The 144,179-nt window shown below is 40.2% G+C and overlaps 2 protein-coding genes across 5 annotated transcripts in view; both read right to left on the reverse strand.

Annotated features, from left to right (window-relative positions):
• Positions 1 to 32,168: 32,168 nt before the first annotated feature.
• On the reverse strand, positions 32,169 to 107,074 carry fbln2 (fibulin 2). Of its 3 annotated transcripts, XR_006375243.1 has the most exons (18): positions 106,945 to 107,074; positions 102,680 to 104,596; positions 76,504 to 76,627; positions 75,116 to 75,245; positions 73,417 to 73,603; positions 68,867 to 69,076; positions 65,681 to 65,806; positions 61,611 to 61,712; positions 54,719 to 54,853; positions 52,965 to 53,102; positions 51,261 to 51,404; positions 46,438 to 46,566; positions 44,517 to 44,642; positions 43,007 to 43,123; positions 41,655 to 41,783; positions 40,984 to 41,107; positions 37,464 to 39,439; positions 34,204 to 34,340 (listed from the first exon to the last, which is right to left on the reverse strand). XR_006375243.1 is itself a non-coding variant. In XM_044172020.1 (17 exons), exons 2-17 carry the CDS (start codon positions 104,487 to 104,489, stop codon positions 33,980 to 33,982), a joined length of 4,092 nt encoding a protein of 1,363 aa, XP_044027955.1. In that variant the 5' UTR covers positions 104,490 to 104,596; positions 106,945 to 107,073; the 3' UTR covers positions 32,169 to 33,979. The 3 variants fall into 3 exon arrangements, 2 of the variants coding, with proteins under 2 accessions (XP_044027955.1, XP_044027970.1); XM_044172020.1 differs by lacking the exon at positions 37,464 to 39,439 and having other exon boundaries at positions 32,169 to 34,340; positions 106,945 to 107,073; XM_044172035.1 differs by lacking the exon at positions 37,464 to 39,439 and having other exon boundaries at positions 32,169 to 34,340; positions 102,680 to 104,591; positions 106,945 to 107,036.
• A 32,338-nt stretch (positions 107,075 to 139,412) lies between these two features.
• hdac11 (histone deacetylase 11) overlaps positions 139,413 to 144,179 on the reverse strand; it is a 37,128-nt gene continuing 32,361 nt past the window's right edge. For both annotated transcript variants that reach the window (XM_044169783.1, XM_044169775.1), the window contains exon 11: positions 139,413 to 142,595. In XM_044169783.1, the coding sequence (XP_044025718.1) occupies positions 142,353 to 142,595 (243 nt within the window). In that variant the 3' untranslated portion in view covers positions 139,413 to 142,352. The remainder of the gene's footprint in view (positions 142,596 to 144,179) is intronic.

Here is a 144,179-nt window from a genome sequence, read left to right on the forward strand (position 1 = left end):
TACATGACCCTGTGTGAAATAGTGATTGCCCCCTAAACCTAATAACTGGTTGGGCCACCCTTAGCAGCAACAACTGCAATCAAGCGTTTGCGATAACTTGCAAAGAGTCTTTTACAGCGCTGTGGAGGAATTTTGGCCCACTCATCTTTGCAGAATTGTTGTAATTCAGGTTTTCGAGCATGAACTGCCTTTTTAAGGTCATGCCACAGCATCTCAATAGGATTCAGGTCAGGACTTTGACTAGGCCACTCCAAAGTCTTCATGTTGTTCTTCTTCAGCCATTCAGAGACCAACAACAGCATCCAAAGAACTGCAGGCCTCACTTGCCTCAGTTAAGATCAGTGTTCATGACTCCACCATGAGAAAGAGACTGGGGAAAAAAAAAAACAGCCCCAGACCATCACACTACCACCACCATATTTTACTGGTATGATGTTCTTTTTCTGAAATGCGGTGTTACTTTTACACCAGATGTAATGGGACACACACCTTCCAAAAATTTCAACTATTGTCTTGTCAGTCCACAGTGTTTTCCCAAAAGTCTTGGGAAAGTCTTCATCAAGATGTTTTCTGGCAAAAATGAGACAAGCCTTAATGTTCTTTTTGCTCAGCAGTGGTTTTCGTCTTGGAACTCTGCCTTATCTTTGACTAATATTTAAATTTGTTTGATGATCTGAAACATTTAAGTGTGACAAATATGCAAAACATAAGAACTCTAAATAAATTAGAAATAAAGTTTTATTATATTATTATTATAACTCAGGAAGGGGGCAAACACTTTTTCACACCACTGTATATGAGATGTAAAAACCCTGTCTTGGATCAACTCCAATATAAGCCAAGGCTTTTCCACAAAGCTGTTTCGTTTTTTCAAGCATTGTCTTGAGACAAGTGACAGTATTGTAAAATTAAATGTTCATTTGTTTCAAGGTCCTAAATTCTCACATTTGCGGTGAGTAGCCGGACACTTAAAAACCTCTGCATTCATTTAAAGGAGCTGTAAGCGACATTCACTGCCACTAAATGTTGCACTAGAGCACCAGCATCTCTGGGATAATCTAGTCCAGATTTGACAAGTCTAGGTAGAGTAGTGTTTGATCTGGACCTGGTACCTGAAATCGCCCTTTTTTTTTGCATTTTCACAAATAGAATAAAGGTTTCACAAATTTAAAAGTGGGTTTCAGACAGCCTTGACTTGTTTCGGAACCCATCGTCTGATGATAATTTGGCTTTTTATTAGCTTTTTTGTTTAATGTATCTATGTTCATATGCAGATATTTGAAATGTGAAATGTGTCTTTCTCACGTATCAAGTTGCTAATCGGACTGCAGAGGAAGTCTTGGCCCAGATATCCAGAAAATGGATATCAGCTGGCTACACCGGACACCTGAAACACTGGCCGTGATGGTACCTGTAACACACTCCCACAGGCCAGTTTGCTGCAGAGCTCTTGATGTGGTTGACTGATGCACTGTCACTCTCAGCAGCTGAAGTCTGTAGCTCTTTCATAGTGTTTTGTCTCTACTTCCTTTACTAGTCTCCCAGTGAATATAACAGTGCTTATTGGGATGTCCAAACACTTACTTACTTTTTACCATTTTATTTATAACTGCATCTGTCTTCTTTACATGTCTAACAGGTCATTCGTGAATGTGGAATTTTCCAGAACACCTGTTAAATAATGTGCCAACTTCTGTTTTAACTGTCTTGCCTCCAGTCTCTAGCTGCACTTATCTTTTAAACTTGCATTGTATTCTTTGTTCATGGGCCCTCTGTTGTATTTTACCCAACAGAACAAAGACACTGAGGCCAGCAGTTCCATGGAGCAATGTGTGATGTGGCATGTGTCATGCAGAGGGATGGTGCAGAGCCCGAGCCTGACCCAGAGGACACCGGTATCCTGACGGGAACAAAATGGAGGTCTTCAGCAGTCACACTTTTAACCCAGTACATAGTGGACACAATGGACATTTTCACCTGGACCAGTCACAATACCACACACAAAGAATGTTTTTGCTGCAACAGTTAAAGAGAATAGAGTGTTAGGAGAAATAGGTCAGAATTCGGTAATCTCCAAATAAGACGCTGATTTATTTCTGATGAGACAACGAAAAGACTATTGTAAGCAGCTAAATTTCACTCTGGGAGGTGTCTCATTTTCACTCTCATTGACCCCAGCAAATATACCAGGCTTCTGCTATAGCCTCTTTTATGCTGAACAATCAGGTGAAAACAGATGTTTGCTAGGTTAGTAGCAAACTTAAACTTACTGAAGTTAGTTGTACTATTAAATGTCACCTTTGCTGGTTGTGCTCAATCTAGTAAGATTATATAGCCTACATCCATTTTTATACGTTTATACTTACTGTATATGCCAACGTAGGGGATGCCAATGGATGATTGTTTATTAAAAGAACATAAAAGATTTATCACGTTAGTTTGACTTCAAATCCTTCAAAGAAACAGAATTCTTCAAAAACATTTTAAAGCCATCCTTTCAGTTAAAGGGAAACTTTCTGTGGGTTCCTTTTCAGGATTCATGTTAACAGTATTTCAAGCTGTGTGCTGACACCTCCTTTGAGACTGGTGGGAGCTTCCTACATAACGTGCACCTGAATTAGTTAAGTCAAATGAATTTTTGGTCAAAATAAATATTTCACAATATTGTATTGTGGAGAGCTGCTTGAAATGTCCTTGTTTGCCAGCAATGCAAAGTCTTGTCAAAGTCTGGGCCACATTTTTTAATTACTGGCTGCACTCAGGAGATACTTGGGGGAAAGCACTAGTCTGTCAGAGTTACTGTGTCAAAATCAGCTGTATGGTCATTTCTGAGGCCATGGTTGTTGGTATTTTTTAATGGGATTGTATTACACTGTAAGTTGTTATTTTGTCCACAAGCAGATACTGTACATTAAAATGACTGCAATCTAAGTTGCATTACATATTGGACAGATGTTACTTTCTGTCCATACCCTGAGCTACCCCAACCAACCACTCTCTCTTTCCAATATGTTAAGGTTGAACTTCCAAGGTGATCTACAGGAAACATCCACCACTACAAACGGTCTATCGTGAGCTTCAGGTAGGAATGCAAGGCAGACAAGAGACCCTTCAAGGAAACAGTAAAGAGACTGTATGTTATGTGAGTTTGTACCACATTAAACTATGGATAATATGGATTGAATGCCCCTTTTAGCCCAATTAAAATAAATGATAAGATAATTATATTTGGTTTTGTTTAATCTGGTTTGTTAGCAAGAAGAACATAATTCGTACTTAAATTTTAGCAATATATGTTGACACCTTAACACCTGAATAGTGACTGTATTCAGTAATGTGACTGATAACCTGTGTGTTGACCATCACAACATTGAACAATGTTCTCTGATTTCTTGTTTTGAATACTGACTAAACGGTCATGGCCTTTAAGGTTTTTAAAATGTAAAAAAAATTCTCTTGAACTTCATTTACATGTTGAGAACAATATCATGTTGTACAAATGTATAAATAAAGAAAATGTCATGAAAAGGTCTGGTTTCTTGTAGTTAATTAGTGCAACATTGTTTCAATATATCAAAATCAACTAAAATTCAATGTCAGGCACCCTTTTAGATATTGGGTGAATCAGTGTTGATTCACTGTCAGTCATGACTGAAAATCTAACGTTTATTTAACATTAAACATAATGAGTGCTTTCAATTTGGTTTCAATGTCAGGCATCAATGTAGATTCAATATTTCTGCCTGACAATATTTCACTATTGATTCAATCATATTTTGTTGTCTGGGTAGTTCATGAAAATCTGTATCCCCATTACCCTCAGCTGTATTTTGAGATCAACATAAGCATGTTACATGTCAGCATTACCATCAGGGTTCGAAATACGGTGGAGCTCGGCTCCCCTGAAAGAGACACGAGCCTTATTTGAGAAATTTAGGGAGAGCTCTAAAATATCGGAATTTTTGGTGCCACTGTTTTTTTGTTTATTTTTTTCTTTAATTTATATTTTCCTGTATATTTAGGTTCCTGAAATAAATAATAGGCTAACAGTAGTTAGCCATCCATGTGTGGGTGTGCACTCAATGCACGTTATGCACCGTATTTTTATTGTTTCTCAAAAACATTGCAACAGTGAATATTTTTTCTGTTTCTTTGTTGTCCCAGGCTAAATATTGTCTATACGAATTAAAATGCATTGATAGTAAATTTTTGCACATAGGCAGGCGCATTCATGTAGGCTATGCCTGTGTGTGTGTGTACAGTAACCTCCCACACCCCCAAAAACAGGGATCCCCCAAAGGCCACGGTGTAATTCCAACACTGATTACCATGTTACCATACTTACTGTATGCTTTTAACATGCTAACATGATAATCATGCTAAATGTTAATAATCATGCTAAATCCTAGTAATGTTAGTATTTATACAGTTATCATGGTAACATCAGAATCAGAAGAATCAGAAATACTTTTTTGATCCCCGAGGGGAAACTCTTTTAACATGCTGACAATTAGCCAGAATGATAGTTTAATACAGTGTACAATGACCATAATTATGAGTAAGTTCTTCCCATCAGCCTCTGAGTTGTAATTCTGAGTTGGAGATATCAGGAATTTCTGACAGCTACAATATCTCCCAGTTGGTAAAAAGAACTACAGAGTTCAACAGACAGCTGGGAAAATGGTTGCTAAGCCACCATTGCTGGAAGTTAGGCCACATCTAAATAATACAATACAATATTCAAACTGATACTGTACGATTGATTTTGCTAACTTAAATGGTGCTATACACTGTTTGTTTGTACCTGATCAACAAATCCGTAACACAACAAAAGTAGCTAATTTAGTAATTTAGCTATTTAATTTGTGATTTCAAGGTTAGGAGTTGGGGCAACCATCTTGGAATAATGTGTGAATGCTCACTGTGAGAATATTTTCATGGTGACACCTCTATTAGTCAATACTAACTTTAATGTTAGCATGTTAGTGTGAAATACAGCCAGCATGGTAATATGCTGACATTTAGCTAGCATGAATGTGTAATATGCTAGTAGTGAGCATGTTATTGTGTTAGCACCTCCAATAGTTATGCATTTAACATGCATGTAAATCCTAACATTAATGTACATGGTAGCATTCATTAATGCTATTCTAACAATGGCTTTCAGCCCTAAGTTCATCTGAGCCAAAGTACAGTTGAGGCTGACGAAATTCAGCTTAGACTAATGAAAGTTCAATCAATTGTGACAACGTAGACCTAAGCCTGACAAGTTCATATGGTCTACAATGATCATCATACAAAGTTAAACCTTTTAAGTGCAAGGCTCTACCTACAGTATATTTTCTAGGTCATAAATCTAAACAGAAATTCAAGTTTATTTGAAAAATATAACAGTTCTTCACTATAATAAGTACTTCCAAGTGAGATCATATTTGCATACTAACACCAACAAGCACAAGCAGGAGCACATAGGCTTACATAAAGGCTTACATAAATCAGCCTCTCATCTTTTTTGTACCTAGATACCTACCGAGATAGTGATCTACAGCATCTACTGTGTGCTTCGCATCAATGCAACCATGAGCGCCAGGAATTCCCAGATGCTTCAACACAGCACCAGGCTGACTATAAGAATCAATATAAAGCAAAGTTTCTCTATGGTCTGTAGCTCAATACCTGTTTATCCCCCATCACACAGCAGAGTTCCTTTCATGATTGGACCCCTACCTTTGTGTCATGTAGCAACTCAAGCATACACCTCACTTGTGCAGTGTTTCACAACCACTTAAGAATGCAGAAAGATAACAAGTCAGTCAGTTGGACAGAATCACCGACCTGATGAATTAACTTTTTAATTGCTTCAACTCAACTTCAAACACAACTCAAAGTAGTGTTTCAACAATGAACAAAACCATCCACCTTTCATCTCTTTCCTTGACATCTTTCAGACACAATGAACTGCTATAGAAAAACACTCTTACTGTCTTTGCTGTATTGCACACTTATTGGCTGAGAAATATGCTGTTTTATTGAAATATTCTCTTGTAGAACCAATGCAAAGCCATTCCTAACATGCAGTGTCATATGAGCAAATGTATAAAATTGCCTAAAATAAGGCACGTTTCACACCAATCAAGACTTTTGCACATATGAGATATTGTTGATAAAACACTTTTAGTGTCTTTTAAAGAAAATGTGACAGTTAGCACCCACATGTGCACACACTAACGTACACACACACACACACACACTTATGCCTGTTACACAGCTTTACTGCAGATAAGTGAAACAGTGATGAGATAGGCTGAACCCATTGGGATATGAATGAGTGCACAACAAAAGCAGAGGTACAGTATATGGATGTAATGTGTGCATTCCATGTCTTTTTTTGGTGTGTGGGTTGAGTCAGCAACACAGACCAGAATAGCCTACAACCCTGGTTCTTAATATGTTCTTATGTCCAGAGCAGTTACCCACCCAAAACTCCTTAGTGACGGTGTCTGCCCCCTGACCTCTTTAATTAATAAAACCAAGTTAACAGAAGAGGAGTTATACATAAAAACCTAAACAAAAACGCTGAAATAACACAACAAAATTATTACAACAGAATTAAATGTGGACTCTTAAACATCAGATCTCTGTCATCTAAAGTTGTATTAGTGAACGATTTCATATCAGAGTATCATATTGACTTATTTTGTCTTACTGAAACCTGGCTGGGTCATGAAGAAGCCTAAATGAATCTACTCCACCCAGTCATATTAATACTCACATTCCTCAAGGCACCGACCGAGGAGGTGGAGTTGCAGCCATTTTCGACTCAAGTCTATTAATGAACCCTAAACCTAAACTAAATTATAACTAATTTGAAAGCCTTGTTCTTAGTCTTTCACACCCAACCTGGAAAACACGACAGCCAATTCCATTTGTTATAGTGTACCGTGCTCTTGGTCCTTATCCTGAATTTTTATCTGAATTGTCAGAGTTTTTTCCTTAAAACAGATAAAGAAATTATTACAGGTGGTTGAAAATGATAGCCTTAGTGCTGCATTTATCTCATTATTAGATTTGATTGGCTTCTGTCAGAGTGTACTTAAACCCACTCACTGTTTTAACCACACCATCGACCTTGTTCTGGTATATGGCATTGAAATTGGACATTTAATGTCCATTTCCACACAATCCTTAATTTACCATTATTTAATAACTTTTGAACTCCTATTACTGGACTACATGCCATTAGGCAAAATCTCCTACTCTAGATGTCTATCTGATAGTGCTGTAGCTAAATTTAGGGATCCCATTTGCATTTAATCCAATGCTATGTCTCAATATAACAGAGGACTCCTATGCTAATTTCAGCCACTCCCAAATTGACCATTTTGTTGATAGTGCTGCAGGCTCACTGCGAACGACACTCGATTCTATTGCTCCTCTAAAAAAGAAGATAATAAAACAAAGAAGGTTAGCTCTACGGTATAACCCCCTAACCCACAAATTAAAGCAAACATCACGAAAACTTGAAAGGAAATGGCGTTCCACCAATCTGGAAGAATCTCGTTTAGTTTGGCAAGATAGTCTTAAAACATATAGGAAGGCCCTCCGTAATGTCAGAGCAGCTTACTACTCATCATTAATAGAGGAAAATAAAAACAACCCCAGGTTTCTTTTCAGCACTGTAGCCAGGCTGACAGAGAGTCATAGCTCTATTAAACCATGTATTCCTATAGCCCTCAGTAGTAACAACTTCATGAGCCTCTTTGATGATAAAATTTGAATTATTAGAGACAAAATTCATCACGTCTTGCCTTCAACCAGTACCAATTTATCTTCAAACACAGAAACCTCAGAAACAACTGTAAAACCTGATATATATTTTGACTGCTTTGCTCCTATCGACCTTCTTCAAATAACTTGATTAATTACGATTACGATTAATTCATCTAAGCCATCAACCTGTCTCTTAGACCCCATTCCAACTAGGTTGCTTAAAGATGTTTTACCCTTAGTTAGCACATTTTCACTGGATATGATCAATCTGTCTTTATTAACAGGCTATGTACACAGTCCTTTAAAGTAGCTGTAAATAAACCTCTTCTTAAAAAGCCCACTCTTGATCCAGGGGTTTCAGCCAACTATAAACCAATATCTAACCTTCCCTTTCTCTCTAAGATCCTTGAGAAAGCAGTTGCCAATCAGTTGTGTGACGTTCTAAATAACAATAGTTTATTTGAGGATTTTCAGTCAGGATTTAGCATGCATCATAGCACAGAGACAGCAGTGGATTTGTCTCTGTACTTGTCTTGTTAGATCTTAGTGCTGCATTAGACACCATTGACCATCACATCCTATTACAGAGGCTGGAACATTCAATTAAAGGAACCTCACTAAGCTGGTTTAAATCCTATCAGATCGATCTCAGTTTGTACATGTTAACGGTGAGTCCTCCGTGCATGCCAAAGTTAGTCACGGAGTTCCACGAGGTTCTGTGCTTGGACCGACTCTATTCACGATATACATGCTTCCTTTAGGCGATATCATTAGGAAACATTCCATAAACTTTCATTGTTATGCGGATGATACCCAATTATATCTATCGATCAAGCCAGATGAAACTAACCAATTAGCTAAGCTTCAAGCATGCCTTAAGGACATAAAAACCTGGATGACCTGCAATTTTCTGATGTTAAACTCTGACAAAACTGAAGTTATTGTACTTGGCCCCAAGCACCTCCGAGACACATTATCTAAAGACATAGTTGCTCTACATGGCATTGCCCTGGCCTCCAGCACCACCGTAAGGAACCTCGGCATTATCTTTGTCAAGATTTATCCTTTAACTCCCACATGAAACAAACTTCAAGGACTGCCTTCTTTCACCTACACAACATTGCAAAAATCAGGCACATGCTGTTTCAAAATGATGCCAAAACACTAGTGCATGCATTTGTTACTTCTAGGTTGGACTGTTGCAAGTCCTTATTTTCAGGCTGCCGAATAAGTTCCTTAAGACTCTCCAGTTGATCCAGAATGCTGACAAGAACTAGGAAAAGAGATCACATTTCTCCAATATTAGCTTCTCTGCACTGGCTCCCTGTAAAATTCAGAATATAATTTAAAATCCTTCTCCTCACCTACAAAGCTCTTAATGGTCAGGCATCATCATATCTTAAAGATCTCATAATATCTTATTACCCCATTATAACACTGCACTCCCAGGATGCAGGGTTACTTGTGGTTCCTAGACTCTCCAAAAGTAGAATGGGAGCCAGAGCCTTCAGCTGTCCAGCTCCTCTCCTGTGGAATCAGATCCCAGTTTGGGTTCGGGAGGCAGACACCATTTCCACATTTGATAAAGCTTATAGTTAGGGCTGGCTTGGGTGAGTCCTGAACCATCCCTTAGTTATGCTGCTATAGGCCTAGACTGCCAGGAGACTTCCCATGATGCACCTCTTTCCTCTCTTCTCCTCTCCCTCTCCGTCTGTATGCATTTTTATCCAATTACTGCATGTTACTAACTCACTTACTTACATCTTCCCTCTCCCGTAGTTGTGTTCTTTCTCGTTTCTCTCCTCTCTCCTTCTGTCGCTTTGAGCAGGTATTTCTAACTCCAGAGCTGCAGAGACTGGATCTGTGGTTGTGGGCCACCTGCTGCCCCCATGTTCCTGCTTAACAACTGCTACTACAGTTGTTGTTATTGGCTCTGTTACTATTATTGTCATTATTATTCCTATGTCATTCCTATTTTTATTAATTTATTAATATTACCACTACCATTACATTATTACTATTTTAAAATTCTAGGTGGTATTTGCATTGTGCTCCCCCCCTTCACTCTCCCTCTCCCCCCTTCTCTCTCTTTCTCTCAAAACCTCTCTCTCTCTCTTTTTCTCTCTCAAAACCTCTCTCTCTCTCAATGTATTTTCTAGTGTAGCAAGTGTTACAAACACATCCTATGTATCTAATGTAAAAGCCACAGAGAATTATCACCTGACTGCAGTTCCGCTCAGCTCTACAGAGCTTTTTGGCCTCTTTTAGCTCTCTGTTTCTAGCCTTAGCAGGCAGATGTAAGGGACGACTGATAAACTCACTGTACGTTACCTTCCCAATCCCAAAACAGCTGACAGCTAAAGTTAGAGACTAGCTGGTGAGTATAGTGGAGCATCTGGCAGCTAAAGAACCAAATATTTCCCTCAGGAGTTGGTGGCGACCAAACCAGAGCTAAAAGGATAGTGAATATTGGAGTTACATTCATCAGGTGGAAACAAACACAACTCCAAATGAATGATAATATTGTTCCATTTCTGCTGGATGCTAAACATGTTAGCAACTCTTTGTTACTAAGTTGTGTCAATGCTGTGCTTACACCCTGTTCTGCTGTCCTTAAGTGGCCAAGGAAATCTATTAATACTGCTTTAACCAAAGGCTTTGAGTTGCCTAAACACAACAATGAAAACATGAATCTTGCTTTAGGTGCCATGAGTTGACATTGTAGGGAAAACAATTAAAATATGGTCACAGTATAGATATTGTGCAACTTAATTGTTGCAACAAACGTTTCTGCATTTTGTTGATGAAAGACATAATCCGGGCAACATCTCTTAAAACCCATTTGCCGTTGCCATTGGCGTTGACTTGGGTAAACATTGGGATAAAAATGTAGGTAATGTTTAATGACGTCATGTCATGAGGAGACTCTCTGCGTGCGCCAACTGAGTTTGGGCTGTTTTTGGTAGTTATAGCTATAATAGCCTGCTGGCGCTGGTAAGGGTTCTTTTCAACGCATAAATATCAACACTCGTGTTCTCTGGTGCGACTTTTTTTGTTTTGATAGCCAAGCCTACCAAGGAAACAGCATGATAATTATTGCACAACCAGGTCGGTGAGAAAGGATCTGGCTGAAATCTACCAGCAGACATTGACCCAGCTAATTTTCGCCAGAAATTAAAACACAGTATTGACGTGGTACCGCATGTGGAAAGCAAACAGAACAGCCTACTAACTGGGCACTGCCATCACATGGAGATGAAAAAAGAAGTTACTAAGTGAAATATTGTCTAATTTATAATATAGAAACTTGGGTTTATCAAATGATATTTATTGCTAACTCACAAACTCAGTGGACACATGTTACAACAAGCATGGTGTTTTTCTTCTTCATTCACTGTAGGCTAAGCTCTGACCTGGCTGCTGCGGAACATTTGCAAAGGAGGAATGTGCATAGAGACAGAAAATCCTTGTCTGCACAGAGAGTGTGTACTGTGTAGCTGTGATAGTAAAAGAAAGTGATTAAAAAGTTGTCTGGTCAAGTTTGGAGTTTTTCAAGCATCCTATGCTGCAGGTCTGTATTAGGCCTCAGTCAATGCTAAAGTAACTATCAGAACCACACACATAATATGAGCCACAAATAGACAAGATATAGGGTCCTCTTTTCCTGGCGGCACAACAAGCAGCGCTCTGACAGTTTGGTATTTTCCAGACCTTGAAATTCGTTTTGGCTGTCTGTGTGGTATTTTGGTGGAAAAAGCAGTAACTTTGCACTGACAATAGATGTCTCAGAACCACATCTGTTTCTGGCGCAATGTCAATATGCTGCCAATCTAATGATTTTATCATCAAGGAAAAACAAAATACTTGCAGAAAATGCGCAGGAACAACAGAACAAAACAAAAATTAAAACAAAATTAAAAATCATCAGTTACGAAGCAAACACTGCGGTGTCACATTTAATGATATGATGTGATCATTTACAATGTGAAATACAGTAGAATTATGACTGAAGCAGCATAGGATGCGTGAGATCATATATATATATATATATATATATATATATATATATATATATATATATATATATATATGACTTGTGGCTGTGCAGCTGCATCATCTGTTTTGTTATAGCCTACCACTGTATTTTATGATCTCTGTCACATGAGCATACCAATTGCCGGCACCAATACATAAAGGCTATAGATCTCTGTCAACATTATGACATGTAGAAACATCTCGAGGTTGCAATGAACATTAATAGCATACAGTATGTTAAAAGCAACAACGGTTACAGATTACAGTATAAAGCACTACATATATATTCAGTAACTCAATCCCAGGCTTTTTTGGTTGTGTGCCTTTTGCCTGTAAACAGGTGATCATGTTCAGCTCTCAGCCTGATAAGGGTGAATGTTTCATCATCAGTCCCTGCGAGAAATGACAAAGTAAAGTGTCACTGTATGTTTTATATGTTACGGGTACCGAAAAGACTTCCGCAAAGGATATACTTGTGCTGTTCCCTGATGTACATCCTTGAGAGTGGGCAACTGAAGACGGATCCTGTGAAGATTCAGGCGGTGGCAGAGTGGCCCAAACCTTTATTCTTTAAACAGCTTTAATGGTTCCTTGGGTTTGCTCATTTCTACCGCAGATTCATCCCTCTTACCAAACTTATCTCATCTGCATCTCCCTTTCCCTGGACCCCTGAGACGGACGCAGCCTTCACTGAAATTAAAAGACGTCTCACTTCAGCACCACTTCTCATCCAGCCAGACCCATCTCGTCAGTTCATTGTGGAGGCGGATGCCTCAGACACAGGGGTTGAAGCTGAGACCAGAAGCTCCACCCCTGTGCTTTCTTCTCTCGCTGGCTGTCCCCTGCCGAGCGCAATTACGACGTTGGAAACCATGAGCTCCTCGCAGTGAAAGTCACCTTGGAGGAGTGGAGACACTGGCTGGAGGGGGCTGAGCATCCCTTTATTGTGTGGACTGTCTTACTTCCGGACCGCCGAACACCTCAACTCCTGTCAAGTCCGATGGGCATTGTTCTTTGGCAGGTTAAACTTTTCCCTCACCTGTAGGGCGGGACCCTTCCCTGACTCTCCTGACTCCTGGTTTCATGCTGATTACACACACCTGCCTTCCACCAAGCTCATCACCTGTCTGCCTGCCTGATTGCCTGCTCTCCAACCCACAAAACCAACTGCCATCTCCAGCCTGCCCAAAGCATTCTTTACCATTCTCCCGCCCTGCTCCAGCCGGTCCTGTCATACCTCACCGCCCTCTTGCCCTCCACCTCAGCCAGCTACCTCCCCGCTCATTCCACCTCCATTCCCCACTATCCCTACAATAAATCCTCTTTATTCATCTTACTCTGGTTACTGTGTCTGCCTCTGTTAAGCTGTTGTCATCGCTGTTGTAACTGTGGTTGGCTCAGCTGTTTCGAAGCGATGGGACCAGTGATGTGACTGGCTGAGTGTGGTTATTAATCACCACACCCTCTGATCTGAACATGAACCAAAATAGCAGGTGCGCTTGGAGATGCCCACACAGTCCGTGAGCCCACGACCTACGGCTTATAGCCCAAGTTTTTGTTGCGCTTGTGCCATTAAAATGGGGCCCATGGTGTTTTTCTTACCATTCATACCATATTAGGGAGAGGACTGTAGTTACTAACAGGTGGTAGTTTTTCCAGACTGCTTTGGAAAATCACACACTGAGGGCATGGGAACAACACGTCTGAAAATTAACAAATTACCTCCCACAAGGGACAACCAACACCTTTCCCTCTTCTTCCTGAAGTGCTTTTTAAAAATCTAATTTATGAGAAATGCCAGCCTACTAGAGGTTGGCAACCACTGAAACTTAATTATGTATCTGCCGATTTGATGAAGTGAATAAACAAAGCCACAACTTACCATGCCCACTCACCACTGAAAGCACTGGAGACATAGAAAATTGTCACTACACTGAGCAACATCAACATAGCATTTGGAAAAATTGGGACATAACATTGGGACTGTTACTCACGTGCATGTTGTATTTGTGTTCTTTATCAAATGACAGGACAGCGTTAAAGTCTGTGTTTTGTTCAATTTTGTTGCATACTCAATCTGGGTGAAAAGACTGTAGAATTAAGTAACTAATTTTGTGAAAGATTTTACCAAATTAACTCTTTAGATGTAATGATCACACGGTTTTAGATTGACGCAGATGTTATCATCACAACAACCTCATTATGTGTATGTCCTGTAAACTAAGAGTTTTTGGAAGAAGAGCAGAGGGAATTACCACAGTGCCTCAGGGGCTGAGACAGAGCGGATAATAACTGCACTGCACTCATCATGGCATGCAGTGAGTAATTAAAAAGCTACCTGTAGTTTCTTGCTGCTTTACAAAAAATGTGACCAGCTCTGAAGGTCAAGGTGAGGAACTATTTTCCACTTTCTGTAATGAAATCATGCACTGTAGATTTTTTCTTCATATAGGATAAATAAATGTAAATCACCATTTATATAGACTGCAAACAGGTTAGGCCATGGAACTGAGATTAGACGCTTTCAAAGCTGCTATCAATATTTTTATATTAACAATGGATCAAATGATAATGTGAAATGTGCAAGGGGTCACTCACAGTGACAAACCCACAGATATTTATCAGCTCTATGGGGCTTTTTCAGCCTCTTTTAGCTCATTGTTTTGGTTGTACTGCCACCAGATTATGCTCTCATCATCCCTGTTTTAAGCAGGAGCAGGTAGCTCTTTTCAGCAAAAAAGCTCAGAGAAAGACACTGTACACTACCTGCCCAGCACCAAACAGAAACAGACGAAGTTAAGAACTAGCTAGTGAACATAGTGAAGCATTTAGCTGCTAAAGAGATGGATGTTTCCCTCAGGAGTTGATTAAGAGCAAAACACAGATAAAGGGAGAGTGAATATTGGACTTAAGTCACTCAGGTGAACAAACACACGACTCCGAATTAATGCTAAAGTAGTTCCCAGTCTGCTGGATGTGTAAGTCTGCACTGATTGCTAACATGATAGCCAATACAACTTATATAAGATAATAATAACTTATATAAGGCAATAATATATCTGAGGTACATGTTTTTCAGCTTGTTGTGAGTCCTTGAGTCCTTCTGCCCCCATGTGGCCCATAAAAATCAATCAAAGCCCCAATGTGTTTAAAATTTCTCACTTTAGTGACTCCTTGTGGTAGAATTTAAGAAAAGACACTTTGGCAGATAGCAATCCGATGGGTGAGAACAAAGAGCTAAAAGCAACACAGACAGCACCAATTTTCATGAGGATCGTTTCATTTTTCTATGAAGAAAAATGTATGCCATCAGAATTATTTGAAAGATGCTAAAATCTGATTTTACACATAGGGGCTTTAAAGTTGCAAAGAAACTGTATTTTAAATTCTAGGACATAACACAGGGAATGAAGCAAAGAAAGAGTTAGGGAAATCAAAGAAGCTTTTTATATACAATTATGCTTTGTTATACATTCCAAATTATTAAAGATTAATAGATTACAGCCTCTGTGAATTAACTATGGTATCTTCAGAGAAAGAAACAGGACATTTGTTGCTCTATAAAGGCTATGTATTGCCTATATGTGTGCTTAAATTGCCCTAAATTTGTGAAGTTGTAGTGATCCCAATTCATTCAAACTAAAAATTATGAAAGCTTGATATAGTAATATGAGGAAATTCAAAAAGACAACTTCTTTGTAGATGTAGATGCTTTGTTCTTAGAGACTCAAACATCTTCCTGTGTGCAGCTTTGAGATTCATAATCACAGCTCTGGAGTGACCTGAGAGTGATTCAGTTGACCCGAGGATCAAAGCAGCACCGCGTACCTGTGCGAGCATCTCTTGTTAAGTACAAAGGTCTGTGCTGTCAGGCTGACCCTTCGTGTAGCTGACCTGCAGCACCCAAGCCGACTCAGACGTGAACCCACCCAGCCTCAACAAACAGACTGCTGGACAACTTCAAACACAGCTCTGAACTTCATTACCTCACATGAAAGACAAAGATTCATCTTTTATTTGAGCCAGACATTTCGTTTGATGCAATGCACTGACCTATATGGGCACAGTGCAGGTTTGGTACTCGACTATCAGGCTTATGTCTCTCACAATACATCACATGTAAAAGAACGACACAATTCCAGTAAGATCCATGTAAAAATTACCTCCTTTTCTCTTTCCATAGATATCTCTTTGGCTCCTGTAAAGATGTAGCTCTTACAATGTCATTTGACAAAAGGTAATGTCCTCATCACACACCACTGTGGATATAAATGGGAGCACTCACTTCCTAATGTTTCTGTTAGAGCAGCTCATACAAGGCAGTTACTCCTCAGTGAACATGGGAAGGAAAACATTTCAGAGTTGGAGGAAGGTCATTTTTCCTCACTTAGCCAAGGGCAGCAGCGCAGGGCTGTGTGAAGCAGAATGTGGGTTTGAAAATGAAGTGTCAAGCCACTAAAATCTGTCGGTGGAATGTACCTTACCCAGTCTTTTAGCTACAACACGTGGCCTCTACAGACACAACATTAAAATGATTACGTTCTGATGAACAGCAGAAGATTTTGATTCTGCTAAATTGAAGTTACAGTAACTTTTTACTGGTTTTAATGGTGAAAAGTCTTAAAGCAGGAATTGATTTTTTGGCCACTTGTAACAAGCTGTAAACACAACATTGACATATTAAGTTGTTGTGGTGAATGTGTTAGCTTACAGCTAACAGCCAACAACCAGCAGACAGAGAGCAACATTAGCAACATTAGCATTCATTTGAAGTAATGTTTCTGCCCACCTGATAAATGTAAGTCAAATATTCACTCTCCTTTTAAGTCTGTTTTGATCTCCACAAACTCCTAAGAGTGTAGATGCCAAATGTGCCGCTATCTTCACCAGCTAATTGCTAGTACCCATTGTTATGAAGTGCTTTGAGCGGCTGGTCCTGGCACACCTAAAGGACTTCCTCCTATCCACACTGGACCCATACCAGTTTGCCTACCGCAGCAATAGGAGCACAGAGGATGCAGTCTCCATGGCACTGCACTCTGTACTCACACACTTGGACAATAAGAACACACATAAGAACACAAATGCTGTTTGTTGACTTCAGCTCTGCATACAACACTGTCATCCCTTCCAAGTTAATCACCAAACTTGGAAACCTGGGCATTAACACCTCCATTTGCAATTGTATTATGGACTTCCTGACAAACAGACCTCAGCTTGTTAGGTCAGGCCACAGCTGCTCCACCACCATCACACTCAACACTGGCATACCACAGGGCTGTGTGCTGAGCCCCTTCCCTCTTCACACTCGACTGCAGGCCTGTGCATGGATCTAACGCCATCATCAAGTTTGCAGACGATACTATGGTGATCGGTCTCATCAGCAACAACGATGAGACTGTGGCCAGGTACTGGACCTCCTCCCTGTAGGCAATCTGCTCAGACAAACAGGGAGCCAATGTAAAGAGGCTAAAACAGTTGTGATGTGGTCGTACTTCTTGGTCCTGGTTAACAGCCTAGCAGCTGAGTTTTGCAGTCTGCAGTCGTTTCAAAGTTTATTGATTAAGACAAGTGAACAGGCTGTTACAATAATCAAGACGTGAGGAGATAAAAGTATGTACAACAGTTTCTGCATCAGTAAGATTTAAAAGAGATCGGGTTTTATACCTAAACTGATTTATCAAAGCCTTTTTCCTCAAAACAGCTGCCTGCTGCTACTGAACAAGAGGTGATGAGAGCCATGAGACTTAAAAAGTAAAGTTGCTGTAAAAACAAAACATTGAGTCAAAATACGCTAAAATGCTCCATAGATCTGAATTACAGAGTTGAATGGTAATTCTCATTCACAATGAGTGACCCCTTACACATTACGCATAGTTATTTACTTGTTAAAGGTGGGGTCTGCAATGTTGGAGAAAGAGCCAAACAGCCAAACAAATACACCCCTCCCTCAGTGCTCCTTCAGAAGCTCCGCCCTCCAAATTCATGGACGTGCATTGCCAAGGCAACGACACAAACAACTGTGCAATATGAAGGAATGTAGCAAATGTGACAATAAGCCTGTCAATATTTAAATAGGTGTTGAATCCAAACTTATCTAAGCCAAACTCTAAGCTGAGGAGTAGCTTAGCTATGCATTATCGCTAGTAACTTCAACAGTAACAGTAACTTATACTCTACTGTCAGCGATACATGCCGTAGCAAGTAAAATATTTTTAGGTAGGTAAGGTAATATGTCCGATGTTATTTAAATTTCATTACTATCATGGTGTAGCTTTTTTTAATAGGGGTTGTACGACAGCATGTTAAAAACAGGAAGGAAATTTTACAGTGATTAATGAGTTATTTTTAATAGAAACAATGGAGGGACCCACAGTATCAATGACAGTATCAAGAAAACGTGTTGGAATTACATCTAAAGCACAAGTTTTTGACTTCATGCCTCTTACTGTTTCCTTTAGATTCGCAGTAGAGACAGACTCAAAACGAAAGAAAACGGGGGCTTTGAGAGTATATATTATTAAGAGGAGATATTACGGTGTAGTCCCTCATTCTTCCAGGAGTGTTCTATCGTAGAAAAGGTTTCAGTCGTAGTCATCTGGACACTGTTTTCAGAATCAAGACGTTTCGGCTCCCATCCGGAAGTCATTCTCAATTGTGAAAAAATGGTCCGAGAACTCAGAAATTTAAGCTACTCTGTGTTACTTTTTTACGATAAGAGGAGATATTAATCGGTTGAACGAAACTGGCTCTGATGTCTGTGATCTTATTATTCAAGATTCAAGATTAAAAAAACTTCATTGTCTATCACATAATGGTAGAAATTTGTCTTAGGTTAGGGACTCACAAACAACATAAAAACATACACCCATGAAAGACTTGCATAAAATTGCAATCATGAAAATAAGTAAGAAATTCTTCACATCTAGTGGGGCTGCACTGAAGTTCAGAATGTGAGGAAGGATTGATAACATGATTAATGGTCCTGAATAACACCCTAGGGTTATGAGACGGTGTAGTCCCTCATTCGTCCAGGAGTGTTCTATCGTAGAAAAGGTTTCAGTCGTAGTCATGTGGACACTGTTTTCAGATTAGCTTAAATTTCCAGTTCCCGTCCAATTTTTTCACAATTGAGAATGACTTCCGGATGGGAGCCGAAACGTCTTGATTCTGAAAACAGTGTCCAGATGACTATGACCCTAGGGTCATGGTGGTGGTTTGCAACTTAATTTTCAAAGAATTGGCTTGTGCCCTTAACAGCTACTTGATAGACACACAGTAGATTAGATCTCCTCTTTCGCTCTGCTTTACTATACTGTCTTTTTAGAGTGCGCGAGTGTGTTCGTTAAGCCATAGACATGCATTTGGTTTACATTTCATAAGTGCAACAGGAGCAATATAGTCCAGGATAAAAGAACAGTTGTTATTCTAGAGTCTTACTAAGTCATTGGTGTTAGTAGCATCAGTATTGTGTAAGTCTGAAGACTGGAGGGAAGACTGGACTCGAAGAAAAGGCTCTGAAAACTGAGTTGCAGAATTTGAATTAAAAACTCGAGAGTAGACATTACATTCCCTGAAAGATTAAAAGAGTCAATCAGATTAATGAAGTCAATACAGTGAGGGTCTGACAAGGACAACAAAAAAATCAAAGTATCAAAACCCTATCATATTTAGGTATAATTAGAGACAGCAGCTCTGAAAATTGTGAGATGAAATTAGCATTTGACTTGGGAGGTCTATAAAAAACAATGCAAAGCAATTGTATATTTCTTCTGATTACAAAACTAAGCAGCTCAAGGATATTTAATTACCTAAAGAGACAGGAGAGCAGTTAAAAGAATTCCTATAGATGACTGCCAGCCCGCCACCTCTACCTGAGGATCTAGGTGTATTAAAAACCTGCATGAAAAACTGTAATTATAATTAGAATATAGAATATTTTTAAGACATATTTTACCTATTTGTCTAAGTTGTATTTGTTTCTCTTTTAAAATACTGTATCAATATATATGGAAAGTTTTATGATAGACAGTTCCTTTGAACAATCTTGTACACATAAAAAACACGAAACTGAACCAAACAATGATTAGCTACATGTCAGCCAGATTCCCTCAAGGCCGGAAACAAGTAGGAATGATGAATTGATCTTTCAAGTCTTTTGCCCTCTTTTTACTGTCAGTGCTGTAGGGAAAGTCAGTGCTTGGTATGTCAGGGAAAGTCTCTCCCTTCCTCCGGTCATGTATCCATGTACATAATGTATTGGCACTCATTCCTAGTTCACACCAAATCAGTTAACAGACAGGGTTTTACATGATCGACTCATTCAGTTTGGAATGTTCATGGAACACAAAGCCTTCAGAATGTTTTAATTTTTAAGGTGCAATCAGTAATATTTTATTGGCTCTTAGCACAAAATGACAATAAATTATAGGATTGAAGGATTTCACAAGTGTTGCTGATTGTCATCACTCCTTTTTCCTCAATTTCTGCTATGATTTCAAGCTTTCTAGAGGCATAGATGGACAAGCTCTGTGTTTTTACTGGGAATGCTCCAATCTCCCAGGCCCAACTGTGCTCTACACACTTAATGCTTCTCTAAAACCCAAATGGACATTAGTGCTGCAAGGTGGGTAGTTGCTACAGAGTCTGAAAAATATCGGTACCAAGGTGGAGTTGGTGCAGCCTTGCTACCAATTTGTCCCAGTGGTCAACCACAGTACTGGAACAAAAAAATTCCCTGCAGCAGAAAAAGCATTTTTTCTTTAGACCACCATTTAAAAAGACATGCCTGCATTTTTGCTGTTACTCATACTTACTATGAAATTATAAATCATGTAGCAATTTTAATATGTGTGATCTCTATAAAGTCTATGAGCAAGTAGGCAGGTTCAGGAAAAGAGACACTAATGAGCATGTGCAGTGGGCCACATAATGCAGAAGCAAACCAGGAAGAGAAAAAACTTTACTGGCATATGATGGGTGAGCAGAATCTGTGCTATCTTGATGTCTGGAATCCACATTAGCTAGGTTGTGGGTTAGCAAACTGTCCCTACAGTTGCTGCTTTGCCAGCACAGCAGTTCCAGACAGCGATGCTCACAACTCTCCTGCTACAATAGCTAACATCACAACAATAGCACATCTTGGCAAACTAGAAAGTAAGCTGAATGTCCGTGGGCAAGTTATTTAATGTTACCTGACACACAAATCATGGCTGGAACAGTGTTGTGTGGCTCGATCCGAGCCACTTTGCTTATTTCCCATTTACAGAGCCAGGGCTGTGTTTTTTTCAGCGCACACACAGAACGGACAGCTAACGGACCGTGAGGAGATATTTGCTGAATTTGACAAAAAGACGTGCATTGGATTAGAATCACATACCCCACCTTTAACTAGGTAGTTTTTGTGTTTTGAGTCTAACCAAACCTTAACTCTGAAAGAACTGATTTCTTTGTCCTCTTGGGAGCACAGGAAACAAGTTGTGAAAACAACAGTCAGACACAGAACAACATTATCATTCATTTGGTGTTGTGTTTCTGACCACCTGACCAATATTCACTCTCTATCAGCTCTGTTTTTAGTCTCTACCAACTCCTGAGAGAAATGTCTGGCTCTTTAACTGCTAAATGCTCCACTGTGTTCACCAGCTAGTCTCTAACTGTGTCTGTGTGTTGTTTGCTGCTGTGTAGGTAGTGTAAAGTAGGTTTTTACAGCTTTTTCTCTGAAAACAGCTGCCTGATGCAGCCGAAAACTCAGTACAAAGCTCCATAAAGTCGAGGGGAGCTGCAGATTCAGGTGATAATTCTCGGTAGATTCATCACTACGAGGGACCCCTTTCACACAGTTTCATTGTTTTCACATTGTCATTCGATATATTGTTAGTATAAGAATATTGATTATAGCTGTTTTAACCTTAGAGGTGGTGAGCCAGAAAACAGTCTTATGAATCCTTTTTGTAATGGTTGTATGCATTTTGGAAGGTGCTGAAAATGTCATTCTACTGATAGGGGTGCAAGATCAGAAAACGCTCATATAGATCGTTTTGGAAGGCAATGACAAGTTAATACCTGATTGTGTTCATGCCAGAAATTCCAGTCCACTGAGCTTCATGATGCTCAAAGAGGACAAACGTCCCACCTTGTATCATCTATTCAATTCAATTCAGTTCAATTCAATTTTATTTATATAGCGCCAATTCATTCAACAGAAGTTATCTCATTGCACTTTTCCTATAGAGCAAGTCTAGACCATACTCTATAATATTATTTACAGATACCCAACAAATCCCTCCATGAGCAAGCACTTGGCGACAGTGGCAAGGAAAAACTTCCTTTAAGAGGCAGAAACCTTGGACAGAACCAGATTCAATGGTGGGCGGCCATCTGCCGCTGCTGTATTAGGTTTTGTGAGCGAGAGAGAGAGAGAGGTTTTGGGAAAGGGGGTTGGGGGTGGGAGAGAGGGAGGCATAATGCAAATACTACCTAGAATTTTGAAAATAGTAGAAATGTAATTGTAGTGTTAATATTAATAAATTAATAATAATAGGAATGACAGCTATAGGAAAAATAATGTCAGTATTAGTAACAGAGCCTATAACAACAACTGTAGTAGCAGTTTTCGAGCAGGAACACAGGGGCAGCAGGTGGCCCACAACCACAGATCCAGTCTCTGCAGCTCCGGAGGCAGAAATACCTGCTGAAAGCGACAGAAGGAGAGAGGAGAGAAACGAGAACATCAGTGGTGAAGGAAAAAAGACATATACCATCCCCTGCCTCACTATAAAAACTGTTTTATGCTAAACTTTTCTAGCCTATTGAGTGGTCTGCATTGAATCCAAGACTGTACAAACTCTTTCCTTCTCTTTTTTTTTTTTTTTGCTACTGGCAGATGTGTGATAAAACAAAAATACTCAACCTGATGAGTCTAACACATCAGTTTTTCCACCAGTGAATAGTCCACACCTTTGGTGTTTTCTTTTCAAACCAGAAATGCAAATGTTATCTTTCATGTTATTTTTTTGTATAATTGCATTTTTCGATCTGTGTACCTTTCCACATATACTGTATAATTAAGAGGAGCAGTGGGAGCAATTATAATAAAAATGAGGGGCAATTTTCCATAACGGACCTATCCAAGAAAAATACTCTGTCACCTGAAATAGCATTTCATCATGATTGCAGTTATGACAAAGAAGAATTAATCAAAATGAGTCATTGTTTTTCACATCAAGGAAGAACACATTAAACCTGGGAAGATAAGTATAACTAATCGTAAGTGTGCCGACAATTGCAAGGTACGCGGCACTGTAAAAAAACAAAACAGAGGATGATACGCAAACAAAAGCTCTTTGATTTCTCAGTGGTTTTTGTTCAGCATACACAAGCCTCACAGACTGATACAGCATGAGGACCTTTGTGTCTCTGTGATTAGCCAGAGTAAAAATTAAGAACATCATTTAACTGGAGCCCCTGACAAGACCTGGTGTTGTTGTCACAGAGGGAGTTCTCTGCTTTGGAAGAAACACATCACATCTATCCATGGAAAAGCTGACTCATGATTTCACACAGAGTCTGTATGATAACCATCCACAAATAGCTTGGACTGACACATTATTACAGTGGGAATGTGACTGAACACAACAGTTAAATGGAATCAGTGGTGTGTTAGTGAGGAAGCCCATGTGAGAAGAATGGGAATGTGTTGTGCACACATGTGCTGGAATGGAAAATGAAGGCATGCATCTGATGTGCTGACGCTCAGACAGGTTACGCAAGTGTATTGTGCAAGTGAACATTCTTTCAACAACATACTATGGCTGTCGGATTGGTACAGTCTGCTGCCCTCTATTGTCAACCTACAGCTCAATGAATTTACCTTAAGGAAAGTGCAAGAGCACAACTAAACTGAAGACCCCATACATACATGACTTCAGACATGAAAACAAAATTCAAATGTAATTCTAAGGTTCATGTATTGACAAGGCCATAATACATTTAATCTACAAGTAATGTGATTAATGAAGTGGCTGATGCTGTAAATTATTTATAGGCTAAATTTCTAATGATGGTTAACTTAAATATTCTGGCTGAATATATTAAACTGAATAACTTTAAACATGTATACCTTTTTCACTGCTGACATTTTTATATATAATAGAAAGAAAGGATTAAAAAAACAAAAACTCTGCCCATTTACTTTAGCTAATTCCAGGATTCTCGTATTGTGCATGATGGCTCACTGGTATGGGACACTTGGATAGAAGAGAGCATCGTTATTGTTACACATAGACTTGTCCTGCTATGTAAGTCAAAGTATATACTGCCAAAAAAAAGGGCCTATGACAAAAGCAAAAGTAATGGATTCACCAAGCAAAAAGAAAATGGGAATATGTAAAAGATATAAAATACAAATTAAAAAAGGAACAGTAAGGATGACAATAACACAAAATTAAAAGGATTGCCCAAACATGTTAACAGTTGCAAACTGTTTTTAAGGAGGTATAAAGTATATAGAGTGAAGTTTAGTATTGTAAATATTGATTACAAATTTATAGAATTTCCAGTTTAATTACCAATGAGCCAACAGTTTTATTACTTAAAACCCTTTAAACTGCCAGTGGGCCAGTCATTACAAATGTATGCTGTGCATTCAAACATTGTTTCAACCTACAGAACTTTATTTTTGAATTCTAGTGGAAATCCCAAAGTTACCAAATATGCAAATATGCTAAAATTTGGTGAAATGTGTCTAAAATACTACTACTACAACTACTCTAAAATGATGGACAATATATCTACAAGGTTTCTATTTGAACAAAAGGTGCGGCCATGAAACACACAGAGTCTTGGGTTTGAATATATTACTCAGTGCACTGTGTACATCATACTCTAATGAACAATGAACCAGCTGATACAGAATATATGTGATTTTTTTTCTGACCTTAAAGTTACCTCTACATTGGCTCTACATTGGTGCTATATAGTGCTCATTCATGATATCACATCGATGTTTTAACTCATGTTTCTTGATGGGAAAGGGGACAGTTAATCAGGAATCTCAAAGAGGGGTTGAGACACAAATGTCCAGAACTTCCTTTATATGGAGACCGACTGAATGTCCATCCTCAATTACATATCAGCCAGCAGCTGTGTGGCTTGAGCTGTGGTCTTGTCAGAGGATTCAATCTGCAGAACCAGCAAATGGGAAACACAGCTCACTGAGCCAAGTACCAGACTGTGAACAAACACGATAACAACATGCTCCATTTAACCAGAATCAGAATCAGAATCAGAAATACTTTATTGATCCCCGTAGGGAAACTCTTTGTTACAGTAGCTCGTCTTTATGTCAGTGCACACAGGAGAAAGTACTAGAAAACGATATGATACACAATATAAACACTATAAAACAGGTCAGAAATAAATTAAGTATCATGTCGGTATAAGTATAAGATAAACTAAGTGTCAAGTACCAAGTGGGTTTACTGGTTGATGATGAAAGTACAGTCTAATACAATGTAACTCCTTATGTAATAAATAATATTAATAAGCGGGGGTGCATGTACTGTCGAAGAGTAATTGAGGTATATAGTATCAGTAGCAATAAATAAGAAAAACTAACAAGGGAAAACTAATATTGCACGTAAGTAGAACACAGAATATTGCACAATTATTATTAATTATGGCGGAGATGTAATGCTCAATGTCCAGTTTAGTGACCTAGGGTCAAACAGACTAACCCTTAGAGGGAGGAGTTAAATAGTTTGATGGCCACAGGCAGGAATGACTTCCTGTGGCGCTCTGTGGTGCTTTTGGTGGGATGAGTCTTCCGCTGAAGGTGCTCCTTTGCTTGACCTTCAGCGGAAGACTCATCCCACCAAAAAGCACCACATCCTCAAAAAGCACCAGCATAACCTTTAACTACCTACCTACTGTACCTACCTACCTAACTAACTAACCAATTTACTAACTATCTGTTGTACCAGCCCATGTAGGGGTTATAATGGTTATACTCCAGCAGGTATTGGTCAGCAGAATGGAAGTCTGAAGCAGTGAAGCATGGAGTTGAAGAGTAAACTGCCTGCATCTGTTTGAAGTAAAACCTGCTGGATTTCTTCACAGCACAGTGCTTAAGCTCCAAGCCTTTTCACCATATACCAGTAAGAGCCGAGCTCCACTTTCTTCACATCTCCATTTAAGATCAAAGCCGGTTGGCCTGAGTGCTCAGCGCCAGGGTCACTGATCTCTTTTTGTAACACATTGCTTTCATTTCATTGCCTTAGCTCTGATGTGCTTTTTTACAGTTTCGCTGATGTCGCTCTTTGAAGGCTGTCTTGATAGTTTTATAATGGAGCTGCCACAATTCTACAAGCAGTCTGTCAATTTTATTCTTACGGGCTGTCAAATACTCTTAACAGTTATATTCCAAATATACATTTATGACCTGCATTAGATACTACAGTGGAATCCTCCTGTGAAATCTAATTTAACTCTTTTGAATAGCTGGCAGCTTTGTAAACACGGGTAACCTACCACACCTATTGAATTTGATGGGGAACTGTGGAATTAATATACATTTCTGAACATTTTGAAATAACATGCAAATACCAAATAAAGTTTTAGTGCAGATTTAACCGACTTTTTATTCTTGTTATCAGTGTGGAACAAACAACACTGACTGGCTGATATAGTTAAAGACAATCATCTAACATATGCTGTATATCATTGCAACCCTTCTTTTTATGTCCAAAGATTGCATGTACTTCTAAATCTGACAGTGGAAGCTAATAGATTAGATCAAATTCTGCTGTTTTTGGTACCTCAGTTAAGACCAAACCCAAGAAAACCCAATAAAATGACACATTTAACACAGATGAAGAAGATGTTTGTTATCAAATCAATCCAAAACAATACAATGCAAGACATAAACTTTCAAATTACTGTAACTGCACCTTCAGTTTGTTCTTTATAGTGGTATTTAACCAGAAGTATTAAGATCTGTTATTTAAGTAAGAGTAGCAATATCACAACGTAAGAAGTATTAGCAACAAAATGTACTTGAAGTAGCAAAAGTAAAAGTACTCATTAGGCAGAGGAGTGGCAGAATTACTTTGTATTATTATTACTGATGCATTAATGTATAAGATGTATTTTACTGGCTTTTTCCAAGCAGCAACCACCGGGTCTGAAAAGTGAAGCCATGTGCCTTAAACCTGCATTCTTTCTAATGACCAGCTGGGGGCAACTCCACTGGTTACAAAAGGAAGTCAGATTGTATAGAAGTCTATGAGAAAATGACGCTACTTCTCACTTGATTTATTACCTCAGTAAACATTTTCCTAATGAGTTTATGGTCTCAGGTCTTCTTCAATACAGCATGATGTTCATTTTGTAAATTATGGTCACATTTAGAGGAAAATAGACGATATAGCAGGGTATGCTTTAGGGCGTGGCTACCTTGTGATTGACAAGTTGCTACCACCGCAACCTGTCAATCAGGACAGAGGCGATGTGTATCCACTGCACTGTGTACATTTAACTGGCTGTGAACTTGTTTTTGGGTGCTGTCGGTGTTTTCGTCTAAGAACTTTGACTCATCAACAGTTTGTTTTCAGTTCATGAAAGTTAATTGTAACAAATGTCTTGTTCAGTTTTCAGTTGTACTAAAAGACACTCAGCAGCAGTTCTTCCATCGGTGTGTGAATGAGGTGAATGTGATGTGTAGTTGAAGTGCTTTGAGTAGTCAGAAAGGCGCTATATAAGTACAGTCAGTCCATTTACCATCTAACGAGTTCGGTGTTAATTTTTTTCCGGTATGGCCATTTTGTTTCAAGCCTGTTTTTCGCTAGCCAAAATTAGCATCCAAATTAATATCACAGTTAACGTGAATTACAGATGCACCTTACTAACCAAGCTAGTTGGCTCCACTCTCTCGTCCAAATGTGGTCACTTCTGGCTCCAAAAAAAACAAGTTGGCAACAGCCAAAATGCCAAACATGAGGCTTCAAAACAGTAGTCCACAAACCAATGGGTGACGTCACGGTGGCCACATCCACTACTTTTATAAAGTCTATGCCTTTTTGCAATTGTTAACAATTACACCTGTGCTATTCCTGGGTTATGTTTACAGTCTTTGTTTGAAGCTAAGCTAAGCTAAGCAGCTGCCAGCTGTAGCTTCATATTTACCCTACAGATGCTAGAGAGGTATCGATCTTCTCATATAACTCTTTGAAGAAAAAGAAGAATAAGCTTTTTCTCAAAATATTGAACTATTCCTTTATTCTAAAAGGAAACTAGTAACTATAGCTGTTAAACCAAGGCAGTGAAGTAAAAAGTGCATTATTCCCCTCTGAAATGTTGTGGGGTATCAGTAAAAACTAGGATAAAATAGAAATACTCAAGTAAAGACTAACACTGTTAGCTACCACACTTAGCTTCTACGAAACTCAAGTTGCTTACGTGTTGAGAGTATTGCGTGTTGAATGTATGTGTCAGTCTTCTATCTTACAAACAGTTAAGTTAGCCTGTGACATTATCAGCTTAATTCATGCCGCTGAGCAATCAGCTGGCACACACACATTCATTAGCTGTCATTTCCTGACACCTCTACCTGCTCCAGATGATGGTTGTTATTAAGTAAAACCAAAAGCTTCGAACTGCAAATATGCTTCTGTCGTTTTAGAGAAACTCGGCTCTTATACATTCTAAATATCAGCAGCTTTTCTGATTAATACAGAAGCATACTATATGAAATATCCTGAGGTTGCAAATGTTTGTACTTCCCTGTGAAAACTGTGTAGTAAAACTAGATGTAGCCTAGATGTAGAATAATGTTACTAGAGGTCTGATGGTTCTCATGTTACAGTAACATGGTGGGACCTCGTCACATATATTTAGTTGTCTTGATAACCCTTTGAAGTTGAGACAGATAAGTAGAGATCACACCCTAACATGTGTGGGACGCCACCTAAATCAGCAGAGAGGAAAGAGGCCACCCACTGCAGATATCACTGCTGCACTGGCTCAGCAGTTTCCTGAACACACTATGCAATCACACAAAACACAGTGGACCATAAGGACCAATTTTTACTTCTTGAGATAAAGATGTGTATAACTTTATCACATTCCAGGTAGGTTTTTCACAGGAAGTAATGGTTTTTTGACGTTTGTGATAAAGAGGACAGAGAACCACAGGCAGATATTCCCAGTTGAAAGTTCACAGTGCTTGACACACTGACCGACAGATGATCTGCAGTGCAAAAACACCACAGCAACAAGCGCTGCGCACCAAAGATGGAGACAAAATCCAAACAGTGGAATATTGCCCCTTTTAAAAAGTCACTGGAGATTTTTTAATAAAGATAAGACCATAGTAGCTATGATTTGTAAGGCTTTCACTCAGTGGTGTGTTTTTGAATATGAAACATAAAAGCACATCATAAGTCAGTGCAGTAAGGTTATCATGGGTGAAACAGAAATGTGTAGGTGTGGGCTGCTGAATGAAACCTATGGCCCACTTACCATCTCAGGCACTCAAGACTTTCTTTTTGTTCCTTGAGTGCATTAAAGCTGTCATGAATCAAAAGCAACAGATACAAAGAGAGTGCACAGGCATGCAGAAACTTGGTATTGTGTTTTGTGTACATGTTTTTATAAATTGTATTGCAATTTATGTATATGTGTCTGCTGTATAAGGATACAACAGAGACTTAAAGCTGCACTAATCAATATTTTTGTGTCAATAATGTGAAGTGTGAAAGTGGTCACTTGTAGTGACAAACCCACCGAGAATTAACACCCAATTCTACAGAGCTCTTTAGCGTCTTTTAGCTTGTTGGTTTGGTTTTCTGCCAACTCGACTCTCCCTCATCAACTTTGTTTTCAGCCGCAGCAGACAACTCAGTTAAATTAAATTACATTTTATTTATGTAGCACAAATTCATAACAGAAGTGATCTCATTGCACTTTTCCTATAGAGCAGGTCTAGACCGTACTCTGTATAATATTATTTACAGAGACCCAACAAATTCCACCAGAGAGAGAGAAGGGGGGTAGGGGAGAGGGAAGCACAATGCAAATTCCACCTAGAATTTAAAAATAGTAATAATGTAATGGTAGTGGTAATATTAATATTAATGAAGCAATAATAATAGGAATGATAGTCATAGGGGAAAAAAATGACAATAATAGTAACAAGGCCAATATCAACAACTGTAGTAGCAGTTGTCGAGCAGGAACACAGGGGCAGCAGGTCACAGGCCACAGATCCAGACTCTGCAGCTCCGGAGGCAGAAATACCTGCTGAGAGCGACAGAAGGAGAAAGGAAAGAAACGAGAAAGCACAGAACTACGGGAGAGAGAAGATGTCGAGTTAGTATCATGCAGTAATGGGATAAAAATGCATACAGATGGAGAGAGTTGCATCATGGGAAGTCTGCAGGCAGTCTAGGCCTATAGCAGCATAACTAAGGGATGGTTCAGGACTCACCCAAGCCAGCCCTAATTATAAGGTTTATCAAAGAGGAAAGTCTTAAGCCTACTCTTAAATGTGGAGATGGTGTCTGCCTCCTGAACCCAAACTGGGATCTGATTCCACAGGAGAGGAACTTGATAACTGAAGGCTCTGGCTCCCATTCTACTTTTGGAGACTCTAGGAACCACAAGTAACCCTGCATCCTGGGAGCGCAGTGTTGTAATGGGGTAATAAGGTATTATGAGAGTCTTAAGGGACTTATTTGGGCAGCCTGATAATAAGGAATTGCAATAGTCCAGAAGTAACAAATGCATGCACTAGTTTTTCAGCATCATTTTGAGACAGGATGTGCCTGATTTTTGCAATGCTGTGTAGGTGAAAGAAGACAGTCCTTGAAGTTTGTTTCATGTGGGAGTTAAAGGATAAATCCTGATCCAAGATAACTCTGAGGTTCCTTACGGTGGTGCTGGAGGCCAGGGCAATGCCATCTAGACAAACTAAATGACTAACTTTGGCGTGCACGGAGGACTCACCATGTACAAACTGAGATCGATCTGATAGATAAGATTTAAACCAGCTTAGTGAGGTTCCTTTAATGCCAATTACATGTTCCAGTCTCTGTAATAGGATGTGATGGTCAATAGTGTCGAATGCCGCACTATGATCTAACAAGACAAGTACAGAGAGACAAGCCCATTGTCTGATGCATTTAAAAGGTAATTTGTAATTTTCACCAGAGCTGTCTCTGTGCAGCTGTTTTCAGCAAAAACGCTCTGAAAAACCCACTGTACACTACCTGCCCAGCACTAAACATCAGACAGACAAAGTTAGCAACTAGCTGGTGAACATAGTGGAGTATTTAGCAGCTAAAGAGACAGATATTTTTCTTCAAGACTTGGTGGAGACGAAAAACTGAGCTAACAGAGAGTGAATATTGGACTTACATTCATCATGTGAACAGACAGACAAATCCACTGGAAGGCTAATCTTTTCCTGTGTCTGCTAGGTGTGTAAATAGGCAGCTATTTGAGGTGATAATATGTCAATATTTTGGTCCACTGCCCTCAAGTGTCCAACAAATCAATTCATGCAGCTGATAGACAATATCACTGCAATAAAGTTAATATTGTTCAAATATGAAGGTTCTTATCTGACCACATAAATGAAAAGTAAGTTTTTTGGCACGTTTTTTTTTTTCAATTCATTTCTTTTTCATTGTTTCATTGTTTGAGTTGCATTACAGCCTGAGGCTTTTCTATTCTGACAAAAGTACATAACAGGTGCAAATACTTAATACTGAACACCTATAGACGGGTGAAATTTAAGGGAAAACCTGAAAAAATGAATGGAAGAACATAACTAGAGGGCACGAAGGTCCACTGAATGGTCTGAGGAGGATGAAAGTGATGAAACAGATGCTATGGCCTTCACAGTCACCAGAACTCAATCCATCTGAACACCTACTGCTCTCACCACTATCTCACCACCACAGTATCTTTTGGAAGAATACTGTTCATCCCTCCAGTAGAAGAATCTATGCTAAGGACCATGCATTGAAGCTGCTCCGGAGGCTCTATTAAGACACTTTATGTTGGTGTTTCTATTAATTTGTCACGCAGCAGCTTCGGCCCAAAAATATCAGTATGATGTTATCTTTTAATACCTTGTATTGGTCAGACAGTGGTGTTTATTTACCGTCACAGTGACCTGTGAGAGATTCACCCTCCCTACTTTCCATTTGAAAGGCTATCTGTTGGGATGTATTTATAGGGTGAGGTAGCAAAGCACACACACTTTCCGGGTGGGAATGTTGGAGGGTGTAACACACACTAAATGTTCCTCATGGAGCAGTGGAATAGGTGATAAAAACAGTTAAGATAAAGACTGCAAAGACTTATTGTGAAGCAGTTTATTTTCAAAATAACATCTAAATGAAAATGTTTCTACACTGAGAGTAAAATAAATGAGTATTCATTGACTTTAATATTATCTTTTCTTAATGCCTTCCTGTCTTATTAGAACGCACTTTGAATTGCCTTGATGTTGAAAGGTGCCATACAAATAAACTTGCCTTGCCTTTAATAGAGTGGTGTTTTAGGTGGTGAGGACTTGGTCTTCTGACACTTTCACCAGTAGATGGCGATGTTGGCTCACTGTTCATTCACAATGGAAATGATAATGCAGTACCAATGTGCAGCATTGATGTGGAAAAACTGACCCTGACACTGAATTTGATCAGTACTTATTGAGCAAATGATGACAGTTTGATCATCATTTATTGATTGGTTTATAGGTACAAATGTCATGTGGCAGCTGAAACTGCACAGGCTGTATGAGGCCAGTATGGACAGACGGATTCATTCCTGTAAACTACACAGGAATTTGTCGAGTGTATACAAAATTGCATGAATTTCACCCTGAGATAATTACAACACATTAACATAGAAAGATATGTCCAGTAATAAAGGAACGAATATGACACTTAAAAATAAAATGATCAACAGTAACACTACATTAATATTCTCAGTGCTGGAATTTACCATACATGACTTGTTTTCTGGTGTGATTTGCTCTGAATTTCAACACTTACATTTCATCAGATTACATCTTTTAAAAAAATAATATACACCAAATGCTGAACAAAATGTAGTATTTGAAGGATCTGGAACAAAATTAAGAATTTGGGTGGTGACTATGGAGGCCCAAAACTGACAAATGTAAATCAAAAATATAACTGAATACATAAATAAATTATACTATTTGTTGTATAATTTATAATACAACTATTTAATTTGAAATACATTCAAACTTCATTTATTTTACTCGTGTTTAGCACACACACAGAATCACACTCTGGACCAATCATTGGCCTGGACATATATGGACACGCCCATTATCATATAAGTAGAAGGGAAATAGAAAACAGTAAAATTATTACATTTGTGCCAAGACAAAAAAAAAAAAAAAGGAAAAATAAGGAGTTGAAAAATAAAATGAGCTAGTGTAAAATAAAGTTTTAATTGAATCTATTTATTTAAAATGAAATAAATTAAGTTGTAATTTATTCTATCAACTGATACAGGAAAAATCCTTTAATATTCTTTTTACACTCAATTTTAATTGTTTAACTAATTGATATATTCAGTTATGTTTTTGACTCAACTCGAGGCTTTTAGTGCATTTTGTCAGTTTTGGGCCTCCACAGTTATCAAGTGCCCTTAACTTCTAGTGCTGCAAAGGTTTATTAGTTTCTTCAAACTTTCTTGAATAATTATCATGAAAATTAACATTTACATAGGGAGGTTAAAGAGCAAATTTTAAAGAAAGTAGTGCAGAGTACAAACCACTGACCCAGATGTGTGGAGTGACCTGTACAGCACCTTGCCACTGTCTGTACAAACCAACAGCTTGAATAGACCTTAACAATGGTGGTGCATAAAAGCAAAATTATCTTAGCAAGAATCAAAATGAAAAATATTTTGGTAAATACAAATAAAAGGTTTCTCAGGAAATATGATTGTCATAGGAAGTCTGCAGAGACAAGCAGATAACCTGCCAAAGACAAAAAAAAAACATTTTAAAATGATTCTTGAATAATACTTTTTTTTTGATTGTGAGGAGGCATTACAAAAAGAGTCTGCACATGTAAAGGTTTAGCACCATATGAAATTTCCAGTCCCTCTCTCTGTCTGTTTCTCTCTGGTGTTACATAGCGCTGGATGTGATAAAGACATAGATCCTGGCGAGGAAAGAGGTGAACGTCCCCTGCCTCAGCAACTTCATCTCCACATCTATCAGGAAGTCTTTGGGCTCACGGACTTGTCTCTGCAGGTAGACAGCACCCGTGAAGCTGTTCAGCTTCCTGGTGCTGAAGTAGCCCTCCTCATTGCCCTTGATGATGCCGATGACAATGTGATCACCGGAGTAGGCGGGGGATGGTCCGATTCGGAAGATCTGGGCAGGAATGATGATGTTAGTCTGGAAGCTGAGCTGGTAGTATGTGATGCGTACGGGGGAGTTCTGACAGTCTAAGGAGTTACTGGGACAGCTGGTCCGCTCACAGCGTCTGACGAGGAGTCAAGAAAGAGAGAGAGAACAAAAGAGGGTAGATGAGCAAAATAATATTTGGAGGAGACCCAGAGCCATGTAGAGAGCTCCGCGATCCGCCATTGCTGTAAAAAAGAAAGATCCATTGGAGAGAACGTTTATTATTGAGAATTGTGTATTGTTTATTTAGTTTATTATGATTGTATACTGTAGTTTGTGTTAATATGCTTTGGCAATGTTGTATTGTATGCAGTCACGCCAATCGTTATGGACAGAGAGGCAGGAGACACCGATATGGAAACAGATGTATGTTTATTAGATTACAGCCAGAGCAGACAGGTATGCAGGTACGGAGAAGGGGAATCCCGCTGGAGTGGAATGGAGTTGATACCGCGCTGGAGGAGGATGGAGTGGGGAACACGCTGGAGGAGGATGGAGTGGGGAACACGATGGAGGAGGATGGAGTGGGGAACACGATGGAGGAGGATGGAGTGGGGAACACGCAGGAGGAGGATGGAGTGGGGAACACGCAGGAGGAGGATGGAGTGGGGAACACGATGGAGGAGGATGGAGTGGGGAACACGATGGAGGAGGATGGAGTGGGGAACACGCAGGAGGAGGATGGAGTGGGGAACACGCTGGAGGAGGATGGAGTGGGGAACACGCTGGCACATCCCAATGTAAATATTTTGCATATTGCACATCCCTGCACAAACTGTGCAGTCACGTTGTACATATTCTTTATTATTTTCTTATAATTTTTTTTTTTACATTCTTTAATATCTTATTGGCAAGATTATATTAATGATTCTTGACCTCCTTGTATGTGTATTTGGCAATAAAGCTGATTCAGATTCTAACCTGATTTATTGTGGGCGATATGTCTTGCATTCGTATATTTATGCGTATTTGTTTTATTTAGTTTTGATAGGTGCTATATAAATAAACTTTATTATGCTATTATTATCCTAGTTTTTCTTTATTTACATGTCATGTCTAAGAAACTAAAAAACGTGCTGGGCGAAACAATCAGCCTTAAGATTCAGCAGTTGGGTTTGTTATGAAAATGTTCTCTGTAGTGATGTAACTACTGTTAATGTGTTCGCATTGTAGTCACCATAACATGCAAATGGCCAGGATCTGTTGCGGTACTTGCAACAAGATATCTGTCGATAAGTTAGCTCCCAATCCTGCACTGAGCAAATGGCAAGAGCGCAAGGTTTTTAGGATAAGGTAAGAAAAGATAAGCATTTATTGATGCCAAGAGGGGAAATGTGCTTGTTGCAGCAGCACAAGGACAGAAATAAGTACAGATAAATACAGAAAGTGAAAAATAAATAATAAGAGGTATATACAACTAAAATAAGAATAGAAGTAAAAATAAAAACTATATAAGAGCAATTAAAGACAAAATTACCAGGGAATATGACAGTGGTGTGATTATTAGCAGCAGAGTCTAGTATATGTTAATAGTAGGCCTACCCCCGTCTAAGATTTTCCTGGTAAACTAGTAGTCGTTAGTTCAAGACATTAGTCACCTAGTCGTTGCACATTTATGATATTAATTTAATTATTTAAATATATATTTTGGGGGCATCACAAAATGGTTTGAGTTCCAGGGCTGAGAGAGAATGTTATAAGTGACATTGTTACCACTGTGCTACATTTCAGAGAAATACAAAACTGTAAAAATGAGCCTTTAAAATATACATTTTACAAGGGGAACGAAGCGAGCTGCCTGATTAATGCTAACGGCAAAAGCGGTAATGATTCTGAATGTGTCGGAACAACCAGCAAGAAGACTGAATATTTTGTTGATTCATTTCAACACAGTATGACATCCTCGGAGCCAGAGTCCTGGTCAGAGTCGCTATAAATCACCTCGGTACTGTAATCCCCGTCAACAAACTGGCCTCTGGCGGTCTCGGAGGCCAGTCTGGGTAGAGTCAGCTAATAGGACCACTAACTAGCTGATGGCAGCTCGTACAGTTAGCAGCAGTGCGCCGGTAAGTGACTTCCGTGTTACAAGAGAAAAGGTGCGTGTTGCAACAATCGTCTGATAATTTCATCCCGGTGACAAGGCGTAGCTCCTGAATAGAGTTTTTGGGTTTTTTCTGGACTAACTGACTAATGAAAAGTTGTAGACTCTTCTCATCGGTTTAGTCAACTATTAGGGGGCAGCCCTAGTAAACAGCATACACCAGACTAATATTTAATATGACTAAGTAATGATACTTAAGGATTGTTCGTATTAATGTACAAATATAAAAGAAATATAGTATATAATGTAATAAGACATTATAACATATTAACATAAAATAGTATAATAAAGTATGGGATATAAGCTATAGTAAAAGGTGAAATGTAGTAATATAGTATAACAATGCATAGTACAGCAAAGTTGGCAGGTCAGAGTGATTGGGATAGTCTGTGGTCTTCACTGCGGTACAGTCTGATGCCAGTGGACACAAATGAGTGCCTGAAGTGCTCCGCTTTACATAGGTGGGACGATCTGGTGGCTAAATGAGCTGCCCATATGCCACAGCTCGTCGTCGAGAGGAGTTATCAGGATGATGAGGTCTGATCAGGATCAGACCTCTGTGGCCGACCACAGAGCTGGCCTTCCTTACCAGCTTGTTGAGTCTGCTGGCCTCACCAGCCTTGATGCCACCACCCCAGCACACCACAGTAAACAGTGGACTGGCTACTACAAACTGGTAAAAGATCTGCAGGAGCCTGTTGCACACACTGAAGGATCTGAGTCAGTCTCCTCTGTCCCTTCCTGAAGAGGGTGTCAGTGTTGTGTGCCGAGACCAGTTTTTTATTAATTTGGATCCCAAGGTAACTGTATGAGTCCACCCTCAAATCAAATCAAGTTTTATTGTCCCATAACCCAATCATACACAGTTCATCGTATAGTGAAATTCTAAGGTGCCTAGCTCCAGAACAAGTCTCACAAATAGATAAATAAAATAAAGATGAATCTAACAATAGAATAGAAAAGAATCTAGCAAATAGATAACATAAAATAGAAATATAGAAAATAGAGCATTGAAATAATATAATATACCCAGTAGTGAGTTTCAAAAAAACAATATACTGTAGTTAGTTAATTTAAGTTTATTGTCATTCCTCTCCTTACCTCCTGGTGTAAATGTCTTGTAGGGCTGAGAGTTCACATCTGATGGTGTGTTCTGCACCTTAGTCTCGCTGACATTCGCAGAGGTTGTTCTCCTGGCACCAGTTCTCCAGGTGAGTCACTTCCTCTAGGCGGGCCTTCTCTTGATTATCGGAAATCAGGCTCACCACAACTGTGTCATCAGCAATCTTAATGTGGCCACACAGTCATGTGTGTACAGGGAGTTCAGCAGGGTACATCCTTGGGGTCCTCCTGTGTTGATGGTGAGGAGAGATGAGGTGTAGCTGCCCACTCACACCACCTGGGCTATGCCCATCAGGAAGTTGAATTTCCAGTTGCACAGGGTGGAGTCCTAGGTCTTCAAGCTCTGTGACGAGTCTGGAGTTCACTCTCTTGAAGCTCCTTCTCACGTTGTGCACTGGGACAGTGACTGCATGCCTCTCTCTGGTGGGGGCTCCCACCCTTGATCCGATGGCTTGGCGGCTGATGGTAGTGTTAGCCTTGAAGTGCGCATAGAAGGTGTTGAGGTCTTCAGCCAGAGAGACGTCTGCAGTCATTTGTAGTCCGTTATGCTCCGTAGGCCCTGCCACAAGCGCCTGGAATCACTCTGTTGGAATTGTGATGCCAGTTTCTTCCCGTAGCGTTGGACATTTTCCAGCAGTGGTTGACATGTCGTGGAGGGGGGTGGGAGTTGTGATGCAATGCCATTTAATGTCATGGAAAAGTTGGGTTGGGGAGAGATGGAGGGTGAGGGGGGGCTGTCCTCTGAAGTTTGGGGTGTACTGAGAGAGGGGGAGGTAGCCTTGTTCTTGATGTTTTCCATTGAGGGGGAGTCCCCAGCAGGGGTGTGAATGGGGGTAGAGATGATGGGTGGGAACCCAGACACACTGTCTAAGCACACAGGGCTGGGGGTTGTGTCAAACATATTAAAAAACAGGTTCAGGTCTCTAGCAATTCTGGGTCCCCTTATACTCCGGAGGCAGGCTTGCTGCAGCTTGTCATTCGTTTCATCCCATTCCACACCTCTTCACACTGTTCTGTTCCATTCTGGCCTCAATCGTCTCCCTAGAAGGTGTTATTGACCTCTCTCAGTTTCCTCTTTAGCTCCTTTAGGACTGCCCAGAGTTCCTAACGATCTCTTGCCATGAAGGCCCTTGTCTTTCTGGTGAGAAGGCTTTTGATCTCCTTATTAATCCAAGGTCTATTGTTCGGGAAGCAGCAGATCTTTTTGGAGGGTGAAATGCTGTTCACAAAAACGGATGTAGTCTGTTATGCAGTGAGAGAGACCGAGGTGTATCAGGTTGAGGTCTGATCCCCTTGTTGCAAACTTATTGTTTGAGGTTTGTCAGGACAGGAGAGAGGGAGACATGATTGAAGTCCCCACTGATTATTATGAAGGTGTGCGTTTGAAGTCCCGCGGTGACTCTGTGGATGAAGTCACTCGCGCTTGCCGCCACAGCAGATGGTGGAATGTGAACAACCACAACAATGGTGTGCAAAAAGTCCTGTGGCAGATAGTAAGGTCTCAGTCCTGCCGCCATCAGTCCAATATTGGGAGTGCAAATGCATTCTTTCACAGTTACATGTCCAGGATTACACCACTTAGAGTTAACAAAGGAAGCAAGACCTCCTTCTATCTCCTTACCGCTCTGTTATCCCCTGTTCGTCCGTACTAGTGTGAAACCAGCTAGTTCAAGCAGGCTGTCCTGCATATTCCCATTCAGCCATGTCTCTGTGAAGCAGAGCAAACTGCTCTCCCCCTGTAGGCATGCTGGCTGTTCACCAAGGCAGTCAGTTCATCTGCCTTGTTGGCAAGTGACCTCACGTTCCCCATTATAATCAATGGAAGAGAATGTTTAAATTTCCTGTGCCTCTCGATCCTCTCTCTGACCTTCACACCGGCTCTCCTGCTGCAGCGACAGCATCTCCATATCTCCCGGTATGTGTGCTGAAGGAACTCCAGCTCCACGCCAGTAATCCTGTAGCTCATCGTGGGAGTAAACAACCATAGTCTCCACATAACTCCACCAGTTACACAAAAAAATAAAAAACTAATGCAAACACGCTTACATCAAGTGCTTGTGATTCACAGAATGTAAAGTAGAAGTCCAAAAAACAAGACAAAAGCCAAAAAACAAGGAAAGCAGCAAGAGAGATGCTGCAACAGGCTGCCTACTGCTCGGCGCCCGGGAAGAACACGGTAAGCTAACTGTAGCTAGTGAAGTTACAAGCTACTCTTTATTGAAAGTAGCGAGCTACTAAGAAAACTGATCTTCATATAAGAAACAGCTACTGGTGAGTAATACACTGAACACATGCACTCATTAATTTGTGTTGTCATTTATTACAACACAAAACATCTCAATGTCAGAGACTCCACTTCACTGAATGGCAAGGAATTAATTTATACTTTATTTTTCAGTTTCACTTCTGTCCTTCTGTCTGTAGACAAACCCACTCTCTCTTGCTGTTGTTTGATTCTCTCCTGAATCAGAAGACGGAGTAGTGCGGATGCAGGATCTGTGCAGCTACTGGAAACTTGATTTCACAATACGCTATCAGACTGCTACTGGGAAAAATGTAGTTAAACTAGTAGCATCGCCACATGTAGTATTGCTAGTCCCCATCACTGCCCCCCGCTGCAAGGATTCAATGAAAATTGAAATGAGCACAGAAAGGCACAGTAATACAGTGCTGCCACTTGCAGGGCTTTCCCAGCCTGTATTCTGATGCTCCGTGAATGCTTGTCCATCACACATCAGACTCGATGCCCAGAGTAAAGCTTGATGCAGTGCACTGTGAAATTTGCACAGCTCATGCCAAAACAAGAGTGTCTTGGAATCTGCTCCAATGAATCACAGGGTGGCACTAAAGGCAGACCAGGAGACATTTTAATCTGAGCCGTGTGTCCATGGCTGCCAAGTCTACTCATGAATGAAAGATGTCTGTCCATGCTGAGCCAGGCCACGTCACACTGAGGTTATAAGGTGTAACACTGATAAGAGGCCTCCTGTGGGCTGCGTGGAGGGTGTGTGTGCTGTCTCTGTCCACTGGAGTGCAGAATGGGGAGAGCTCCAGAGACAGCCCCGGGAAGCACCAAGCTGATCAAAGCCATCTGACTTCATCATACCACTCGATGGTAGTCATGTTCGGTTACCAGCCAGCCTCTATAGCTGCCACAGGTTTACAGCTAACAAGGCCCTTCTGTGCAGCACACTGCACTGCATGGACATGGATGTACAGTAATTCTCATTAAAGGAGCACAGAGAGGAGCAGAGAGGAAACCCATTGAAAATATCCCACAGATACAGGTCAGTGCTGGAAGGGGCAGTATTTCAGATTTCAAATGCAGATATACTGTAATATAGTATATCTGTGAGCAGAGACTTTATTGGTCCCGCTTACTAATAAAACTTAGACAGTGCTCTGCAAAGGCTTAACGTGATCATCAAATAAGAAAAAGGCAACATTGGAGCAAAACATTTCAACATTTTATAGATGCCGAGAGAAAAGCGTGACTCACATGTCTGACACCTTCTTGTAGTTGTGTGGGCAGTCAAAGGAGAGACATCTGAAGCCCCCCTGGAGGTTATAGCAGGGCTGTCCATATGAACAGTTGTGGGTGCCAGTTGTGCATTCGTCAATATCTGGAAAATTAATAAATAAAAGGGATAACCACACTAACAGTGTTTAGCAGTCTGACTTTGAACAGACTACTTGTTTCATCCTCATCACAGCTGTGATTGTTGTGACAACCCTCAAAATGCAGATTTTAGGAATGTGTAGTGCTGTGTCTTGCATTAGTCATCTCTATTCTTTTAAACAGGCTTTAATCTCGTTTTTAATTATCTTTACACACACGAGACATAAAAGGGGCTGAAAATTGTCAATCTGGCAGGCAGAAATTGCAGCCACTTAATTTTTAACAAGCTCCTTTTCAGTTTTATTTTTATTTCTTGTAGAAAAAGTTACTTCTAAAAATGAGATGTAAGATAAATGAGTAATGTCATATTGCAGAGTAATTGATATCATAAATTTATGCACCAATGAATTCAACTGCACACTACATCAACAAAACGTAACACGTGAAGTAATAGGACGTTAGAAAACTGCTAAAGAGATGAAAAAAATTATAAATAAAATCAATTTCATAACGTGTTCCAAACCTTTAATGGACACGTTTGTGGGCCTCACCTCTGCAGGTGCGTCCATTGGCGGACATGACATATCCATGAGGAGGACAAGCACACTGATAGCTGCCAGCAACATTAACACACAGGAAGGCACAAAGGTTCCCGATGCTCTGGGAGCACTCGTCAATATCTGTTAAACACACACATCTTATCAGTCAGATTAGAGCCTTGTGTGGAAGCCAAAGGCAGGTTCAATTAAGGCATCAAGACTTTTCCTCTTTATCTTTCTGTTGGTGTGTGTGTGTTTTCTATGCCTGCGTGAGTGTCTGCGGGATTAGCGACAGAAGCTACCTTAAGGCCCTGTCGCCCAAGACAAAATAAAATCTGTTACTGATTACTGAGAGTCATGCTGCTGTCAATCCGGTCTCGGCATTCATGGAAACAATGTATGATTATTTGGATCAATGAGACTTAATATAAGCAATTTGAGTTGTTATAGGAGTTAAACCTCCATCACCAATTCGGTCCTGACAAAAAATTGTCCACTCTATTTCCCATATTCTGTTTCGCTCTCTGCCCCTACAGAGCTTCAATGTTGAATACCATACAGTTTAAACTGCTGCAGACTCATCAGCTACAGACTCTGCCAGAGAAGTTGTTGGGTGCTGAAGCAAGAACGTGCTGCACAGCTGTTCTGTTACTTTACTGTATTCACCTCTGGTACACCGTGCATGTTATAAATGTATCGAGACTTGAAACTATTTGCCCTTTTTCCAAGATCTGAAATGCAGACAGTTACTGATGAGACCAGACTACCTACCTGTACCAGTTTTCTGCAAAATACTTTGTATCTTTAAAATTATGGCAAGCTGAAGGTGCAGCACCTTACTGCCTTACATACTTTTACAACTTACATTGGCAGTGACATTTCACTCTGTTTACGGAAAACCTAGTCCTGATTTGTTTGAGTCTTATTCTTTTTCTTATTGACTGGATTGGATCCATGGGGTGCAGGACAAGGGGGGCATGGACTTGCATTAGTGTCTGCTACATTGCCTTTTTTGACATTACCACTATGGAGAACCTAAGTGTCTGTGTACTTTATTAGGTACACTTATACAATCTAATGCAATCCAGTAGAACAGCTCTGCCACATATTTGTTATAGGTGTATCTAATAAAGTGACCACTGAGTGTACTTCTGACATATAATTGCCTTATAAAGTTGTTGTTACTAACGTGTAAGCAATCAATCGCGTAATTATACATCCAGCAGATTCATTTTTAATATTCATTTGAAGTAGTGTATCTGTCCAACTGGCTAATATAAGTCCAATATTAATTCTGGTCTCCACCAAGTTTTGGTCTCCACCAACTCTACCAGTCTCTAACTAGTAACCTTGGTAGAAAATACCTTCACAGGTGTGTCCGTCCTCTTTCAGGTAGTAGCCCTGGCGACAGTAGCATTGATATGAGCCGTAAATGTTGGCGCACTCCTGGCTACAGGGGTTTTTGTCACATTCATTTACATCTAAGCACAGAAAAGAAAAGACATGATTAGACTTCTTCCTGTTTTTCATATTTTGTTAAAGGATAAGCCTGGCCGTATTCTGTATTTTTCTTATTGTCAACAAATCCCATCAAAAGACTAAAATTAATAATTAATATCTCAACACTCTGACATCCCTACCCTGTCTGTGGCACTCAGTCCCAAGCCCATTGCTTCCTACAGAAGATGCAAATCTTTAAAAATTAATCACAAATATATGGTGTCATTTAAAAAAAAAAGTATCAGTAATTTTCCAAAACAGCTGGGCACTGTAGTTTTTATCAAACATTATTCAGACAGGAGGAAATAGTGCATTTGTTGGAGACTATTTTCAGCGGCGGATGAATCCACATGTGGTGCTGTAGTGAGTGTTTGGGGCAGCAGGACGGTGTGTGTGGGGCTGAGTCAGAATAAACTGTGGAACAGAGTGTGTGTTCACGGTGATGAAGGAACATGTCGCCCAGTGCAGCAGAGCGGCTCACTGATGAGTTTTAACAGTTTCTGGACGACAGTGGAGGAAGAAGATCCATCAGCTGTGACACACACACAACACTCGTTAGGAGATCAGTTCATTGTTGCTTTTTGTCTTTTTAGGGGATTTGTTAATACTAGAAATATAAAATACTGCCAGCCTCATCCTTTGATGTAATAAACTCCACCATTTCAACAGACAAGGATATGAGCACCACCTACAGAAACATCATCAGAAGAAAGAAAATACAGAAAAGGGAGTTACTGTATTGATTTATTAGGAAGTGCATTGTGGAATTACCACTTCAGCCATTTTGACGGTGCAATGATGGTCTGTAATGCGATTTGTTATCAAATTGCTTCCCCAAGAAAGACAAGCTTCAAGTGTCTGGAACAAATTAATCTGAAAAGCACTAACCAAAATATAATCATGTCGCTCACAGAAGCTTTTATAAAAAACCCTGATAGGACAGAAACCTTCACAACTTGATTAACTTCCCTGAATAATGGCTGTGACGAGCAGAAGGTGAATCACACTCTTGGTCAGCTTTGCTCTTTGAAGCGCAACCACGTCTTCAACACACTGATGATTGATGGTACCTGAACCTGGAAATCATTATGTATGCACCAACAAATGCCTCCGCATTGCAGAGATGAAGACTAAATTCAATTCCAACAGAAAACTGCTTTTGCTGATAACAAAGATTTACAAAGGACTCATAAACAGTTTTCTATCAATGTATATCATCTCCAAAGTCTGTGCGAAGGCTGCATTTGGCTTTTGATGCCAATGCTCTCCCCAGAGGCTTACCTCTATGCCTAAAGTGCTTCAAGGAAAATAAAACAGTCCAAATTAAAAAAGTGGCATTTAAATTCTCAATGTTAGGAAAAAAAACTAGCTTACCTTCACAGTTCTTGCCATCAAATGCTAAGGAGAAGCCAGCTGTGCATGAGCAGTGGTAGGAGCCTGGGGTGTTTTCACAGGTCTGGGCACACAGCCTGCCAGGATAGCGCCAGCACTCATTTACATCTGTCAGTGCAGGAGTAGGAGCTATTAGACAGCCGACAGATACCTCCGGGCCACTAAGGACTCAACGCCAGTTCTCATTCAGACACAGAAAATGATGTGTAGTGTGACTTTTTCACCTTGTTAGCACATTTTTCATACCCCCAACATACATCTTTTTAACAATAAGCCACACATTTCACAGTGTTTTTTAAATTAAAACGTCAGTGAAGTGGGAAAATTCAAACCTATAGAAGGGTTTCCAGTTAAACAATTGATGATGGTAGGAAACACATTGCCACAATGTCATGATAGTTTATGTATGAATATTTTTTACTAGTTAGAAATGAAGCAACTTGCTGGAAAGCAGAAAAAATACTTTTTAGTAAATTACTTTTTACTAACGTAGCTAGTTAACATGGTACATAGGATTCCAGTGAGAATTGTAGCAGCGATAACGCTAACACAGACTACACAAAGCTCTCTTAGCTCTTACAGGTACAGAGAAATGAACTGTGGGGGGGGCGGGGGGTCCCAAACCATCAACAGACATGCAGAACGCAACATGAAACCTTCTCCTCTTCCTACACACACTGGTCCACTGCCTCCTCCTCATACAGTGATGGTGGTGTGTGGGAGGAATCTCAAAAATTCAAACTCATCGTATAGTGCCATATATTTAAATAGCCACATACAGTGAGGAAAATAAGTATTTGAACACCCTGCTATTTTGCAAGTCCTCCCACATGACTTTTGTCATCGTAGGTGCATGTCCACTGTGAGAGACATAATCCAAAAAAAAAATCCAGAAATCACAATGTATGATTTTTTAACTATTTATTTGTATGATACAGCTGCAAATAAGTATTTGAACAGCTGTCTATCAGCTAGAATTCTGACCCTCAAAGACCTGTTAGTCTGCCTTTAAAATGTCCACCTCCACTCCATTTATTATCCTAAATTAGATGCACCTGTTTGAGGTCGTTAGCTGCATAAAGACACCTGTCCACCCCATACAATCAGTAAGAATCCAACTACTAACATGGCCAAGACCAAAGAGCTGTCCAAAGACACTAGAGACAAAATTGCACACCTCCACAAGGCTGGAAAGGGCTACGGGGAAATTGCCAAGCTACTTGTTGTCCACTGTTGGAGCAATCTTTGTCACATTTTCTTTTCCAGTGTAAAAACTATTTTGCCATATTTTGAGTATTCTTTTTCAAAATATATGGAGTTTATACTCAGGTTTTTTATTTGCAAATTGAAATTTCACATAAATACAGGTGGATGGAAAAAAACCTCTTCCGTGTTGCCTTGTACCTTGAACTGTAACATTTTCTTCAGTTAGCAAGAGAAAGAGACTCTCTTGCCTTTTTCTCTGGGCTTTAGAATAACATTGCTTATTCTGCTTACCATATATTGAAAAAAAATGTGATGGGAATTAACAAGTACCATCTATTTCCAAAATACTTCGAATGTGAAAACACAGAATCCATAATAAAGAGCAACAGAACCTTTTTTGTTTCAGTGTTCATTTTGATTTTTATTACTGCGTTGCAGTCTAAAAAAAAAAATCGTGGAATCCTCACATTATTAGTACTAATTATCAGTAAAAGGCTGATAGGAAGTGTTATCCCCTGTCCTATTTAGTCAAATCTGACATCACATTTAGCACAAAAACTTTGGGTTTTTTTTGGTTTAACTGAGCTAGTGAGACTTTTTCTGCCTCTGGAGCAGCTCTGGCTACAAAAACAGTTTGGACAACCAATCCTCCAATCTGCTCGTCATCATCTCACAGACCTGACACGGCGATACGTACCGGTGCAGACTTTGCGGAGGGCGTCATACTGGTAGCCCGTCTGACAGTCACAGCGGTAGCTGCCAGGGAGGTTGTGACAGATCTGCCCCACTCCACAGCGGTGCGTCCCCATCTGACACTCATCAGTGTCTAGACAGGTAGAGAGAAAGATAAAGTACTTCAGCAATGACCCACTCTGCACCTGACTGGGTCTAGCTTAAACACAGCCAAACTCCAACTCACACCAGCAGACTCAGTACAAACACACACACACACACACACACACTCAAAAATGCATACACAATTCTTCCTCATGCTCACTCTCTGTTTCTCATTCACATAGGGTCACAAAAATTAGAACATTTGGCCTTTTGTGTCCTTGAAACTCTTCAAACCTGGAAGACTACTGTGTACTGTGTTACGTATAAAAACAACAGTTCTGATCATTGATTAATCATTGGTGTCATTGAATGAGCAAAACTGCCAAGCAAATCCTGGTTCCCACTTTTTCCCATTTCTCTGTTAATCTAGCTAATTGAATATCTTTGTACTTAGAACTGTTGGTCGGAGAAAACAAGCAACTTGAAGATGTCACCTTGGGTTTGGGAAATTGTGATGGGTATTTTTTCCCAATTTTGTAACATTTTATAGACTAAACAATTGATTGATCAATGTAAACTAGACTAAGTGTCTACAGCCATTCTCTGTCAGGCTGTACTTGAGCTAAATGCTAACGCCAGTATGCTAACATGCTCACGATGACAATGCTAACATGCTAATGTGACATTGTAATTTTTACATTGTTGACCATGTTAGCATACAAAAATTTGCCAATTAGCACTAAACAAAGTACAGCTGAGGATGACGGGAATGTCATTAGCTTTGCAGGTATTTGGCTGTAAACCAAAGTATGGGACAAATTCAAATTTTGATTGTGGTAATTAATTTGTCAGAGGATCACCAAAGACATTAGGATTAATTCTAAGGGGATGTCAATGTGTGTACAAATGTCAGGCTCATGATGGCGTTAGAGTCAGTAGGATTCATCCTCTGGGACCAACGTTTCATGGCAATCCATCCAATAGTTGTTGACATATTTCAGTTTGAACCAAAGTAGCCTAAAGCCATGCTAGTAGCGTGGCTAAAATAATCAACAGATAGCTGTTCTGGAGCTTTTGATCATCATCAGCAGATGGTGATTTCCCAGTTGTCATGGAATTGTTCAAAAACATTTTCTGAGCACTTAAAGGACTTCATCAGCTAATTAAGATCATGTAATAACACCTAAAGCTCCAGAACAGCAACATAATTACAAACCAATCCAGCAATTACAGACCAATCTCCATTCTTCCATTTTTAAGTAAAATTTTAGAAAAACCTGTGTATATTCAATTAATCAATATTATTAATTCAAACAATAAGTTGGAAATGTTTCAATCAGGTTTTTGGGCTAGTCATAGCACTTTCACTTTCAGTGTTGTTACTACTTGATCTGAGTGCTGCTTTTTATACAGTTGATCACAATATTCTTTTAAATAGACTGAAGAATCACATTGGACTGTCAGGAACTGGTTTTAACTGTTTTTCTTCTTCTCTGTCTGGCAGAGAGTTTTTTGTTGCCATTGCCCATTAGCCCTCGGTGATGTCATCAGGACACACAGCATCTCTTTCCATTGTTATGCCGATGACACACAACTTTATGTGGCCGTGTCTCCTGATGACATGGCTCCAATCAATTTGCTTTTTAAATGTATCAAATATAATTGATAAATAGAATTGTTGTAAGACTGTTCCTCAGTTCCTGTTTCCAAGGTCAGGAATGAACTTTGAACTTCAATCAACAGATTTATTGATAATGAAAATAATCAGTAGTAGCAGCCCTAATTTACACTTAAAGTGGTTCAACCTTGCTGCCCACCCACACACACACCTCATTCTCTACTGTATATAATCCACTTAGTAGTAGTTTTGTAAATGTTGACACTATTGACTTACCCCTCCACTGAAAAATGTTTTTTTCTTATGTTTAAGTCCCTTAAAATGTCAGAACTTGACATTACTGACATCATTAGAGAGGTGTTTTCACTGTTTTTACTGAAGGGGGAGATGTCTGTACACGTAATTTGAGATTCAGTTTCTCCCCTTATGTGGGATAAACAATAAACAAAATATTAATCATAGCAGAATATTTTTTACATAATTTAAAACATGTCTGGAGGGGAACTTTAGAAGTTCAGAAAATATGTACTTAAATATTGTACATGACAAAATGATATTGCATGTTTCTGAAGTTCAAGGACATCATCACAAGTGCAGTGAACAACTTTGACATTGAGTAAAAAAAGACAAAAACTAATGGAAACATTTCCTCCCACAAGGCTATTTTCAGTGCTTGTGGAGTAGGGTAATGGATTTAAACATTTGCTAAAAATAATTGTTTTTAGAGTAGTACTGAAACAATTACTTGATGAATTGATTAGACAGAAAATTAACAATAATATTGTAATATGTCATTCATTTAGGTCATTTATCAAGCAAAAATTACCAACATTTCCTCGCTTTGTTGCTTTCTTTTGTTTTGTATCATTGTAAACTGGTTATCTTTTGACTGATGGTGGGATATAACATGTCATTTGGAGACACGCACAGAGAAATTGTGTTTGGCATTTCTCATTATTTTGTGATTACTGATCATACAAAAAAATCTGTAAATGAATTGATAATGTTAGTGGCAACCTCAAGTGGTCTAACTTTGCTGCCCACTAACATTTAGTACACACCTCGTCCAGTGTATAATCTATTGCATTTAGTCAGTGTAGTTTTGTAAATGCTGCTTCTAAATGGCATATTGCACTATTGACGTAAGTTTTGAGAGAAATGTGCCTGAAATATTGTATACGACAAAAATGTTAAATAAATAAATAATTATGAAATAAATAATCACATGCATACATTGTGTAAAATATATAAATAAAAACATAATTTGTAAAATAATTTAAGAAATTATTAAAAATTAAAACTCATCATTATGAAATGTTATTTCATCATTCTTATAGTTTTACTGAATATCATTTTTATTTCATAATAGAACATTTTTTTTCAAAATGCTCTTTTTCAAAAGCCTGTTTGTATTTCAATGGCATTTTCCCCAATAACACCTTTATTTCATGCCACTTTTAATTTCATGATGTCACATTTCATAATGACATTTCATGTCACTTTTCATGACAGTGTTGTTGTCACTGTTAAACATAGTACACAGATACAGTAACTAAAATCTTAACATCATAACTTCTGTCATGAATTGGCACTATATAAATCTATATTTAACCTAGCCTAACAAGGATGCTCATGCTGCTAACTAGCAAGGCGGGGTTATGAGCTTGGTTTATTACTCAGCATCAAAGTGAAGAGACAGTGTTAACGGCAGCAGCTAGCTGGTTAATTCGGAGATACCTCAGCAGCGTTTTAATTCTAATGTTCCTCCGAGAGTCAAATCTGTGAAGATCAATTCAATACATTTTTTTTAAATATAGCGCCCATTTATAATAGAAGTTATAAATATAGCGCCAATTTAGTTAAGTTATCTCATTGCACAGATCAAAAAGACAGACTGACTTTCTCTGTGCCAACAGGAGCTAACTAAAATGCTCACACAGATTCTTCACTGTGATGCGAGGAAGAAAAAATGTCTATACTGTAATGAAATGAAAATGATATCCAATAAAATTCTGTTATTATGACAATTAGCTATGAAATATAATTTCAGAATAATGAGTTGACTTTTGATAATTTCTCCAACCATTTCACAAATTGATTGACATAAACTGACTTATGAAACTAACTATATATAGTAAACTTATATATAACTAAACATATATTTCACAAAATTTATTTATATGAGTTTTTATTTCCTAATGTCTTTTTTAGTTATTTAACATTGAACACTTTAGGATTTCATACTTGGTAGGATTTAAACATTTTTGATATATATTTGATTTTTGTCATTTGGGAGTTGTTTGATGTGGGTGGGTGTGGCCTTTGCCCAGCACTCACACAATCATAATAATAAATACTAATACAAATCATAATAATGAGTTTTTAAAATCTATTATTTTATAATTTCATGGTTATATTATATATTTTGTCTGTATTAGTCATATTATCATTTATTATTTTATAATTTCCTATTTATTTAATTTTGTATGACTTTGGTCTCCGTATAACTGACCCTAAAAGGCTGATATTCAGACTCATTCTGTTGTAGTTTGTCAAGCAGGGTAGCAGGGAAAGGACCCAAATGCAGACAGGTAGGCAGGGCAGGTGCAGATCAACCATTTAATGATAAACATAAAAAAAAGGCCTACACGGATTTCAGGCAGTCCAACAGAGGCAAAACAATTCAGCAAGCATGCTCGAACGGTAGACAAGCAAAATCCAGAAATCCACAGCAAGGTACATGGAAACAATGAATCCACAGACCGACAAACCAGGACCTTTAACATGGGTACAATGATGAACTGACACTGAATAAATGAAAAACTCTGACTAAATACACTAGGTAGGGGAGACAACAAGACACAGGTGCAACTAATTAGGGTGGGGCAAACAATCAAAACTGGAGGGAAAAGCAAACAAAGACAGGAAGTAAAACAACAAGACACATGAGGAGAGGAGAACACTTCAAAATAAAACAGGAAATAACAGGACAAAAACCCAAAACCATGACACATACTGCCCTATTATGGGATTTTGTAACTATGCATTTGAGCACTTGTAGCCAAAACAAATACAATATCAATGGCCTACTGTCCGTGCTGTTGTGTTTAAGAGCTTAATCTCACCGACACACTTGGCTCCATCAGGGCTGGCTTGGTAGCCGTGGCTGCACATTATGATCTTCTGCTGGCACGTGTAGGAGCCCACTGTGTTGATACAGTTAAAGCCTGAGCTGCATGGCTCACTGAGGCTGCTGCACTCATTTATGTCTGCAGAAACACACAGAGAGAGAATCAAGCCTCAAGACAGATGAAAAATGACAGTTCCACAGGAGAATGATTGTTAGGAGGTTTAATCCTGATTGACAGGCCTACCTATGTCTACTTCCTCCCAGTAATTTTAACAGAACAATTAGGTAGTTGTGTATTTACTTGTTGCCGGTAATCATGTCTTAAAATATAGTATAAATAACATAGACATGTGGCTTAGTGGAAGAGCGGGTCGTCCACCAATCGGAAGGTAGGCGGTGTCCCTGTGTCCCCCACTCCACATGTCGAAGTGTCCTTGGGCAAGACACTGAACCCCAAATTGCTCCCGAGGCCTTGCCTTCAGTGTGTGAGTGTGTGTGAATGATTTACTTTCTTTGAACTGACGGCACCTGCCATCTGTGTGTAAATGGGGTGAATGTGATGTGTAGTTGAAGCGCTTTGAGTAGTCGGAAAAGACTCTATATAAGTCGCTATATAAGTCCAGTCCATTTACATTGAATAGGATTTTGACTTTAAAGTAACAAATAAAAATCAATAAGACAGCCAGGCGGAATTGTAATTATTCGTGTCCGTTAGCTTTTAAACATCACTATATGAACTGATAAAGCACCTTGAGGGAACCAACAAAGTCACAGAAATGCCAAACAGTGCTTGAATAGCAGGTTCATAAGAGGGGTTAGCCTTAAAAATCATAATAAACATTTCCAAACCACAGAAGAAGCAGAAGATTTCCAAAACACTCAAGTTTACATTTGGGGAAAGCTAAAGGAAGCTTTCCACCCTCAGTGATAGATCTGTAATGTATGTGCAATCATCTGCTGGATGATTACTTTGCTCTGCGTGGCTGAACATCAGCCGAGGTATATACTTTTATGATATCAAGAGCACCCAGGGTGAACATTATGGCTACCTCATGATATTCTCCCATTCCAAGATGATAATGTTTCCCTACACACTGCTAAACAAATTGCAAGTAATTTAAAGAAAATCTGGATGTCATTTGTTTAATCCATACAAAAACTGAAGTGTAAAAATGACTAACTGTAGTAACTTCACGGTGACAAGACTCCAGGAAGTCCCTGCACCCAGCCAGGAAATAGTCCAGCACCTAACCCCAATAAAACCACTACTTGTCTTTTTTAGATTTTTGTTTCCCCTTGCCTACAGTCTAAGTTAACCGACTCATAGCTTCATATTTAACAGACAGATATGTTGGATGTCTCTCAGCAAGAAAGCAAGCATATCACCAAAAACTATTTCTTTGTTTTTTTGCAAAATTATATTTTGGGGCATTTTATACCTATATTGGATAGCCGACAGGACAGAGATGACAGGACATGAGGATAGAGAGATGGGGGCACCTTAACCCTTAGACCACCAGGCCGTCCTGAACTATTTATTTAAAGCGGCTATAATCTCTGTTTTATAATAACAATGTATCAAATGAAAATGTGAAAACAATGTTCTGAAGATAAGATTTTGCCCTACTCTCTACTAGCTATTTAATGATCATGTGTTATGAGTTTCCATTAGCCAGCAGAAAGCAGCACTGTCTCTTACCGATACAGTTGCCATGAGAGTCCTGTGTGAAGCCGCTGATGCACTTGTGTTTGGAATTACACAGGAAAGAGCCCACTGTGTTCTGACACACAAAGCCCATCCCACAGTTATGGGTTCGCAGAACACATTCATCAATGTCTGGAAAAAAGAACAGATAAATATAAAGTCATTGAGTCACCTTGACAAACCAAAATAATCCACACTTTATTCAATTGTAAAGAGTTTAAATCTGCTGTCAACTCTCTGAGCTTCAGTCTGAGCTCTCAGCTTGTTAACGGTACAGTAGGTGGCACTGTGGCTCAAGCACAGAATAAACATGTGCAGCATCCCAGAAATTCAAACTTTCACTGTCAGTGTTTAACTCAAGGAAAAATTCCGCTCCCATAAAAACATCACTTGTTCCAACTCTGCAATTAACAGAAGTTGAACAAGACTTTTTAAGTTATGAGCGGACTTTAAATGGAAGATTTGTTCTTTTGTGTGAGCCCGTTTCTCAGGAGTTCGCATTATATTGGGTCGTCTGAGACTTGTCCCTTAAAGACTTCATTTGTGTTGTTCTCTACTAATCGTCATCAGAGGAATACATTTCCAACGCCACAGCACAGATCTCTCCTTTCTTTCAGCTAATTGGTTTTTCCCATGTTGGATGGTCGACTAAATGTTACCTTCATTATCTAGCTACATTGATTAGTCCTCCCTGGTGCCAAGTGCTGATGACATGAGTCACAGAGCTTCAAAGTGCTTTACCACTTGCGCAATGCTGCCTCTCTGGGTGATTATCTTGTCACATACCGAACCTGGGCATCTGCTGAAGCACAAACATCACTATGGGGCCAAAAAACATAGGCATAAATCTTAATGAAGCCTTGGTGACTGAGCTGAGTTTAAGTCATGACCACAGACATACCATTGCCACAGTATGGTAGGAATCTCGGAATGAAAATTATTGTAAAAAATTCACATAACTCTGATTTCTACACATTGCTCTGAGGATTTGTGTCGATTTTTCTGTCACTAATGTTGATTATATTAATCTAAACAGGGACTGAGGTTGAAAATGAGCTGTCTAAATATATCCAGTTCTTGTTAAAGAGCCTCTTTGAAAACAACTGTCTGCCATCAATAATGCCAGGACACTCCAATAACCTCAACACCTATTCATGATGTACTACACTGCAGTCTTGTATTCAGGGATTTGTGAGTGCTCAAGGGGCCCTTTGAGGAAAAATGATTCTTAGTTTTCGCCAAAACAATTAGAAAATGCAATAGAGGGGATGTGATGACAAACTGTAGGACCAGAATAGCCTGTGTGTGCATGCATGAACATCTATTACGCAGTGCCTCAGTTTGAGCCAGGGGTGTTGGACTCGTGTGCTGTTGGTTGCTGGATCCTCTTTAAAATCCTGAGAAAATGGCAACACTGAGTAACGCACTCCAACACCAACATGAGTCTCGGCCAAACATAAGTGGCAAGTTGTGTTATGAAGTGGAAATACCTCACAATATGAGAAGGCTGCAACTACATATGAATGAGTAATATCAGCTTGATGTATTGTCTGGTGATAGGGTTATGGCTTTGTTTTACTGTCCTTTCTGTCGTATTTCTGTTTTCTTACCACTAAAAAGGAGTTTAAAATTCTGTACCGCATATTGAAGGAGACATCGTCAGCATTTCCACAGACTACTTTAGTGGCTCTTGAAATGACTGCTGGGTAAATTGGCTTAATGAAATACATCAGGAACAATGAACTCACCCTCGCAAACACTGTTCCTCAGCTGGTAGCCTGCAGGACAAGTTACCTGCAGCTCGCATACAAATGAACCCACTGTGTTCACACAGCGCTCGCTGGGCCGACAACTGTGGGTGTTGGTCATGCACTCGTCCACATCTGCAGAAGAAGAACAAGGGTGTGTGAAATGACAGGGGCGAGAGGGAGACGGACAGAGGGTGTAGGACTATGAGGTGGAGGTGAAGCACACTCTCAGACTTCTTTGATGGACAGGACCTGTACGTAATTCTTCCTCCCCAGACTGGCCCTGACTGTCACCATGATGAGTCAGCAGCAGATGGATGCCAGCAAAAAAAAAAAAAAAATACTGAAGAAAATAACAATGGAAGTCATTCTTACATCTAGGAGTTTGAGGCATACCAGGAAATTACATGTTTTGCTTTTGCCTGCATGAAAATCACCAGCTGGGAAGCTGTCACGAGAGTCTCAGACTGACACACTTTAAAATTCAAATGAAAACATTTTCAGGTGGGTATTTAAGCTGTACAACGTTACAGCTGATTTGCTAATTAGCAGCTAGTCTAGCCTGCAAACTCTTGTTAGCAATTAATGGTTGGTAGCTCATTCAGCAAGCTGAGATGCAACACAGTTTCCAACTGCTAGAAAGCTTATGTGAGTTGAAGTTCAAATTTCTTTATTTTTTTGTGTTGTATGGTCTGGCTTGTAGTCAGTGTTACCGTCAGCCAGTGATAGTGATGCTGATGATTACCACTTTATGCAAATATGTTATAAATGAAATGATTTGATTGGCCATCCAAACTACATGCCATCTTGGACAGCGTCTCCCACCCACTCCATGACGTGCTGGTCAAACAAAGGAGCACCTTCAGCGGAAGACTCATCCCCCCATAATGCACCACAGAGCACCACAGGAAACTAGACACACATTAAACTGGACATAGATCATTACATCTCTGCAATATCCTGTGTTAATACTCCTGTGCAATATACCCTTTTGCCTATTTATTGATATTGATATTTATTCATACCTCTATTACTGCTGTGCAATACCCTCCGTCTCATTGTAAATAAGCTACACTTAACTTGACAGTTCATGCACTATTACCTTATACTGTATTATTATCATCAAACGGTAAACCCACTTGGTACTTCACACTTATTTTAATTTTATACTTATACCCGCTTGGTACTTAATTTATTTTCTGACCTGTATTATAGTGGATTATAGTTTTTTTGCTTAGTACTTCTCTTCCTGTGTGCACTGACGCGACAGTGAGCTGCTGCAGCAAAAGAGTTTCCCCTCGGGGATCAATAAAGGATTTCTGATTCTGATTCTGACTGGCAAAGAAACAGTGGCATTCTCACTGGTATATCCACAGACAGGAGGTGCCAGCAATAATCAAAAAAATTGACATGTATGGAACGGCATTTTAATTTAGCTGGACTAAATGATGATTTGTTCTTAGTCCCACTGATACTGCACACATTACCCTCACATAATGTGTCCTGGAGTGCTGTTTGGCAGGCCGTTATATCAACTTTGGGCAGTGACTGCTATGTAAATCCCAAGTCAAATTTAAAATATCAGGTCTTGGCAAAAGCTAAGTGATACTTTGCTTGTTATGCCTGTATGTGTGAAATAAAATACACAGTTGCAAATCTTTAAATCTTTATCAGTCAAACGGCACTGCAGCCAGTAAACAGGCGCTGTTGATTTATGACACTGGTGGGCTCATGCCGAGACAGTGGATCGTCGCTCTGCTGTGGCTCATCTTTATCAAACTGCTGCATTCCCTTATCACGCATCACAGAGCGTGGCCGATTAGCTGGATGTGCTGATAGGGTTGGACTGGGATTTTTATGTGTGTATCTGCGCGTTTGTGTGCATGCAGGAGTTTGGCAGTCATCCAAATTTGAAGATCACCCCAAAATGTTGCGCATTCCACAGGGAACCTGACGAAAAGGTCTTGTACAAATCTGCATGAAGGAGCCAAGGCTGAAAAACAAAAGACAGAAACAAGAGGGGAACATATTCTCCTGTATTGCCTGTGTTGGCAGTCCCTTGCTGAAATGTCTTTCTCGACTTTCAAAGCTTTTGCTACCGGGAATTTGAATGAACTGTGTGCCTTACAACACCATACCACAGGGAGCAGACGGAGGAAAAACACTGATCTGAGGTTTTCAGCGTGTTCCTGGTGTGTAAGTAACATCCTGCAGCTATTTTCCCGTAAGGTTATCCACCTTAAAAACTACACAAGCATCACCTCTCACAGCACAGAACATATTTTATTATATGGAGGTGCAGCAAAAACATTCATCTTACTCACTAAAATGAACAGTTCCCCTTTTGACATTGTGTAATGCTCTGGAGAGTCTACTGGATTCATGCTGTACAAGCAGTGTAGTGGTGACATACTCTTGTTTTGGGGCCTGCCTTCGCAAATGTCCCTGTTCGCTCCCCAACTGAGAGACATCTGTTGTCTTCGCTGTAGGGAGGATATTTCCAGGGGCAAATCACACCGAGCACTGAGTCCACCTTGTCCTCTAGGCCCTGCTCTCTGTCAAACCTAGGGATGGACGGGACTGTTTCCAATGTTTGCGTATTGCCAGTGGTGCATAAAGTCGCCTTCTCCTTCCACTCTGGTGGCCAGCATTATTTCCAGTGCGTCAGTGCAAAGGAAAAAGTGCCTATTGCCTCAAGGTCCCCAGGGACAGCTACATTACACAGTTGTGAGGAGTGAAGTGATCCAGTACAAGGTGAAAACAAAGACTATGTTTTGAAAAACACGGAAAGGGGAGATAGCAGCTTTAGAAGAATTCCATCAAGAGACCAGAGGGGGCTGTACACAGGGAGATGTCTGAGAGGCAGCACTTGTAGGCACAGAAGCAAACACACACCCCATTATTCCTTCACACTGGACCCAGCAGACCATTTCTGAAAAGTTCAAGCTAAGGTAGATGAAGTCAGCCTTGGCCTATTTGCAGATTTGGTTTGAGACAGGAGGGTTAGGGTTACACAGACTGGTGGGACTGTGAGGCTAACAAGCTGTGAGCAGGATTTTCAAATCATCAATGACAGGAGATAAAGTCAGGAGGATGTGCCACACAAAGGGGTATATACTGTACATGTGAGCAATATTTTTTCAGGCTTTATCCATAAAAAAAAGATTTAGGGCTCTATTTTAACCCCAAAGATCAGTACAAAGCACAAGTTTGTAAAGTCACTGGGGACCGATCCAAGTGCACCTGCAATTTTTATTCATAAACATGCGGAATGCATGTGCAAACGTGTTGGGTGAGGCGAAATATATGGGCCTATGATGCCCCCCCATCAACTAAAATTCCGATTTAGTTATTTCACATGTGAATCCCTATTATGTGACCAGTCTGAGCCAGCAGTCCCAGTTGGTGGATTCTTAACTGATGTGACACACACACACACACACACACACACACACACATACACAGCCTTGCGGCACTATCTTCGTGGGGGGGCCGTCATTGACATAATGCATTCCCTTAAGCCTTACCTTAACCTTAACCTAACCCTAAAACCAAGTTTTAACCCTTAAACAGCCCTTTAAACTGGGGTCCAGCATCTTGGCCCCACAAAGCTGTCGGGACCCCACAAGTATAGTGGGCTCCCGGTTTTTGGACCCCATGAATATAGTAAAACAAGCCCCCCACCCCACCTCTTCAAAGAAGGAACTCATTTTACAAATTAACACATATACATTATAACATTTAGTGTTACACCAATCCCACTGCAGTTTCTTCAGAAATTGCATTATCTAGTTAATCAGAGCAGCACATCATGAATGAATGAATGCTGAATGCTTAGGAAAAATCTAATAATAATTAATAATAATAATAATAATAATAATAATAATAATAATAAAATTGCCCTAATCTATTCTTATCGAAACGTCAAAGAGACAGATTTCACCCAGTTACCAATAGCATATCTTCAGGCACCCCATCTGCACGGTACTCCCGTCTCATTGTGCCATGAGCACTGGACCGGGCACCAAACTATCAGGAAGCATTTCAAGGTTATGAAAACACCATTTTGCAGGAGTGCTGCTTGCACTAGTCTTTGTGCTTCTATAAAAAGCGACCAAAACAAACTGAACAAACTAATCCGAAAGGCCGGCTTTCCTCGGATTAGTTTGGGAACTACACTTGGAGCCGTCAGAGGTGGTGGTGGAGAAGTTCTCTGGGTCCAGACCTTTGAATCCGCCCACTCCACCAAGTTGACTGATTCTCGGGCATCATAACATGAAGCAGTGGTTTCTCAGTTGAAAAAGCGATTATCCACTGAGCGCCGCAGGGGGACTATCGGTTAGCCAATCAGTGCCACAGGCGGGACTAACACCGGACAAGGAGGAGTCTATTTATTTTACACAGACGGCATGTCAATATTGCCCGACATCATAGTTTGTTTTTAACTTCGCTCCACTCCCCCCTCCCCCCTGGCAAAACCAGTATGTTGGCATGGTTACGCATCAGTGTCAACTTAAAATTACATTAGATTCAGGCGGATACGTTGTTTAGGGAAAATCGAATCCCCCTCCCCCACAGTCTACTTACACCTCTGTTAAATCCTCAGATACCCCCCTCACACTCACAGCTTGTAGTGCTATTTGCTTTGTTTCATTCCAGTCCAAACCAAAAGTTGCCCACCCACATCTTCACATATGGGAATACTTTCGGAGAGAAAGTCCTCACTCTGCTCACTGAATGGAGGGGAAACACTAACTCCCATGCATCCAGAGGTATAATCCCATCAGACAGATTAAATAATTAACTCAGCCAGGACTGCACTTCCAGTGTACAGTATACATTCACTGTCACAACTGCAGGGAAATCACTTTCTCACAGCAGGCCTTCAGTATTTAAGCAGCACATGATCTGAGAAAAAACATTCATACAAGCAAACTCTTTTCATGTTAATATCACTCACTTCCTACCTGTCCATTTCGGTAATGACATCTTGTACACTCACACGTGGTAAGTAACACTTACCACACTTACCACTGGTGTGTATTGAATTCCACAGGTATTCCATATATAATTTTTTCACAAAGGAATATTGCTGCCAAGTTTTCACACTGTTGCAAATTCATGGATCAATTTACCACTGCAGCAAATGTATTACTGTACGGCCAAAACGGTTTATGGCATGGTAACAATTACATTCTCTTCTGGGGAGAGGTTTAATGTCAAGGATTTATTGCAGGGCTGTTGTATTTGACTGCATTAGTTTTAGCTAGGTGTACCTAATAAACTACCAACTGAGTGTATTATCACCTTATAAAGTTGTAATGGCTAACGTGTTAGCAAACAATTGCCTATTTACACATACAGCATACACAGAGTAACCAGTCACCAGCTAGTTGCTAAGTGTGTGTCTGCTGTGTGGTGCTGGGCAGGCGCTGTACAGCAGATTTCTAAGCAACAAGCTAAAACAGGCTACAAAGCTCTGTAAAGCCTCAGAGTTGGGTGATAATTCTGTGATGGTTTGTCACTATGAGCAAAAATCTATTAAAAAATATTGAGTAGTACAGCTTTAATCTACAAAGTATCTGGTAACTGACCAAACTATATAAATAGTAAATGCTATAAATGTGGTGGAGTAGAAATAACAATAGTTCGTTTTCAAATGTATTGAAGGAAGAGTAGAAAGTAGTATAATACAGAAATACTTTCTTATTGTTAATAAATCCCATGAAAAGACAAAAGGCAACAATGAACTGATTCTACAAACAAGTATTGTGTGTATATCAAAGCTTGATATATCTTATATATATCTTCCTCTGAGCCGCAGAGCTCCACTGTCGTCCAGAAACTATCGAATTAAACACATCAGCGAGCCGCACTGTTGCACTGGGTGACATGTTCCTTCATCACCATGAACACACACTCTGTAGCTTATTTATCAATGCCACATACATCGTCCTGCTGCCAGTTTACCAAATGTGTATTAATCTGCAGCTGAAAATAGTCCCCATCAAATGCACTATTTCCTCCAGTATTTAGTCTGTATTTATTTTTAATGGAGCAATATATTTGTGACCCATTTATAAGGATTTATGTCTTCAGTAGGAAGGAACTGGCTTGAGAGCTACAGACAGGGTGGGTAAGTAGAAGTATATAGAGACGAACTAATGCATTGTTGGTTTTGATCTTTTCATGGGATTTGTTGATAAAAAGAAAAATATAGAATATCACCAGCCTTGTCCTCTATGCACAGTGCTTGAGTATATTGTATATTGGAAACTGGAAGAAGAAGAAGATATGATACAAACAATTGTGTTACCATGTGTTTCTTCACACATTTGCAAGCGCCAGGCAGCAAACGCTTGATTATTGTCATTTAAACTTCAACAAACTGCAGTCGTGAATTCTTCACCTGTCAGAGGAGCCACTGTTGCCAAGTTATCACACAGCACTTTATGAAAGGAAGGTAGCTAAGTACACAGATGCTATGTGTAGTGTTTGTTACTGCAGCTATAGCTGCCACACAGTAATTGGCTATGGTTGACTAATACTCCAGGCAACAGTCTCCACCACCAGGAAGTGGGAGCCCAATCAGTCGATGCATTGTTTACTATCACAAGACCTCCATTTTCCTCCTTCATGAGTGACTGCATCCAATTAAAAAGTGTCCCGATCTCTGGACAAACTGCTCCATTGCACTTTTGTTCTGTTGTCATGGCTGTATGTGTTTGTTGTTGTTCATTTACACAGCAGTGAGTGGTATTGTTGCTGGTGTTGGGTTGTTTGTTACCTTGTGCAAACCATGCTTGGGGGAGACAGCTTAAGGGATACATAAAAGCATTGTGAATCGCTCCAATTACTGCCAATGGTACCACGACAGGAAGGCAGGCCTTACCTTCACACATGCGTCCATCTGTCATCAGCGAGAACCCCGGGAAGCAGGAACAGTCAGCCTGGCCTGCCACCACCATGCATTGCTGACTGCAAGGACCATTTTCTGCAAGAAACAAAAATGCGAGCAGCACTTTAATCATCTCTGGATTCCACACAGTTCCGCCTCCAGGGCAGACATTCACTCATAATGTCTTAAATTTCTCATCCTTGTGCTGTTTCTCTGCTGTCCTAGTAATTCATTGCCCTGTTGTCTTGCTCCCAGAGGCTCTTATGGACCTTCACACCCTTGCACTGATCATCACTCCCTGCAGGAAAGATTCTCTCATGAGCCATATATTCAACACAAAAGAATCAATTCTCTCTATTTAACAGCTCGATAGTCCTGTCACAAAGAGGCATGGGCCAGTAACTGTTTCCCACAATTTCTCACCAACACATTCCCCGCTAAAGCTCTGCGGTGGTGAAGTGTCGGAAGGCCGCTCGATACATTGATCAGCATATTCTTATAACTAACAATCAGAGACCCTTTGAAGGAGCAGGGTTTTTGTTGCAGCCTGGAGTAGAGACTCCCGTGGCTCGAGAGTTTGCACTGCTGATCTCCTCCTGACTTGATCAAGATTCAGCTCATGAAGCTGCAGCGGCGTAAAAACAGCAGATCAACAGTTTATCAGTGAAAGTGCATGCAGCGAGGCAACTGTCCCTGTTTTTACTTCTGGTCATAAGGGAGTTATTTGCCTCAGGGCAGTCCCCGAGCACTTGGATACATCATGTCAGCCCTTCTCAGCCCGGCCTACCTGCTACGTTCAATAAAAGCAGAGCTGATGTGTTGAGCAGATGTGTCCGGCCTACTGGACTCTAGACATGGAGTTAGAGGCTGGAGACACCAGCGACTGCCTGCACACCGCACCGCCTTATATGAAACACTCACTAAAGCCCCCAACCCTCTCACTCAGTTGTGTAACACACAACTGTGTGAGAGGGTTGGTTAAGGAAAACCCACATCTCTGCTCCTGGCTACCTTTATACAGTTGGAACTGCAATTTTGGTGAATCATCTCAAAGCACCACAAGTCACCTAATATTTTGGCATCAATCGGCATGAATCGGAAGTTCACTAATTTTCCCATTTCACAATTTAAAGTTATGTATACTGCAAGGTGGGGATATTTGTACCTGAACCTAAAATATGAACAATATATTATAAATATAACAGCTGAGATCATTAAGCCAGCCAAGTTAGTTGTGTAATTTTCATATAATGAGATCAAACTGCAACAATGCATTTAATCAGCAGTGAGGGGAATAGTGGAAATAAGTACCCAGGGCCCCAAAATAAACCCTGAAATTAGTTACTTTTATCTGCAGTATATGTCTGCAGTAAATGTTGCATTAGTAGCATTATAAATAATCTACGTAGGCTGAGTAAATAGTTTGACACACCATTTCTTATAGGAGGGGGCCTCCTCCCTGTAATGTACAATGATTCTCAAGTAAAACTTCATAAGCATTATCAGTTTACTAGTGTATTGATAAGTTTTACCAGTGTGTGCAAACATTACTGATGCAAATAAACCTTCAGCAGCATCAGCAAAGTTTAAGAACAAAGACTGGGTTATTATTCCACATTACTGTATAAAGACCGGCCAATCAGTTTGAGAGTCATATCAGCTTCTAAGATTTCAGATTGTGCAGACTTTCTTAAATGTGTTATAAACACTTGATTACTGATTACCCCAATAACCACACCAGATGCATGTGTTCACTTGTTGGTTCTTGGTTATTTGTGCAGCCGTGACAATGGATGGATTCAAACGGGAGGGAAGCCAAGGAGGCTGCATATGTCCAGTGTCCAGATTCTTGTGTTATGCTGCTGCATTCACTACTTTACACTCCATGATTGGATGTCATTTTATTGCTACAGTAGGTGTAAATGAGAAACTTTGGAGGCACAAAACATCTCTCTCTGGTTTAGTTACATTTTAGTGTGTGGAGCCAAATCAATTCAGTTTGCTACTTGGCAGACAAACGGCAAAAAGAATGTTAAAATATAATGAGCGCTTAGCACTTAAATAACGGATGGCTACACTACTTTTTAAAAGATCAGTAGCAAGTGGGCTTGTTTTTCAAATATTAGCTACTTTCTCTTCGCATTGTTACTTAGCTAATAAAACTGTGGCTCTCTGGCTCTGTCCATTTCTGTTAACTCAAGCAGTAACTTTTTTTTCTGACACCAGAGAAAAGCTGATTCTGATAATGCTTCTGTAATAGTATGGGCCTTTCCTGTGCTTGCAATGCGTGGTGCAAACTGTTATGACGCCTCAGTTGCTTCAGGTTCACCTCCCTAACTTCCTCCACCTCTCACCTCCCTCCTTTAAAAGCCTCCGGTCTCTGTGACGCAGGTTGCATGCTATCATTAGCTAGCAAAAATCCCACACTGAGGCCGGGGACAGTGAGTCACTTGAGCTAGCTCATGGTTCCTCTGGTTTCCTCTTATATCAGAAGGTTTGGTTGGTTTAGCTACTGCAGTGCAGGCTACAATGCAGCAAAATCGCTTCATTTTCTACTTCATTTTTGCTACTGCTACATTTTTCTAATGATTACAGATTAAATCAGTTTTTCTAAGTATCTGCAGCTTTAAGGCAGAAGATGTAGTTTCTGACTATATTTAATGCAAAAATTACTATCACTATCATTTGATCTATTTTCAGTTACACTCTAAGGACAACAACAGTGGGTGTGGCTCAAGTGCCCCCGTCTCTACTGAGGTCCTGACATCACAGCCTCCAACAGCTACCATACTGGCAGCCAGTCAATATCATAATCTCGGTCCTGCTAACGTGAATTAATATGATCAACTAATAATATTGACTGCTGAGGTAGCTAATTTCACGTGACATAGCATTGCCACTATGCCACAGTTGGACGCAGTGTAAAAAACTGCACAAGCAGAAGAAGTGTCAACCCCAGAGTTAAATTTCATCACATTCTTTTCAACAAATATCACCAAGATTTATGGATATTAGCTTTTGGAAGCAGTGGAAATTCTACATAAGAAAGGACCATTGTTTTAGTCAAACTTTGCAGTGATTCTTGAATGACTTTAATATTTAAAAAGTTAACTGTAGCCATTCTTTGGCAAACAGCATTTGAATTTGTAACTACAGTTAAGTATAAGTGATCTCTTTTAAGTCCCTTCCTAAAAATACTTTTATCGGAGAGCCTTTCCTGATTTTACTTAGTTTTAATTTTCTTTAAACTGCCTTTTACTTTCTTTACTTGTTTGTAGAGTTTTTCTTGTTCTTTATGTTTTCTTTTAAAACCAGATGGTTTTATGATTTGTTTGTTTTATTTTGCTGCCTTTGTGAAACACTGTAACATTTTGAAAAGCTGCTCTATAAATAAAGATTAATATTATTATTATCATTATTATTATAAGTATCGTTATATAAGTTGGGAAAGGTAGGCTACTCATGAAGTTATTAATTGAACTACATATAATCGGGTATGGTTTATTGCAGACAAGATGGTTTTTCTCATCATTGACTGACTTTTTCTATGTGGTACGTGCACCTCACCGCCGCAGAGGAGCAAAACAAACAAACAAAATCACAATCAATAATGCATAGAGGTTCCTGACATACAGTATATGTACCATATTTCAACACCGGGGAAATTATGTCGTACTAAACACCAGGGGCCTTTTTTAAAATGGTAAGATCAAATTCATGATGACTTAAGTCAGACAGCGACAGTTGAAGGGCAAATTAAGACGATTCACGTAGTAATCCAAAAAGATAAGGTATCATTTTACCTGAAATTGTAATGTATCGCGAAAAAATGGCAACAGGATGCTCATCATCTTGGCGCACTGAAAGGATCCATTTTCTTCCCTATTTGCCTTTAGCAGTCTGTAAAAACCGGTGCCTGAATCTTTCTAAATATCAAATATGACCAAATATGTATTTTTAATATGAATACTGAAAGTTTGAGTGTTTATCATGCGGGGGGCATGACTGTGACGATTCCTGCACACAGTGATGTCACATGCATTGGAGTGTAATGTTAGTATTACCTGCACAAGGATTAAGGTGGGCAGGGCTGGCGGTGGTTGTACTGGTTGTAGTGGTAGTAGTAGTAGTTTCTGTTGGGACCACAGCAGGACTGTCCTCGCTGACTCTGTTGTCCTCGTCAGGACTCACTGCACATGGACACACAACACCAGAGACCAGAATGAACATGTCAGTTTATGAAGCTCTCCAGCTAACTGAAGGGTTAAACTACAAAAAGGAAATTCATACTTTAAATTCAGTTGAAGATACTGCAAAATGAATGAAGGCAGGTTGATTCACATGTTCCTGATACATGAAACGAATATTAAAAAGAGTAATATTCCACACAATATCTATTTCTTAATGGCAAGACATCATTTGACCCATGCTGGAAGGTTTTGTCATTAAGTGAGAGGTCTGTGAATAAATTATCTTTCATTTGAGGTTGTGGGGAATTTTGATGAGCTTGTTTAATTGACTCTTGCTCAAGTGCCATAAGTATGATGATGAAATCTGTTGTTGGTTTAACCACAGCATAATCATAGTAAAATGACCATAAATACACATACGATAAAAATGAAGATGCATGTATTTAAGCTTTTAATGTGATAAGGCCTATTTTTTCATTATGTGGTTAGCATTATAGCTGGGGGGTCCATAGTCGAGCAACGTATTCATGGTAACAGCCTTTTACTGTGTTTCTTAAAGATCGAATTGACATTACAAATATGTATGTCACAAATACATTACAAATATGTCGCAAAAGTGAGGTACTGTACTTTATATCCACATACATAATTAAAGAGTTTGAGTTCTAAATGGAAAATCTGCATTTTATGTGATTTTGTGCGACCTTCTGACCCTCTTAAAGGGGACACTTGAGGGATCGCTACAACCTGCAAGCGAGGGTGACAGAGACAGCTATTGTAGGCTCACTTTTTAGCTTTGTCTACTTGTAGTGTAAGAAGCTAATCAGTGAAGAAGTGTATAATACAAATGTCCTTGAAAAATTTGTACAACTCTCAAAAGCAAAGGCAAAAAGCTTGTTAATCAGCCTTCTGCATTTCTTTATTATTTCACCTCTATTTTTCTATCCCTGTGATTCAAATATATCAATGTAAACATTTCTAATATAAAATTGATGAGTATGATACAAACAAGCTAAATAATGACTTGTAACAAGCCAACCTCCTGCCAAAATGTGACATTTTACACCACTGGTCAGACTCCTGTGTGGACTGATTGACAGCCAAAGCATACTATGGCAAATATGGCAAACGCAGAGACTGGTTCAACTGAACCAACTCAAAGGGGGTCCCCAAAATGTGTTATTTTTTTATTGATTGATTATTACTGATACAGGCTGCTTAAATATAATCACCTGATTGCGGGGATTGTATGATGATAAGTTTATTTGATTTTTTAAAAAGTGGGGTAGCAAAACTATACCTTTGATCCCCCTAATTGAATAATGGGGATGCATTTGCTCCTCTTGCTCCATTGGTCAGGTGCCTAGGGGCGTGGGCGTGGCTTTCCTTTCCTCACTCTCCCGGCCCCTGGCTCCCTGATCACCTACACACCTGCCTCCAATTAGCTCGTCTACCTGCACTATATCAACCTTGGTTCTCCACTAAGTCTATGCCAGATTGTTTCGCAAGAACTGCGGTAGTTACATGCTTCAGGCCTCTTTTGTGTAGTGCTCCTGAGAGCTATTCCTCGTGTGCATTCCAGGTTGATTACTTACTGTCTTTTCCCTGTGTGTTTCAGGAGCGCCTCACATTTGTCTGCTTGCCTGCCTTCCTGCCTGCTTGCTATCCCTGCACCTCTCCAGCCAGCCGTGCTCACACCCTGCCCAGCCACGCTCCGCCATCGCCCATCTGTCCTCAGCCCCTGCCCAGCCATCATCCAGAGGTGGCTAGAGTAGCCAAAAACTGTACTCAAGTAAAAGTACTGTAAAAAAACAAGTACTCAAGTAGAAGTAAAAGTAATCATCAAAATAACTATTTGAGCTAGAGTACAAAAGTATTTACTGAAAAAATGACTTGAGTAGCGAGTAACTTAAGAAATTTCCATAAAATGAAAAACCATAGATACACTACTGTCTTTTTCCCCAAGTCTTATTTGATGTGGATATGACTAGAATAATTTCAACCACAGATGGTCTTCCTCAGGTAAAGGTAAAAAGGTGAACCTACACCTATATTTATGATGAAGTCATCTCCTGGTTAGATAACCTGCCACATATACACCAGGACACTATTCCCAGTCTGTATCTCTCATGTGTGATCACAAAATATTCCATTACATTAATATTATATCCTTAAGTACACCAATAAGTAGAGACCGTGTCTGTTATGTCAAAGTAAATATAGAGTGTTAACAGTGTCCTTAAATTTTGATCATTCCAGTATCGATGTCCCAGTTCCCATCACAGAGAGCCACAGATCAGGTGTGAGCCCCCCACATCCAGGAATTATGATGAATGCATAAAATAATAAAGAAATAAAAGTAGCGCAATGAATGTATCCAAATGTAATGGAGTAAGAGTAATGATTTTTAAAATGTGCAGCCAACAGGTACCTAGACAATTTCATTAAGTGTACATAATCCAATAAAAACAGTAAGGACTCAGCCTTAGTACATGGTGCGCACGTTCTACCAGGTGAGCTACCGGGGTACCCCGAAACATGTTTAACATTGGCGTGAGCCAGGCTTCTTGCCTGGGCTTTTCAAACGTGGAGTATGCTTTCCTGGTATATTTTTAACCAAATTCAGAAATTTGCAAGCAAAACCAGATGACTTTAAAGGTTCAGTGTGTAACAGTTAGGAGGAGCTATTGGCAGAAATGGAATAATATTCATGAGGATGTTTTCATTAGTGTATAATCACCTGAAAATAAGAATTGTTGTGTTTTCATTACCTTTTTTAGAATAAGCCATTTTTACAGAGGGAGTGGGTCCCCTTCCACAGAGGTCGCCATGTTTCTACATTAGTCCAGAATGGACAAACCAATCACTGGCTCTAGATAGGGCCATTTGAGTTTCGCGGCTAACGTAGTTTCTCCTACACACTTGGAAGGGGAGGGTGATGCGAGAAGTATTCGATGGTTGCAAACTGCAATTTCACTGCTAGATGCCACTAAATCCTCCACACTGGACCTTAAGTCAGAGTTCATGTGTGAATCAACATTCTGAGGTGAGTTGCAGTACCTGGTGCACAGGAGTGTCTGTCCTGCTGCAGGATGTAGCCCTGGTGGCAGCCACAGCTGTAGGAGCCCCAGATGTTGGTACATGTGTGCTGGCACAGCTGGCCCGGGTAGAGCTGACACTCATCCACATCCTCCTGCTCCTCCACCGCATTGGCAGCTTCAACTATGGCAGTGATGGAGAAGGCCTCCTTGGGGAACTTGCTGTCTGAGACTGGAAGGAGTGAGAGTGGAAACTGAATTGAATATACAAAATAGCATCTGCTCCTACTTTTCATTATCATTCAGAGTGTTTAAATGATGCTCTTATCCAGAATTTAATTCCTAAATGACTATCATTACAAGAAACCATCAGTAACAAGTGCAAAGGTCAGGGCCTTAGTAGCACATTTATAGAACTCTTACGACCACAGGACACTAATGTGAGTGTGCAGTGCTGGGAAAAGAAATGCACAAAACAATAGTTTAGCAGAGAGGGAAGGACATGAGGCACTTACTGAAAATGTTTTTAAGCTTACTGTCTCTATTACTGCACATATACAGTCTCTATCACAGTTGTTCACTTGGACTCTAGTCTGGGTACTGTATGCTGAAGATCCCCACTTGATTTGGCTAACTCAGACTGCTGAAGCCTTATGTTCGCTTCACCAAACTCCTCCTACTTAGATCGGGATTGTTCTAAGATGGGATCTTTTTGCTGTCAGCATGGACGGGAGGAACAATTACAGCAATCAATAACTCTTTCAATGTACATATATAGCCATGTGAGTATTCTATTAAGATAGACTTGAAATAACGTGAACCTATCCTTTTAATCAGATGTATACTGCACCAAAAATAAATGACACCCTCGTAAGTCGAGCCTGTCCTCACTAGAAAAACGGCCGTATAGGTCGATTGAGCAAGAAGCTTATTACGCCCCATATTTACGTTTATTGTTTGGCTACGACCTCTAGTGGCTGTAGTAATTATGACGGGAGCTAAGGAGGAAGTCAGGTGCCGTGGTATAAAGAGACAAAGTCTGCGTTAGGAGGTGGATGGGGGAGTAGGGTATCTCTGCAGACCGGAGACTTTGAATGGAAGGGGTAACTGTCAATCATTTTTTAGTTTGGCCAATCTGAGGCTTACAATCTGTCAGTCAAAAACTCATTTCACCAATACGCCACCTGAACCAGTTGTCAATCACTTTTTAATTTGGCTAATTATCGTTCTCATAGGAGAAGGAGGAGGTTCAAATTTACCACGTTTCTGAATGTTTAGATCCTAAGTTTTCAGCTGTAGGCAAAGGATCAAAGTATCAACAGACAGCAACGTTTCAAAGTGGAAATAGAGAACTTTTGATCATAAGAGTATAGTAACTTTCAACACTGCTCATTTTAGAAATCACACATCACGAGTTTAGTTGGAAGGACTGCAGTTGGACCCTTCTCCGGCCCACGGGGCACGATCCTGGGAAAATTAAGGCTCGCTAGCTACACTAGCTAATGCTTAAGCCAGAAACAAACACCTATGATCATTGTCCTTTTGATAATCTAATCTAAGAACATGTTTTCTTGTGGTGGCCTTTCTAAAATGAATCGTGGTAAAACTTACTATATTCTGTTATGATTAAGGAGTTTATAAGCCATAAGCAGACAGCATTAGCTAGCACTAGCTAGTTGAAAAGTTGTCTGTACAAAAGAAATGATGATGGTGCCCCCCTTTTATCATACCGTCAAGTGATTCGCTGAATTAGAAAGTGATTGACAATTAGTTTAGGCGGCGTATTGGTGAATGAAATTTTTGACTCACAGCGGATTGTAAGCCTCTTATTGGCCAAATTAAAAAAATAACTGACAGTTACCACGCCCTCTCAAAGTCTCCGGTCTGCAGAGTCACAGTCTCACACAGGAGACCGAGGTTCATGTCCCGTGTTACGTTACGTATGTAACCTAAACCTAACCTAGTTTTGTTGCATAAACCTAACCAAACTGCAACAGTTTCACAACATTAATCACGTGTTTACTGACTTACGTCACATGACTTGCTGGTACTTTCCAACGGTCATATATGTCGCTTTGGGAGTCATTGACAATCGACCTATTCTGTCGTTAAGTTATGAGGATGTGTTGTTTAAATCAAGGGATAAAGGCCAAAAGTATTCTGTAGCAGTAATGGGTCCAGTTGTGGGTTTAAATAAATATTTCTCACAGTCATTACCTGAGGTTTAAATTTAGAGGAGCAAAGCGATATAAATGTTTCCTGTTTTAATTAAAAGGTGGTGAGTCATAAGATTGGAAACATATTCCCCATGGAAATAATTACAGTGCATTTCATCCATATGTTCCTTCATAAAAAAACTCTCAAAGTAAAGGCATCCTTAACGCATCCTGAGAGAAAGTGTGTGTGTGTGTTGAACAGTTTTTGCAGCTCCTAAACCTTTCCCAGCTTTCAGCAGGTTAATTGATTCCCACTTCAGAATGACATCATTCAAATTTCTCTTTTAAAGCTGAAGGAAATGAGCTGCAGTCGATGGTTAGAACAGAGCCTATTAAAAGGGCGAGATTAAGAGGAATTCCTCTGATGTTGTGAATGAAATCACAGGCTAAATAAGGCAGTGAGGAGACTGACCTTACCTCACCATCATACTTGGATACAACTATTCCCATTAAAGGACAACCACGAAGGCTGACTGATAATGAACTGGAATTCCTGCTGTGTGTCTGGTCCCAATATATAAACTAAAAATCTGAACAAAAGTCTACCAAATCCTGAATCAGTGATTTTTCAGAAAAGGTCTTAGCTCTTGAGTTAAGATGTAGCATCATACTTTAAGTCTTATTTCACCCATCACACCTTTGATGTCATTGATGGAAAAACATGCAAATCCTTTCTCATGGAGCTTACAGCTGCAAACAAGATATATAGGTCATATTCAGAGGCCAGTGCACTGAACAGAAGCAGAAGCGTTCACAAACAAACTGGTTCAACCACGTTTTTGTAGAGATAAGGAGATACAAATGACTACTGGATTTGCACTGAGGCATGTTTATCCTGAACCTCAGCTGCTTGAAAACTCATTGATGTAAATGTCACTGGCATTAGGTACTTGATGGATCAGAGACAGAGGAAAACTTTGCTGGCACAAGTAGAGAGACAACAGCCTGAGCTGCCATCTGTTCTTGATCCATCACAGCTTGCATAAATCTTTTCCCATTACTCTGAATGGTAATGTGACTCCTGACCAATCAGCCGAGAGCATCTGTCTTTTGGAAGATCAAACTCGGCCCATGCCCTACCTCTGACATAAACTTCAATGAGGACAAAATGAAAGTGATGGATCAACCCAGAACAATTCCATATTCCAGTACAGTGCAACGTTTGTTGAAGGTAGTTATAGTAAATATATTTAGTAGGTGAAGCTGTTGAGGAGGCAGAATTAACTGAATGTTGGTGTCCAAGGTAACTAACTGCTAAATGTGGAAAAGAAGTTCGCAAAAAAGAACTATGGCCAGGGACAAAATCAATATGAACATGTATTTCAAAATGTTAAATGTTTAGCAGCCTAGTTAACTAGTTTACCTTAACGGCATCAGAATAGTACATCTAGTTTGAAGACTCCTGTGTTGTGTCCCAATCCAAACTCCACACTAATTCAAAGCAGGATTTGGGTTTGTGGAGCACTCACACTGAAAAACTGACAAAATTAAGTATACTCAACATGTCTATTGTTCCACTATGCAATGCATTAAGAAAATTGAGAAGCTATTTACAGCTGCAAAACATTAAACAAATTGCCAATTGTGGTAAGAAAGCTTGAGGAAGATTTTGGAAAACTATTAAATCTTTTCCTTTTTATTGTTTTTTGTTAGGAAATTGTGCTTTCTCTTTGATTGGCAGTAACATTCCAAAGTCTCTGTTTGACATCCGTCAACATATGGCATAATTTCCAATTACTTTCCATTATTTTAAAGGAATATTGGTACCACTATACTATGATAATAAGCATAGGGCATACTGTAAACAATTAGTATGTAGTATGGAACAGGGATGAATCCCAGGGCCATATACAGTAGCTAATTTGGCATAATTACAATCTTTAGAGGTTCAAAGTTCATTCTTGACCTTGGAAAAAGCAGCTGACAATGTAATCTCACCTAAAGGTCTATTTAGTTGGTGTTCTGGAGCTTTCAATCATATCAGATGATCTTCATCAACAGATAAAGTTTGCCCAGTTGTCAGGGAATAGAAGGTGCTTTTTGGAACACTAAGGACTTCTCATCCATCCGGACAGACTCCATCTAGTTATGAAGATCATTTGAAATGATTGAAAGCTCCAGAACACCTACTAAATGGACCATGAGTTATATATTTTTTTGTTAGCAAATATGCTAGGCTTATTAGCTCCCTCTTTGCTTACCTCTTGCCCCTTTCATTATTGCAGCTCTGGCTCTGGAGTGTAACTGCTTTTACACCTGCAGTAAATCCTTACACTACCAATGGGCATGATGAATGTGTTTCCATGCTGAATGCTCCATGGCAGTGAAACACTACTGTGCACTGGGTAACAGATACCTTTTCTAGGCATGGCAGTTGGTCTGGGCTTCTGCTTTCTCCTCAGCGGGATCTGGCTCGGACCTTCCTCTTCCTCGCAGCAGGTGAGGAAGATGTGACCGCACGGGTAGCCCAGGTACTGGTGAGCATCGCAGCCCCGTCCTTCACTGCGAACCCGTAAGCCAAGGGCACAGCAGCTGCAGCACACCTGCCCATCCAGACACAACAGCAGAGCCTATTAGGAGCGTGTCACTTAGTGATGCGTCGGTTGCGAACGAGTCGGCTCTTTGAGCTCCCTTCAGTGAACGATGGGAGCCGATTTCGCACCCGCAAAAAACGAATGCATGACAACGAACAAATGACACTTTTGAACAGAGCAGAAATATTTTCGGTTTAATAAATCATACAAATTTAATATGTATATGTGCCTGTATACTGTTGTGCAATTATTTATTAACCATACTATTTCATTAGTAGTGTTATTTTTGTTATACAAATAGGATAGTTATTCTTGACATATCCAACTTTTTAACCATCAATATGACAGAATATTTAATTGTATTGCAGATGAAGAATCTTGCGTATTTATTTCTTGCAACAAATAATAAAGTAACTTAGGCAGCGACCAGCAGAAGTGGTACTAAATGAAGAGCCGTTTGGGAGCTGAAAGAACCGGCTCTCGGAAAGGAACGGAGCCATAAGATCCGGCTCCCTTCAAAGAGCCGTAATTTCCATCACTAGTGTCACTGGGGTGCCCATCATATCTCTAATCACCACCTCTCTTTATGGCCCTCCACTTTTAGCCCTGTTTAGTAAACAGCAAAGGAGGGTGAGACATAACAGCTCAACAGGCATCCGTGAATACACTGCAAAGGGTTTCAGCTGCCGCCTCAAGCTGAACCACATATCATGCAAAGAAAACCAGACGTTCACCTTTTTTTTACTTTCCTCTACAACAATGACCTGGCACAACGATTTGGCTCGGCTGCCTCAACACATGAACAGTTGGCTTGAGGGCCAAACCTCCGGGTTTCCTCTGAAACAGGGAATGCTATTTGAACTGACTCTGAGCAAAGGCATGATTCCCATTTCCATATGGAAGTATTCACAGGTCTGAAGGATGCATACAGAAATGGGAGACTTTGGCAGTTCTTTACAAATATATTTCAACCTGTTTGCCAATAAACACAAATAAATTGTCTGACCTTTACAAAAGCCTCTGGCATAGGTATCTGAAATTGAAATCTCACTCTGGCCAAACAACGATGCATTCCAGGGGATTGTTTAAACAGTTTATAGTCTAAAATACACTGGCAAACTCAGTTTTCACCATGTTATTGTGGCAGCTCCAAAGGATTCTTGCTGCCTATGGTTTGAAGTGTTTACATTGTCCAGTTTTGCTGTCTTGAACCATTTGAAACAGTGAGTCATAACCTACCTGACTCACAAAAACAGTTCATATTCTGTTGTAGAGGAAGATGTAAGTACATTTAATCAATTCACTGCTTGTTTTATGGAGAACTTGGTGGCTCAAAAATGTGTGCGCCATCTACCCATGATCCTCTCCTCTTTTAGTCATGACTCAACCATCTTCCTCTTGTTTCTTCCCTGTCAGTTTCCACTGTGTGCTATCTAATAAAGAAAATCTATGGTGGATGCCTTAACTTTTGGAAAACAACCCTGCTGTAAGAGTTCTCATGGTGGTGAGACTGTGATGTACCTGGTAGGAGTCATCTGTGCACTGGTCCTCCTCATCCACTTCACAGGCGCCCCCTCCTCTGGCTGAAGTCATTCCTGATTCACACTGGCTCTCCTTCAAAGAGCTGAGGCAACACTGCTTCTCTGCAACACTGACACACACACACATGCACATACATATATACATGCTATATATTTATACACTATACTGAATGAAAATCAGGTTGAGACAAAATTATGCACACAAAATGGCAGATCAGTTTAGGGCTTCTTAGTCCTGCAAACTGGTTGACTTAAACTTAAAAGCTGACTGAAGCGGAGACAAAGAGAGGAGTTCAACATTGCTCCAAGTTTTAGTAAAATTAAATCAGTAATCAGTAAGTAAGTAAGTTGAATGAAAATCACACAGTGGAATCTGAAATATTGCCTGATATCATGTTTAGAGGACAAACAGAAAGACAGAGCTCAATCCACAGATTAGATTTTGTTGTAGACAACTACTTTTGTCCTGTTCATTTGAAATTAAACATGTATCATCCACTGGCTGCAGCAAACACACCATGAGCAGCTTCTCTGTAAGAGATGCATCAGAAGGGGAGCAACTGGTGTATCTGTTTACAGCGCAGCCAAACAAACTTAATTTAATATAGGAGACTAAAGTAGTCTTCCACAAAACGTGAAATGTGTGCATGCAGCGGCTTTTGTCTTCTGCATCATGTCCAGTACGTAAATGCATTCCTTGTGCGTGCATAAACAATTTCAATCCTAGCACACTTCACCAGAAACACAGAAAACATTCCATATAGAGAGAGAAAACAGAATGCAGATACACTGAATTGCTATTGCTGAAAAAATGCCAGGCATAAATAGTACCAAAAGTGTGTATATATATATATATATATATATATATATATATATATATATATATATATATATATATATATATATATATATAGATAGATAGATAGATAGATAGATAGATAGATAGATAGATAGATAGATAGATAGATAGATATATAAAGAAAATCTTAAGGATTACAACTTTAAAGGGACACTCCGCTAATTTAGCAGCAGATGCAGAGATATCATGACTTTTAGCTCCTAGTATGAGTAATGCCCCAGAAACCTGGGTCCTACACTTGCCATAATGCTTCACAATTAACTAGAGCATCTTTCATTAGACCACAGTTGTAATTTTAAGCTGCAATGTAGTTCAATGACAAAGTAAAGAGGCCTAGCACCTGTCTAACAACAAATGTGGTTGTTTGGCTCCATCCACTGATGGTTCATCCAACCAATAAAATGATTTCTTATAAAAATATTATATATACATTTATGCCTCCAAAGCAGCTTCCAAAAATGTTTGTAAAACTAAAAGTACAATCTGACACCTAAGGTCAGTTCACTTACCTGCATATGTAGTTCTTGTCATTGTTCAGCAGTCGCATGTGGTTGCAGTGGTGATTGTCTGTGGCCCATTTCTGGCCAGCAGCACAGCAGCTCTGCAGCAGGTCTTCAGTAGAGACACCTGGACCTGCAGCCCAGAGACATGCCGTTATGCGTACAGCAGCACACACAAGACTGATGGAATAAAAACAGTTCTGCAGTAAATCCTCTGTGTCTGCACAGTTGCTCTGCATGGAACAGCCTGATGAGTGCAGTGAACACAGTAAGCAGTCATACAGAAACATATGGTAGACTGCACCAGGCCTCAAAGGCGCCTTTAAGATTTCTACAGCTGACTAAAGAGGTGCAGTCACGTTACCAGAATACAGCAGCCTATTTTATGATTGGAAACTGTTTTACTCAGGTCTGGGGAAAAAGATACAGTTAATTCTATAAATAGTTTTCATAGACAGTCCACAGATTTGTGAACAAGAAGTGTGACAGATTGAGTCAGCGTTTATAAAGACATAGGCTGCAACGAGCCACAATGGAGCAGCATGGTGGAAGGAGGTACTTGGGGTGTTCAGGGAAAGTAAAAGTCCCATTCATTTTTAGACAATGTCCGCTAACAGGCAGCTGGAGCGCTTCCAAGGCTTGGATGGACACGAAAACTGTCCTGGTTGAATCATCAGTACAGGTGACTGCATTAGACAGGATTTGGACTCTACAGCCACACTAGCAGCTCTGTGAGGTTGCACTTATGCACAGAGGTGATTTGAGCTAAATGCATTTACAAAGTTTAGCAGGTATAATGTTTAACCTGGTCATCTTCTCACTGTAGTATGTTAGCATGGTAACATTTGCTTATTAGTACTAATATTAATATTAGTATACGTAAATACAAAGTACAGAATGTACAGGTATTTGGTCATAAATCAAAATTCTGACCTTATGATGGCTCTAGATGAAAAGTTGAGGGATTGCTAAAGTTGTTACAGTTCATCCTGAGGCGGGCATGAATTTCTGTACCAAATGTTACTCTGAAACAAAAATGTGGCGCTCATGGTGGCACTAGAGGAAAAGTCAGGGGATCACCTAAGTCATTAGGATTCATTGTCTGGGAGTATGAATATCTGTACACAATTGTGTGCCAATCCATGTGGTAAATGAGATATTTCACTGGGAAGATTAAAAACTTTAACCTGCTAGATGATGCTAGATAAAAAGTGAGGGGATCAACAAAGTCGGTAGGATTCATCCTCTGGAGACAATGAAAGCCTGTCCCACATTTAATTGCAATCCATCCAATATTTGTTGAGATATTTCAGTCTGGACTATACTGGTGCACCGATAGGCCGACAAACACTGCCATTCCTAGAGCAACTCTTCCCAAGTCCCAAAGAGCATTTCGAAACGAAAAATGCAATCACAAAGCTTAAAATTCTACGTGTACAGCGCTAACGGCAAGCGGAAACTAATGTTAACACTGATAAAACCTTCAGCAGCCTCGTAGTTGTTGTTAGAGCTACTGGCCATATGAAACTGATGGGAAAAACATGGTTTTTCAGTATTGGAACACTGATGAAATCATCAAAGAAAGAAATGGGAATTTACAATGAGGAAAAATACTTCCAGGACCAGAGGCTCTTCCCATCAGCTATGAGTTGAAAAATGAGTTTGGGAAAACTATGTGGAGCAGAGACATTATTCCTTTCACTGACACAAAGCTGATTGTGCATCACTATGAAAGAAATATTGGTTAATGAAGCTGACATGACGTAAATTCAATCAGCTGTCATTATTAACTGGCCATTTTAGTCATTCAGTGAAAGAATACCAAAATAAAATTCCAGTAATGGCTCCACTTCAAAACCATCTCCATTTTGCCATCTACTTACTCAGAGGAAAATTGGCATCATTTCAGTGTCATCAACTGAGGGAAATGAGCATAAAACATGTGTTAAACCAGGAACCCATTAAATCCCCATAATTGAATGAATGCATTTCATATTTCTAAACCTCACATTTCTGTTGATGCAAAAAATCAGCCCCACTTTCTTGCTTCCAATTATCTGATATGCAGCAAACCTTGCCTACATCAAGAGGCCGTTGACGTGGCAGCCATCAGTGATCACGGACATTCTTCGCCATACTGCAGGTCCCACAGAGACTGAAATACCCCCACACACACACACACGCACACACACACACTGCTGAGTGGCAGCGGGCTCGGCTGCCCTGCACAGAGCTCAGTCGGTGGATGAACACACTGTGAGGCAAGCTGCTGCTGCTGCTGCTGCTGCTCGGCACTGTAGAGCAGCAAGTGCTCGTCAGCCTCCCCATCGCCTCCACGTCAGACCCAAAGTCGTCTCACCCTGCTGCTTTTATCCACATATTAGCATTAGCACGCACACACATGTACACAAACACCAAACCTCTCCCTGTGCCCTTTGAAGAAAAGCCACAAACAAAGAGCTTTTGTTTTTCAACTCAATAAACCTTCGTTGGCTTGTATATGGTACAGAACATTTGCATATTCTTCATATTCACACTGCTGTGAAATGAAGCTTTGTTTTCTAACTTTGAGGACATGAACCTAATTTATGTCAACAAAGAAACAGTTCATACCAAACATTTTCAATAACTCATACTGTTCTCATGCATAACTGCATTTTGTTGCCTTGTACTTGTACATGTGTAATGACAATAAAGTTGAATCTAATCTAATCTAATCATAAAAGCATCCGGTCATGAAAACACTTGCTACACACACACATAGCAGAGTTCATTGTATTCACCTTAAAGTATAATACATCTAAACTATGCTAATCCCATACTGTACAGTGTACATTCAGATAAAAAAGACTCACAGAGCCAGGAATGCCGTAAATAGCTTCGCTTTGAGCCTCACTTTGAAACTCCTTTTATTTCACTTGGCTGCATTCAGTTTCATCCCTGTCCTGGCTCCTTTAAAGCTCAGTAAAGCATCATTTAAAGCAAAGGCTGTCTGCAGCTTACTGTGCATAATATACAAGCACTGTCTTCAAAAATAGTCTCAAGTTGAGAGAAGAAGACCCCTAAAAGTAAAAGCAACTTCTTATTTTACCCCCAAAACATTTGTGTTTCACGATGTAAAACATTATTATTGTAGAATTTATGCCCTTGTTGAGAGCCTACTTTAAAAAGACTTTCATCTCAGAAATGTTATTAATGCAAACTGAGATCTGTGTCTAATCCCAACAAGGAATAAAGTAAGGTTTGAGGTATGTTTCCTTTTGTTATTGCAGCAGCTCTGAGGACAGATGAACACATACAACAGGAAAAAGATTGCTCAACCAACATCTGTACTGGTTTGCTTTTCATAGATCTTCTAAATGTTTTCAAGAAGCAAAAACATCATCCCAGTCTTACTTTGTACAGGGGAATAAGTAACTCTGGGACTGTATTTGAAGTCACAACTGCATAGGTTTATTATTTCACTAAATGGGAAAGTTGGAGGAAGTGTAATTTCCCACTGTTATGTGAAGTATGTTCCAGGAGTGCTTGCCAAAGGCCAAACACGAGGTTCAGCCGGAGGGTCAGATGCAGCTTAACACTCAGGAGTAGCCTACTAATTACCTGAGAAACAATGGAAACAAGCACACATATTTATAGCTCAGAAACCACACTTTTGTCAATAGCTATTGTTGAAAGAGTCGACATGTTTGGCGGGATGGAAGCATCGCCTCTCCTCCAAACTGGCCTGTTATGTAGCAGATAGACCAAAAATGAGAGACATCTGTCCACTTAAGGAGCTCCCACGGGGTTTGTCTGGACCGATTAGCCCGGCCCCACACTGCTCGCCCATCATTACGCTGTCTGGCCAAACACAGACCTGTCTCACACCACACTGAGACAAATGTCAGACACATCTGCGCCACCTGAGAATGTGTGACAACATCCAGACACCAACTGCAGCATGTGACGTAATTAATGTTTGCACCCACTAATGTCTCTGTAGTATGGACGCTCTTGGTGCTAATGATGTGACGATATATTCATTTGCTGATTTATCATGCTGATATAGGGCTGTCCAGAAGTATCAGCCAATTAGTGTTGACCACTACTGATATGATGGAGGTTCTTCTCTGAATGAACTTCTGTAAAAACTGATCATGGGTCATGATGTACTTACAGTATTCATTTAATTATCCGATAACATTTAAATACATTTTTCCTATAAAGACAGTGATATAGATATATATACACTATATACATAGAGAGAAAGAGAGAGAGAGAGAGTTTTCCAGATATTAAGTAGCATAAAGCTGCACTAATCAATATGTTGTAGATTAACAATGGATCAAATGACCATGTGTACTGTAAAAGGAGTTGTTTGTAGAGACAAACCCACAAAGAATTATCACCCAACTCTACAGTCACCCTCAGCTGTACGGAGATGTTTAGCACCTTTAGCTAGTTTCAGTTTCCCAGCCCATACGTTTTGCCCTCATCAACCCCATTTTCAGCAGCAGTAGGCACATGTTTTCAGAGAAAAGCTCTGATAAACCCACTGTGACCTGCCCAGCAACAAACTACAAAGTTAGCAACTAGCTGGCCAAGAAAGTCGAACATCTAGCACATTCCAAATGAATGCTAATGTTACTCTATGTTTGCTGAATGTGTACATGAATGAATGTGTATGCAATTGTTTGCTAACATATTAGTTTGTTGTGGGGTTCTAAATCCCCAGAGTGTCCAAAGAAATCGTATAATAAAGTTTTTAAAGCACCACTGATAGACTGCTGGAAACAAGGTTGATGAGAGTAATGAGACTGAAGTTGAACAGTAAGGTTGGGGTGTTAAAACCAAAACAAAGAGCTGAAAGATGCTAAAATGCTGTGGGAAACTGCAGAGTCAGGTGATAATTTTCTGTGGGTATGTCACAATGAGCGACACCTTTTATATTACACGTTGTCATTTGATCCATTGTTAATATAAAAATACTGATTGGTGCAGCTTTATTAAAGGGTTGCAAACACTACTAAAAATCCAGTGTATGATTTTTACTGCACAGTGTTAGTGTCCCATGGTAAAGGTAAAAAGTCTGTGGATTTTTCATGTTTCAGGAAGGCAATTCTGGGGGAAATGAACAACTCACAATACTAAATGAAATAGCAAAATAAAAAACAATCCTGATATTCATTGGCTGTTACGCATAGAGATAAGTTTCAGGTGAGAAATCAAGGTATACAGTGAGAGCCCTAACCCTGGCAAACATACCAGCTGGATCAAGACAAAACAACACTGTGTTTCCACTACATTTTATTTGGAGAGGAAAATCCCCCTTCGTTCCTGTTGAACATAATGGATTCTATCTATCCCGCCTTTGAGTGCTTTCTGTTTCGATGTGTTTATTTGTGCAGCCAGTATGAATGGACTGACGAGGCACTCAAGGCATTCAGGGAGTGTCGTTTTTACGATGCCACAATACGAGCAGACCAGAGCGGGTAATGGCTTAGAACAATGCAGGGATGCTAACTGCCTCAACTCCCTCTACTCTGGCACAGTCGTAAGCTTTTCTCGCCTTGAAACACAGTGACGATCATTCATCAGTTTGCTTCCTAAACAAATAAACCAGGCAGAGTGGAACTGACTTACTCCTTCTCCACAACAGTATGAGGATACTGTCAAAATTATACACTACATGCAATGTAGCACATTGGCTGGAACATTTTTCAATATTCAGTGGCACATTAGATCTCAAGTTGCTGAAATATAGTGCAGAGTTCTAGTAAAGGATAAGAAACCATTTCAAAGTATTAAGGGTTGTTTTATTGCGTAAAGCTTCCGTTTATTCTCAAATGCAATTTATTAAAGGCCCTTGAAACATATTTTCTCAATCAGCTACTTACTATGAACGATGGGCTCATACGTGACCATACAAGTTTCAGCTTTAGTTAATTCATGAGATATTTCTGTATTTGCGTTTTTGTCTTAAATCAGATCTAATCTGATCAAACCACACCACACCCTCAAAGTCCTGACAAAGCAGATTAGCTGGGTTTTTAAACTCTTATTAAATTAGTGCATTGCATTGCACTAACGGCGCGTGCAGATGCGGCGGCCAGTAGCTCCTTTAAACTTAGCTACATTTTTGTTTTAATTTGTTATTTTTTCGTCTTTTATTACTGAAGCGAGAATTAATCTTTGGAGGCACATACTACCTATGACAGATATAAACTCATCAACGTTGGCAAACAAAGAACAACCTACTGCTCAACGTCAGCAGAACCAAGGAGCTGATTGTTGATTTTAGGAAAAAGGAGGCAAAGACACACGCCCCTGTCTACATCAGTGGAGCTGAGGTGAGTTGGAGCTGAGGTGGAGCTGAGGTGGAGCTGAGGTGGAGCTGAGGTGGAGCAGGTGAACAGTTTTTGGTTCCTGGGAATCAGCATCACAGAGAACCTGACATGGACATCACACTGGTAAAGAAAGCTCAGAAACAACAGTTTTTTAAGGAAACTTAAGAAGGCAAAATTCCTGTGCCAAGTTCTTGTTAACTTTTACAGAGGAGCAACAGAAAGCTTCCTGACTGGAAACATTACAAACTGGCACGGGATGTGCACGGACAGGAGGAGAGGGCTCTGCAGCGGGTGATTAAAACCGCTCAGAAGATCATTGTTACCAACCTACCGAGCATCAGTGATATCGGTGAGGTGAGGTGACTGCGCAGAGTTCAAAAGATACTAAAAGACAGTACACCCCCACCCCCAGCCCCACCCCCAGCCACAGCCTGTTCACCCTGCTGCCACCTGGCAAAAGATACAGAAGTATCCGCTGTTGTTTTTCCCGTATGTAGCATGAAGGGACTACAGCTTGCATTTCGTTGTACAACCCTGTGTTGTATAATGATAAATAAATGAACCTTAAACCTTGATAAAATAAAGCATAAATATAGTTTGGGGTTCAGGTCTGAAATTTGGCAGTACCAGTCTAGTTAAGCTAGGTTGGGCCAGTTTCAGGTCTCAGTTTTAGCCCATGCAGAACTCTAACCAGTATCTATGAACTGGAAAAATGTTTGTCTTTATTCCAAAGGCTCCAAAGAGAGACCTGTGAGAGACTTCCTGATTGAACTTACGCTGAGCTTCATTTCACTCATTAAGTTTTAATTAGCAGTTTCCTGTGAGTAGAAAACATTTCTAGCCAGAGATCACACCCATTGCAACAATTTCAATTTGGCAGACAGGCCACTTATTAATTTAGGCTGGAAAGACTGGTGTATTTTTATAGAAAAGATTGCTTTTAGTGTTGCTTTAAAAGTAGATGCTTCCTGTACAAATAGCCAGTCAATCAGTGCATTGTTGTCTCAGGTGGAATTTCTGTATCTCTACAATGTCACCTGGTGAACAACCATGACCAACAATCTTGTTTTTAGTCATTCCAAGGATTGTTGAATTTCCCGGATCCATACAAGCTTTTATATGTATACACAGCAATATACAAGTATCATCGCCATTTCTTCTCTGCCTTGCTTCTCACTCAGCCCCCCAGGGTCTCATCTGTAAAGCAGATGGGAATATAATGGACTGTATGCTTGAAAGGACTGTCCTTATACTGAGTCAGGGCTGTCCCTGAAATATATGGTTTCACTAAAATAGAAAAAGAAAGGCCTGTGCAGTACAGCACTGCCTTCTCTCTGTCTCACACTCTCACAAAGCCAGAAATACAGTATTTTCCACTCACCCTTTGCCTCTTGTTTCTGAAACAACAGAGCTAGCGGCTTTGTTGTTGCTCTCAACAATTATTGCTCTTTGCCTGGAAATGCTAAACTACTGCGATGCCCAGCATGCCCATCTGGCCTCCCACCACCAGTCAGCCCTTTTCATGTCTGGCAATCTATCAGCCCCAGAAACCCGTCAACAGCAGCCTGTCCACAGCGGCACCCTGGGCCAGCTCCAGCTGCCTCGTGAGAAATGTCTGCTGCTGTTTTCCCTCAAATATTAGACAACAGGGTGGCTCAAACATAATCCAACTCAAGGATCCAAATTTGGCCTCACAACTTGATTTCACTTTTGATAAGCATGCTACATCAAGTCTACATCTGATTTAGCTTTAAAAGTAAAAATGTCGTAACATGCTAGCTTGCCAGCATGCTAATGCGGTTCATAGACATGTTAGAATTGTTTATAAACTCTAAACTTATTCACACCAAAAGTGAGTAATGAGTGATTTCCTTTGTATTCTGGGATATCCTCTCTCTGTCAGAATTCTTTATGCTCAATGCTGCCAGCATCAGGCAAGGTCATTCTGGTAGGAATCCACCAGCAGTAGCAGTCTGGATGAGATCTGAGCTGTGGACCAGACGTGGCCTTGAAAGCAGAGTTTGAAAGAGCTGCCCTCCTGGCAACAAAAATTCCAGACTCTCTTTCAAATCGACCTCTCACATCTGCCAGTCAGAGCAGCCCCACTGAGGAGAGTTTTAGCCCTAAAGTTTAAAATGTGAAATAAATCGATTTTGAATACTTTTCCACCAATAACATTTCAGCATTCAATTGACATATATCCTGGCATATGAAACAACATAATAATGTGTCTTCAAATACTCCAGTTTTGCTCCTAATACTATATTCTGAAACAGGTAATAGGGCCTGCTGTTTTCCAAAGTATCATTATAGAAGGCGAAAAAGAAAGAAGAAAGATGAAATGTATAAGATTTGTTTGGGAAAACTGGCTACAAAGAAGGTTGGATTACCAATTGGGCAAACCAGGCGACTGCACCGGGGGTTCCAGACACCCCAACATGCAATTCGCTTTCTTGCCAAGAGAGAGGTGTGAAGATCGATATCAATCTCATGGCTGTGCATAAAGTACAGAGCTTGAGTCAGCATGTGGATAGCTTAGCTTAGCATAAAGACCGGAAGCAGGGGAACACCTCTAAGGCTCACTAATTAAAGTGTATCTTAACCTGAAATGTAAAAACGACAATTTGTGATTTTAGACGGAATTGTGTGGTCTAACTATTTCTTGGTGAATAACAGCAGTCTGCAGCGCAGCTTCCTGGAATGTGTCATCATAGAAAAGTTGCCATGTTTGGTGCTATTGTGCCTGTTCAGAAACCTAAACCAAAACGTGTGCTCACCAACCGTATCTGGCAACCCATCTATAGACGCTGCACAAACATGCATGTACATATAATGTACCAGGCAGATGATTAAACTCTTGTTCAACAGTTCCAGCCTGTACAACCACAAATTCTCATTTTTACATTTCTACTGTGAACGGATTAAACACACGAGATGTGTAAATTCATCAGTTTTGGAGGTGTTGGTATGCATATCTTTTTTTAACTTTGGATATGGCCAGCCAAGCTGTTTCCATTTGCTCACAGTCTGTGAAGCTAAGCTAGGCTACCATGTCCCAGCTCCGGCAATGCACGTAATGCACAGACACGAGATGGTTTCGATCTTCACCTCTCACACTTGGAATCAAAGTGTAATTTTCCGCAATGTGATGATTCAGTTACAACCCACATACAGTTTCTGTCTAATATCCATACAAAACACTTTCCATAGCGGCTTTAATATGACTTTTGCAATGTTAAGTCAAGTCAAGTCAATTTTATTTATATAGCCCAATATCACAAATCACAATTTTCCTCAAGGGGCTTTACAGTCTGTACAGCATACATATGTTATGATATGTATAAGACTGATCAGACTGGATTCCTTGTTCACCCAATTTACAAAGAAACACATTATTTTCACTTATCTGTAGTGGTATGTATCCATGCAGATGGTGGTTTGGGTTTTATTTACCCAGGTCTCTGAGATTTCTGCAACCACCTCAGTATAATAAAGGTGAATGGAAGGCCTTGCTGTGAACCATTTCCACTGTAACTACTTTAGACTGAATACATAGTCCCTAAGAAAACTGTTCACATCTTCTGTGGATTATTCAGAGTAATGAGAACAAGACATGTTGCTGTAGTGTCTTTTAAAGGGGACATATTATGCTAATTTCCAGCACTATATTTTTATTCTGGGATTCCACTAAAGTAGCTTTGCATGATTCACAGTTCAGAAAATCCTTATTTATTTTATACTGGCCCTTTATGCAGCCCCTGAGTTCATCCTCTGTCTGAAACAAGCTGTTTTAGCTCCTGTCTCTCTAAGGCCCCCCTCCCTAAAAGCCCACTTTCTTGTGATTGACCAACTTCCAACTAGCTAATGGGACCTCTAGCTGCACGGCTAACTGAGCTAACTAGCTATGGGTAGCTACTGTTTGCAGTTACTTTAGCAACAAAGCTAACTTTCCTTAAAAAAGCACTTACTGCGAGACATACTGCACAATCTCCTGAGCAGAGTTGTAACATAGCCAGAGCTATCTCCACACTTTGTTTTAGCACTGTGCCAGTGATGGAGAAAGCGCTATGAGCAGAGCAGTCGAATACTGAGACAGACTGAGTGGGTGGATGGGCGCGTCCCTGTACTTCGTGGGTGTGCTGTGCCTGGAGCAGATCATGAGGCGATGACCTTAGAAAAAAACGTTGGAAACCTGGTATTCAGAGCAGGCTGAAGCCTGAGCTTTTTCCTCACAGGGATTACTTTTACATACGTTTACCTCATTATTTGAAACTTTGGCCACATTTAATACTGTACATGTTACCAACACTGTAACATTATCTATATGACAGAAAATAAGGAAAAGCATAATAGTTCCCCTTTAAGTGTACTTTTTCAATGCTGTGAACACCACAAGCAAAATCCCATTGTATTGGACAGAGGCAGAAATAAAAACCAAAGCTATTCGCATTTACATACCACTAGATGTAAGTGAGAGGTTGCTGGGGTTTTTATGTAATTTGGGTGAACTGACCCTTTAAAGATGACATGTAATATATGAGATTGTTTGGAAAAGCCACAAGAAGTCTCATTACTGCTTCCCCCTGCAGTTCTGACTCCTTTGGCAGTAACACGAGCTGTGGTTCTTAAGCCTCAACTTCCAACTGTTACACTTGCTCTCCTCGCAAAACTATGTTATTACAAGAGGGCTTACTGCCTTGATTAGTTGAAAAAAATAATACTTTTCCCTAATTATCTCCACTCCTCCTCAAAAAGAAACAAAGCTTGTTTTTGTACTCGACAGCAGATCCAAGTGTTTGTTGAATCTCTCTCGTGCTTAAGTCCTACAAACATGGAAACAAATGCAGTTTTTGCATGATTAGCTGCTTGATGCTCCATTTTATGGCTAGCAGGCGGCATTGAAAGCAGTGTGACTGGGGTCATAACGAAAGTAGGCAGCCCACGCTCATGACCCATTCAGAGATAAGGAGAACACCCCGGATGACAGATGAGGGCCCCACTCTACATCATCATCTGCTTTTATTTAGACGATTTGCTTCCTGCCGACGAGCCCCACAAGCAAAATGGCTCTGACATCGGCTGAGAACAAAGCGGGAGAAGCTTTCACAGATCCACTTAAGATATGTAAAATAAAGCCATCAAGCGGAGTTATATGCAAGAAATATAACAAAAGATGAGAATCAGTATCACCCATTATTCATGATATCTATGCCAGTTGCTTTTAATGTCGACATCTTAAGAGACACTCTCTCTATTGTTGGGAATAACAACAAAAAAAATCTGTCTCTGATTTTCCACCCAGACAGTCGGTGAAGAGCTGAGCTTTATTCCATTCAGAGCCGAGGAAAAACGCCGGAGGCAGTGGAAATAAAGGAAGTACGTGTTCTTTTGTGTGTCTTACATTCTGCTCAGACAGTACGATACAATGACAAAAATGGGATCAGTCCAAGTTAGAATCAGTGTTTTTTTCTGGGCCACTATATAAACATTGGAACACCCTTTTGGCTCGTGCACCGTGCACTACAACACTAGCATACTGCAATGTGAAATCTTCAGGGGCCCATATTTCTAGGTAGTCATCAGTCTATGTGCTTAGCTGCAGAGAATGCAGTACTGTTTTGGTGATTGGGGTCATACAGTAGGTCGGGCTGACATCGGGCGGGAGTGTGCAAAGGAGCGGACCTTCATAACAGCGTTATTACTCAGGGACAGCAGGAACGCAAGAACCTCTGAGGCCAAGGCAATAACAGAATCCTCCCATCTATCTCATGCAAAGCTGCTTTCACGCCCTGACTTCAAATCAGAAAGAAAAAAAACAACCTCAGGGCACTTGAAGATCTAAAATCGGGGGACTGGAGACGGCACATAAGTAGGACACCTGAGGGTCGTCCACCTTAAAGCTGATAATCAGACAGAGCTTCTGCTGACATCGTAAATAACTAGGATTGTGTCCCTTTGCTCTGTTTTACTTCGAGTTACTGACACGCTTCGGGTCAAGTCAGTCCTGTCTGCAACACTTTTAGAGAGCCTGATGATTTGTGCCTGCTGCTGAGCCTGGCTGACTTAATTTAAAGGTTTTCCTCTTGACCTCAATAGCTTGTTCTGGCAAAGGTCTACCAAGAGTAGACCCTGCAACAACGTATATGGATTCCTCTGAAGGACAATAGCATACTGCAACTAAGAAAATAAATCAAAAACAACCGAAGCTTCCAGGTGTTGTTCTAGAAGTAAGAAAACCCTTAAAATCACATTTATGTTTGCAATAATGCAAATTACATAAAATTTAGAACTACAACCTTTCTCAACAGTATGTCCTATGGTTCACTCCCTTTGTCTAGAGGGAGATGATGACTTAAAAAACTGATTTAATGTATCTGTTTTTAGCAGCCTATAACAAACACCGTTTCTAACAAGCCCAAGGCAGTCGCAGGTCACCAGCTTAAAAGGCTCGATGATGGCGGGGGGGGTGAGAATGCATGGGGAGTCCCGAACAATGTAGACATTTTTTTGGACAGCAGAGATCACGGGTAAAAAGTTGAAAAGATGACATTGGAAGAGAGCGTGGGTGGATATCATGGAAAAGGGATAAACACATACAAAGACGCAGTGCAGACCTGAAAAAAAGAAAACGTGGAAGACATTTATTGTCATTTAGACAATAAACATGCTTCTTTCTTCTCTATTATTTCCAAAGCAGTGTTGATCATTTCTTCACGGAGCTAGGCTCCACTTGGAAACGCTGGGGGGTTTTCTGTTTTCACTTTAAATAACGCAGTTGCAATTACTGAAACTTCAATGGGCTTGTCACTTGTTACTTTTGTCTTGATAGCAGACAAACGCAGCCTATTTCCCAGATTTTCCGGTCGATGATCTAACGTCACCCGACTTTACGACAGCACAATGAATCACGTGAATCAGTCAATCAGCATTAGACTGTACACAGTGGCTGACAGTTCAGGCAATGTGGGTTTGCTGTCCTGGAAATATGGACATTATTTTTCCATCCTCAAGATCAAGGACAAAAATATAGTGGTGAGATGTAGTCTATGTGCAGGTGTGAGACTTTATCCACATCAAAGATGAGTGATTCTAATCTTCTGAAGCACCCAGCAAAACAACACGCTTCTACAAAGCTAATCGCAAAGAGGAGCCACTCCATCCAAACAGCCACTATCTCCGAGAATGGAAGCAGATATTTAAAAGTAACGCAAAAGATACTTTCCCTAGTAACAAATTACTTTTATATCAGTGATTGGTAAGTAATGAAATTACGTTTAAAGGAAAGTAACTAGTAACTGTGATTAATAACTAATTTTCAGTAACTTGCACAACACTGCATACCAAACTGTAGAAGGTCGTGTACAGGGCCGAACGTCGTTTGGGATGAACAGATGTACCATTAGACCTGTAATAGACAGTAAACCCCATGAACATGTTTAACTATATTAACGATATTGCATTGAGTTACAGAACCTACCTCGGATGTGACGAAAGGATTTCAGCTCTCTATGATAATGTCTTTTTGAATTTTATTTAATTGATTTGATTTCTTAAACCCATGGAATTGTGGAGCATCCTAAACACAAAGTAGCACGTAACCCTGCAACTGAAAATCATCAAAGTCATCTGACGATATATTGACACAATGAAGATGAAAACAAAAAACTGCATTGATTAAGAGGGCAGAAATAGTGGCTAAAATATCTTGCCAAACAAAACGCTGTGTTGAAATTGTTTCAGATAATAAGAGATGATTACACGACCACCTGGAAGAAACTGATGTGTGTTTGTTTTGGATGTGCTTGCCATAGTGAGTTTACTTCAAGTCATTGCAGTAAGTGACTATTCCTGGAATGTATCACTGCGACTGTTTTATTTTGTAATATTCTCCTTCCCTCTTGTGTCTGGTAGTGTTGCATCCTGTCTTTGATTGCTTTCATTGGTTCCACCTGCGTCTCATTGGCTCCCCTACCAGAGTTTTATTTAAGTCTGTGTTTCCTTTGTTCAGTGTCAGATCGTCGTTGCCCCATGTGCCCTGTGTTTTGGCCCGCATGGTTCCTCTGTGGATTTACCTTGTTGGGCGTTTACCTGAACTTCTCAACTGCCCTCAGTTGTTTAGCCTTCCTTCATAGTTAGAAAATAGTCATCTTTTGTTCATTCCACCGTCTCTGTGTGTATTGTCTGCATGTGGGTCCACCTCCTGAACTGAATGCAACAGGCAGACACCACTGTTTGTAGTTTCCAACGTTGGCTCCCACACAGTTTCTATTACTATACTTAAATTAATTCTCAATTCCCTAATCCCAGTCAAATGCTGGGGTCAGTTTTGTTTTCCTAACCTGCTAAGAATAAAATTGAATACTTTTGGCATGTAAATAGTCAAATATTAGGCAATCAAATCTCTAACCTTCAAGCTGTTTGAATGATCAATAGTGGCCCTGACAAAACCATATCAGTCATCAGTGTTGAACGCGCTCATGATTTTGGTGAACTCAATGTATCCTTTTGCTCACGCACTGTTTTACAGCACCCGGCAAGCCAGCGTTCTGGATCACAGAATCTGATGGGTCAGAATATTTAAATGACACCGAGCTGAAGCATCCGACCAGTCTTGGGGAAATATTTGGGAGTGAATGATGAAAACAAGAAATCATTTACAAAGGGTAAGGCCACAAGTCCCAAGCACCATAAAACACACAAAATGATGATATGAGCCAGTTAGCCTAAACTAATAGCAGTCTCTACACCCTGCTGAAGGATTCAAACCCCTTACTTTTGTATGAAGTGCTGATCAAATCACAGAAGCATGACGACAAGTTGGAAAGCAATCCTGCTGAAAAACCAAGGACAGAAAGTTCAGAGAGAGACGGCTCTTTGGAGACTACTGAATTCGATTTGAAGTCTTTCGAATCCAAGTGGATCCCTGTTCTGTCTTTTCAGCCATGGCGGCTAACACTACTCATGCTAACTACCCAATTATTCCAAACAACTGTGAACCATAAAACTCATCACCTTCTGTGCACCAGAAGCTTATTCCAAGTGATAAGAACTGAAAACCAAAAACCACAATCACCATTGTTTTACTGAACTAATGATGACTGAAATGAGAAACTGACTTTCAGTTGTAGAAAAAGTCAGACTACAGCTTTAATTGCCTCTGAATGAAAACCATTAAAATATTGTGCCTGTCCCAAAATGGCCCTTCTCTCTCTCTCTCAACCTCCAACGCTAATTAATTTGCTATTTTGAGGTAGTCATTATAAATAATCAAATGCGAATGCCCCTAATCAACACTGGTGTCGGAGGAAGCATGTGGGTGATAAAACCAGGCTTGGCTTAAATTTCAGGCAGCAGAGCCAAGGACAAACTGCAAATGGCTTTAGTGACTCGAACTCCATTTGTTCATGTTTGTAATGTAAAAATAGTTCTTTGCAAGTATTTAAAAGGTGACCTTAGTGTGATAATTAGAAACTGGAAGCAGAGGCATACAGAGCCAGGTGGCAGGTCCGTGCTGGGACAGGAGTTATAGACAGGATGAGTTTGTCTTGATGATGCAGAGTTGAGCCAAAAAAACAATCACTGTCTCTTTAGGACCCATCAGTGATTAACACTCTGGTTTGTGTCATAAAAATCTGCTCCCTCTGCCTTTCACCATGGCTGATTTGTTAGCAAACTGACATGAAACAATGCTGAGGCGATGAAGAAACTCTGATGTTGGACATTTCACTTTGGGTTACAGGGAATTTAATGTATGGAATCATAGGTATGTCCCAATAACAACACTTGCTATCTTGAGTGCTTACAGGAAAACAATAGCTTATTACAAGTTGGGAATTTAGTAGCTCTGATAATTCCTATCAGCTAACTGGACGCAGCAACATAAATAGTCAAGTTAAAGTTAAATTTAGAACAAAAACAAAGGTGAGGGAGTTCCCTGAGACAAACAATGGGGATCAGTGATTGGTCGCACATTCACAGCTCATTAACATTTCTGTATGGCGACACCGTCCTCCACACATTTGCAGTCTTAACAGGCACTTGGGCACTGTTGACAATAATTGAAAATACGTCATATCAAGTAGAAACTTGATTTCTTGCAAATACGATAAGGGACTACTGGGACAGACCCTATGTACTGTATGTCCATGACATGAAGAACAAGTAAACAACCTGCAGTGAATCCACACTCTCAGTGGTTTTGAATCCCTTAATGTATGAGACAAGTGCTTCAACATGACACAACTGTAAGTGATGTAAGATAAATGCGCACTCAGCCGGGAAATCCAGTCAGTCACTTCAGCCAACATCACATGTGGTACAGCATTTCAGCAGTTCACTCATCATGTTATACATAGCTCAGTTTTAACAGTGGTACTGTGATTCCGTAAATCATTTCTGTCACTAATACAGACATGTGCCTTTTTAAGCTTCGTGTACATACGCTGCTTGGATGCAGTCCAGTGTTTTGCTATTGTATATCCCAGAGGAAGCAGTGTGGTTATAGGTGAACAGATGGAAACTTTTGTCTCGCATTCAAAGAACACATGCAGACTACCTGGGCGCAGGTCTGAGAGTCTGCTGGATGAGCTCTGCTCATAGAGCTGAAAGAGATTTTGTAGAAATGATGACGTAAAAACTTTTGTCTCTTTGCGGTGCCGCATGGACAGCCATGAGCGGTCCAGACTGTGTGAAGCATATTCCATGACCATACTATCTGTCAGGGCCTGGGAGTGTGACTGGCATTTTGATTGCAGTTTCTCAGGGGACTGTCTGGGACCTTGACTCTGGATCACAAAAAAGTACTTGTGGAGGCACACAAGATCCAGTGTGGGGCTCGACTTAAGGAAAAAACATGTTTTCTGCTATGGAGAGTTATAGTTATATATTTTAAAGGAGTAATAACTAATGTTTTACAGCTCTACAGCAGATGACCATTATAACTCTGCAGACAGTTAACGGGTTTAACTATACCAGTGAGTCAAGAATTACATCACTGGGAGCTGAGATTTCAGGCTTTTCAACACACGTCCCAGGCTGTACTGTGTATTAGAACAAATAGTCCCCAGATATTAGAGCGTCAAGATGCTCCCAGCAGCTACCATGTCGCAAGGCTGGGAGTCTCCTTTCTCAAGCCAAAAAGGCAATTGAAAAATGAGTGTTATTCCACTATTTGCTATGGTGATATACTTAAATGCATGTTTCTATTAGACCTGAGCTGTGATTGACTGTCTGCTAAAAGTAGCTTAGCCAACTTTGCTAGGAGCTGTGGGAGCAGCGAACAGAAACTAATCTCTACACTCTGTCTCCGTCTGTCACCCTCTCTATCTCCATTACAGTTAGTGTTGTAGTGAGGTCAGACTCAGGTTGTTAAAGTTTCTAGTCTGCAATGCTATTATCCTGTGTTGCTCTGTGTACAATGACACAGCTGGAAAAGTGCAGTGAGTCGTTTGACAAATGAGATTCGACCTGGCGGCTTCTGACCGATGACTGGAATCATCTCGTCAATCACCATGTCCTCTACATGTATCATCAGCTGGTGAGGATGCTGACTTATACATGTAGCTTTAGTCCTTTAGCATGATATCATGTATGTAGCTACCGAGTGCATGTGTAAGACCTTTTGGCAGGGTTGCCATTTTAAATTGAGACGGCATTATTTACCAACTTATCGAGCTAAATGCACTTAGCTCGATAACGAAAGCTGATCAAATCTGCCAGCTAAAGTAACATTTATGGTCACTGAATGAAAAGCCTGCTTGTGTGTGAAATTATTAATACATTATTTAAAAAATGAATGAGTTTCGAGTGGTGAATCTGCCATCATTATTAATACTGTAAACTGTATTATTTGCAGTGTTAGATAGGCAAGCGTACTTTCATTATTTAATGTGCCAGATTTATTAGTGTAGTGTTTCTTGTTACAGTACATGCTTATAGAAAATTACATAATGTCCCTTTTAATTCTTCCAATAAATGCAATCAATACACCAGAAATTAAGTTTGGGGGAATCACAAACATCTCAGACAGCTGTTGTCATCGTGCCTGATTGCAGTATCATCACAGAAACATTTGAAAAGTCACTTCAGGACTGACTCACCTGAGCCCAGGGACAGAGTGTGAAGCAGCTGCCTGACAAATGAATCATTCTCGTTCGATTGACCAGCCACTCTATCACCCTGACAGACCGTTTAGGATACCGTACTGGCTGAGCGTCATTTATATAATTCACTGTAGGCAGGGGGCAGGTGAAGTGCTGCACTGCAAAAATCTTTCTACAAACAAGTCAAAGATTGTGTAATCTACAGAAAATTGGTGAGGAGATTCAGACAAGGGTTGAGTACGGAGCGTGGAGTAAGGAATAGAGATTCATTGTGTTCTCGACAAAATCTTTTCCCAGGAAAAATACCTGAACTAAACTGGGATTTATTTATTTTTTTTTTTTTTACATTTTACTGAAAAAATGAATGTGTGTTATCTGGTAACTAGCAAACAAGTACATAATACAACACTTGCTTGTCCATTATGTCATTAATAATTAAATGATCACTTATCTGTTAAAAGGTTTTATCACTTAAGTCTTCACCTAAACTTTTTTCTGGTAAACAATCTCAAGTGAATGCAGCATAAAATCACTTTTTGCCCCTGTCTGTTCCAAATAACTAACTATACACAATAGGTGATTTTGTAAATGTTTAGCAGGGGGTATACCCCCCCCCCCAAGATCAAAACCAGTATGTCTCATATGTTCCGAGATTGTGATGATTATTAAAAGCGGCAATGTGAAATGCCACTACGAGACAAAGTACAGGTTAACAAGGGGGACGGATTGTGGTCATTTTGTTAACTATACACCACAATACCCAGCATGCCTGTCAGCGTTATCCTAAATGTAAAAGGATGCAGTCTGTCACAGGAAATGCGCCCCAGCTGCAAATATTGAAGAAAACTTTCCTCTGGCTCTCCTAGCATTAGGCCCTACTATCTTTCTAACCAATCCGCCATGACCGTTAATAAGCAATGACTTCCACCTGCTCGAGGATGGTGTATATCTTCACTTTACGTTGTAACACGAACAGTGCAACCCGTTTTTTACTATGTTACAGTATAACTCCCACACTACTTCCAATTAAGCTCCATACACACAGCCGGTGCAACAGGTCTCTGCTGTATCAGTTCATCTCTTGGTCAATAAAACATCAGAAACGGGTGAAAAATGCCTATGAATGCCAATAAAAAAAGCTCAAGGTAATGTCAACAAATGTCTTTGTTGAAGCAACAGTCCAAAATATATATCATATATCATATAAGATATTTAATTTACTATATTGTAAGACAAAGCAGCCGATTCTCCCGTTTGAGAAGCTGGAACTGTCAAATGTTTGGCATTTTTACTTAAACGACTAATCGATAATCAAAGTTGCCGATTAAATTTTCTGTCCATCAACTAATCGATTTAAGGCAGATTTTTTTTTTGAGAGGCAGAGTTCTACTTCGCATATGTCACCACTAATGATTTTCTGTTTTTTAATGTTAAAATGGTGACATTCTGATTGTCAAATAGGAGTATGGCATAATATTACACCAAGGTATAAAGGCAAAACAAATCCTTTTTTTCATTTGTGTGAAAAAAAACCCACAAAATCCAAAACATAAACAGATGTATTTCTAGCAGATAACGTGCGAGGCAAGGTTTGTCTTGCACGTTTTCATCAAAAAGATTACCACAAAGACAATTTTATAAAAAAAAATCAGGCCACTTGTGTCAGATGTTGAAGAGTTGCCAAGTTCTATCCGTCTATCCTGAGACGATGAGGAAGAACTGATAAACTTCATTATCAGCAGCCTGGAGAGAGGCCCTGCCTGGCCCTCCCCTCTATCTCCACCATAAGATTGTGAGCAGCCACCTGTCTGTACTCCGGAGCATTATATATCTGGAGGAAGCACTTTATCTGGAATAAGAGCACCCTGCCACACCAACAGATATCTCCGCCTCAGATTATCCTCCTGCATATGCTACAGAGGACAAGCCATGTGTCATTTTCAGGAAGAAACTCTCCACTGCACACGTCCCACCTTTATTACCATGAATCAATGTGCAAATGGCCTGAGAATAAATCAAACGTGGCACACAGTGATTATGTAATTACATTATCTCATCGAAGGATTAATTGATTAAGACCAGCCTCCTAATAGATGAAGAGCTGGATCATTTTATCATCCACGTGCTTCGATTAAAAGTGTTGAGTGGACGTCTCATGATGTCATGTTAGTAGAGAGCTTTACACACAGTAAAGCAACAGCTATACAATGCAACAGTCCTGCAATAACTCCCACATTTATAAAGCTTAGTATTTGTTGATACAACTCTGTGGTCATAGTTTAGACTATACAGTGTGTGCTGCTGTGTTAGATTGCATGATGGCCTTAAATGTATTGGGTTGCAACTAATGATTATTTTAAAACCCTTTAAAAAGGACCCACGTTTTTGCACAAGCCCAAAAATAACATCCAAACTAAAATGGTTTCTATTGATTACGTTTGATTGTTGAGTTTCCTCTTCTCAAAACTACTATCAAAAAATCAGCATTAGTCTAGTTATAAATTTATGAAAGCACAAACATGAAAAAATGTTTTTTTGTTCGTTTTTTTATTTTACTGTTCTGTTTTTTTTTTTTGTGCACTCCTGTTAGAAAATAAGCAACAGTTGTCCCAGTGACATTGGGCTCTCTCTGTCCCTCCCTCCAGCCTCCAGGCCTTCTTTACCTGTCCACCAGATGCCCTCAGACGTTTCCACTGGTCCCATTCACCTGACCCCTACATGCACCTCCTCACCTGTTCCTCATTCCCCAGTTACCTGTCAGTATTTATACCAGCCCCTTCCCCCCGCTCAGTTGCCATACTGTCAGTGCTGCTTATGCCTTTGCTTTCTAGCTGTTTGAACCTAAACCTGCACCTGATCTGTTCCTGCCTTTTTGTTGCCTGTTCCTGTGTTTTGACCTGTTGCCTGTCATGCCCCTCTTCATCCCCTTGAGTAAACTTCTCTTTATCCTACCTGCTTGCTTGGAGTGTATTTGTTTGTGTCATCCTCACTTCAGCAGACGTGTCTCATAGAATCATGAGGCTTTCAAACAGTGTATGGCTGTCACGGCCCATAGGGGGCAGCTTATTAAGGAGTTTCATAATCATTTAGTTATTGACATTTTTCAGAATAAGTTACCAATGTACGGTCAGAAACAGGGATGACACAATTAGTCGATTAATCAATTAGTCAATCAACAATTAATCAGCAACTATTTTGATAACTGAATAATTTTTCAAACAAAAATGCCAAACTTGTTCCAGCTGCTCAGATGTGAGGATTTGCTGCTTTTCATTGTCATATGATAGTTAACTGAGTGGTTTGTTTGTTTGTTTTTTGGAGTGTTGGTTGAACAAATCAAGCAATTTAAAGGCATCACCTTGGACTCTGGGAATTTATCATTTATGTAATGGACATTTGTCACTGTTTTCTGACATCTTATAGACAAAATGATTAATCGATTATTTGGGACAATAGTCGTCAGGTTAATCAATAACGAAAATAATCGTTAGTTACGGCCCTAGTCAGAGAATCTTCACATTTAATACAGTGGAACAAGCTGAAACAGATGTTTGGTATTTTTACTCGACAAATTACTTTAAAAAACTACTGGATTATCAAAACAGTGATATTATATTCTGTTGATTTTCCAACCAATTAATCGGCTAATTATTTCCACTATAAAAATGCCTTTAATATTATATCCCCAAAAACTACTAGAGTTTGAATCGAAACCTTAATGAATGCATACAATGTATTTACATAGGCAGTGTTTATTGAATGATTATTGTATTGCATCACATTATACTATGCAGGCATTGCTGCTGTTGTGCTTTATACACTGTAGACTAATACAGGGATTGAGTCTGACTCTGCATATCTAAGCCCTCCAGGGCACCAACATCTGGATCTGCTGCTGCCTCGTGCTGCACACACCTTTTTTTTAAAAGCCATTTCATATGTATCAGCAACAGATCAAATAACTAATCTATCCCACATAAAGTGCAATGACCTGCTAAACTATTTCGACCAAGCATTTAGGACAAAATAAATGTCTTTATGCTTCACTCTACCATCAGTTTATATGATCCACTCTGTGATTCAATCTATAGCCACTTCATGAGTGCTCTTTCATTTGCTGCTGTGGAGAAAATGTACAGGAACAGAAGTGTTTCACTTTTCCACTTTCTTTGAAGTAAATATAAAAACTGTATATTTGGCATGAGCAGTGATTTCACCTATACTGTATGACTGAGAGGAAAAAAGTGGCACTTATGGAAACTCAAATTTCTTTCAACAGAAAATCCAAGAAGCAGACGACACAGTACCGCGTACACTAATGGACACCACAAACGCCTCAAACTTCGGGATCCTAAAAAATACAGTAATATACAGTTTCCAAATCTTTTAAATGAAAACTTATAAATCTCAGACACACCTCTGAAATAAAAGTATCTGAAGACTGGAGGCCAGAAAGAACAAATCCAGATTCTCAAGCTCCCGTGTCTGAGGCAACATGCAGTCAAAGCGTGGCGAGGCCCTGTGTGCTGGGTGAGGGATTTACTGTTGAGACTGCTGTGGGAGGATGTTCACGACAGGAGTGCTCCAGACAGACCCTGAGCTCACTATTTATGTTGCTCTTCAGATACCTGGGGCCCGGCGAGTGTCTCCACTCCGTGGGACAGAGGAAGGGAGCATTGTTCTGTGAGGACAATGTTTGAAAGACTGAGTTTTAAATGATTTATATTTATATCGGAGATTTAAAAATGTAAAATCAGAATGTACATTGAGGACTACTGTCTAAAATCTTCCAGCATTAAAGCTGCACTAATCAATTTTTTTTTTTTATAGGTCAAAACCCACTGTACACTACCTGTCCACCAGCAAACCAAAGGCAAAGTAAGCACTAGCTGGTGAGCATAGTGGAGCTGCAAAATTAAATTTGGTTTATTAACAGTGGTTCAGATGACTGTGTAGTCATAGAGACATACATGGAGACAGTTATCACGCATCTGCAGTTCCCCTCAGCTATACAGAGCCTTTTAGCATCTTTCAGCCATGGTTTAGGTTTTATGGCCCGCAACTTTACTTGACCCAGCCAAACTGTATTTTGTAGAAACATACAAGTGCCACAAGATGGCAATAGCTACATTTGACGATTGATGGGAACCATGCAAGTCACTTACATTTTCCCGTTATTGGCACCTCTCTGTCATCATCTAGCTTCGGAAAGCAGGAAATGTGGTCTCATATGAGCTGAAACAAAAGAACCTGCCCAACAGCAGTAAGGTCTAGACCAGACATGGGCTTATTAATCCGGCTCGCCGAACGTGACCAAATTATATTAAAATAGGTACGGGTAAACCTTGTTCAATTTACCTTTCCCCTGTAATGCCCACGTTTCCCCAAAAGATGGCACACTTCCGCTACATTGACGGAGGAGATGGGCGCATTTTTGAAGTCGGTGGGGAAATCTGACGAATTTCCTGAGCAAAGCAACAAGAACTGGTTTTGTGATTTTGCGTTTGCTGTGGACATATTTTCACACTTGTGAGCTGAATGTGAAACTACAGGGGAAAGATCAGTTTGTGCACGAAATGTACAAACATGTTACAGCCTTCAACTCTAAGCTAACTTTATTCTCCAGACAAATTGCAAACACATCTTTCACTCATTTCACCACACTTGGCACGCAGAAAGAGGCGACGCGAAACGCAAAGAAATACAGCAAATTACTGGATGACCTGCATGGAGAATTCAGCCGTCACGTCAATGACTTTGAAAACATTGAAAAGTCACTTCAACTGGTGTCCTGTCCCCTGTCGCAAGACCATGAAACCGCACCACAAGAAGTGCAATTGGAACTGATCGATCTTCAGTCTGACTCCGTCTTAAAGGAGAAGTTCAGCTCTCTTAAACTGAATGACTTTTATGCTTCACTTAACGAAGCCATGTTTCCAAACCTCCGGAAGACGGCACAGAAGATGCTGACTTTGTTTGGTTCGACCTACGTACTGTATGTGAGCAGACATTCAGCGTCATGAACATCAACAAAGCCCCTCACAGATCCAGGTTAACTGACCAACACCTGGGATCCATCCTGAGAATTGTCACAACAAAACTTACTCCAGATTTTGATGAACTGGCAAAACAAGGAGTTCAACAACACTGTTCCCACTGAAACTGAAATTGAGTTTTTCTGCTGTGTTTATTGATGCACTGGCAAAAAAAAAAAAAGATCAACAAGTTGTTGATCTTTGGCACTTGATGAAACTGAATTTGTGTTTTTCTGCCGTGTTTATTCAACTGAAATTTAATAAATTAATTATTAATTTAATTAATGCATTTAGAAAACAATTTGTACAATGAGCCTTGCATATTCATGCTTTGCAACATGTTACAGGCCAAATCTCTAATGTAATAAATATATATATATATATATATATATATATATATATATATATATATATATATATATATATAGATATATAGATATATAGATATATATATAGATATATAGATATATAGATATATATAGATATAGATATATAGATATATAGATATATATATATATAGATATAGATATAGATAGATATATATAGATATATAGATATAGATATATATAGATATAGATATATATAGATATAAATATATATAGATATAGATATAGATATATAGATATAGATATATATATAGATATATAGATATATAGATATAGATATATATAGATATAGATATCTATATAGATATATATAGATATCTATATATATTCTGGCCCAGCCCCTCAATCAAATTTTAGAACCCATTGTGGCCCGTGAGTCAAAAAGTTTGCCCAGTCCTGTTCTAGACAGCCAAGCTTTTATTTCCATGTTTTTTCCTGACATTAGAACCTTGTGCTCAGGTAGACATTTTGTTTGCCCCAAGCTGATGGGAACGCGACATTTCGAACACTGGCTTAAAATTCCCTTGATTGTGGAATCTAACGATTGTGCAAAATGATCGTGATCTGCTCAAATAATCATCATGTAATAATTGCGACAGGCCTAGTAGATACCGGACTTACATTCATCAGGTGGCCAGAAACACAACTATAAATGAATGCTAAAGCAGCTTCAAGTCTGGATGTGTAAATAAGCAACTGTTAGCTAAAACATTAGCCATATGAACATTATACTGTATGTCAATGTTTCAGCTTGTTCCACTGTCCCCTAGTGGCCAAAATATATTATATATTTGGGAGTTTTGGAAATCTGATAACGGTATATTGGCCTGTAGTAATTTTTTTTAAACTTAAACACATGACATAAACAACAATCTTGCTATGGATCCCTTACCAAGACCAAGATACATACTGAGCATAACATTTTACTGTGTAAAAATTCAACTTGTCAGTGCTGTCGGGTGGACGAACTATGGAACGGTGACACTGTTTCTAAATTACCTAAGACCTAGTTTGGCATTTCTACATTGCAATTTCTTGTTGCTTATCAGCTGACATAAAAACTAATATGGCTGGCCAATTTATTGGTCTAGCTCTAATAAAAAGTAAAACACGTTGTGGTTACACACTCTCCTACACCTCTGCTCTTGTTATTCCTTATTTTTGGGGCAGAAGCAGGTACTGTAATGTAGAAATGTATTGGAAAAATCTGTTTCCATCAGTTTTTTCACACTCAAATTGATAATGCATCAAGTAATCTATAGTCCGTTCACGTTGGTAACTGGATTACATTCTGAGCATGTTGGTCTGTGCTGTGAAAGCATCTTTTGACTTACCTCCATCAGGTTTGATGAGCAAAACAGGGCGATCTTCCTTCACCTCTTCCTGGTCTTCACTGTGAAGGTTAAACAGCCTCTGACCTGGCGTTCTGCTCGGCTCACTCTCATCCAGCTTTAACCTTACTGGCGGCTGGGTGGTGGTAATAAAATGGACCATAGGGGTTGTCAGGTACTCAGGTCTCCTGGGGGAGCTGGTGCTGGGCTCGGGTGTGGTCTTTTCGTAGCTGCTGGTTGGATCGTTGCTCTCTGACTCCTCCTCATGGCTTCTCTCCAGTTGTGCTGACTTTATCTTGTAGGGCACATCCCTTTCTTCAGGCCCAGTGACACTACGAAATGTTACTATTTCTTCCTCCTCCTCTCCATTAACCCCATCCTCACTGTCCGGCGCAACTGTCCCCTGTAATTCTTTTTGACCATTTGAGCTTGCCTGGGAATGGAGTGGGCTCTCTGGGCTTCTCAGCATGTACAGCGGAAAATTCACTGTATCTGATCGTCTCTGCTGATTGGTTAGACTGTCTGTGCCTCTCACTGGATGACTAACGTTGATCTGACTCTTTGAACCTCTGGGTGTCACACTGTCTGATGCATTTTGGTGATGCGTCTTAGTCTCAGAGCTTCTCTGATGAACTGCACTCTCTGAACTCATATGTGGATTCTCGGGGTGTTTCTCACTCCCCAATCCTCGGTTAAGTGGAAATATGTCACTATCCAAACTTTTGAGTACATGCAATGGATTCTCTAAATCTGTCTGTGTAGTCAGATCACTGAATGTGACACTTTGCACACTTGTTACACCCTGTGAAGGCTGCCAAGAAGTAGTGGCGTCCTTGTGCATATGTGGCCTGACAGTACTCTGCTCTACTCTCGGGGGACTTTCTGTCAATTCCTCTCTATCTGCAGGATGGTCATGAACTCTGTATCGTTCTCTCAGCTCCAGCTTGCTTTGTCTGTCAAAGCTTTGAAGGGAAGAGGTTCTGTCAGGTCTGTCAGAGCCTCGGGACACAGAGATGACCTTGTTGGAGGAGGAAGACTGGGTCGGGAAGACCAGAGATTGAGGGTAGGTCTCTGGAAAATCTGTAGGACCATAATCATACTCTTCTGGCTCCTCCTTATCCAAAGGAGACAATTTGAAGAGAGGAAGATTCCCGTTAGGAGGAAGGCTATACGGTGTGGAGGACTGATCTATGCGCCCTTGTTTGTCAAACCTGTGGCGGTAACTGTTGTGCCTGCTGGCTCTGTCCTCCTCTGTTTGTGCAGCTATATGTTTATGGACTTTGTGCAGGTCACAGTCTGGCACAGGGTAGCACATTAGTTTCCCCCCTTCGTTGGGGCAGTGGCAGACCCGGCAGGGATCGATGTGGAAGGAGTGTCCAGCCTCGTACTTTTGCCCGTCATGGACGCATCCAACGCGTTCACACTGCATGCAGCCGTCTGCAGGCTCTGAAACCTCGATGCAGTTTGGAGGAATATCAGGACAGCTGATGAAGTGGCAGCTGATCCGGCCCCCTCCCGCGGGGCAGGAGCACTCTGTGCTGCCATAATCAACAAAGTAAGAGTCTCCCTCGGGCACCTTGCCATTCTTGAATCCAGCATTGATGCAATCATAGTATTGGTAACCCTCGCATGTGCATCCTTTTTGCAGGCATGAAGCGCAACAGGCGCCACTCTCCAGCACTTCTTCGATACAGTTGTCCAGCTGGGGACAGTCCACACCAGAGCAGTCACGCTGGCACAAGCACACACTCACGTAGAGGAAGAGAAATGTACACCTCAGCAGTGTTACTTCAATTATTCCAAGACCAGCCATGGCACCAGGTGTGCACACAACAGTCAAAGGAGATCGGGTATCGTCCACGGGCTTTAGTTTGCCTTCAGGGATTCTGGCACATTCTGCCCATGTGAACCACCTCTACTCTGCAAGAAATTAGAGAAAGAGAGACAGACAAGCAGAGAGAGGCTTAGTTCTCAAAATGAAAGCAGACCAGCATCTGGCTTCATAGTTGAGCTCACAAGAGTCCAATTTTTACAACCTCATAGTTGTCCTAACAATAAGACTACATACTCCTCATTAACATCAGCTGCAGTATAGTGTTCTGAATCATAATGCAGGCTGTCATCATGATGAAACTTGGAAGCTGCCCGAGTCTTACATTTCTACCACATCGTTGATTATCTCCATAAGAAAAATTGCCATAACAATCTTGTGTTGCAATCAACTCTAAAGTCTAACTGCTGAACATGGAGACTTCATAATGCTTTAGCCGTTGAGTTTGTTGGAAATTGATTACACTTTATGGAAAGTATATTGTCTGAGTAGAGATCAGAGTACAAAGTCATCATCATTAAATAAATTCATGAAGACTTTTGTTAATTTTGTAAAATATAATCAATGCCTCAAATTTGACACAAATCCCTTCTGCTCCACGCTGTTCTGTTCTGAACTACACAAACTACACATTCTCTTTTGGACAGATCTAATATATCACCAACGACACCTAAGCATATTTTCCCATGGCAATGGATGCTGGCTAGCCTGTAGGTCATCTCTACAAGTAAACACACACACACACACACACACATCAAACTGCTCTGTCCCTGGGCTGATATTCAAAGTATCTATGAAGTGCTGAATTCAACACTGATTTGTCACAAATGGTGCTGTCAGAAGTCAGTAAAGCTGCTCTAAATAAGGAAAGTTATTCACATCGTCATCTGTGATGTGAGTCATGAGCAACACATTTAAAGAGGGAACCAGAGGATGGCCTTAACAGCTCGGGAATGGTTCACACATTTTACTCAGAAGTGTATTATATTATACACTGCTTTTGTTACCTTTGCAATGCAATGTAATACAAAAGCATCCAAACACATAAATAACTTGACACCTTGCACTTAAAGAATGTTGTGACACAGTGGAGTGTAGTTGAATTGTTCTATTTATGAAATAATAACTAATATTTCAAAGCATTTTATTTAGAAACCAAAGCCACTAATTTTGTTTGTTATCAGTCGTTCCATGTTTCAGGTTTTCAAAACCAGCAAACTGAACTTCCTTGGCATGGCAAGAAGTAAACGTAAAACAATTGTGTTTAGTTAGAAGTTCAGTCATTTGTTCTGGAGCTTCCCAGACCATTCGAATGAAAAGTATGGTTTTGATATTTTACAGGGTCAATGCCAAGCAATTTGAACCACAAAATAGAAAGTGTGAAGCAGAGAAAAAGAAGAGGGGTTGACTAATTGGCATTTCTTGCTCTAAACTTTCAGAGCTGGAGCTCCTGTGACAGCCTCCCTGGGGGGATAGCTAGCCCCAGCCCACCCCAAAGCCCTTCTGTCACTGATCTGAGCTTATTTCTAGCCTGAGAAGTGGGGATCACAGCAATTCTGTCAGTGGAAGTGACATCCAGTGTTACTGTACTAGACATAATAAAAGTTGGCAAGGCAGCAAAAGAATGCAAACTGAGTAATCGACGCAGCCTGGTGTTTCCCAGAGCAGTGAGGGATGGGGGATTCCTCTGTTTTCTCTGTTCCTGCACACCCACTCTGCTGATCTCTAAACAGTCCCTGATGCAATGCAGCGCTGCCTACATGCACACAAATCTGACCATTCTTTTAAAACCTCACTTATGAAAAACAACTGTGATAGGACAGCTTCTCAGAAAGATGCTATGCACCTCTGACTATATAACTTACTCTGGAATACATGCAGGGAGATTAATACAGTGGTGTATTAAAGATACAATTAACTAAGTTAAAATCTCTTAAGTCATGATTGTTTGCAATACAGATATTACAAAAACTTTGAATACATCTATTGAAGTTTTCTTGTGGAGCATGTGTCACACCTGTATGCAATTAGCAACATAAAAAATCTAGTCTTTAAATAATTAATTGCAATAATTTACAATAGATAAGACAAAAAAAACAACAACTAGAGACTTGGTATGTTCTTCAGTCAAAGTCTTGTGCACAAACTGCACTGCAGACTGTCATCTCTGTCCACCGATAAGTGGGAAAGGAATCCGATTTAACCACTCGTTGCAAGATTGTAGTTTAAAGGAAGTAGCTACAAAGTAGAATTCCAGTTCCCCAATGAAACTAGCGGGGTTTTTGGTTTCTGGTTTGTGTTTAAAGTAGGCTAATCCGTATTGAGCAAAGTTCCTACCACAACCTCCATGCATTAAACTGAATGTTTTAGGCAGGCGAAGTAAAAAGTCGCGGACACACAACAAGTAAAGCACTTTGTAGGTGCCGGTTTGTGTTACCTTGTCATGTACGGGCTGATGGGCTGGAGAGCCGCCGGCTGCCGGTCCTCTGAGCGCCGCGAGTCTGAACCTTTTGACCGTCGCAGCGCTGCTCGGACCGGGCGGGCGGGCGGAGGAGGAGGGGGAGGTACGAAAAGTTTCCCCTGCTGGAGAGTCCGGAGGAGATCTAGGACCGGCCCACAGAATGCAGGTAAAGGGAGATTCATTTGACCTGGTGAGCTTTGGCTCATGGACAGAAGTTATTAAAAATGTAACATGTAAAGAAAAAAAAAAAAAGAGAAGAAGACAAGAATTGCATTCACAGTGTCATTCACAACATTTTGCCTATGGCAACAAGCTGGATTCCAAAAAAATACAGCTGCTAATGCTTGATTGTAGATGCAAGCTACTCAAACAGATTAAAGGATAGTTTGACATTTTGCTAAATATGCCTTGTCTCTTTCTTGCTGAGACTTATATATATCTCATATCTGTCCACAGAGTATGGCACTACATAAGCATAAAGCATGACTTTTGTGTGTAAAAATCTTTTTCTTAAAATTCCACATACACCACTGTGGTCAACTGCTTTGAACTCGTAAGGTTTACATCAGCCCCAAAAGGAAGATAAACTGGGTTGAGGTTCTTATTCCACTCTATTTGTCCTCTCATATTTAGCTTATTGTAGTAACAAGTCAGACTGTATAACCAGAGTTAGTGTGCTGCTGCACTCTGCTATAGTTCCTTTTGAGCCATGTTGTTGGCCCCCAGAGAAACTTTAGCTGCTGGCCCCTGCTGTGTTTTTAAGGATCTTGCATGTACCTCTTAAATTGAAGGCCGTAACCTTGGCTAAACAATAGCTGCTCACATCATTACTCATGTCTCCTGCCAGTTGCAGTCCATGCATGACACAAGGCCATAGACATCTCAACTACTCACAGAAGAACAAATCTCCTCAAATACAGGCCTGTTTTTAATTGCCTGTTGGATCCCATGCTGATAAAGATGCATGTCATTCAAGTGAGCGTGTCTTTGAATTCACATGTGGTAAAGAAATAATTCATCCTCAGTCATTTTAATATATTTTCACCTTTTGTAGGGAGCATGACCCTGCAACAGCAAATGGCAGAAGGCTAAATAACTTTACGACTTGAGACCAATCTTATGTCTCACTTTCACAACACCCCTTCCTTTATTTAAAGCAGCCCCTTTAGAGGGCATCGTAAATTTTGCCCAACACGGCACCTCCAGAGGACGTCTGAGTTCAAAGAGTGTAGGGAGTGTTAGTGTTTGGAATAAAATGTGGCATGCTAGATGTTTGAATAGACTCACTCATCATGTTGGAGCGCAGTGACCCAATCAGCAGTCTGGACCCCTCCCAGCAGCCCACATAAAGGTCCTAATGAGGAGCTGTCAGGGCCTGGGGTGAAGTGGTGCTCGGTGCTGTGATCAACAGATCAGCTCTTATCACAGATAAGACCACTGCCAGGGGAGTGGGCCGACTTTCAGCTAGAGATGAGAGATGAGGTAGAACAATAGAGAGGACTCATGCACATTCAGTGTTCAGGGCTGGGTCCGTGGAAGAACATGTCAAAACTTGCTTGTAGGCCTACAGTTTTTATCTACTGCACTGTGGGCCAGCTGCCTTATTTTTCACATATAAAAATAGACTTGTCTGTGACAGCACTAAGTGCAGTTTTGTCTGAAGTCGCACAGATGACACAGTGTAGGATAACAAGATCAGAGGAGGGTTGCCATGGTGTAGTGAACAAACTTGGATTTTGCATGCGCATAACAGGATCAGGCTCAGCTCTGCTATAAAACACCGAGTGGGACACTACAACAAATGGGTGCGATTTGTGGAATCCCAGTGTGATCTCCGGGGAAAGCCGTCAGACGCAGACAAGGCTTTGGAATAGCTGGGGAGGCCTCAGGGAATCAGGCTTCATGAGTGGGGTCACTGGGGAGCACCTGGCTCAAAACTCACTGGTGTCCCTGTTGTATGGTTTATTGAAGAGAGGCTTGGCGGGGGCCTCAAAATGGCTTTGACAACATGTCTGGGGCCATTTTTGAGTTCCACTTGGAAATTGGCTGCAAGCTATTTAGTATCACTGTATATAACATTATAACATGTGAGCGACACATATTGTACCTATATAAAGACTGCTCGGGGTGGGTGTCAGTCCACAGGAAAATGGAATAATCTTAAGATAACTTTTGTTTCCAGTTGAAACAAGAGAGCTTGAGAGAGAATTTCAAATCCTGCTTACTCTCTCATCTCTGTACGCTTGTTCAAAGGCTGTGAAGTGGCCACGATTGTCTGATCGTCTGTTATGGGGAGAGGGGAGGGGGGAGTCATATGCTGTTTGAGGATCCAACCAAGCACTTCGTTTGAAGCATACTGAGACCTTTTATTGCAATACACATAACATCTCTTTGTCCTGTCATGTAATGTGTTTGTGTGCCTCCTGTGATTAGGGGACTAACTAGCTATCGTCTACTTATGCTCCAATATATTCTTGTTTTGCTTGTTTTTGGACTGTAAATACAGACCTTTTGCCAGAACCACACACAAAAGACAGGATAGGGCACATTAGCCACCTAATGATGCAAGCCCCTCATTATACAGGGCTGGTCACATACAACATACCAACTCCATCTGCTGAGCAGTTCACACACAGGCCACCAATATCCTGTTTGGCTGCAACTGAAATGATTATCATGCAAATGATCTGCACATCCCGTCTGTTACATATGTATCACAACTGTGCTTTTTTAATAAGACACTGTTTAGGTAATGCGATGCACAACTCTGCTGATGTCTCAACTTATGAATTTTGGTTTGTCCTTGAATGACACTATTTAATTGTGGGGGGGGGGGATAAACTACAGTAAAACGCAATGAAGATATTTAATTTCTGGAATGTTCTTGATTCAGTCAGCGTGTTGTTGGCTAAACGTTTTGGTGAATAAATGCATGAAATTACTTCCAGACTAACTATATTCAGATGGTAATGTGTATTGAAAGTATAAATAGAATATTCTGGAAACATTTTTTCCCATCATTGACTGACTGGGAGACTAAAAAGTTTGGAAATATCTGCCTCTTTGTTTTACAACTATGATATGTGCAGCAATTAACTTCTGGCACCAGCTCAACTGCAAATTCATATTTCCTGCAGAACACAGGACACTGATGTCTGAATGTATATCCTCTGCAGTTTATACTATACAGGAGATGTGAGTGCCTGGTCAAAGCATCATCAATGCAGCATCACTGATTATTTCTACCAACAGCACAGAAACATATCTACTTCTGCAAAAATAGAAAATTTTGCCTCTAGTGCACTGCTCCATAGGCTTGAAGAGGACCTTCACATGGGCCTCAGTCTGCAGGGTTATCTGAGGAAGTGGGTGGTGTCGTGCTCTGGAATCTCCATTAGCCCGGCACTGTCGGGGACAGAGCCGCCCTGCCCTGTGTCGCTGATTCTGTCAACACTGGGTCAGGTAACCAAGGTCCCTTTTTAAAAGCAAATGTAAAGCACACTGCCAGTGGACTGTTTTATAAGAATAATATGTTCTGAAATCAAGACTTTAAAAGACTCAGGTGAACCCTACATAGACCTAACCCATGCTGTGTTCCATCTGTATTTGCAGACATATTTAATCTCTATCTGAGAATGGGCTGCACCAGCATTAAGGCTCAAGTTAAATCAAAACCACTACCTGGGCGGATAAACAAAAGCTTAATGCCTTGATCACCATTTGCCCTCAGGCTGTTGTGTGTGTTGTACAAAATGGAATGAAACTTTCCACTTAGATTAATTAAAAACAGTAACTCACAAAACCAAATCTGAACCTATTTGGCTGAATAAAACTTGCCAAATTGGGCAAACAAGGGTCATAATTCCTCATCTGTATTTGTCAGTGTGTCAGCTTATCGTAGTCACTGGCTGACGTGTCTTGTTTGGCAGCACAGTATGTTTGGACGGCGCAGAGTGAGCAAAGAGTGGGGCTTTGACAGGCTCTGACTGCTGCCTGTGCCAGGCAACAGGATGCTAGAGATTTTTATCCTCCATGTACTGACTGAGATTAATAGCATGTTGTTGATACTGAGGAATGAACAAGTGAGAAGGGAATTCAGCATTTAGGGCAAGATTAAAACTGGCCGATTGGTGTGTGTGTCTGTATGGAGTTAAACAAAATAGTCAAAACGTGAATAAATATTAAGATAATTATTGTGGTTTGTGTGGTCATGCATGCAACAACATAAAAGGAAGCTATACAGTATTCATATTTTGTGAGGTGCATTATATGGAAACCATTATAGTCCACATTCACTGGAAGTGTATTGGCAAAGTGCTTAAAGCTGCGCTAATCAATATTTTTATATAAACCATGGATCAAATTACTATGTGTAATGTGTAAGATGTCACTTGTATGATGAACATACAGAGAATTATCATCAGACTGTAGTTCCCCTCAGCTATATGGAACTTTTTTGCATTTTTTTATGATTTTATAGCTCGCAACTTTACGGACAGAGTTAGCGACTAGCTGCGAAACATAGTGGAGCATCTAGCAGCTAAAGAAACAGGTTTTTCTCAGGATCTCATGGGGATCAAAGTTAAAAGAAGAGTCAATATTGGACTTACACTCATCAGGTTGATAGAAACATGATGATGCTAATGTTGCTCCTTGTCTTTTGCTAACCCTTTAGCCATATATGGCCATAATATGTCAAAACGTTGTGGAGTTCTGCCCCCGAGTGGCAAAAAAATAAAATAAATGAGTGCTGCTTTAAAGCTGCATTAATTGATCTTTGTGTCCACTTGGTGCGAAGGAGCTCCATAATAAGATGAAAATGCAACATCTGACTTGATATGGGATTATTTTCCCTTTCTTTTAGCTCATTGTATTGTACGCTACCTGCCCAGCACCAAACGGCAGACCAACAAAGTTAGCAACTAGCTGGTGAACATAGTGGAATATTTAGCAGCTGAAGAGCCAGATATTTCCCTCAGGAGTTGGTGGAGACCAAAACCAGAGTTAAAACAGAACGTTGGACTTACATTCATCAGGCGGACCGAAAACACGACTCCAAATGAATGCTAATGTTGCTCGGTGTGGAAATAAGCACATGTTTGCAAAAAGGTTCACCTTAACAACTTCATGTGATATCAAGTTATGGGATTAGTTTCCTATCTTTATTCAAGAGCGTGTTCTTTTAATTTGAGTGCATGACTTATTGATTTCAGTTCAAATTTTGAATTGCTGTCCATCAAAACCCCGCCCTCGCACTCAGACAGCCCCTGCTTGCACTTAGATTTGCTCTGCCTCTGCTCAAACTGTGTGCTTGCTCTCAGATATGTTGTTGCTTGCACAGATTTCCTGCGCTCCAGCTCCGGCCCTTCTCCTCGCGCTCAGGCTGCTTCTGTGCGCCCGCGAAACGTCTGCTCTCAGATTTCTCTGATTTCTTGTGTCAGAATCACCCAACCAACAGAATGGCAGGTGTAGTGTAGACCAATGAAATGATCCCTGCCTCGTGTGCGTTCACTTTACTTCTTAGAGCGTCCTGTACGGGCGGTTGCTCTTTACCGGGTTCATCCACTCCCGCCCTCCACGTCTATTATATAAATTTCCTTTGCTTTCTTTACAACTTTTGGAATTACATATACCAGTGCTCATACTTTTTACTATAATAGCTAAATACTGTATAGGGAATCCGTGAAGGCACATCAAGCTGTGTTTGACGATGATTTTGTGACATTTACACGGCCATGTTATGAGGATCCTGCTGCCGTTTTCCTCGGGTAAACACTGCTAACATTATTTACTGTACATCTATATAGTTAGTATTTATGCCTAAACACTCTGTTTTACGTTTGTCTTTACAGGTGCATTTGATGTACAGAGCCCAGTGAAGTAGAACGTTTTTGTTGTGAGGAGATACAGAGGTTAGCTTAGCATGTGCAACGATAAACACATACAGTTATTACCAGCATGTGGGGGTGGAAAGTACAATATGAAATAATAGATGATGTGAAACATTAGTCAAGCAATTATTTCTGGTAAAAAGACAACAAGTAAACCCACTAAAGTAATCAATAGCCAGTACTGTGGCCACTGCCCCCGTGTGTTAACCTGACTACACACTAGTTTAACCACACCAGTGACACCATAATGAGTTGGTTAACAGTAACCTGCTTACCTTTTGTTTTGTTTGGCTAAAAGTTGGTAAAAAGTTGGTTAAATCGGTCAAATCTGAGCGAGACGGGAAAAGAGAAAGAAAAGGGACCCTACCCGGAGAAAAATAGAAAAACCGACAACTGACATTCCAGCATAGGAATATTGGTTGGTTTTGGGGCTATAGGTAAAGTAGAAGGTGGGGGAATCGGTGGCTTATTTTTGCCCATGTCTGTGTATCATGTTATAAAACAAGTTTAAGGCATTTTGTATGTCTGAAAAGCAGAGGTCATGGAGTGTGTGGCCATGCCTTATGTACATGCAAAACTTTATTCCACCTGGATTTTAACTAAAAAAGGATGTTTCTTTATATTAGTAATTGTTTTGTTGAATGCAACTATTCGCACCCATTCAGTTAATCAGCTTCTGATTTCATGAAATATGCATGGGCTACCAGCAGGCGCTCGGCAGGGAGCCTTGGTTTCCAGGGGATGTTGCTCGATACGGAGGAGGCATCCAAATTATGCATTGCTCCAAATTGGCTCCCTGTGTCTTCAGCCTTCTACACTGCAGCAAAAACTCAGTCATGGCATTACAGCTCAAAAGTTGCAGACTGTGAAACTCTGAAATCAAGAACTACACATTACCTCAAATGTTCCTTCATCTTTTTAACCCTTGTGGTCTCTTAAGGCTGGCTGCAACACCACTGATTCATCGCCCTGTGTTGACAGGAAGATGCATTCCTGCTGTGAGCTGATGAATGGACCTTCAAGTAAAGTGAACGTCCACGACTTCTGTTGTCATCTCCCTTTGTGGTGAAGGACAAAGCCAGCCTTTAAACATTAAAAACAAAAACAAACACCTGGAGTAGAGTCAGCTGTTCCTTCTCTCAGCAAGGTGTTTGGCTGTAGAAAAACAACACTACTGCAATGTGGAACAGTTCATCATGTCACAAGACTCTGACCTTTACCTTGAATTAAAACAAAGATCACTAAAGTATTATTGCTTTTGGACCAGCTATATGCAAGCTAAATGTCAGATATTATCATAACAGTTTCATCCAATTGTTTGAATCTATACTTTACAGATAATACATGTGATAAACACCAGCAGTACTTAGTAGTGATATCGATTTACTAAAAGCTGTTAAAGCCCTCGTATTATCTTGTACTGGAAAAATCATAAAGCTGTGCCATTTTGGCTCATTTGTAAAAAAAAAAACAAAAAAACAAAACCGTTTGCTTTTGCCTGGGTGTGTTTTTTTTCTCCCATCATTTCATTATAACAGCTATTCAAATGAGTAGCCCTTGAACTCTGCAAATGTCAACCCAATCAACAGTCACACTGAATGTTGAGAGCGCACCATTGTTTTATGCAGCCCTGAGGGCTGTTTGAAAAAGCACTGAATGTCTACAAAATAGGACAAAGGATGTCTTCCCATACGGACAGCAGATCCACATGAGCCGGCCTCAAGCGCTACACCTCTGTCTGCCAGAGAGAATCCAGCAGGAACTACTGGGAAAAACAATAACACATCCTCTTAAAGCTGCTGTTGTTTGTCACGTTATTTCACCAGCATGTAATGATCATGTTGCATCACTTTTTTCCAGGCAGCACAACACCAAGTCCACAAAGAAGTATTTACTGGGCATTCTGCGTGTCCCTTTTCTCAAACTGTTTGGGAATGCATGGTGTAAAGTTTGGAGTCTTGAAATGAAACCCAATGGGTCAGAACGGTTCTGCCTGACCGGTCCCATCGGCCATCCTAGGTCTGTGTTCGGCTTAATGATGCGTGCGATTTGCATAGCTGTCCCGTGTCATCCCAGATGAATCAAAGTGCTGCAGCAGACAAACTGGTTGTGAGATGCCTGCATAAAAACATCTGTCTGATTGTACTAATTCCATTACATTTATGGACTGTTAGTGGTAAATGTGAATTCAGAACATGTTGATTGGACATTCAAACATAATGATAAAAAGGGCTTTCAGATGACATAATGCACCCCCAGGCAGCCATATTGGAGGTCCCCAGCTCTGGGGCACGGAAACACAGAACATCTGCTTTAGTTTCTAAATGGACATCTTTGTTGTTTTGAGTTTTGTTCTGGCGTTTAGTGGAAGCTCCTGATAACTAATGATACACCAGACACTTTTACGTATTATGTAGTCAGCTTTAGCTTTTTGTGCCCAGGTTTTGAGATATCCACCCCTGAAATGTTATGCAGCCACCGCAGCTCCTCAGAAATGGGACTCACAGTGTTAAAGCCTCTATAATTATTCTTCATGATTATTTGGGGGATAATCATGCTGTAAATTTTGGAACTACAGTTCCCATAATGTGTTGGAGGATGTAAAGTATAAGTAAGTATAATGTTGCCATGGATTCAGTGAGTTATGCTGTGGGTTACAACTTAAGTCCCGTTTTTTTTTTGGCCTGTATTTGTTTACATTTTGGCAAATTGGCACCATTTAAAGTTTGCCAGATTAGCTATTAGCAGTTCCTGGTTGCACTGCACCCATGGCTGTACAGACTACTATCATTAGATTACCTTGAAGAAAACTTAAAAATGTGATGATTCTCAGGCAAGTTCTGGAGTTAAAAGGAGCATGTTTTTTCTTTGATTTCTAAGAAAATGTATGGACTTTTATTCGTGATGGCATCAGCGATAATGTAAGTCATTAAGAGGCTGAAAATAGCCCCTTTCTATTTATTCAATCGAGAATTGATTTTGAGTCAAGAGTCGATTCTGATTTGAACCGTGACATCAAGAATTGGAATCGAATTGCATCATGAGATTCCCAAAGATCCCCACCCCCACCAACTGGTCATTTCAAACGAGTGACACAGAAGAGCACAGACAATACACAAATACAGAACATCTCTGTGGAAAAACTGTTTGAATGTTGAAAGAACATTTTGTGTCCATATAAGACCCCATCACTCATTGTAAGATGTTGATTGAGAAAATAGTTTTTCAGGGCCTTAAGTTTTTCTTTTTTTCATTTTTAAACTGTGATGTCCCAGTTCCTCTGGATAATAAACAGACCTCACTGTGAACGGATTTCATTGCGACTATTTCTTAGGTAGAAAGTAGTTCCAATTTGGGATTTGGAAATAATTTGACTTGGAATCACCAATGTGTGTATACAAGGAGCGCACACACAGGAACACACACAATGTTAAAAGTATAAAGACACCAGGGTTGCATCTGGACCTCGTTCCAGCGGTCCTCAGTCAGTGTGAATGGTCTGAGTGTCCGCTGAGTTGGAGGCAAGAACCAGGCAAAGTGCCAACCATGTGTTACATTACGAGGAGAGCTTTATACATTACTCAAAATATGTCACTCTAGTTTGGCAGGGCTGGCTTGGCAAGACTGAGTATCTGAGACAATTTAAAACATTATGGATTGGCTGTAAAATCTTTAAAATCGCAATGTACTTTTGTACAGAATCACGCAATAAAATTCAATAGTAATGAGGTTCGGTCTTGTTAAAGGTAAAGATCCCTGAACATTGACCTAAAGGAAACCAATAGTCTTGATGTCAGTGTGTGTTTCAGCACCAGGTTATGGAGCAGCCTTTCCCAGGGCCTCATGTCTTAATGAAACTACTTGTTCTGCTGGGAAAGGGCAGATGACAGCGCTGGGGTAACCGCGGTTATTTAAACACACAAGCCAGGTTTAACTGACAACTACATTTGTATGTTTGTGTGTTAGCCCAGTTACAAAGAACAAAACCAGTGTGTACCAATACAAGAGTAATAAAACAGGGAATGTCAGTAGTTTTGCAGGTATTTATTCATAAAAGGAATATTGGTCGAATTGAAATTTTGGCCTGATGGTGCTACTGCATAAAAAGTCAGGCGGTCACTAAAATGAATTTATGGAATTTATGCTGAGGGGGCCGTAAATATGTGTACCAAATTTTATGGCAATCCTTACAATAGTTGTCGAGACATTTCACTCAAAACCACATGCCAACCTAAAGGTGGCACTAAATGAAAAGTTGGGGGATCAGGATTCGTCCTCTGGGGACCATAACTATCACTGTATCGCATGTCATTCCATCGAGTAGTTGTAGAAATGTTTCAGTCTGGACCAAAGTGGTGGGTGCTAGCATGGCTAAAAATTTTGCTTTGGAAGTATGATTCTTTAAAATGCAAATACGTTTTTTAAACCATCTGTAGTACTAGAAAATTCTTGACTTTGGTGCCCCCTAGTGGCGTATCAAAAAGGCACTGTGGAAGACAGATATGCATGCTCTTGCATTGTTGCTTTTTTAGCATTTATTTCACATTAAAACAAAAGAATTGAATTTGTTTAAAATTAGTTTCAGCACTATACAGAACTCCATGCACTATTAGCCATGTCTCGATCACAGTGGCAGCAGGCTAGGCACGGTAGCCCAGATGTCCTTCTCCGCAGCCACCACCCTCAGCTCTTTCTGGAGGATCCCGAGGTGTTTCCAGAGCAGTTAGGATATGAAGAATCTCATCCTTTTGAGGATTATGCTGCAGGTAGCTGGAGAATCCAGGTTGTTGAAGCTAGGAGGCACTTCACTGCATCAGCAGTGAGACAGTAGACATGAGTTGAACTTTTCTCTAAGCTGTGTGTGTGTGTGTGTGTGTGTGTGTGTGTGTTTGTGTACAACTGAGTGCAACACCAGTGTGGCCAAGTGCAAAACATTTTGCCTGTAGACGTGTTCGGACGACACTTTGTAGCATATTGAACCCTTTAGAAATGAAACAGTATGGGTCCAGTTATGGTCCGACAACTGGAAGGATGACTGTGTGGCGTTTTCACAGTTAATTCTGAGGGGTTCTTGATAGTGGATGTTTTTATAATATAAATACTTTTTCCCCCTGAGGCAGTCCTAAGAGAGCTCCATGGTGCAGAGCTTAAGCATCCATGCCTGGATGCCATCTGGCCCTAGGCCCTGATCTGCACTGGCACAACTGCCAGCAAATATTCTCATTTTTACAGGGAGGAGCAAGTGCTGATTCCAAAATGGTTAAGCCTCCTAGCTGTTCTTTGAACACATCTGATTGGTTAATCATCACCTGGGATTGTACAGTATGTGCTAGATTTGAGTTGGTTCAGAACTACAAAAACATTGATGCTAAAGAAGGTATGGATAAAACATTTGGTTGAGTGAGGCCTCTACTGAGAAAAGACGTTCTCTTTTAACTTCCAAAGTATGGAACTAGTCCCCAGAACTGGTTGTGGTGGTGGAAGTGAGGGAACCAACTTGTGGCATGTTCTCAGGATATATCTTATGAGATCCAGAGGCCCGTGGGAGCTGAGGCTGTGGGCAGTCTGCAGGATTTCAGTGGAAAGGCAGCTAACTCCATGTATCTCAGCAGCTAATCAGTGTCCCAAAACTTCCTGCACTCTCCGCAGACTGAGTGCTTTCCTTTCTTCAGTTACGAGTTGAAAGCAAACACGTACAGCAAGTCTGTAGAGACTTTTCTCCTCTTAAGGTGCTATTGTCCCTACAGAAGTGCTTTTTTCTCCCAATGACATCTGCTTCAGCGTTAAAATACACAGGCCATCTGCAACTCTTTATTCAACTAAACAGTTTAGAAGTTTAACCTCTCCTCTATCTCTGTTGTAGGAGAAGTTGTGATGCATCAGGGAAGAAGTGTCCCACACAGGGAAGTTCAAACACCCAAGAGGATATGCTACAGAATGACAAAAGCACTTGAAGCATTCATTTTCAGAACACAAGCACATGCTTTCCCATTTGATCTCTTCCTTAAAGGTATCCAGGCATCAGCACTGACTTTGAGAACCCCTGTAAACGTTCCTGACTGTCCCTTTATTCCAGCCAATATAAGGGATTTTTCAAAGATGGCAGGAACAGCAGGGTGCATGTGCTGCTTTTATGGTTTCACACCAATTCTGTCGTTTAATCCCTCCGTCATTCTCATATGGGAGGTAGACAAATGAAGATTCATGTATATGCATAACTACAGGAAAAGCATGGAACTCATTGTCATTTCTTAAAAATGCTACAAACAGTTTTTCTTTATAAATATATCACTGTGAAGTAAGCACCACTGACACATTCCAGTAAAATAAAAGAAATGAAGACCTCTTGACCCTGTTGTCTTTATAAGCAGTAGCTCTAATCAAATGCCTCATGCAGCTTTCTTTTAGTCTAATTTTAGCTTTCAGGCCCATCTCTCAGAGCCTTTAGGTAAACTAGTGAGTTATGAAACGGAAAGAGCAGAGAAAGAAAATAACGATATAATGAGAAGGAGCAGCTCACAGGGACTGCAGACAGTAGCATCGATGACCATAACTGAATATGTAAGACATATTTATTTAAAACACAGAATGGACTTTTAGGCACTTTTACAGGAAAACTACAGCTTATCTTAAGTTTTATTTTCGTTGTTCTGGCCATCACTTCTATCACTTACAATAACGCTGTACTCACTAGGGGTGTACCCGAATATCAATACATTATTCGAATATGCACAGATAATGCGCTCTGAACTGATCCGAAAAACATTGCAGTAATATAGATTTGACTACAGATGTTATTTTTACATCATGATCAGATGTTGAAGTCTGACACTGTGTGCGACTCGACAGGAGACAGGAAGCTGAGGAGCTAAAGTTAGGGACCTTCTTAAAAGTGCATGCTAATGGGCCAAGGCAGTTTTTCAAATTTTCGTCAATAGCTTTCTCATTCATTAATGGACATTTCAAACTAAATATAGTTTAATCTGGACCTCCTGCCACTGCGTGCACCGTCTCCTTTTTTAAAGGCAGTATAAAACAATTTAATGCAGAAAATGAAACACATTAGGCAAATCAGCTTCCGACTCGCCACGCATACTTCCGATATTTTTGTGACATAAACAGATACAAATACAGATAGTCGCTTTGCATTGCACTCCTAGTACTCACAAAGGTAACTGGTGGTCAGACTGGCATTTATTTAGGCGAATAAAGAGAGACTGTCCTCCCAAGAAAAACAACAGCATCAGCTGTTTCAGAAAATGCCCAAAAAATCCTGTTTACGTTTAAGTAACAAAGACCTCTAGTGGCCACAGGAACTCTTGTATGTGGAGAGAAAAGAAGGAAACGTGACGTCAGAGCCAGACAGTAGGACGAGGTTGGGATGGTTGGATTGGTCAACAAAACTAAACTAAAATTATACAGTACAAAAATACAAAGTACAAGTACAAAATGACTCTCCTTTGATCCTTGATCGTATTCATCAAACTTTAGCCGGCATGTTAACATTCTGGTTAAATGCATACCAGCTTTTGATTAGAATCCTTGAGAAATTTAAATAATCCCGATAGTCAGCATGTATTAAACTATGAACGTAAAACAGCATTAAATCCTGAGCCCTGCTCTAGCTCATTTGTGAGCTGGAGCAGCAAGAGTGTGGATGAGACTTCAGGCGGCACCATCTGGAAGTGTTTGGTTCATTCCTTGATGTGCCATCACTGAATCAAAACTATAAGAATAAAATCCCAAATTTGAAATGTGATTTGAGTGTTTTCATGCCAAAATGTGAATCAATCAAACTAAAGTACTAGCAGTGTTATAGCAGACACTCAGCTACAGTCTGAATGCAGGCAAAGATTGTCTGTCTTATAGAAGTTTTGAGAACAATCTGGCTGAATTATCAATCGAGGGCTGTTTTAGATGTAACATTAAGTGTTTCAGGTATGCCCATGATTTACATTAAAAATCCACTAGAAGATTACAATGTATGAATATGAAATAAACAGAGTTTTTGGAGCACACGTAATATTCAAAAGACTTAATAAACTCTGCCTTGTTATGAAAGACCTATTGTTTCCCTAATTTTTTGGTCCTAATTGACTGTGGCAGCTCGGATGTGGAAAGCGGTTTCTTCAGTTGTTCATGGCAGGTCCAGAGACTTCCCTGACAGCTTCGTCTGGGGCGGACGAATAAAAATGCCTGGCTCCCATCCGAGGCCCACCAGCAGGCCGATCAAATGAGGACTAGACCATGACTTCTTTGCCATCTACGCAGCAAGAGCAGCCGGTTCCCCTGAGGAACACTTTTAATGGGTCAGGTAATCAACCTCTGATTCTCCAAACACCCTCCCTTTACATGAACACCACTCTTCTCACTCGGCTACATTCTCTCTCCTTTTCACTTCCAGTTTTATGGAAGCCCTAGATATTTTGATAGAAACAACAAACAAAATCTCTTACTATAACGCTCCAATAGGTAATTATTAGACACTAAATTTGTTGGCTAGTACAGACCTCTGAATCAATGCCCACATCTCTGATTTGTTCAGCGTTTCACATGTCTGGTGTCGTGCTCAGTGACATCTGTCTCCCCATCAACAATCGACTTTCAGATCTTTGAAGCCAGGATACAAAGCTAGCTGGCTACCTATAGATTCATGAAAAATAGCAACAGGAAAAATGGTCATAATGATGGCCATAGATGTGTTTGATTGTCAGGAAAAATGTGAACTGCTCCTAGCAACCACTACTGCAGTTTTGTTGGCGGGACAAATAAATCATTCACTACGGATTGGTTAGGTCTACACAAAACAAAATTACACCACCCTTCCTCCCCTGAAACTGAAATCAGTATGTGAATACACATCAGGCTACAAAAATGTGTCCTATTTCCCCCAAATTCTTGATATGAACACCCACAGAAAGTGGAAAACTTCCAGTCTTTGTGCTAAGGATAAGCTAATAGGCTAAACATGTCAAGGAGTAAGTAAGTAAAACTTTATTTATGTAGCACATTTCTTAAACACAGGTAACAAAGTGAAAAACATTCAAAAATACATACAAACGCAACACACATACAAAAGCATACAGCTTTCTGTGGTTGTATTTTTATATGATTTTATTTTTAAAAGTGGCTGGACACAAGCTGTCTTAAATTGATTGTGGACACATCCGGAGGTGAGGGACAGGTTTATAATAGTCAGTACAGCAGGGCCAATGACAGATAGGATCAGGATTTAAAGAATTTGGAGGGGAAAATATCAAGTTGGCAGGAGGACAGGCGCAGATGAGAAATTGTCTCTCTAAGGTCAGTAAATTTGGAACACTACTAGATAAATCAGAAGAACAGAACGGGGGCACACTGTTGAATCTGATGCTGTTGATTTTGTTGACAAAAAATGATAAAAATACAATTCACAATCTTCAGTTGAGGTGGAGATAGCAGTGGGAGCAGGTTGTACAAGCTGACTGACTGTGCTAAACAGAGCTTGGGATTGTGTTTATTAGTAGTAATTGATTCTGAGAAGGAAGGTGAAGGTGTTGGGGACAGGGAAGGACAGTAGGGGGTGCCAGTACCCAGGTCAGTTGATTGGCGTGGAGCCATAGAAGAAGAGGGAATTGCCCATGGGCATGAGCATGGGCATGATGTCAACAGTCAATCATGTGGTTGAGACAACAGCACATACATTCCTAAGCGTAAAACATAAATTGTTTCCTGAACAGCAGTTAACGCACAGCCCAAAAAAAGCTGGACTCAACAGTGTCTCGTGGCTTTTTATGCTTTTGTGTAAAATCATCCCTTTGCATGATTTCTTGGTATTGAATGTTAGATTTTTCAACACTGAACTTCTCACCACTGTTTGGAGACATACTCGTGAACCTTTAAAAACTAAAATGTTTAACTACTTTTTAAGGAAAACACCTACTAAATCTCCCCAGAAAGAAGAATAGGAGTCTTGCAGATAAAACAGATTCGCGGATAACATTGTTACAGCAAAGATACAAATCATCACTTTCTCTAGACATTGAAGACTGCAGTGTGTCTTGGAACGATAAGTCAACAGCTTGATTGATTCGTTCGTTTTGCATCCAGGCAGAGGGCCATGTCTCGGCAGCTGTTGGTGGATTGAAGGATGAAAGCTCAGTCTGGGGCCCTGTGTGGTCCTGCAGCTCCCGAGGCCTCTGCTCTGGCAACCTCCTCCTGTCTTGAACACACCTACATACATCTTCCTGGAGTTAATCTTTTATTATGAGAAAATATAGGTGGGAATGCAAAACTTCACAAATAGTAACCGTGTACAAGGGAATAGCCCATAATTTGGAAATGGGTTGAATTGCAGACAGTAAAGGAATCTTTTTGATACATTGTCTTTCCTTAATTTGTAGCCTTGGAAAGCAGGCCACTTACTGTGCACCAGCGCCAATAATCACAGTAAGGGATCAAGGAATGTTTGGATATAACTCCTGATTTTTACAGTATGATCATCTGAGCCCTAAGGAAAACTGAACCAGACTCTCAAAGGAAAAGAAACAACATCCCATGAGCAGCTCGCTCTTTTCTCTCTCTGTAAGTAGTCTACTTGCGTCATACTTTATGATTGCTATATTATGTGTACAGCACTGTTAGAAGGAAAATATAGATTGAACTATATTGGCCTTACTTTGAAAAAACTTCTTCTCCAGAACAGGCCCTTACTCTATGTTCATCTTCCTGTGTAGTTTGTCCCAGGCTGTATAAGCAGAGATTCCATTGGTGCAATTGTGAGCAACCGCGGGGAAATCATACTGTGAGGAGACCATATCAGAAGAATAGTAACGTTGTCCAATGAAGATAAATAGACCTCTGTTTGGAGTGGACGCGATTTTAAAGAGTTTTACCTGTGCACTAATCCTTTGTCCGTTTCAATATTTAAAAAGACCTATAGGCGACAGTCACTGCCACTAAATGTTGAACTAGAGCACCAGCATCTCAAACCAAAAGAAATGGGCACTAAAGCGCACCAGACTCCACTGAGAAATTTACCTCGCAGATCATCGTAAAACACACTTCATTCACACTGGACAGAAACAAAATACAATTCATCAAAACCATCTTCGTTAGTCTTTCCAGTGTTCCAACAATCACCAGCTCTGGTTTTGTCAAAATAAACCCTTAATTAATAAGATGTGAAAAGGCAGCCGCGAAACAGGCTGCAATGGCTGCAACGTTATCCATGGGGACAAATGCACCCATCAAAGTACGTCCACTAAAAGTGCATGTTTTTGCTGCTGACAGGCTCAGATTGGTATTCTGTGTCTGACAACATTATGGAAAGGATCCCTACAGAGATAGACCTTTTTGTTAAACAGTAAGATCCTTTTTGTTTAACCAGAACCAGCCGTTATATTGCTCTCGCTCACCACCAGACTCTATTGATAAAAACAATAATTTTACCTCGCTGATCATCTTAAAACACACTTCATTCAAACTGGACAGAAACAAAATAAAACTGACCAAAACCTTGTTTGTTAGTCTTTCCACTGTTCCAACAATCACCAACTCCACATTAGATGAGAAAAGAAACAGCCGGCAACAGTTTCACAGGGAGGGACATACATGCACATGCCGCCGGACCGGCTACCAAAACTAAGAACAAAGAAGCTCGGATGACAACACACACAGTGGGAGTGTGACGTCATTCTCTGCTCAGGACGCCATTACCCCACTAAATGTTTACATTGAAAATTGTTGTTTGCTGCTATATTAATGTACAAAATCTCGTATAACAAACCTTTAACTTTCTTGGTGTCATCCAATAGCCCTCTAGCTTTACAGTTTTGACCACTCAGTGTTATGGTTTTGGGTTTGTGTATAGTTATTTCCTGTTTTATTTTGAAACATTCTCCTTCCCTCATGTGTCTTGAAGTTTTACTTTGTGTCTTTGTTTGTTTTTCCTGCCAGTTTAGCTTGTTTGCCCTGCCCTGATTAGTTTCACCTGTGTGTCGTTGAATCCCCCCACCTGAGTGTATTTAGTCTGTGTGCTTCCCTTATCTTTTTGTCAGATCGTCTTTGTCTCAGTGTCAAGCGTCCCGGCCTTTGTTCCTGTGTTCCCCCATGAGTTTCTTGATTATTTCTCTGTTTTCGCTTGGACCTCACCTGGATTCTTGGACTCTGTTTATTGTTTGCTCCTTGGGACTTGTTTGCCTTTGTTAAACTGCTCCCCTCGCCAGATATCAGTATAAGCCTTTGTTCATTATTAAATCATTTAAACCGCACCAACTTTGCCTGTGCATCTGCATTTGGGTCCTACTCCTGCTTTCCTGGTTCCCGGCTTGACTACCATACAACAATCAGCGGCCTCATAAAGGGATACAAAGCACCTCATTTTGCATCACTTTGTGAACAACAGGCAGGAATGCACAATAACCAAGTCACTTTCAAACCAAGGCCGTTGCCACCAGTATAACCTTATTAACAGCTATATCTTGTTGAAATGTTTTTAGCCACACTAGTGGCATGGCTCTGGGGATTGTAATGTTGGTCTGTCTTTTACCACTTTGGATTGAAATATCTCAACAACTATGGGATGGATTGCCATTAAATTTTGTACAGGCATTCATGTCACCATGACTTTATTGATCCCCAGACTTTTCTCCTAATGCCACCAGCAGGTTGACATTTGGAGTTTTGAGTGAAACATGTCAACAACTATTGGATGGATTACCATGAAATTTGGTACAGACATTCATGGTCCCCTCAGGATGAATTGCAATCACTTCAATGATCCCTTAACTAGAAGTGGGGTTTTTTTTGTTGTTATTTTTAATTCTCTGGAACCAAGTCAAAGACTTCACAATGGCCAAAATCACACAAAATACTTTTATTTTTATTTTTTTTAATGGAAACAGGGAATTTAATGTTGAGTTTCAAGTAATGAATCAAAGCATCTGTATTTGTCAAACAGACCAACGAGAACATTGAAAACGAAGGTGCAACTGTGCAAAAAGCCCCATGTTGAGTTTCTGTCTGTTTGGAACATTGTAGTGTTGTAATCTGTACATCACTGCTTTGATCTTAACACATCTCTTGATTGGTCAAATTAAAACTAAAACATTTGGCCTATGGCAGTTAGACAGCGTAGTGCATGAGGGATCAGACAAGAAACTGCTATACGAGTGAAAAATCTGGAAGTCAAGCTTTCAGCAGCTCCTGTCAGTATTTACTCAGCAGCTGTTGACTGATTTTATATTCAATCTGTTTAACATTACAACTATTGAAGTTTCTTTTTTTAAACAAACGATTCAGTAGCAGTTCAGTTAACGACATTTTAAGGCAGTGGTCACTCATATTTATGTTGACACAACCTTATTTATTTATTACAGTGATATTTTTTACGGTGTAATGTAGAGCACTGTCTGTGATGTTGAACCCAAACGCATGTTTAACTTTAAATGTCAGAATAGCAGGATAGAAAGTAACATCAGACTTATTAACGTTACAAAAATTAGTTTCGATTGATGGGCATTCGATCATCAATCATGATGGACAAAAACCTTTAAGTATATCCAAAGCTCTAAAAGGCAAATCATAATTAGTTGAGTGTACACATATATTGTACTGTATTCAACCTAAGTACCCCTCCACTCAAATGGGTTTTCTTATGTTTAAGTCCCCTAAAATGTCAGACCTTGACTTTACTGACTTGTATCTGTGCAAAGTTTGTCAATAGAGAGGTATTTTCACTGTTCTTTACTTAAGGGTGAGATGTCTGTACACTTTCCTAAAATATGAGATTGAAACATACTCAGAGTAAGCTAGGTTTGAGAAAGCCAATCACAATGCCACCGGCAAAGAAACCTGAAGCCTCCAGCGCTGAGTGGACTTGTCATCACAGAGACAGCAGTGGCTTGCTTGGGGTGATAAAATAATCGCCCTTTTTGGGTTAGATCTGAGGACGCTGATTGGCTTAATTTTATGTCATACGTTTATATCTTTGGCTAAAGTGCTACACAGACCCGCCTCCTGTGGGCGGTTTCTCCATCGCCCCAGAGCTGCTGAGACATGTAGACAGGCGGAGGGGGCGTGTAGGAAAAGAATGTATGTTGCGCAGATGATTTTTCTATTAGATTTTACACATATTACAGGGTGCATTCCATATTTCAAACACATATATTGACAATTTGTTTAATTTCTTCTTATTATTTTTATTAATGTTTTTTTTTGTGTCTCAAGGAGGGCAGCACCCTAGCACCATCTATTGGCCAGCCGCCACTGACACAGCGGTAGTGGGCGGGGCAGTCAGAGATCCAGAATTTCTCAATGAGGGAGAAAGAGTAGATGTGCTTCCAGCCCCTTTTCAGAGTTTTTAAAAAACTTTTTATGTGGGATAACCATGTTAAACTAAATATTAATCATAGCAGAATACTTTTACATACTTTAAAACATGTCTGCAGGGGAACTTTAACTAACAAAGCTGAACTTTTTATTAGATCAGCCTTAACTTTCATCTAACACCATCATCAGGTTAAAATTTTAATTTGTCCAGTACTTTGACTTATGACCAAACAAGTGCAAAACTAATAACATTCCCATCAGCCTCAGCTGTACTTTGTGTTTAGTGCTAATTATTCCTGGCAATCACCCCAGCCTCTGATAGTGAGGCTTTTTAAAATTATCCTGAGCAATGTGAGCTTTCCTGATGGTTTCCTGTGATATTTTGTATGCTATCACCTAGTGTTATGTCTGTGTTGATCTATTGTTGCAGGAAGGTTTTGACAGGATTCAGAAAGCCTCTCCAGCATGAACAAAATACAACACGTTAGAAGTGATCAGTTCTCCTGCAGAAATGTCTTTATGTCTGCTCTGACAGTTCAAGGCACCTCCACCAAGATAGCCAAGAGCAATCTAAAACCATCTTCAGCCATATGCCACATTCATCTACAAGAGGTCGTGTTCATGACAGCCTGACATCATCCAAAGACAACAGTGTTTTTTTCTCTGTGCTCATATTTAACTGCTGCAGTTCTACTTTTTCATTCCTGTGCATGTTTTTGTTGTCCAGTTTTGAAAACTCTTATCTGATCCACCACAGACACTGTTAACAAATGGGGGTCAACAGTTAACAGAAGTGAGGAGGCTTAATTGCTATGTAGTGTTTGTGTTGTGGGAATGTAATTCATTATTCATGCTGTGTTATTGTTGCTTTCTGTAAGTCTGAAGTTCAGAACAGTCATTATTAAGTCTCATTTTCATGACTCTCCTCAAACATGTTTGACATAATGAGAAACCTTGCTATTGCACAGCTATGCACATACAGTACTTGCCCTCTTCATTGGGCCACCTGCTGGTTAGGGGCCAGAATTACAATTTAAAGAAATGAATAATTCATGGCCATCTGTAAGGTGGGAAACTTCAGAGGAAGCCAAACAGCAAGACAGCCTGAGTCATACCATTCAAAACATCAACAAATCACACACAGCTGCCAGCCTTACTCTTTTGGCTCAACATCATGAATCACAATACAGATACTGGCAACAAATGTGTGGACTAAAATCTTTGCAACAGGAGCCATATGCTCAAAATGAGATAAGATATAAGAAGACAGAGGTTGAATTATCCTTAGGGGAGATTGGCAAAATGTCCAACACATCCATGAACTGCTGTGTGTGTTGTCAATGCTGCCATGCTCCACTGGCTGTGAGAAAGCAACGTGAGAGTGAAACACATAGCAGGCGAGGGTGTGGTGTTTTTTGCAGATAACCAAGGCTGTTGCCAGCATTTTAAAGATTGAGGTCATGAGCCCAAATTCCCCCAGCATCACCCCACACCCTGAAGAAAATTTTGGAAAAAGGGTTAAATCTTCTGATTATTTTGTCTTTTCCTGTTTTATTTATTCCTTTAAATGTTCAATTATATTTTTAGTACATTTTCTGTCACAATGATAGTCTAAATACTGCTTCACAGACTTCTCCACAATACCAGGAATATTATCCCACTTGAGAAATATTATTACCTTATGTGATATTTCACTTCAATTTAAAATATTTAATATTGTGTTGCCTAGAAAGCTGTTAAATGTAAAGGCCCTGAAAACCAATGTTCTCAATCATCTTCTTACTACGAGGAATGTACTACACGCAATTAGTAGAATCATCAGATGGGTGGAGTCCTTTCTGACTGTCAGATCAGTGTGTTAGGCTGTATTCACACCAAATCAGGCGTTACGGCAAAAACGCCAGTTCTCCCTTTCATTTGAATGGGGGTAATGCGTTTAGGCTGCGGCGTGGGGGACGAAAAAAAAAAACGCAGCAGCCTTGCGGCAAAAAGTTGAACCCGAATCAACTTTCGGAGAAACGCAACATGACGTCATGCTTCGGAGGTCAATCACACAAGCCGGCGATCAGAGCAGTCAAACTGCTCCACAGTCCCCCTGACAAATCACTGAAACCAGGCTGTCCAGGTGGAGCTCATGGACCAAACTATGATACTCTCCCAGTGAATGAAGAGAAGGAGGCGGTAGCGAGAAAGCCGGTGAATCGGAGAAACAAAACATTATTTTCTGATTGTTTCATAGAACAAATAAACATGCCCACACACTGCCGCACAACCCTGCGCTAATCGCCTCAACGCCCGATTGGGTGTGAATACAGCCTTAGCGTATATTATTTCCAACACTGGGGCCCCATGTTACAGAACAGACAGGCAGGGAACACCGAGATGGAACCAGAATGTTCTTTATTGGATTACTGCCAGATATTGTAGGTATGGAGAGAGGGAAGTCTATAGGAGGAACGGCTCGCTGGAGACAGCAGCTCGCTGGAGAAAAGTCCTATGCAGAGTAGCATATGGAGTCCTTGTCACAAACGAGGTGAGTGCAGGGCTTTTATGCTGGCTGTGATTGGGATCTAATGGGGAGCAGGAGTGTGATTGGGAGCAGGTGTGGATGGTGGATCCTGGCGTACCCGTGACAGTACCTCCCCCCTCCACGGCCAGCTCCCGAGGGCCGAAAAACCCCGAACCCGGAGCCTGGACAGGTGTGGAGCTGGGAGTCTCGGACGGACGACCCGGAGCCTGGTCCTGGGTGTTATGGAGGATCTCGGATGGATGACCCGGTAGCAGAACCAAGGTGGAGCTGAGGACCTCCGGTGGACGAACCGGGGACTGGCCTGGTGCGGAGCTGAGGACCTCCTGTGAACGACCCGGGGACTGGACAGGTGCAGAGCAGGCTTGACCGGTTCGGAGCTGATCTCGCGCAATCTGTGATCAACCCCATCTGGAGGCGTGGCGGAATGGGGGGAGCAATCCTCAGTGATGCATCACAGCCTCTCTATGGTGAATATGAGTTGTTACCATCAGGACAGAGGTACAGGGTACTACCTTTGCGGACCCTAACCCTTCATAACCTCCAGTACAGCTCTGTTAACCAAATCCTTGTGATATGTGGGGTATGTCACTTGCATTTTGTTGTACTTAATTCTTGATTGCTGATGACAACAAACACTGCTGATGTTTGTCTTTAACTGTAATGTCTTTTGTTGTTTGTCTGACAGTTGACACAGACACAAAGGGAATTTTTTATGCGTTTTTTATGCATCCTTTTGGGCCATTATTCAACACCATAACTCAGGAACAGAAGGGGAGATTGTGACTATATTTCACAGTTGGTTTGACACTTTTGACTCAAAGGTCAAAGGTGACCGTAAATAGGTTTTTAGCCATAATTTAAAAATGAATTGGGCGATTCCCGATTTCACACACACACACACACACACACACACACGCACGTTGACTGGGACAACACAATGAGTAAACAATAATGTTTGATAATGTGTCATACCCACAACTCTGCTGCTCTGAGTTTCTTTTCTCTAACAGAAATGCTGTTTTCATTAATTGCTTCCAGTTTGCCATTTTTGGATCCCTGTCAAGCTAGCATCAATAACTCAATACGAGTTTCATTAAAAGTCATCCAGCAGCTCAGTAGGCATAATCCCTTCCATCCTTGGCAGACTTTTAATGTGAAAAATGTACAGGAAGTGTACATTGGCAACAGCTTAACAGCAATAAAAAAATGGCAAAGTGGAACAAACTCGAAATATATATATATTTTTTACCTGGCCTTTATTTGTTTGTGCTGGCCATTATTTGAACACTGACTTTTATTTGAGAATTTACAGTAACTGTACAAACTGCTCCTTAAAAAGATACTGAAGACATGGCCTTGGTATCCTTAATGATAGCTATCCCCCTGCAAATAATATTTAGTGTACTCATAATGCTGGCTGTAGTTTAGGAAGGAAAAGGAGCAAGGCAGGGAAATGATGTGATCACAAAGATTTTTGACAACTGCTGTAGGACTCTCTTGAAAGAGTTTGGTTACTTGGAACAGATCTTCCTAAACTCTGGCAGTGTCTCTCTATAACTGTAAGCTCAGGAGGCATCATGAGGTGGGAGGAACAGCCTCAGTGCACAACAAAAATGTATGTTTTTACACTACCCACTGATAGACTGATAGACACCCTCTTTAATACAAAGAAATTATCCACTTAATGTCTTTGAAGGTCGCTGCTAAGTCCTTCTGATTATATTCAAACCCACTGGGAGTAAAAAATGAAACAATACCCAGCAGTGTGTAGGCAGCCTTCTTGCAACATGAATGGTGACAACAAGGTGAGTGAAGCAACTTAATATTCCCACTGCATTGCAGGGGAGAAATTCCATCATACATTAGGTTGTAAACAAATTCCACTGTGAGGCATTCACTGAACTGGAGGAAAACAATGAGAAAAAATCCCCATGGTCACCCCAGGAGGTCACTGGGCTCAATGACATTAGAATCACACAACACTAACAGCAAGTAGGGGATTATGTATTATGTATTATGGAAGACAGGATAGATTTGTATAGATTTTGCTGTCCGACATGTTATGTAAGAGCTGTGAAAACATGACACTAGCCTGTCATAACTGAGAACAAATACTATTAACTCAAGATCCATTTCTTCCCCATTCATGGTCTACATCAGGTTTGTATACTGCCAGATATGGAGTCGCATCTTGCTGTATTTCTGTCAAGGGGGGTTGGCAACATCCCCAATACTGCCAGTGAACCAGAGCTCATGTATAATACCAGTATGTTAAAGGGTCATTTCACCCACGCTGTAGTGGTTTTCAACAGTTTTCATAGGGACTATTTTTTGGTAGAAAAAAAGCTCAAAAGCTGGTAAACTAAAACCATCAGCATGGATAGATACAACTAGAGCTAAGTGAGAAAATGTGCCATTTTGATTTCACTTTACTATTCAGTCTGACATCGTGCTCCTGTTAGCCATTCTGTTTGTTATTTTGTCCTAACCAATCAGAAGTGAGTGTTGTATGAGTCCTATGGCAGTCGACTTTGAAGATGCGTTAGTGGTTGCTAGGAGCAGTTAACTTAAAGCTGCAATAATTCATATTTTTATATTAACAATGGATGGATTGACTATGTGCAATGCATTGTATGTATTTCTGCATCTCCGGAGGCAGAAATACCAGCTGAAAGCAACAAAAAGCACAGAACTACGGGAGAAGATGTCGAGTTAGTATCATGCAGTAATGGGATAAAAATGCATACAGATGGAGAGGGAGAGGAGGAGAGAGGAAAGAGGTGCATCATGGGAAGTCTCCCGGCAGTCTAGGCCTATAGCAGCATAACTAAGGGATGGTTCAGGACTCACCCAAGCCAGCCCTAACTATAAGCTTTATCAAAGAGGAAAGTCTTTAGCCTACTCTTAAATGTGGAGATGGTGTCTGCCTCCCGAACCCAAACTGGGACCTGATTCCACAGGAGAGGAGCTTGATAGCTGAAGGCTCTGGCTCCCATTCTACTTTTGGAGACTCTAGCAACCACAGGTAACCCTGCATCCTGGGAGCGCAGTGCTCTAGTCGGGTAATGAGGTATTATGAGCTCTTTAAGATACGATGGTGCCTGACCATTAAGAGCTTTGTAGGTGAGGAGAAGGATTTTAAATTCTATTCTATTTAAACCACTTTAGTGCAGTTCCTTTAATGCCAATTGAATGTTCCAGTCTCTGTAATAAATAAACAATGGACAGATATATAAAAATCAAGTAATGCTGCTTTAACTTTTTTCACAACAATCAAAGAAATCTGCCAATGTAAGCGTTGTTATTTTTGAAAGGTGACTTTTAATAACATGTACAGCTGCATCAATGTCATTCACGCTTGTCAACATTTACACGGCAACTTTTCTGTTCCCATTTTTCAGGCTCTGCCACAGACAGATTACCTTCCCATTCTTAATCCGGCCTACAAAACTCACCAAACCTATTTGAATCACAGCAACCGTCGGAGATGTGGGGAGCAATTCACAGATCTGTAACCAGGCTAGAACTGATCCTTTAATGACCCCCAAACTTCCTGTTTTGTTAGATGTGGTAGATGTGGAGTGCTGGAAACCAAATAGGTGAGCTAAAAATGGCTACACCATTGAGCCTCTCTCTGGTTGAAATCCACTAACAATATGAATTACCTACAGTTGAAAAAATTGTGCATTTGTTCCTACACTTGAACATCAACATGACCTCCAGAACATTAAGTGAGGGTGAATAGCTTACAAGTGTGTATCTTAACAAGAAGCAGAGTTGTGGTGATCTTCATTTGAGAATGCAAATCGGTTGCTAGTGCTTCAGCCCCTTTGGCAAAACTGTCAGAGACAAAAAATCTGCTTCACATTAGTTGGAGCCTTCCCCCACTAAAACACTGGCAGCAACTGTCAAAACAATACAACTGTTCTACTTACAGTTTAAGTTATTCCCTGCACACTGCACTTGCCACTTATCAGTGGCAGGCGGGCCGTGTTGAGAGAGCCAAAGTGGCTGGTTTAATTCTGCTTTAAGTGACCGAGTGAGCCTGAATCACTTTGAATCTCCGCCAAGATCACTCTGACACAGACCTTGACCACACACCAAAAGCTTTAAGGTCTACCAACATTTAGTCAAAGTCGTCTGGCCAATAACCGTGGAAAAGAGGCACTTCCATGCTAAATTTGTTCTCAGTCATTTTGTGGCCCTGCCACATCTCTAGCTTTAAACAGTCATTGAAACTACTTAGTGAAACTATCTTTGTAGAGGAGGACTTTGTTATATGAGGCCTGAGGCATAACAAACACTTCACAAATCAGGCACTGAGTCAATACCATCAGCTCTGTGTTTTCTTTAAAGATCAGATTTCAATGTTATGAGAAGGACCGACAACAGTATTGTGAATATCCGGATGACTGATGGGCACCGCTTTGAAACAGTTTGCCAGTGAATACGTTTCCCATACAGCCTTGGATCGGAAACAAATCCAGACCTCACATTATGTTAAGTGTGCCAGTAATTGCTGACTTAGCTTAAACACCTGAGCAAACACTAATACGACTGTCTGATCAAATTTCCATCTAGATTACATCGTCTTCCTGTTCGCCAGGTTTGGCCCATTTACTCTGACAGCGCAGCCCGGAGTCCAGGGTGTCACATGTTGCTCAGGAATGGTGTTTTTAATGATGTTCCTGGGATCTTTGAGCTGGTAGATTCCATTGAATTCTGAAGCCTTTTGTACTGTTGATTTTCCCTGGGACAGTTATGTTTATACAGAGGCAATATTTGCCATCATAACCAGAGGAGATCTGATTGTGTTATGTGATAAATCAAACCATATAAAAGCACAGCGGTTGTATATGACTATGTTTTCTTGGAGCGGGATTTCTCAGTTTATTAGTTTTTTCATGAAATCCTCCCTGCCTTCTAAATTCTCACCTCTTTCAAACCCCATACCTCCTCCTAGCTTGCAATGCAAGCTTTCTGTTAACAAAACTAAGAGTCTGTCACGCTAGCAGCTCTGTGAGGCTGTACTTAGGCACAGCGGCGTTTTGAGCTAAATGCTGAATATGCTAATATGTTCACAATAACAATGCTAGCATTTTATGTGGGTGTAATGTTTACCATGTTAGTTTAACATGTTAGCATGCTAAATTTAATAGTTATCAACCTCATGGTGGTGCTAGAGGAAAAGTCAGGGGGTCACCAAAGTCAGTAGGATTCATCCTCTGTGGACCACGGATGTCTGTACAAAATTCTACGGCAACCCATCAGATAGTTGTTGAGATATTTCAGTCTCGTTCACCAAAGTGGTGGACCGACAGACTGACATTGCCATCCCAAGAGCAATGCCGGCGTGGTTAAAAGCTGAGATAACCCTGATGACATCATTAGGGTTATTTTTTCTTTAGAGAGAAACTTGTCCAGAATGTCCAGAGGACATTATACAGCTGTTTTCACAGGCTGACTCCTTGCGATAAGTAAACTTAACTTTATGTGTAAAAACAGCAGAGTGCCCCTTTAATCTAGCCAAAGACCATACAACTCTCATTATCGCAGTCTTCTGTGAAAGTAAAACATATTGAGCAGAGCTTTCATTAACTTGCTGTAATGTTGTTTTCACACCTGCCTCATTCAGGGCTGCCGATTGTGGACTGTTTATACCCCACTTTGGTTGGTTGGTCTGGAGAGGTAAAAACATCACAATCAACATAGCCAGACAGCAAGCGCTCGACAGTCTCGGCCTCCATCCAGCTGAACCCCAGAACAGTTCATTTGAGGTAAGACGGAGTCCAGGAAGCCAGGCAAACAGACAGGGAATCATGTTTAATGAAGCTTATTGCAAGTTTTCTTTGTCCCACCACCACAGTACATGGTCTGCATGAAATTATGTTGTCATGATTGGTTCTGTCTGTCTGTCTGTGGGTAGACTCTTTCTGGGAATACAATAACTCTATAACAATCCAAGACAACTTCACACGTCTGCCACAGACTCTCCCTGATTACATTTCGGAGCTCCTCCTTAATAACCTCCAGAGTTCGTCTTAATACAACCCATGTGTTATGTGAAGACAAGTATGATGTTACTTAAATATGCACTAATTAATACACTGACTACTGTTATTAATGAGCTCATTAGTATAATTGGTTCTGTCCTATATTATGGTGATTATGGGAGAGCATTAGGTGGCTAAAGTGACTCGTTTTAATCTTGTAACACACCTCAGTACATATGTTCAACACCATTCATTTTTGTGTTTAGTAACTTGAAAACATTCTGTTGAAGAGCAAAACAGCAATACACATGCATAATCAAGCAGACAGAAAAATGAGAGCTGCTCATCATGTTGCAAGTAGAACCGACCATATTTTGTTTGTCTGCACAGCTGCTTGTTATGATTGAATTTCTTTTCAATCAATAGCTGAACTTTGCTGTTGCACTGCTTTGTTCATAAAGTATAGTTTGCTTGTCAGTTGGGAAATGAAAACAACATCAACATGCAGAAAAGTTAAAGCCTTCACACCCACACAGGAGTTTTTTATTTTGCTTGATTACTGTGGACCTCTTCTCAGGACTGTGAGGGGTTGTACAGACTGTGGCTGACTCACTGACTCCCCTGTTAGCTGTGTCCACAATTGTTCACTATTCACTATACAGTATGGTAAAAGATGTAGTGCATTTTCCATTTTGTATTGTCTGAATGTCTAGTGACAGTGATTACCCTATATAGCAGACTCAAATTAGCCCACAATGCAACTTAAAAAAGTTAGAGTAGGGTTTCTAAATAAGATATACTCTACTGCATAAAAAAGTACAGATATATTATCCGCACAATATACAGCTCTGGAAAAAATTAAGAGACCACTGCAAAATTATCAGTTTCTCTGGTTTTACTATTTATAGGTATGTGTTTGGGTAAAATTAACATTTTTGTTTTATTCTATAAACTACTGACAACATTTTTCCCAAATTCCAAATAAAAATATTGTAATTTAGAGCATTTATTTGCAGAACTGGTCAAAATAACAAAAAAGATGCAGTGTTGTCAGACCTCAAATAATGGAAAGAAAATAAGTTCATATTCATTTTTAAACAACACAGTACTAATGTTTTAACTTAGGAAGAGTTCAGAAATCAATATTTGGTGGAATAACCCTGATTTTGAATCACAGCTTTCATGCGTCTTGGCATGCTCTCCACCAGTCTTTCACATTGATGTTGAATGACTTTATGCCACTCCTGGTGCAAAAATTCACGCAGCTCGGATTTGTTTGATGGCTTGTGACCATCCATCTTCCTCTTGATCACATTCCAGAGGTTTTCAATGGGGTTCAGGTCTGGAGATTGGGCTGGCCATGGCAGGGTCTTGATCTGGTGGTCCTCCATCCACACCTTGATTGACCTGGCTGTGTGGCATGGAGCATTGTCCTGCTGGAAAAACCAGTCCTCAGAGCTGGGGAACATTGTCAGAGCAGAAGGAAGCAAGTTTTCTTCCAGGACAACCTTGTACGTGGTTTGATTCATGCGTCCTTCACAAAGACAAATCTGCCCGATTCCAGCCTTGAAAGCCTTGATGTCATCCTACGGTTGTTGAGTGACATTCGAATGAGTTGGCGGTCATTCCAGTCAGTGGAGAGTCGTTTTCGCCCTCTGCCGGTCTGTAGCTTTGTTGTCCCCAATGTCTGCTGCTTGACCTTGTTCTTATGAACCGCCGTCTTTGAAATTTTAAGGATGGAAGCAACCCGACGCTCACTGTATCCCTCTGCCAGTAAAGCCAGAATTGAACCCTTCTTTTCCTCACTCAAAACTTTCCTTTTCAACTTTTTGGCATGGTCAATAGTTATTTTTTTATTCCAATTACTTTTGAGGTACTACTAGCACTGTTTTTGCCATCCAGCTGGTCCCACTGCAAGAGGATAGTGATGACCACAGAAGTGTTTTTTTATACTTTTCCTTATTAAATAAGATTTGGTTCAGGTGATCACCTAATCAGCACCTCATTCAGTAGAATGAGGTGTGCCTGTGTTGGAATTCAACAGACATTGGAATGGAATGGCTTCCATACTTGTAGAGATGCTGATTTAAGAAAACATTGCAGTGGTCTCTTAATTTTTTCCAGAGCTGTAGTTAAAGTATGAAAAGTAAAAGTCCTTATTATGCGGAATGGCCTGCGTAATGGGTACATTGTCCTGTCAGTCCTGTAGGCTGTTGTTTTCTGTTCCGATATGAGTTGTCTTCTGCCCTTTTCTACTGAATATTAGGAAATTGTGTACTGAAAATAAACTGGAAACAGATTCACTATAGGTTACTTCAGTGTCCATACTAGGGCTGCCGCAGCCAGCCTCTGTCTTGAGCCGGGTTTCTACGCAGCCCGTGCTCCTCCTCTGGCCCACTGCTGCTTGGCTAAAGCACCTCCTCACATCAGCCTCTTCTCCACACTTTGTATAGTTCTGTTGAAAGGCTGAACTTCTGAGCCAGCAATGCTCTCCAAAAAATGTTTTCAAATGTTGTTCTTCACTGGAGTCCTGCCAATTCGCAGTGGTCATTGATTAAACAATGGGAAATGCTAACATCAGCATGCTAACAATGATAAAGCTAACATACTGATAAGCAGGTTATAATGTTTACAACAGTCACCATCTTTATTTTGCATGTTAGCAAGCTAACATTGGCTAATTAGCAATTAACACAAAGTACAGCTGAGGCTGATGGGAATGTTGTCAGTTGTGCAGGTATTTGGTCATAAACCAAAGTATCGGACAAATTAAAATTTTAACCTGATGATGGTGCTAGAGGGAAAGTCAGGGGACCACCGAAGTGATTACAACTCATCCTGTCTGAAACAAAATTCATGACAATCTAAAGAAACAGAATCTCCAAAGTCATTAGGATTCATCGTCTGGGAACCATGAATGTCCGTAAATTTCATGGTACTCTAGTTGAGATATTTCAGCCTGGACCGACAGACCAACATTGCCATCCATAGAACCATGCCGCTAGCATGCCTAGAATTCTTAAATTAGCAGAGGGTATCAATGTCCGCGGAGATGTGCTCAGAGAAGCTAAGCTAATTAGCCGTTAGCGTCTTCCAAGGGCAGCTACCAGTACACATTTCTTTCCACGCCCCCTTCCCCCCTCAGTTTGTATGGCAGGCTTTCCATTTCAAACTTGTAGTCTACATGGCCAGACCTGATTTAAACCAGGTGGTCACTCTGCTTTTACATACCGAGTGGTAGTTTTGTAACCAGTAAACTGATTTGATGTGCAAAATTGTTGTAGTTCTCATTTAAGTACTTGAGTAAATGTACAGTTACTTTATCATACTGTATTTATCACCATGCATTGTGTAGACAGCTGCATGATTAAAGGACTGACCTAAAACTGGAATTTATGGTGCATGGTAGTGAATAGTGAATGCTTTAGAAATTTGATTCTCATTAATACATTGAGTTTGGGGACTTCACATAGTTGTACGTACATTAGTGACTCTTACTGAGTCACTAATGTACGTACAACTGTGGGATCTTCATTACATCATATGGGGCAGGACTTTAGGAACACCCATATGGGGACAAGCAGTACTCAATGGAAAATTCAGAGAAATGCTGACCTACATAGCAGCAGTATTAAGTAAAGTTTTCCAAACATACTATACTTTTAGCACATGGGCAGTAAAAGTAATTCAAAGATTAAAAAAAAAATAGCTAAACAGACCTTTTGGTTGCTATAGATTTATTCAACATCATTATGAATTCATAGAAGTAGTTGTCAATGTCAGCACAAATCACAAACACAGTACAGCTTTGAAGACTTCAGTGTTATTTTTGGCACGAAACATTCAATCGTCTGAAATGACTAAAATGCTGGCCGACACGGAAAAGAGCTGATGAACTGGAATTTGGGATCGCATCGGGTATTAAGGACAGGCCTGCTACAATAAGTGATATATTTCGAGTCCTAATTAAAGGTAGACTGCACTAAACCTTTCAGCTGCAATTAAAAAGCAGCACACCAGATCAAAGACTTTAGCTAATTAGCACTGACACCGCTAATATGGCCTGCCTTTCAGTTTCATTAGGAATGTTTCCAAAAAGCTTCGTGGATACGCACCCGAACACTTCTTTTCATGTCGTTCAAAGATAGGTCTTTTAATCCTTTAAATGATCGTGAGTCTGTACTCAAGTCCTTAACTCCCTAACTTTTGCAACAGTTTTTAACAGTAAAGTGAAGCCAGAGCAGTGGAAGATAATGAATGTGAAAATACATTAGAAAATCATTACAGCAGCACCTGCCAGCTGCCACTTCAGGTCCACTCAGCTGCAAAACACATCTAATGCAATGGCAGTCCACAGACGATGTGGTTTTATTATCAAAACTACCCTTTGGCCACTTTCACAGTAACATTAACATCTCTTCTAATTTGGTCAGCAGTTTTGGCTTTCCAAACACTTATTCAGCCCTGCAGGATGTATCAGATCTGGGATGTCAACATTGCTACTTCCAAGCCAACAGTACATGTCTTGGTGTACTGTGCATTTCCCAGGTGTGAACATGTGTGCAACATTCCCTCCTTCTGCAACTACTGTACTCCCCCAAGTTGTTGCCTGGATGTCAATTAGCATGGCTTAAGCTATGTTAGACAAGATTTTGATGTCATGTCTTTTATTGGGCCTTCATCACAAAGTAGGGCACAGAGAGTTTTTCACATTTCTGGTGACAGAAATGGACATGATTTCTATAGTTACTTTTGTGTCTTTATTATGTAATCAAAAAATAGGTTTGAGAGCAAAACTATGCACACTCAAATTTGTGATTAAAAATGTCATCCAAAAGTTTTGTTTGCGAATCTAAAATGTTGAGCTGAAATCTCGTGGGTGGGACCTACAAAAGACGCGTCTCCATTGGCCAGTCTCGATTGGAGTGACAGCTTGACAAAATCCACTGTAAGTAAACACGAGAGGGAGTTTTGAAGTCCGTGGAGAAGACAAAGCGGGAGCAAAGAAAATCAATGGCGTCATAGTAATAGCAAGAATGCTGTGTTTGAACTGGTGCAGCTTTTTGACTGCAGCCAAGTGAGCCGTCGTTTGGATTTTGATGCACGTCTATTCATAAAGTAGCTATGTAGGAAGATGTGATCCCCAATTTAAATCTTTCTGGAAAGATTGTTTAAGACAAGTCTTGTTATCTGACCGCTTGTGTTTCTTGCCCCATAGGGCGTCTTTTTAGTGATGTTGCCATGTTCCTAGATCTCTGCAATTTACTTACACGAAGGCTAAAACCACAGAAATACGACTCAAGACCAGAAGAATTCTTTAATGAAAATTTTCAAACAGTAAAGTCTGACTTTAATTTGGAGCCGCCGACATGCAAAGTTATTTTTTAAAGCTTTACATTAGCATGAAGGGGCAATATGAGTATTTCATGTATGAGTAAGCAATGCACTAATACTTCAGTTAACTTCAAACTGTTAAAATGTTTTTGATGAAGAGTCTTTAGTGTCTTTTGGAAGCTGTGATATTGTTCCAGCTGCTGCATTGATCATATTGATCCAACATTTTTAAAGATCTATTTTGTCTCATTTTACACAACTACTGTATGTGTAAACATCAATAGGGAGTTCTGTACGTCTGACTACAGCAAACCAATCAGAAGTAAAACCCATGAAACAGGCCCGCTCATCAATCACTGAACGTTCTTCAGTTTTTGGACTTTGTAGATGACAGGAACACACTGCAACAGAACATTTTCAGGAGTTTGGGAATGTTCGTGAACTTTCTTTCACCATACACAAGTTAAAGTGCACAGTCACATGTTTTAGTGTTTCAAATGTGTTCACAATACACTTTAGTACCTACAGAAAAATCATAACGGGTTCCCGGTAAACATTAATTGCAGAGATAGAGGGGATTAAAAGCACCCAGAGCATTTAGTACAAAAACTCATCAATGGCCAAGCTTGAGTAATGAAACACCATAACTCTATAATGATTACAATATTATCTAGAGAAAAACACCAGTTTATACTAGAAATGATCAAACTAAATGCTAATGAGGAATGAAGAACATATTTTTTGTAACATTACCATTAGATTATGTTTGACAGTTACAGTTCTAATGTGAAATTATCTTGTGTTTCACCTTCATAACCATAATCTGAGATGACGGATAAAAAATATACTTGTAGCTGTAAGAACATCAAATCTCTCATTGGACAATTATTATATCATATCTTTCACAAATTACATTATTACTTTTCCTGAGATGAAAGAATTCCTCTCTAAAACGCTCCCCGAACATATATTAAACATAAAACCCATCATGCTCCAACTGATAAAAATTTAAATAACTCTTTTTGTGGCATATGAAGGCTTATGAAAGAGAGCGCTATTGTTTCAGTGCAATTTTTCTCTTTGAATGATTACTCCCTTTGAGTAACTTATACATTAAAAATGTAAAAAATTGCCTCTTTTTTTTTTGGTTGTATATGTGCAAACAAGCATTGTGTAACCCCCCTGTGATAAAAAAACAAACAAAAAACACATTTCTGTGTAACAGCAGTAACATTACAATATCGTTAATTGCTGTCACACAGAAACTGCACAATATAAAGTTACTTGAGTGCCTTTAAATGTCACATCTGTAGGGATTAATGCATCTCAGACAGCAGTGAATGTGGATCCAACAGATCCAGAGCTACACATCATGCTGGTCACCAGCGATGATGAGCCCTCCCCCTCCAGAGCCTCTGCTCCAATCAGGCCCTGCCGGTGCAAGTTGAGGATGGAGTCAGCAATGATGCGGGCCGTTTTCTTCTGGTATCCTCCGGATGTCACCATGAGTATGGGGACGCCCCGTCTCCTCGCAGTCCTGAACACAATCTCATCTCTTTTTACAATGCCCTGGCAGAGAAAGACGAGAGAAAAGCTGGTCTGTCAGTCTATCCAAGGCTGCATATAGTACTAGTCTTTTCTCTAATGTTTCTATGGACGCTCCCTGAGGATGGAGGGGAGGCCTGGAGGAAAGAAACACACGTCCCTGTTTGTCTAGGGATTGAGAGTGGGAACAGCTTGTCAAAAATCTCATTTATTATGGAGAAATTTTTAGCACAAGGATGGATTTTAAACATTATTAGGCATGACAGAAACATATGTTCAACCAGAACTATAAATAATAATTATTAAAGCCTAACCAGGAGTTTATTTTTTAATTTCAGGCCATTTACCAGCCCAAATCTCAAATTAGCTCTACAGCACACATCAGTGTGCCATCCCTACTAACACATTCTGCAGATTCACCTTATTTGCTCCAATTATTTTCTGGAATTTACAGGATCACTGGCAGGAAATCTCTGCACACAGGAAGTAATAAATCCAAATTTGGCTCATGCGGATCAGCTCTCAGTATGCTTTCAAAATGCCTGACAGATTAGCTACATGAAGTACTCGCATGAATTGACCCAGTTGAGCCTGCCAGTTCTACATTTCTGTCAATACAGCATTGAAAAATTTTAACTTTTAAAAATGGTCAATCTTTTTTTTTTAAGACTAAAAAGGGATGTAAACTGATCTGCAGATACTCTGCACTTTCATTCTTTAACACCCAATTAATCAGTGCATTGTAACAGACACACTGCTACAGATTTGTGTCAAAATTGGAATTTGTGTTAAGGCTAATTTTGGGGCATTTAGCTTTTTTTTTTAAATTCTCCTTGGTGAATAATATGGACAAAAGATGAGAAACTGTGTTAGAAAAAAGTACAAGCCGGTGTACATGAAAACATATGGGGAGAAAGCAACTACAACTCCCAAAGAGCATTTTGGTGAGAAACATCCCTGAGCTTAAAATTCTGTTGCATATGTCACTAACAGCAAGAAGTTTATGTTTCTTTGTAGAAATCTGATAACACTTAACTTTACGATTCTGGGTAAATGATGAATTCAGCAACTGTGGTGAGGTGTTTTGTTCCCAAATGCAACAATGACGTGCTCTGGATTTGCCACAGCTTTGATATGCGTCTGACTGAGTTCTCCTCCATGGCAACGGCAGCGAAGCTGGGGTATCATAATATTTAGGGCCATTCACCTGTGTTTCTAGGTTGGGAACATTGAGGATATCAGTAAAAGAACTTCCAAACTAAAACTCATAAAAAACCCACTTCCAGAACCAGCTGCCACCTTCTGCACTCAGTGGCCACTTTATAGGGTATACCTGTACAATCTATTGCAATTCAATACAACAGCTCTGCCATAAATTCTGCCTTTATGAAGTTTATAGTGTTCAGTTTATGGTGACATTGTCAGAGATGTGTAGATTAAAATATATGTTTATTACTGAGGTCATAGTTAGTGGTGGTGTTGTACTGGACTACATTATATTGAGAGGTGTTTCTAATTGTTTGTCTTCCCTATTTCCATTTATGAGGGGGACAGAATATTAAAAACACCTCTCAATATAATAACCTCTGAGTCCTGAACAACACATCA

Source organism: Siniperca chuatsi, linkage group LG2 (assembly GCF_020085105.1).
Source record: "Siniperca chuatsi isolate FFG_IHB_CAS linkage group LG2, ASM2008510v1, whole genome shotgun sequence".
Taxonomy (NCBI): domain Eukaryota; kingdom Metazoa; phylum Chordata; class Actinopteri; order Centrarchiformes; family Sinipercidae; genus Siniperca; species Siniperca chuatsi.

Bases quoted from the DNA above. Each gene is read 5' to 3' on its own strand.
- fbln2 (XM_044172020.1), bottom strand. From the start codon at position 104,489: ATGGCTGGTCTTGGAATAATTGAAGTAACACTGCTGAGGTGTACATTT. The intron at 61,713-65,680 runs GTAATACTAACA...TGTTTCTTGCAG, and splicing joins CCACCTTAATCCTTGTGCAG to AAAATGGTCCTTGCAGTCAG. The intron at 53,103-54,718 runs GTGAGTTCATTG...TCTTTTTTCCAG, and splicing joins GAGGAACAGTGTTTGCGAGG to ACATTGATGAATGTGTTCTG.